This window comes from Pelophylax lessonae (assembly GCF_965119305.1).
Source record: "Pelophylax lessonae genome assembly, chromosome: 3".
In the NCBI taxonomy this organism is placed as follows: domain Eukaryota; kingdom Metazoa; phylum Chordata; class Amphibia; order Anura; family Ranidae; genus Pelophylax; species Pelophylax lessonae.
Genome location: NC_138770.1, coordinates 89444123 through 89588301, shown reverse-complemented (window position 1 = coordinate 89588301; position 144179 = coordinate 89444123). Strand labels below are relative to the sequence as shown.

Genomic DNA, 144179 nt, shown 5'->3' with positions numbered 1-144179 from the left:
AAGCCCCATTGAAGTCCATGTGTCCCGCGCCCCGCATGTAGATTAGGGGGCCAGATTCATGGATAGGGGGGGCAGCGCCCCTGCGCCCCCAAAGCACCAGCCACCACTGGTCCACCAAGTACAGCTTAAAAACATTGGATTACTTCCAGAGAAAGGCAAACTGTAAACCACCAGGGTATCTATGGTCAATTGTATCTCATGGGGAAAAAATGCTTAACCCACAAGGTAGTTGATTTCCCTGAATCCCAATCTTCTTTTTTTTTAGATCATTGCAATAACTGTATATGCCATTAGGATTAAGAAAGTCAGGCATACTGTGACAGGTTGAGACTATGTCATGGTGAAAGTGGTCATTTAAAGGACACAGAGTGTGCACATAGACTCCGTGCAGGACTACAGAGCGTAGGTATGTAGTGCAGTGGTGGCTGGTGCTCCATGGGCCGGGGGGGGGGGGGGGGGGTGGCAGACAGACCACACCATAATCCCCCCCCCCGTACCACACCATTCCGCACACCGTACCCCCCCCCCCCCCCGGTCACTGGCTCACTCACTGTGAACATGTGGGGGCAGGCAGGCAGCGGCGGCGGCTTCTCCTCAGTCTCCTGCGTCTCCTTCCTCCTCCTCCTCCTTGGCCAATGGCATAGCTTCTCCTTTCGGCCAATCAGGAAACATGTCTCAGGACCCACTTCCTGATTGGCCAGGAGGAGGATCCGTGTGACAATAGCGAATGTTCATTCGCTATTGTCACACAACTGGGTGGGCTCAAGGCGCAGTGCTCTGCACCCTTTTTTTGAAGCCGATTAGAGCCTATTAGTGCTTAAAAAAAAAAAAAAATTGGAATCCATGCATCCGGCGCCCTGCATGTACAGTAGATTAGGGGGCCAGACGCATGGATGGGGGGTGGCGCCCCTGCGCCCCCAATGGACAGGCCACCCCTGGTGTAGTGGATAAAACTGCTTTTGCAGCTTTCTCCAGGTTTTGGTATACCTGGATGGGGCTCTGTAGTTTGGAGATTCCACAGTGTCTTGGAGGGGACAGAATCTCCAACCCTGTGTCCATGTTTTATGATTGACCAGCAGGGTGTGCTCAAGTGCACACAGCCCTTATAATGGAGGTGAAGGAATACCACAGGGCTCCCAGTTGGAGACGGCTCCACCCAAGAGAGCCAGGAGGTCCCTAGGAGTCAGCGGCTGCAGGTGGCAGCCAGAGCACCTGTCCTGTGTGTCTGCAGGAGACAGGTGATGGCCTGAGGACTAAGGCCAGAGTGAAGCTGCCAGCTTCAGAGAATTAATGGACTGAGGACTAGTGATGAGCCGAACACCCCCCTGTTTGGTTCGCACCAGAACACCGGTCAGGGAAAAGGTTTGTTAGAACATGCAAACTCCATTGAAGTCTATGGGACTCGAACATGAAAAATCAAAAGTCCTCATTTTAAAGGCTTAAATGCAAGTTATTGCTCAAAACAGTGTATGGGGGGACTGGGTACTGCTCTGGGGGAAATGTACAAATGCAAAAAAATTTTTAAAAACGATAATTTTTACAGGAGCAGTGATTTTAATGATGCAACAAGTGAAGTGAAACAATAAAAATGAAAAATTCCTTGAAATATCGTGCCTGGGGGGGTCCCTTAATGTGCCTGTAAAGGGGTGCATTTGTGCTGCAGCAATATTAACATTTCTAAATGAAAAAATGTCATTTAAACTTGCTCGCGGCTGTAATGTACTGCCGGCTCCCGGCAATATAGATAAAAAACATGAAAAAAATGGACCTCAGTGAAAAAAACAAAATCTGTGTTCCTATTTAACTCATTGTTGACCTTTTATTGCCACTAAACAGCCCCAATTAACCCCTTAGCTAATATTTAACTTTTTTTTTTTTTTTTTAGAGATGCATTTTAAAAAAAATTGTGAAAACATCTATAGTGTTATATATTTCAGTGTTTCTATTTAAATAATAAAACCCCTCAAAAATTTGTGACATTAATATTAGTGTGCTAACCAATAATCAATTCCACAGTAGCACAACCACTGCTAATATGCAGTGGAGAATCATTTATCTGCAAGTGATATAATCAAACGTGAAAATACAAAATTTTCAAAAAATTTCAAAATCATACAAAAAAAGTCCATACAACTGTCGAGATCAAAAATAAATCTTCAAAGGGATTTGATTCAGGAAAGTTCGTGATTAACCACTTGCCGACTGCCAGCAGTACATATACTGTGGCAGGTCGGCTCTGTCCCACGAAACAATATACCTGTACGTCGCTTTAAGGGACCACGAGTGGGGGCGCCTATGCGCCGCAGCGGAGGCTGATCCGCCTCCATTGCCTGCGATCGCTCCCGGTGGAGACAGAATGGCGGTCCTCCGTTGTAAACACAGCAGACCTCTGTTCTGTCAGTAATAAACACAGGGATCCTGTGTTCCTCCTACTTAGGAACACAGGTCTCTGTGTTCATTTGATAAGCCCACCCCCCACAGTTAGAAAACACATTTACCCTTTGATGGCCCCTGGTGTTAACCCCTTCCCTGCCAGTGTCATTACAGTAACAGTGCATATTTATAGCACTGATTACTGTAGTAATGTCACTGGTCTCCCCAAAAGTGTCAAAAATGTCAGTTAGGGGTCCGATCTGTCCACCGCAATGTCGCAGTCCTGCTAAAAATGGCTGATCGCCGCCATTACTAGTAATAAATATAAAAATAAAAATGACATAAATCTTTCCCCTAGTTTGTAGACGAGATAACTTTTGCGCAAACCAGGAATTGGGAAACACAGGTCTCTGTATTGATTTCACAAGCCCATCCCACTCACAGTTAGAAAACACCCGCTAGGCTCACACTTTACTCTTTGATCGCTCCTGGGTTAGCCCCTTCCCTGCCAATGTCATTATTACAGTAACAGTGCATATTTTTAGCACTGATTACTGTAGTAATGTCACTGGTCCCCCCCCAAAAGTGTCAAAAATGTCAGTTAGAGGTCCGATCTGTCCACCACAATGTCGCAGTCCCGCTAAAAATTGCAGATCGTTGCCATTAGTAGTAAAAAAGTAAATACAAATGACATAAATCTTTTCCCTAAGCAATTACTTTTGCTCAAACCAATCAAAATACGCCTATTGGGATATTTTTTTACCAAAAATATGTAGCAGAATACAAATTGGCCAAAAAGGATGAAAAAAAATAGATTTTTAAATGTTTTTATTGGGACTGTTATACTGTCGCTCTTTTTTTGTTTATAGCTCAAAAAAAAAAAATTGCACAGGTGATCAAATACCACCAAAATAAAGATCTATTTGTGGGGAAAAAAGGAACATCAATTTTATTTGAGTACAGCATTGCATGACTGCACAATTGTCAGTTAAAATAATGCAGTGCCGAATCTCAAAAAAAAGTGGCCTGGTCATTAAGGGGGTAAAAGCTTCCAATCCAGAAGTGGTTAATAACCTGTCTGTGTTGGGGGTCCAAGACTGGTTGATTCTTGCTGACATTTTTGAAAAAAGTATTTTGATTTTGGGGGATTATTGGGTCACTGGTAGTAGCAATTTCAATCATTCCAGTTCAAACTTGTTAAATGGGGTATTACACCCAAAAGCAAACATTTATTATATTGCAGCTTACCAATTCATAAATATGGGGGCTGCATTCGTTTTCTTTTTTGGCTTTTCTTTTCTTGCAGTTGTAATAGGTTACAAAAGATAAGACCAACTATTCAATTCTGGAAGGGGTGCTTGCAATGATCAGATTTATTTTTTATGTAAAGCCTTTATACCAAAAGAAGAAAAAAAAACGGTTTGCTGTAACTGCTTATAAAGTGTGAGCTGGAGTTTGGCATTCATTTGTTAGTATCAGTGTTATTTGTTGCTAGTACGTCTAACTTTTCCCTTAACTCAGACCAGGCTGGCCATATGGCAGACCGGGCACATGCCCGATGGACCGGGCTGCATGTCCTTTTTGGGCTCAGGGAAGCTGGGCTGCTCCTTGAGCCCGTGTCTCTAATCCAGCCTCTCTGCAGCCGGCCATCAGTTCACTTCAATCATCGGTACTGGGGTGGGGGGGCACCTGAAGGGGGAGGAGCTAAAATAAACAACTCTGGCCTGTTCACCGCCACACGGTAGCCAGCTAGGTTCAGGGGCGTGACAATGAAGGTGGGAGGAGCTATACAAGGCAGCTGCTGCAGACACCACAGAGCCGGATTAGAGAGAACGTAAGTGCGGCCGCCGGCCCCCCTGTGAGCTTGGATAGTAGGAACGATGGGGTGGCTGCATTTGGTAGAATCAAGCTCTATATTTCCTTCTGCATCCTCTGAAAGCCTGCGGAAGGGAGAGGTGGAGAAGCAGGCTTTTTGAGACTGTAGAAGGAAATATAGAGCTTGATTCTTCTAAATGCAGTCGCCTCTACTGCTTCTCTTATCCAGTGTCTTTCTACTGACCCCCAGTGCTCTCTGACCAGCCCCAGGGCTCATCAACCCCCCCCTTCAGTACTTTCCCTGCCCTCCCAGTGCTCCCTGCCCCCCAGTTCTCCCTGCCCCCCCCCCCCAGTTCTCTCTGCCCTCCACAGTGCTCTCTGCCCCCCCTGCTCTTCAACGTCCCCCAGTGTTTTCCACCCCCCCCCCCAGTGCTCTACCACATCCTCCAGTGTTATCCGGCCCCCCCAGTGCTCTATGACATCCCCTAGTGTTCTCCAATATCCCCCAGTGCTCTCCAACTTCCCCCAAGTGCTCTCCAACATCCCCCAAGTGCTCTCCAACATCCCCCCAGTGCTCTCCAACATCCCCCAGTGCTCTCCAGCCCCCCCCGCCCAGTGCTCTCCAACATCCCACAGTGCTCTCCAACATCCCCAGTGCTCTACAGCCCCCCCGTGCTCTCCAACATCCCACAGTGCTCTCCAACATCCCCCAGTGCTGAACAAAAATAACCGTGAGGTTGGCCCAAGTCCCAAAGGGTAAATACTGTATATCACAAAATGTTCAATTTTATAAATTATGGATTCTAGGTTTTCCTTTTTCCAACTGACCCTTAAAACCCATACTTTCTCTATTTTGTGATATATCTCCCAGTGCTCTCCAGCCCCACCAGTGCTCTCTGCCCCCCCCCCACCCCAGTGCTCTCCGACATCCCCCAGTGCTCTCCAACATCCTCCAGTGCTCTCCAGCACCCCCCCCCCAGTGCTCTCTGCCCCCCCCAGTGCTCTCCCCCCAAGTGCTCTTCAACATCCCCCAGTGCTCTCAGACTTTTCCCAGTGCTTTCAGACATCCCACAGTGCTTTCCACCTATTCCAGTGCTATCTAACATCCCCCAGTGCTCTTCAACATCTCCCAGTGCTCTCCAGCCCCCCAAGTGCTCTCCAACATCCCCCAGTGCTCTCCAACATCCCCCAGTGCTCTCCAGCCCCCCCCAGTGCTCTCCAGCCCCACCAGTGCTTTCTGCCCCCCCCCCCCCCAGTGCTCTCCGACATTCCCCAGTGCTCTCCAAAATCCTCCAGTGCTCTCTAGCCCCCCCAGTGCTCTCTGCCCCCCCAGTGCTCTCCCACCCCCCAAAGTGTTCTTCAACATCCCCCAGTGCTCTCCAACATCCCCCAGTGCTCTCCAGCCCCCCCCCCCCCCCAGTGCTCTCCAGTCTCACCAGTGCACTCTGCTCCCCCCCCAGTGCTCTCCGACATCCCCCAGTGCTCGCCGACATCCCCCAGTGCTCTCCAACATCCTCCAGTGCTCTCCAGCCCCCCCAGTGCTCTCCTTCCCCCCCCCCCAGTGCTCTTCAACATCCCCCAGTGCTTTCAGACATCCCACAGTGCTCTCAACCTATCCCAGTGCTATCCAACATCCCCCAGTGCTCTACGCCATCCCCCCCCCGTGCTCTCCACCATCTCCCAGTGCTCTCCAACATCCCCCCTGCTCTCTGACATCCCCCTGTGCTCTCTGATATCCCTCACGTGCTCTCTGACATCCCTCAGTGTTCTCCGCCATCCCCCTGTGTTCTCCGTCATCCCCCAGTATTCTCCGACATTCCCCTGTGATCTCCAGCCCCCCCCCCCCCCGTGTTAGTGCTCTCCGCCTCCCCCTGCATTTTCTGCCTATTCCCTCTGCTCTCACCCCCCCCCCCCCAGTGCTCTCTGGCTCCCCATGTTCTTTGCTTCCCCCCAAGTTCTCCGGTTCCCACAGTGCTCTCTGGCCCCCCCCCCCTGTGCTCTCCGATTCACCCCGTGTTCTCTGATTTCCTCCCTGTGCTCTCTGGCTCCCCCATGCCCTTGTCAGTTAGGGGTCTGATCTGTCCTCTGCAATGTCGCAGTCCTGCTAAAAATTGCAGATCATCGCCATTACTAGTAAAAAAATACATAAATAAATAAAAATGACATATGTCTTTCCCCTAGTTTGTAGATGTGATAACTTTTGCACAAACCAATCAAAATATGCTTATTGGGATTTTTTTTTTTTTTTACTAAAAATATGTCGCAGAATACAAATTGGCCTAAAAGGATGAAAAATGTAAATTTTTATTTATTTTTTTGGAAATGTTATATAGCATAAAGTAAAAAATATTGTTTCTTTTTTTCAGAAATGTCGCTTTTTTTTTTGTTTATAGCGCAAAAAATAAAAACCTCACAGGTGATCAAATACCACCATTTGTGGAAAAAAAAGGCATCATGCGACCATGCAATTATCTGTTAAAGGCAGTGCGGAATTGCAAAAATGGCCTGGTCATTAAGGGGGAAAATCTTCCGGTCCAGAAGTGGTGAAACACACTTTTTGTAGCTTCTTAACATTTTCAATTTGCACTAACCACTGGCAGATAATGGCGTGAGAAGGACACCAGTATATAGAAATGCAATATTTCGCCTGAGTACATTTGTGATTGCAGGGGAAGCTTGGTTTCCTATAGACTTGGATATTCCTCCTGGAACAAAAGTAATCTCTTTATACATGGAACTGAGGTTTCCGCCTCATGTCATAGTGGTATTATTCCAAATCCTCAGAAGGCTAATATAAACAGTTTAAAACATTCTTCACTTTTACCAGGGAGGAAATTCTTTAGTGATCCAATCTACAGTTATCCAGAGCAATTGATAGATTTTTTCTGCCTGAAAGTGAAAAGAAGGCGGCCAAGAACAGAAGTGTGTTTTATTGTAATGTCATAGTAGCCATAGAATATAAAGCAAAGTGTCATGGCAGTATATAGTTACATAGTTACATAGTCTGGCTAAAAGAAGACACAAGTCCATCTAGTGCAACCAAAAGATGGAAATATAAATAAATAAAAAAAAAAATATATATATATACATAAATTACATACAGTACACACACACACATATATACAACCCTATATATACACTTCTATGCTCATAGTTGATCCAGAGGAAGGACAAAAAAACCCCAATAAACCATGGTCCAATTTGCTCTAGAAGGGAAAATATTCCTTCCTGATCCCCCCAGAGGCAATTTGATATTACCTGGACCAACTTTACCTATAAATACTAGTATCCTTTTATATTACCTGTATCTAGAAAAGAATCCAGGCCTTTTTTAAAACAATCAACTGAGCTGACCAGAACCACCTCTGGAGGGAGTCTATTCCACATTTTCACAGCTCTTACAGTGAAGAAACCTTTCCGTATTTGGAGACGAAATCTGTTTTCCTCTAGATGTAAAGAGTGCCCCCTTGTCCTCTGTGATGACCTTAAAGTAAACAACTCAACACCAAGTTCACTATGTGGACCCCTTATGTATTTATACATGTTGATCATATCCCCCCTTAAAGCGGAGTTCCACCCAAAAGTGGAACTTCCGCTTTAGGTGGTCCTACCCCCCCTGTGGCATGTCATTTTTTTGGGGGGGGAGCGGTTACCTAGTTTTGACAGGTACCCGCTCCCATTTCCGCTCGGAGCGCCGCGGCGCCCTGAGCGGAAGTTCTCCTCTCCCCCTCCCTCCCTGCAATCTTCTGGGACATGTCAGACGTCCCAGAAGATTGCCGGCCAATCACGGCACGCAGCGCGACTCGCACATGCGCAGTGGGTACCCGGCTGTGAAGCCACAAACTGTCACAGCCGGGTGCCCACAGCAGTGATGCCGGCGCCGAGGGAGAGGATCGAGGCTTCGGGCGGCCGCATCGCTGGACCGTTGGACAGGTGAGTCATATGGCTGGAACTCCGCTTTAATCTCCTCTTCTCAAGAGAGAATACATTCAGTTTCTCTAATCTTTCCTCATAGCTGAGCTCCTCCATGCCTCGTATCATTTTAGTTGCCTTTCTCTGCACTTTCTCCACTTCCCAGATATCCTTTTTGTGAACTGGTGCCCAAAACTGAACTGCATATTCCAGATGAGGTATTACTAATGATTTGTACAGGGGCAAAATGATATCTCGCTCTCTTAATACAAGTAAAGGCAGGAATACATTGATCTGCCTTAAATAAGGAACTTCAGTGTTGATGCTGTTCTGGCATTCTATTCATAAAAAAAAAAAAAATTACATCCAGTGACATGTTTTACACATTGAAGTTAAAGTATGGGATAAAGCTTTTATGTTTTAAAGCGTTACTCCACTTTTGTTTAGAAAAAAAAACATTCCCCTCCAAGTGATCTATACCAACCAGATTCCTACCTTTTGTGTTCTGAAGAAATCCCTGTTAGTTTCTCTGTGCCTTTGTGCTGAGTAGGCCTAATAGGAGTGGTTTCATATTTATCAATCGGCTGTGCAGCTGCAGGGCACTAATGAGGAAATGTGCTGGACCTGCACCCCTTTAGACGTGTTCCCATTGGGAGTATCTCACCAAAAAATTGTTGCAGGGGATTTAAAATAATAGTGTAGCGCTAATGTCTTTCTAAAGTAGCTAATAAGTCCACATCATATCAAAACAAGGTGAATGTAATCATTCCTGAAGAAGGAACTCCACAGAGATGGTGCTCAATGCCCAGATGAAAACCATATATCTCCTTTATACTGGAAATCGTGTGAAGAAAAGCTGCCACCATAAGGAATTAATTGGCACACAGAGCAGAGACAGAGCTATCATCCGCCTGCTCAGTGGGGATCAGTGGATCGATCCCCCGCTGAGCAGAACGGACTCCGTCGGGCAGCCTTAAAGAGTAACTAGGTGATCACTGTACAATTCAGAGATTTTAACAAAGTTTGTTGCAGATTCCTACCTTTTGTTATACTGAAGGAATAGCTGTTTGTTTGTCTGTGTCCATGTTCTCAGTGAATCTGTATGGGAGTGGTTTTGTAATTATCAATTGGCTGCTGCATCTGCAGGGCTCTAATTTCAGGGTCTGCATCCCTTTAATTTCCCTTTGAGAGAATCTCACCAAAAATAGCACTTTTGTTGCAGGGGATGCTCAAAAATGATGTGTTACTTAGTGCAGACTTCTTGGAAAATCAGTAAGCCAATCACACAAGCATGAAATAACATATCTGGGAGGTTGTTCTGTACACCATTTGTGAACAGGAAATGTAATTTTTAATAAGATTCATTTACAAAATGACTCATGTTGCAATTGTATATGCTATATTATTTTTTTTATTTGCTAATTTTTTCCCTTGAAAGGAGAGTTACCCTTTAATGGCTATACCACCCCTCTACCCCTTTTCCACTACTGATGCTCAGATTGGTCAATAACATTTTATTTCTATGTTTCTGCATATGAGCCATATTTAGAAGCCAGAGAACATTCATAATAAATGGAACTGTATGTGATAGAGGTGCTGACCAGACAGCAGAACAGTATTTTAAACACTATGTTACGAGAAGTCAACAACCGCTAAACTGTTTAACTTTGAGTCTTATTCAAATAAACATTGAATGGCTGCCAAGACTTCCCATAGCTTTTATAAATTAATATTGTCCAAGCCACAGTGCTGCATAATCCTCTGGTGGGATTATTACTATACACAAACAAGATATCGTTATCGCCTAATAGCCTACATTGTGTTATTTCCAACTGATAAAGACACCTTGGCTGAGGGCTGTGTTGGCATGCTTTCTACAACTTCTGTATGACTAATTTCTGGATCTTAACTCTAAATGATAATGTCAGCAGTAATGTTCTAGGGCACATATGCCAAACACAAGGCCCACAGGCCAGATCCGGCCAGTCAGGCCTTGTCATGCGGCCTTCGCACCCAGTTTTACAGCCAGAATGTGGCGGAACTCCATTCTGCCACCTCCGGCTCCTACCCAGGTAGGAGAGAGAGATGCGAGGAAGCTTTGGGGGCAGTTTGGAGTTGCACAATGTGCATAACACACCCCTAAACTCTGCACTCTGTACATAGCACACCCCTGAACTCTGCACGTAATGCACTCCTGAACCCTGCATTCTGTATGTAGCACATGACTAGGGAATTAAAGATGATTTGTCTCCATTCTGCTCTGACCATAACTCTCCTCCTCCATTATAAATAACCACATGACCACAGGTTGGAGTTAAATGGCCATAGCAGACTTTTATTAACAAACTGTATACATAACAGGTAAATAACACGTTAAATCTAGTTTTTACTGGAGCCTCAAGGTCCCGGTAGGCATCAAAGAAGGCGGTACCTGCGTCCGATTTAATTAGACCTCCAGCCGCCACAGCACCGGTTTCGGAGACAACCAGTCGCAGGTACCAACATACCAACTACTGGGAGCCGTACCTCAGACGGGTCCCTACCAAGTATAAGTTTGCACCATCAGGGAGCCGTACCTTAGACGGGTCCCTACCAAGTATAAGTTTGCACCATCAGGGAGCCGTACCTATGAACGGGTCCCTACCAAGTATAAGTGTGCACCATCAGGGAGCTGTACCTATGAACGGGTCTGTACCTATGAACGGGTCCCTACCAAGTATAAGTGTGCACCATCAGGGAGCTGTACCTTAGACGGGTCCCTACCAAGTATAAGTTTGCACCATCAGGGAGCCGTACCTATGAACGGGTCCCTACCAAGTATAAGTGTGCACCATCAGGGAGCTGTACCTATGAACGGGTCTGTACCTATGAACGGGTCCCTACCAAGTATAAGTGTGCACCATCAGGGAGCTGTACCTTAGACGGGTCCCTACCAAGTATAAGTTTGCACCATCAGGGAGCCGTACCTATGAACGGGTCCCTACCAAGTATAAGTGTGCACCATTAGGGAGCTGTACCTTAGACGGGTCCCTACCAAGTACAGTATAAGTTTGCACCATCAGGGAGCCGTACCTCAGACGGGTCCCTACCAAGTATAAGTTTGCACCATCAGGGAGCCGTACCTCAGACGGGTCCCTACCAAGTATAAGTTTGCACCATCAGGGAGCCGTACCTCAGACGGGTCCCTACCAAGTATAAGTTTGCACCATCAGGGAGCCGTACCTCAGACGGGTCCCTACCAAGTATAAGTTTGCACCATCAGGGAGCTGTACCTATGAACGGGTCCCTACCAAGTATAAGTGTGCACCATCAGGGAGCTGTACCTTAGACGGGTCCCTACCAAGTATAAGTTTGCACCATCAGGGAGCCGTACCTCAGACGGGTCCCTAACAAGTATAAGTTTGCACCATCGGGGAGCCGTACCTCATACGGGTCCCTACCAAGTATATGTTTGCACCATCAGGGAGCCGTACCTTAGACGGGTCCCTACCAAGTATAAGTTTGCACCATCAGGGAGCCGTACCTCAGACGGGTCCCTACCAAGTATAAGTTTGCACCATCAGGGAGCCGTACCTCAGACGGGTCCCTACCAAGTATAAGTTTGCACCATCAGGGAGCCGTACCTATGAACGGGTCCCTACCAAGTATAAGTGTGCACCATCAGGGAGCTGTACCTTAGACGGGTCCCTACCAAGTATAAGTTTGCACCATCAGGGAGCCGTACCTCAGACGGGTCCCTAACAAGTATAAGTTTGCACCATCGGGGAGCCGTACCTCATACGGGTCCCTACCAAGTATATGTTTGCACCATCAGGGAGCCGTACCTTAGATGGGTCCCTACCAAGTATAAGTTTGCACCATCAGGGAGCCGTACCTCAGACGGGTCCCTAACAAGTATAAGTTTGCACCATCAGGGAGCCGTACCTTAGACAGGTCCCTACCAAGTATAAGTTTGCACTATCTGGGAGCCGTACCTCAGACGGGTCCCTACCAAGTATAAGCTTGCACCATACTAACCTACCAGGACCTTGTACCCCCCTTGCTGCCATGACAAAGAACCACCCCAAAAGAAGAAAGCCTCTGTTAAAACTAAAACCAAAAACAAGGGGCGGTGGACCGCAAAACCAAAAGTCAGAAAAAACAAGAAAATAAAAGAAAATGAGAGGGAGGGTGGGAAATATTCTCCAATGCAGCTTTCCTCCTACGGAAGACTTCCTGAGGCCCCTAGCTTGACCTCTCCCCACCCCTTCCTGGCGAAAACACCAATTAAAAGTCCCACCACTTATTTTCTATCGTACTGGGCTGAAAACCCCTCCTTGTCCCAAACCCCCTTTAACCCCTGTCATGCCGGCCCTCCGTCCATGTCTCTTCTCTCCTTTACCCCGGGCCCTTTCTTTCCTGAACCCTGTGCGTAGCATAATCCTGAACTCTGCACTCTGAATACCCTAAATACAATGGTCCTTTGAGGGCAACCATACTGCTGATGTGTCCTGTGATTAAATTGAGTTTGACACCCCTGTTCTATGGCACAGGAGAATATTAGGATCAATTACAAAGTATAATAAAGGCCAGCACCATAAATTATTTACCCCCCCCCTCATAATGCAGCAACGTTTATTGAAAGCAGTAGGCCTGTGCATGATTGTAAGTTGGGCTTCTATCACATACCCGGTGGAGATCAAGCTGTAGAGGAGGCTTCTCTTGCACCTCCTGTCCAACACCCCTGGTAGAGATGACAGGTGGTGTGGGGCACAGAGTGGCACAAGGGCCGGTATAGCAGGTGACACTAGCTGCGCCTTGGCAGGAAACCGATGGCCGCAGATCACCTGGTGGGCACCTGGAACTGTAACTCCCTAAAGCTGGATGAGAAGGCAGGGGTGTAGCCGGAACACAAGCCAACGAGTCGTCAACGGCCGGGAAGTGCAGGTACAGGAACGTGAGATGGAAGCAATGTCAAGATACAAGCCGAAGTCGGTACACATCCTGGCAGCGAGGTGCAAAGGCTAAAGACAGGAGCAGGGTCAAACACAGGCCGAGGTCACAGGTAGGCAGGCAGGAATGCAGAGGAGAGTCGAGGACAAGCCGAGTCAACACAGGTAAACTGAAAGCAGGTCAGGGCACAGGTAAACAGGAACAAGCTGAAAGACCACTCAGCTCCTGTCATTGCTCAGTTTAAATAGTCCGTTTGGTGCTAATGCGTGTACATGGGCACGAACGCGCGTATGCATGTATGTTCGTGCGAACGTGTGTGTGCGCTAACACGCGTACGCACGACCGCGCTTGAGCACATGCACATTTCTTCTTGTGCACACACTAATGTGCCTGGGCATGCGCGCCAATGACTGTTTGGGTCAAGCTGAAGTTCTCTTACAGCTCCCTTGATTGAGACCAGGAAAATGTGCAATGTTTCTTATTGCGCTGAATACTGGGTGTGGTATAAAGAGGTGTGGCTAAATAGAATCAGAAAACATGCACAGTATAGAATGAGTAAGTGTTGAATAGGGAATGTACAGCACAGTATGTGTGGAGATACACTGGAGAGACCAGGGCCCAACATTGGCACTTGTTCAGGGGTCAGTAGTAAGCAACTTACTTGCCACTGACCCCTGAACTCTGAAAAAAGGAAAATAAGGAATAAAAAGGAATAAACATATTTTATTATTTAAAATTTTGAACTATAGAAGATTTCTTACCAGGCCAGAGACATGGTCCTATTAACATTTAACCAGCACAAGGAGAAGAAATCTTGCTTACAATACAAATTTTCTGGACAGTGGAGTTTCGGGTATGCACACACACCTGGAATTTAGGAGGATCTTTTATTACCTGGAGACTGGGCTATGTTGATGAACCAACAGACCTTATTTAACCAGATGGATGAGAAAGGAATCCTGGGATATAGAGATGTCCACTGCATGGTGTTACTTGTGGACAAAACAAATAATAAGCGTGGTAATTATATTATTTCTACATTATTTTTTTTATTTATTTTTTGCTAGTTGATTTGTTACCCCGCCCGATATCCTTATTCCCGAAAATGTTGTCATTTTAACCACTTAAGCCCCGGAAGATTTTACCCCCTTCCTGACCAGGGCCTATTTTTGCGATTCGGCACTGCGTGACTTTAACGGACAATTGCGCGGTCGTTCGACGCTGTACCTAAACGAATTTGACGTCCTTTTTTCCCCACAAACAGAGCTTTCTTTTGGTGGTATTTGATCACCTGTGCGATTTTTACTTTTTGCGTTATAAACAAAAAAAGAGCGTCAATTTTGCAAAAATAACAATATTTTTCACATTTTTTTATATGAAATTCCCAAAAAAAAAAATGTAAAAATCCAAATTTTTTAACATTTTCGGCCAATTTGTTTTATGCTACATATGTTTGGTAAAAAAAAAAAATCGCAAAAAGCGTATTTTGATTGGTTTGCGCAAACATTATCGCGTTTACTAACAAAGGGAAAGATTTTTGTAATTTTTGTTGTTTTTTTTTAACGCGTAGTGGCGGCGATCTGCGATTTTTTTTTTAGTACTGCGACATTGCGGCGGACAGATCGGACCCTTGACTGACATTTTTGACACTTTTGGGGTTACCAGTGACATTACTACAGTAATCAGTAATCAGGAGGGGTTATGTGTGTCCCTAGGGGTGTGATTCTAACTGTGATTGGCTGTGGCTTGAGGTGTAGGAACAGTGATCAACGGTCCTACATAGTAGAACCGTATGATCACTATTTTTACACAGGGGAGAATGACAGGCGGCTTGTTTACATTAGACGCCTGCCTTTCTCCTGCTCTAACGGACGATCGCGAGTGACCGGCGGACATCGGGTCCGCCGGTCACACACGCGGGGGGTTCGGGAGCGCGCCTCCGGTGGCGCGCGCTCGCTCCCTAGACCCTCCCAGGCTAGCGACGTAGTACTACGTTGCTTTGCCTGAGAGGGGCTGACCGCCGCAGTAAATAGTCGTGCGGCGGTCGGCAAGTGGTTAATTGGCCCTATTGACATACAGTATTTTAGATGGACTTCATCCGAGAATCCGACTGCAGCTGTTTCACGGGTCAAGTTATCCAACCGCAGATTATTATCTGCCACAATTTAGAAAAACAAGTTCGATATATACAATTGGGGAATTTAAACATTTAGTTCAATCCAACAGATACACCAAGGCTTCAGCAATTCATTGTAAATTGTAGTGTCTGTGTCCATCTATTAATCAAACTGTTAGTGGTATTTGTAAGTGACTGATTGTAATAAACATTCATTTATATTTGATATTCTGCATTCTATACTTACATCCATCTTATCATGTTTTCCTTAAGAAAATCTACTTGGCAAAATCATTAAAAATAATTAAGTCAGGTAAATTCGTTTTATATATTATTTTTGTAGCCTGGATAAAGAATTCATTCCAGCCTTTTCGGTGTTGTTCTAGCTCTTTACTGTTGGGGCTTCTGTTAAGTGATGGTACAATGGATTGTGGGAAATGTAGTTCTATGGAAAGTGGAAACTATGGATGACTCAACTGATTGGACTATCCTCCCACGGAGCATTGAGTCCTGTGGAGACAGATAGGAGTGTCTATAAGTAGGGGGCGGGTTTAAAGTTTCGCTCTCTTGCCTCGAGGACAGCGCGCTGTGTGGAGGTGAAGAGCTGCTGTGGTGAGCAGAGTAGGCCGGAGGCCTAGCTGAAGGACGTTCGAGAGAGAGCTGCGTATGTGACAGAGCTCGGGGATAGATCAAGAGGAGAGACATTCAGAGAGACTGCGGGTGCTTCTGAGGAGTGTCGGACTCTGGTGCAGAGGACAGCGGGACGCGGATCCCCATCATATCGGGTGAGAGAAATCCAAGTGGAAGTAAACATAGTGATTTACTAGATGGTGTCAGAGAAGGCCTGTGACACAGTTTAGTTGGACAGAGAGCTGCCTTGATATGCATTAAACGGTTGCTATAGGACACTGTAGTGCTGAGTGATACAGTACATGGCAGACCAAAAGGCCTCACTTTACACTTTCAGTTTCCAGGTTCTACATCAACTTGACTGAGTTCAGTTTGGACTTTCCTTCCCAGTTTGGATTACAATTAAGCTTTGCCTTTACAGTGGATTACAAATGTCATTCCTTGAGTGATTGGGGATCTTTGCCGGCGAAGACTAGCAAGGCCTTTCTCAACAAGGAGACTTACGAAATACATTGTAAAGGGTGCCCCCTGTAGGAAATAGAGTGCACTCTGATAGGCTGCATAGCAGTAGGTGGATAGGGTCACTGATAAAAGTTAGATTGGCAGTATTGCTGTTCCATATTGCATTGAATATATTCCTGTGGTCACTCTCACATTTCTATTGAGGAATGGTTTATTGATGAGCAATTGATACATCAATCCTCTTGCAATATTTTATAGTACACATGTTTATTTACCCTTTTGTCATATCAGATCCTGAGTGCTGAGTCCTATATCATTTTGCGTTTGAGGATTCAGGATCTCTCTGTTATTCTTGGTCTTTGTATTACTTGCTATATTGAAGTTTCAACTGTTTATTCTCTTTTACTAAAGACAGTAAAACTAGTCTTTTATTTAAACTTGGTTGTGTCTATTCACTCAACATGTCTGAACCTATGGTGTCAAGTGGGTTGGAAGGTGCTCAGGGCCAAAGAAGTGAGGAGGATGTGAACATATTCAGCAACCCCTCTGCGGGTAGGGCTACATTTTGTATTGCAGGCAATGTGGTTCATTGATAGATTAAAACGATTCATTTTGCTGACTAAATTATTGTTCAGGTATACCCTAACACTACTGACCTCTGAACTCTACATCACTTACTACTGGCCCCTGAACTTTACATCACTACTGAGCTCTGAATTCCACATTACTTACTAAGGACCTCTCAACTCTGTCATTTACTATTGACCTTTAAACTCTACATCACTTACTACTGACCTCTACTACTACAGAACTCTATTTCACTTACTACTGACCTCTACTACTACAGAACTCTATTTCACTTACTACTGACCTCTACTACTACAGAACTCTATTTCACTTACTACTGACCTCTATTACTACAGAACTCTATTTCACTTACTACTGACCTCTACTACTACAGAACTCTATTTCACTTACTACTGACCTCTACTACTACAGAACTCTATTTCACTTACAACTGACCTCTAAATTCCATGTCACTACTGACTTCTGAACTCTACCTCACTTACTACTTAGGCAAAAACTCTACATCACTTACTTCTGACCTCTGAACTCTACGTTGCTTACTACTGATCTCTGAACTCTACGTCACTTACTACTGATCTCTGAACTCTACGTCACTTACTACTGACCTCTGAACTCTACGTTGCTTACTACTGATCTCTGAACTCTACGGCACTTACTACTGATCTCTGAACTCTACGTCACTTACTACTGATCCCTGAACTCTACGTCACTTACTACTGATCTCTGAACTCTACGTCACTTACTACTGATCCCTGAACTCTACGTCACTTACTACTGAACTCTGTCATTCACTACTGACCGCTTATCTGACGTCACTTACTACTAACCTCTGAACTCTACATTGCTTACTCGTGGTCTCTGAAACCTACGTTGCTTACTACTGACCCCTCATCTCTACATCACTTACTTCTGACCTCTGAACTCTACGTCACTTACTACTGATCCATGAACTCTACGTCACTTACTACTGACCTCTGAACTCTACGTTGCTTACTCCTGGTCTCTGATGCCTACGTTGCTTACTACTGACCCCTCATCTTTACATCACTTACTTCTGACCTCTGAACGCTACGTAACTTACTACTGATCCCTGAACTCTACGTCACTTTCTACTGATCCCTGAACCCTACGTCACTTACTACTGACCTCTGAACTCTACATTGCTTACTCCTGGTCTCTGAAGCCTACATTGCTTACTACTGACCCCTCATCTATACATCACTTACTTCTGACCTCTGAACTCTACGTCACTTACTACTGATCCATGAACTCTACGTCACTTACTACTGACCTCTGAACTCTACGTCACTTACTACTGACCTATGTACTGTATGTTGCTTATTACTGACCCCTGAACTCTATGTCACTTACTACAGACCTCTGAACTGTATGTTGCTTACTACTGACCCATGAACTTTACGTCACTTACTACAGACCTCTGAACTCTATGTCACTTACAACTCACCCCTAAACTCTATAGGCCGCAATAACATCACTCCAATGCATGCACATGCGAGTCACTTTATTACAGCACAGAGTGGATGCTGTAAATGGGGTCTGAGCTGTGCACATGCAGCTCAGATTATATTATTGCTGACAGGCCAAGGGAGGCATTTATGACAGAAGAGACCATTAGGGTCTCTCTTCTTTTATCAAAACCCTGCCTGCCTTTTTTTTTTTAATTTTGACCTCAATACCGTTTTAAGCTATTTTAAGAATGCAAGCCTTAAAGTGGTTGTTAAGCCACTTGCAGGACTTTGTATAGTCCTGTTTGTCTCCTAAGCCTGTGTGCCTCTGTCTCTGTGTTTTATTGTGTTGCTGGGTGATCACATGACTGGCTGGCTCTTTCCTCTCCCTGTCTGATAGCTGAGGGGGGCAGGGCCGAGATTTTCCTGCTAACCTCAATCGGGAGGAGAGGAGGAGAGAGGGAGCCAGCCGGTCACCTGATCACCAAGCAGCACACTGAAATCAGGCAAATAAAACATTTTTAAAACACAGAGACAGAGGCACACAGGCTTAGGAGGCAAACAGAATTATATAACATATTAACAGTTATTTGAGCAGCAAGAGGTGCAGATGGGCCATGACACAAAGCTGACAGGCGGGGAGGGGCTGGGAGGGTAGGGGAGGGGGAGGGGGGACACAGGAGAGTAGAGAGCAGGGCTGCGGACGATGGAGGCATGTACACTGACTACGGTGTCAGGGCTCAGCAGCCATGATATACTGTGGCCAGTGTACAGGGGGGAGGGTAGAAACTGGCAGGATCAGCCTGTTTTTTTTTTTTTTTTTTGGTAATAGAAGGGGCAAAATTACACAGTACAAGCACTGTGCTTTATAACATGCTTTAAGGGAACTGGATCTGTTGGTAACAAATGCTTTGAAGTCGGCTTAAGGGCTCTTTTACACAGTATGTCCGTCAGACGGACTCTGTTTATCTCAGCGGGGAATCGATCCGCGATCCCCCGCTGAGCAGGAGAATGACAGCTGTTCTCCGCAGACACAGACACTGCGGAGACACAGCTGTCAGTTCCCAATACATCTCTATGAGGAAATCAGATGGGAACTGACCGTCGGTCCGTTCTCATCCGATCCGATCCACTGGACGGATGGAAAATAGGGTTTCCATGCGTCCAGATTTGACGGATCGGATGTCAGCGGACATGTCTCCGCTGACATCCGATGCCCAATAGGGATGCATGGAGGGACCGTTCAGATCCCCTAAAAAAACTGACAGGCGGATCTGAACGGTATGCCTGTGTGAAAGGGGCCTAAGGCTGGCCATACACTATACAATTTTCTTATTCAATTTCCTTTAGAGTTACCTTTAACTATGTAGTGCAAGGGCCTGCCTGATTGCATACAAATTGAAAGTGTTTAGGTTTGACCCTATATTACATGGTTTTGGTAAATCTAAAGGAAAGTTGAACAAGAAAATTGTATAGTGTATGGCCAGCCTAAGGCTCATGCACATGGGGTGATTTTGCTCTTGCTGTTCAAGGAAGGCACAGGTGGAATGTATTGCCTGTTTCCAGAAGCCAGTCAAAATCGATGAAAGGCTGAAATCCTCACTGACTGTTTATGTCTGGACACTGTTCCAGGCTGAACTTTCATTTAGGGACGTATCCTTTCAGAGACCTCTGCCCCGAACACAGAAATTAGGAAAGTAATGGAACAAACTCTGCAGGAAGAAATATGGATAATAAAGATTATAAATAAAGCAAAAGGTCCAGAAACAAAGCTTTGCAAGTGTGCATGCATGACCTATTTTAACTTTTATTTTCCTTTAATTATGCTTTAAAACATTAGTAAATCAGGCCCAATATTTAAAGCAATGCAAAGTAACACTAATGATTGCCAGCAAACTAACTACAGTATTGTAAACTGTTATTGGTTTCTGAACTTTGCATCTAGTCATTGTAATTTTCTATAAGCTTTTTGCTAAAAAGCTACATGCATTTATTCTAATTTGACCTTCTGTATTTATTATTGGGACTTTTCTTTTTCTTTTAACAAAGAACAGGAAAAGGCACTTTTCGCATGTAACTCATGTAACAAAAACTACTAAAAATGTGTTTACAGATTGATGGCTGAAGAGAAAGACTCAGAAGCCTCGACAGTGACTATGATTTCCTTCAATTTAATTTTAATATTTACTCCACCTATCAAATCTTTGAAATGGTTTGCGGAAGTCATTGGGTGCAGCAAGCTGTGTGACAGCGCCAGACGCCTTGGATGGCATTCCACTTGATACTCTCACGGGTCGTTCTCCTATTTATGCTATGATTAAAGGACTTTGGTCCAATTAAAAAGCAAAAAATTATCCAAAAATGTGATCTGTTTCAATCTGTTTAGGCAGTACTGCTTGAACCTTAAAGAGTAAAGCCTCGTACACACGTACCGATTGTCGGCCGTAAATATTCGGCCGACGACCGATCGGCTGATTGTAGGCTTGTTAGTATGATGCTTCCGACAGCCGACAGCGCATTTTCGGCCGAGCAGAATCTGTCGTGCAGGCATTAAAATTTTTGTTGGCCAACACCAGAACGGCCGATTGTTCGTCAGTCAGTACAGATTTCGGCCGACAAACAGCCGATTAGCAAGACCGGGCATACTCAGAAAAGAAAAAAGACAAGGAAAGTTAACCATCACATGACATCACTTCTGCAGTCGGCTGTTGTTGGCCGACAAAATTCGTGTGCAGTCTTTTGCAGTTTTCAACAGACACGACAGCCCTGGACAAAAGACGGCCGATCGTTCGGCCGACGATCGGTACGTGTGTACGAGGCTTTAGATACACTCCAAAAGTTTGTCCTGAAAATTTGAATGTTAGCGCAAATAAATTCTGTATATATCAAGGACAGCACAATTGTTTTTGAAACAGGATTCCCCAAAAAGTTAGTAAATCAAACCCAGGCAAGCTCAGTCCTGGCTAGTCACAAATTAGAAAAGTATTTTTAGGTTGCGTGTCTGGCTTCTGGAGAGTCTTAAAGTTTCTTCTTTGTTGATCGGTTGATTCCCTCCCTTTTACCCCTACCCACTTCTAATCTTCACCCCTGGCCCCTGCAACATATTTGTTGCCCCCCTTCTCCACCCCTCCCCCATTTGGGGGAGAGGGGAGAGGTATGCCCCTCCCCCCCCCCTCTTTTTTTTGTCTTCTTTTTTCTTCCCGCTCTCATCTCTCTCCTATTGCTCTCCACTTTTTCCTCCCTATTTTCCTTCTTCTCTCTCTCCTATTGCCCTGCAAATTTCACTCCCTATTTTCCTTCAGTTTATTCTTTATTTCGCATCTCCTTTTCTTCTCTGGTTAAGCACACACTCCAAGAGACATATTTTATGCTCACGTCCATACGGCAGTTTTAGAAGTGGCTGGTGTCGTGCTTCGTAGTGAGCCTTTTCCCCCAGATGTACTGCTCCAGCCACAAGTTACGCTAAAGAGTTATATTGTGAGCAGGCTAATGTACTTCATTCATTTACTTGGATTGTTGCATTGGTTTAACCACTTTACCACCGGAGGATTTTGCTGTCTTACGTCTGGGCCACTTTTTGCGATTCGGCACTGTACGACTTTAACTGACAATTGCGCAAATTTATGTCCTTTTTTTCCCACAAACAGAGCTTTCTTTTGGTGGTATTTGATCACCTGTGCGATTTTTACTTTTTGCGCTATAAACAAAAAAAGAGCGACAATTTTGAAAAAATAACAATATTTTTCACATTTTTTTATATGAAATTCCCCCCCCTCCCCCCCCAAAAAAAAATGTAAAAATCAAAATTTTTTATCATTTTAGGCCAATTTGTTTTCTGCTACATATTTTTGGTAAAAAAAAATTGCAATAAGCGTATTTTGATTGGTTTGCGCAAAAGTTATTGCGTTTGCTAACTAAGGGAAAGATTTCTGTCGTTTTTGGTGTTTTTTTTTTTAACGAGTAATGACGGCGATCTGCGATTTTTTCTTTGCGGGACTGCAACATTGCGGCAGACAGATCGGACCCTTGACTGACATTTTTGACACTTTTGGGGTTACCAGTGACATTACTACAGTAATCAGTGCTATACATATGCACTGTTACTGTAAAAATGACACTGGCAGGGAAGAGGTTAATTTTATTGGAGAGGGAGGGGTTAATGTATGCCTGGTGCTTACTGACATGTGTGGGGGGAGGTGACTGAGTGACACATGGACAGATCACATGTTCAGCTATGCTGAACCCTGCAATCTGACCCTGCCTGTCACTTTGGAGATCCGCCCGCTCTGTTTACACAAGCGGGCGGATCTCCAGACTCGATTCCCCGACGATCGGGGAAGAGCAGCGGCGATCGCCGCTGCTCCTCCCCTGGCCCGACTCCCGCTGTGACTGAATACAGCGGGAGCGAGCCTCCAGCAGCGCGCGCGCCGCCGAGAAGGGGGAGTGTCTGCCGACGTAGGTCTACGTCGTCAGACCTATAACAGCCACTTTGCCGCAGTAGAGCTCTAGTGAGCAGACGGCAAGTGGTTAATTCAATTGAAACTTGTTTGATATTTTCAAGAGTTCTCCTCGTTTGCACACTGTTCATGCCATTGTATTTCAAGCTGTACTTTTGTCTATTGTACAATTTACCTTTTGCAATAAAATATTATGGAATGAAAAAAAAAAAGAAAAGTATTTTTAAAAAACTGACATAAAGTAAAAGATGTGACACTAGGCAAAATGCAAGGTGGCCTAGGAGTTCCCAACTTCCTCAAATATATCCATTTGGCTCAGCTTGCCCAAATAACACATTATCATGCTACAACTGAAGTTCCCTTGTGGGTTGGCCTGGAAGCTGTGGATCTCTCTCCATTGTCTAATATCCTTTGGATACATCGTGTAGGGCCTATAATCAATCCAATTACCCAGCACTCCCTCCCCCTATGGGACAAAGTGAAAGTTCCTTTCAAACTGATATCTCCCCATTGCCCTCTAATCTCTTTTTGCGGTCACCATGCCTTTTACCCCACTTATTCCGATCTGGCTTCATTACGAATGTGGTGCTCCACAGGCTTGATGAGCTTGTTTGACTTAGCAATAGATTCTAATTTGAAATCCCTCTCTGCCTTTAAGGAATAGACTTGTCTGCCTTTACATGAACAGGATCTTGCCACATATACAGGCACTCGCTCTTCCCTTACCAGTTTGACCTTTTTTTAGGGTATCTGTAACTCTGACCCACATGCCCCAGGCCTTATCTCTAAACTTTATTCCCATCTCAATACTCCTTCTCCTAATTTACTGCCATACACATTTAAATGGGCCTCGTAGCTTTGGATGCAGTTAGAGCAGAAGGATTGGGATTGTATCCAGGCAGAGACTAAATCCTCTTCCCTGAACATGTTAGCAGTTGAGTCTAACTATAAGGTTCTATTATGTTGGTACTTGGTCTCAGCAAGAATCGCAAAATGTTCTCCTAACTACTCCCCTGTGTGTTTTCGTGGCTGTGGTGAGGTGGCTACACATGCTCATGTCTGGTGGACTTGTCCAGTCGTGCGGCGGTTTTGGGTTGAGATCTTTAAGATGGCATCAACTTTGCTAAACCAAAATCTGGATACTGATCCAGGAATCGCTCTACTGAACCAATATACTCTTGTTTCTACTGGAGCTCAAACAAAATTATCACAGCAACTAATGACAGTCTCTAAGCAAACCATAGCGAGGGCCTAGAGGACTGAGACACTCTGTATGCTTGAGACCAAAAACAGGATGATCCAAGCCATGATTCATAGTAAAATAGAAGCTACTATTCTGGACACAATCCCTAAACACTGCAAAGTTTGGCAGCCATGGGTCGACCACTTTATAGCACCTTGCATTGACTCCTCTCTTCTTGAGCCTTGACACTTTGGGGTATGTTGAGACTGTTGCATAGGAATGTGGTTTGGTTTGAATGTCTGACCTCCTCCTTCTCCTCCATTTTATTCCTTTTTTTCTCGCCTTTTCCCTTTCCTGCTTTCTTACATAGTTACATAGTTACATAGTTAGTGAGGTTGAAAAAAGACATCAGTCCATCCAGTTCAACCTATGATGTGTGTGTGTTTGCTTTTAGCCGTACATTGTATACCCCTGTATGTTGTGGTCTTTAAGGTATCCATCTAACAGTTTTTTGAAACTATCAATGCTCCCTGCTGATACGACTGCTTGTGGAAGAGAATTCCACATCCTTACTGCTCTTACAGTGAAGAACCCCTTACGCACTTTAAGGTTAAACCGCCTTTCCTCTAGTTTTAGTGAGTGGCCACGTGTCTTATTGTATCTCCTTTCTCTGAATAGTTTCTCTCTGTCTTTTCTCTTCTTCTCCACGATTTATTGAAGTATATTGTTAGGGGGTTTTCCCCTGTTACTAATTTATTCCATATGTCACTGGTTACCCCTCTTGCGTTATATTTCTAACTACATGTTTGTCTGTAACGCATGTAATGATGGGCTTTGGTCCCTATCCTTTCCCCATTTAAGACTAACTGTTTCTTTATAAGACAACATTATTCTGTTAGCCTTTATTTTCAATAGTTTTTTTCAATATGTATGGTCTTTGCATATCTTTTATGACCACAAGTGCATTGAGTGTTAGTCCCGGTTCACACTGAGGCGACCTGTGAGGCGACCTGGTCGCTTCACAGGTCGCCGTAGGTCGCCTCCCATAGGGAAGCTGCGGACCCGTTCTAATAGGAGCGACACAAGTCGCTCCGACTTAGAAAAAGGGTCCGGAGCTTCTTTGGGGTGACCCGGAGGCGACCGCCATAGACTTCAATGTTATGAAGTCCGTGGCGGCCGCTCCAAGGTCGCGGCGCGCTGCTCGCACCGCGACCTCGGAGGTCGCCTCCCGAACTCGGATCCATCCTATGTGAACGGGGCCTTACTGTAATTATGTACATTCTGCAATGTTTTCAATAAAAATATTGAACAAAAAAAATAAATAAGTAAAAGAAGTGAATGCATCCAGGGAAAATACCTATGTTAAATACTCATGTTCGTTTCTGTGGTTTTATGGATTTTACAGTGGAAAATACAACTGCGCGCTATCAGGAAGATCTTCCAACCTGCACATCCAGATTCAAGCTCGGACATTAGGTAAGATGAGGTGTGGTTTCACCACTGTCATGGGTCAGCATAGGATCTATCATAATTCACAGCTTGGTCTTTAAACAATGGGGGATTTAATACCCCCCACAGTTCTTATATTTCACATTTATTCATATTTTTTACATTTTTATTTAGACCTAAAAAATAAAGAGGGGGAGGGGGGGCTGGGGTTATTTTATTTTTCTAGTACCTATTTTAGGTCTGCATATAAGCAGGTGCCTAATAGGGTATTGCTGTGCTGCCTGTGTTAAATATTTATTTAGGTAAGTGAACTTTCTGCTGTGTTGATTGCAGTATTTAGTTGATGCTGCCCAGCGGAGGTGGTGCTGCTGGAAAGCTAAGGGTTAGCCCTGCTCTATAGACTTTGCCAAGCTTTTCTGAGAAACACCATCTTCTTTTGGACAAAGCATAGAAAAGGGAAATTGTATCTAGGTAAAATGTCTTTGCTCTATGCATGGGAAAAGAAGGTGAGTGCAGTTCAGTATGAAATAAGCCACTTTGCTACTTTACCACCTGTTGCTGGAACCCAGTTGGGGTTCCAAGGGATATGGGCTCTGCTGCTAAGTGGACTAAAAGACTTTCTCACCTAATTCAGGTATGACTACCTTATGGGGCATAAAAGAGCTTACAGGGACACACAATAAAGGCACTTAGAGGGCTTTGTACAGGAAGGGATATGGAAGATGTTGTAAGAACTGTTATTGGTTGCATTATTTACTTCAATAAGAAGAACTTTATTGTAATACCAGTCTGCCTGGTCTGAAGTCCCTATAAAGGTGCATGCATGGCGTATCAAAGAACAAGGTGTGGAAGGGAGAAAAAGAAAAGTTGGTGTTAACACATTACAAAGGTATAACCTGCAATGAAAGGAAAAGAGACTATGTGGTCATTGCTATGGGCTAATGGAGTAATGTCAGGTGCTTAAAGCTTAACTCCAGCTTTTTATTTGCTTTACTTAGTTCCAGCCAACTTTGCCCAAACAAACTATGTTCCTCACTAACATGTGAGGCCGCTGGATGTGTGGTATAAACTGTATGTAGCTGAGGCTATATACAGCATACTGCACTTTATTCCGGGTTCAAGCCAAGACTTCCTATCCTATACCCGGAACACAGAGTCTATCCGATCAGCACTTAGCCATTCAAGAAAGTCTCAGTTCCAACCCAGGAACACAGTGCAGTATGCTGTATGTAGCCTCAGCTACATACAGTTTATAACACACATCCAGCTGCCTCACATGTTAGTGAGGGACATCGTTTGTTTGGGCCAAGCTGGCGCAAACAAACTATGTAAAGTGTATCAAAAGCTGGAGTTCAGCTTTAAGCAAGCCACCAGGGGATCTATGGTCAGTTTAATCTTAATGGGGGAAAAAAGTTTTTTTTACAACCTTTACGATAAACTAGTGTGCATCAAAGCACCACATATTTATAACCGTTTCTTCCATGCAACCCCCACTAATAAAAATGTCAGGCAGGTCAAAAGTGAGAAAATGATAATGCATGGGGAAGTAGAAGGGGAGAGCAGGTCCTGCAGGACAAAGTGGTGGTCATGCTGCACCATCTAGAGGCAAGGACATATCTGCCTTTAGTACTGTCTTTTCTACCCCATAGTGGCCTGCTATACAGCCACAGCACACATAGGGGGAGATTTACTAAAACTGGTGCACTCAGAATCTGGTGCAGCTGTGCATTGTAGCCAATCAGCTTCTAACTTCACCTTGTCCAATTGAGCAAAAAACATGGAAGTTGATTGGTTTCTCTGCAGAACTGGACCAGATTTTGCACACTCAAGTTTTAGTAAATAGCCCCCACAGTGTTGTTCCAGCAGCTGAAGTTAACTACAAAGTGGAGACTCCTGCCAATTCACCACAACGTCTGTCTAGTGACAGGTAGGGAAATCCCACATGGGTTTGAAAGTTTAGAATACACTACATCAGAGATGGCGAACCTTGGCACCTCAGATGTTTCGGAACTACATTTCCAATGATGCTCAACTACACTGCAGAGTGCCTGAGCATCATGGGAAATGTGGTTCCTAAACATCTGGGGTGCCAAGGTGCCATCACTGCACTATATTAAGCAGTAAAGAGGGTCATGGGGGCCACCCTGTGGAGGGCCAAGTAAGGGATTGAACATCTGCAGAATTCTCCTACACCCACCCCATCATCCAAAGCAGCATTCTTAAACAGCAACAGAAGCAAATATCTCAAAATCATCTATATGTTTAGTGTCTTAAAGTGGCTGTAAATTTGCATTGTGACTTTGCTGGTATTCCCTCTGGTTTATACAGTCATAAACTACAGTGTGTGTTTTTTTAAAAATGACAATGCTAAATATCTTTTCTCACATCACAGCTGTGCTGTCACGTGATCCCCCTCTGCTCTCCTTCTCTGATCTAAGGAGAGCAGTGGAAGGGGCTGAGATTCCCCTTTGACACCAGCCAGCCAGCAGAGGGAGGTCATGTGACCGCACAGCTGCAGTGTAAAAAAAAAGGTATTATGCATTATCATTTAAAAAAACACACACACATACTGCAGTTTATGACTGTTTATAACTGTATAAACCAGAGGGGATACAAGTATTTTTGCTACATATTGCAGCAGAATAGTGGCGAGAGGAGCTGGGAGGAGATCGACTGTCACACTGAGGCACGTAAACTGACCACGGTATTATGGATCAGCAGCCATTATAACCGTGGTCATCACAGGAGGACACAGGAACAGGCCCACAGGCCATTGGTCTAACATAGTACCCGTAATCGTGTCAAAAAATGTTAAAACACAGAGACAGTGTCACAAGTTAGCCTATAGTTTTGTCTGTATATTCTTACCTCCTTGCTACAGTGCTTCTGGTTTGCCTCCCTTCACATGTGGTGTTTGGGCTTCTCTGTTTCCTATGGGAGTCGCCTGCTCCACTGTGGGTTATATCCTCTTCCTGTCAATTACTTCCTGGGTCACCTTCCTGTTTGCTTCCCTGTATATACACATGCTCAGTGCACTGTTCCTTGCTTGAGCAACTTTGCTGTTCTCTGAGCTCATATCCGTGTATCCCTTGGCGTGTATCCCTTGGTTGTATCTGATCTCCTGTGTACCGACCCGGCTTTGTTTCTCCGTCTATGTTTTTCTTCTGCCTGTCCTGACCTTGGCTTGTCTCTTGGATCTCCTTATAGTCTCCTGTTTACCCTGCACACGCCAGCGGTCTCCACATTCTCAGCTGGGCCTACCTGGGGGCCACAACCTGGTTCCAGTCTGTTGCAAGTCCATCCCCACCATCAGGGGCCCTGGTGAAGAAGCAGGCTGGGGTTTAGACTCCACGCCCTGGGGAATCCTGAGCTGGGGATCTATAAGGGCTCACTACCACAGACCCATTGACAGACAGTTTTTGACAAATCCTTTATTAAAAAAATCAGTTGGGCCACCTGTCTACATCATCTGGTGGCATTGCCTCTTCAAACGACATGGACCAAGCATGCACCGGTCCATGACGTCAGAAGGGGACGGTGCCACCAGGTGACGTAGACAGGTGGTCTTACCCCTTTCCTATAAAACAACTGTCAAATGGAGGATCCTGCAGTAGGCATAGAGCCTCTGTATTAGCAAGAGCAATACTTTTGTTTTGTTTTGTTTTTTTCAGTTGGTGGGCAGTGTGATTGACGATGGATCTACATCGGGGGACACTGTTTTATATTTTTGATTTTTTTTTAATAAAGGATTTGTCACAAACTGTCTTTGTGTTTTTATTATTTTTTGACACTTTTTTGGTGAATGGGTACCGGTACTATGCCTGGGGGGTCCCCTTTGTCTGCCTGTAAAGTGGCGCTTCTGTAGCATGTATAGAATATGCTGCAGCAAAAATTAAATTTCTAAAGAAAACTAAATGCAGGAAATTTCATTTAAATTGCCGGAAATACAGTACCATTGCCAGCAGTAGAAATATGTTTAAAAAAACTGTGTGGGGTCCCCCCAAAAATCCATTACAGACCCTTATTTGAGCATGCAGCCCCCCCCCCCCCACCCCGAATGCACCTTGTCCCCATGTTGATGGGGACAAGGGCCTCTTCCCAACAACCCTGGGCTGTGGTTGTCAGGATCTGGGGCAGGGGGTTTATCGGAATCAGGAAGCCCCCTTTCTTAAGGGGGCCCCCTGGATCCTAGCCCTCTCCTTTTTTAAATGGGTATAGGGTACATAGTACCCATATCCATTCACCAAAAAAATGTCAAAAAATAATAACACACACAAAAAATAATAACACACAGTTTTTGACAATTCCGTTATTAAAAAATTAAAAACAGTGTTCTCCGATGTAGATCCATTGTCAATCACGCTGCCCGCTGCACCCGAAAATAAACAAAATTGCTCTCGCTGACACAGAGCTGCTCTGCCTACTGCAGGCTCCTCCATTTGCCAGTTCTTTGATGGGGAAGGGGCGGGCCCACCTGTCTGCATCACCTGGTGCCACTGCCCCCTACCTTTTGATGTTATGGATGGTCTATTGCTCAGTGTCTGCCACCCCTCTCCGCCAATCCCTACACTGGCTTCCGATCGCCCAGCAAATTCAGTTCAAAATACTAACTACAACATACAAAGCCATTCATAACTCTGCCCCGAGCTACATCAGTAAACTTTTCTCAAAAAATCACTCAAACTGTCCTCGCTGCTCCTTTTAAGACCTCTTTCTCCTAAGCTTCCTTATGTCCTTCTCCCATGCTCATCTCCAGGACTCCTCCAGAGCCTCTCCCATCCTCTGGGACTCTCTCTACCTCAATCTATCTGCCTTTTTTTCTACTCTGGCTGCCTTCAGGTGATCCCTGAAAACTCATCTCTTCAGGGAAGCCTATCATGCCTTCAACTAATCCTTAATCACTTCCGTCAGCTCATTCCCCCACAGCTACAACCTTTTGTACCACTTGCCTCACCCTATTAGATTGTAAGCTGTTATGAGCAGGGACCTCTTAACCCTCTTGTATTTTATTGTATTGTAACTGTATTGTCTCCTTTTTATATTGTAAAAAACTGCATAAACTTCTGGCGCTATATAAATCTTGTATGATAATAATAATAATAAAAGGATACCCTCTACCCTTTATAGTATTACATTGCTTGCCCATTAGCCTTGAAAATATCCAGTATCGGCTCCACCATAGACTTCATTTGGATTCACAGTTAAATAAAAGTTTTGAGAATTTAAGACAGGGTTCCACAAACCCCACAAATCCAGCCAATACTGATTTGCCCATCCCTATGCTAATGTTAATAGTATGTGTATGTGCATCTCTGTGCGCTGTCAGTCGCGGGTGGCATGTGTGCAGTTGTGCTCACAGTGCCCCAAATAGGGCTATTTGAAACTTAAAGGTCTTCAGCAGAATTCCTATTACCTTCAATCCTGAACCCTGACTCATTAAATTCCTGTTACTGTTTGTTTCTCAGGCATCTGCAACTTCTTCTTGTCTGCTTATCTTCTCTTAGAACTCAGTTTGTTTGATGAAAACGATTTTTGGCTGACCCTGTTTTACCTTGCTATCTGCAAGTAACTGACCCAGCCTGTTTTTAACCCCATCTCTACCAGCACACAGCATTGCCCACCTGTTGTTGAGTCAACCCCAACCTGTCTTTGGCCTCATCTCATAGGTGATCTAAATCTCTTTGTCACTACAAAGCCTTTGATGACAGCATACTCAAAGATCCAGTGATAGCAAAATCAACCATCTGCACTTGTACCACTCTTTTCCGGCATTTCTCGTCTCCCTAACCGGGGGTATTAGGACTAGAGCAGTAAGAGAGAACACCCTTGTCAATTTGGACTCCCAATCCAGATATGTTACACTAGCTGTTAAATCATCTCTCGGGGAAAAAAAATACATATTTCAAAAGGGCACAAAGATCCATTTTCATGTAATGGAGTCATTTTACCTAGAGATATGATTTACTGGAATTCTTTATTTAGACATTCCTTTCCCTAGGTAAAGTATAAAGAATGTGCTTGGCATCTAAATAGAACCTGCTAGTTTGTGGGAGTTTGAAATTCATTGAATTCAGACTAGTTCCTATTTATATGGCCAAAAAAACAAAAATTAATGTTCTTGATTTTATGTTTTGCTTTTTTAAGCTTGCTTGCACATGATTTAATAATGAAAGTCAGCAAACCTTCACCTCATTGACTAAACTCTGGGGAAAATTCCCTTGCAAAGTGAGCTGTCTATTTAGTAAAACCAATGACATTCCACTGGAACATTCCTCTGTAGCTGACAGAAAACCAGGTATAAAAGAGACTAGGGAAAGTTAAGTTAAACAAATCACCAGGTCCAGATGGCCTACACCCATGAGTCCATGGGGAGCTTAGCTCAATTATAGCATAATTGCTATTTCTCATTTTTAAAGATAGCTTATTGACTAGTATGGTACCAACTAATTAGTGGAGAGCAAATGTAGCACTAATTTTCAAAAAAGAGTATCGAGAGGTATACCAAACTACAGACCAGGCCTAACAGCAATAGTATGAAAGGTATTGTATTTGAGGGAATGGTAATGGACTCTGTACAGAAATTTGTCTGCAATAAAGGTATTATAAGTGACAACCAGCATGTACGGTATTTATGAAAGACCATTCTTGTCAGGCCACCCTATTATCGTTCTATAAGGAAGTAAGTAAGAAATTGGATGGTTGAAGTCCAATGGACATTATTTATTTAGGTTTTGTTAAAGAATTTGATACTGTACCTCATAAACATCTATAAAATAAGGTACGTTGGAGATGATGAAATAGTACATGGAAAAAAAACTGGTTACATAAGTTCAGAGAGTTGTGATAAATAGCTCATTGTCTGAATGCCCTAAAGTTGTGAGTGGTGTGCCCCAGAATTCTGTCTTGGGCCAATGCTGTTTATTAATGCTATAGTTGTTGGAATTAGGAAGTCAATTTCAGGGTTTGCTAATGATACCAAATTAGGCCAGGAAATAACTTCAGCATACCTCCCAACCACCCCAGATTGTCAGATTGTACAGGATTGCACAGCATTTAACCCTAAATCCCACAGTCCCATACACAGAGGTAGTTTCCCACATCCGGTTTCATGTTTAGAAAATGTCTTGGAAGTGAGGGGACAGAGACTTAAAGGAGGGGAAGGGGTAAGATTTTAACCAAATCCCTGTGTCTCACAAAACCATGCTGATTACCAGAGCCAAGCACCAGAACAAGTCCTAGCACTTGGGTCAACTAATTTGCAGGGACACACTAATATGGACACCCAGAGCACCTGCCCAGCAGCTCTTGCAGGGTGCCCAGGGTCCTAGATGCTGTGATCTTTCCCTCTAAGTTATTTATCGTGACAGGAAGCTGGTGGGGGGGGGGTGGGTGAGATACTGGCTGCCCGCCAAAATAATTCCCTTCTGAGCCAATGGAAGCCTCATCTGGGCTCCTACTCGGCTCTGACATTATCATGCACACAGCCCTGCAGGAGGAGCCGAGGAAGAAGGAACCTTCACTAACCTGCACGGTAAAATGCTGCATTTTAGTGCGCAGGCTAGTATGAACGTAGCCTAAAGCTGGCCAAGACGGATCGAAATTCAGCTGGTTTAGCAGGGACCGGACAAAATTCCATCCAGATATGGGCAGGATGGTTGTACTGTCAATCTATCGATCAACTTCAGGACAACCAATTTACAAAATGCAAGGGAAAGGGGTCTTCAGGGTGCCATAATCAATGCTCATACAAGTACCATTTTGATATATGATAAAAGCAGCTTTATTAAGTTTACAAAGTATTAAAATACCATCAAGATACAAATATTAAAATCATCACGTGTGGCTTGAGCATTAATGCAGCAACTTCAGCTCTACATGTTTCATCATGATATGGCTTCTTCAGGATGAGGGCTGCATGAAATATCAAAGATAAAATAAAAAAACTAAGAAAAAAGGTGCCTCTGAGTGTAGACTGTAAGTTAAAATGTATTTCAAATAATAGTAAGACTCACATGGAGGTGCACGAGAAGAAGCAAAAAGAATGTGGTGCCCAAAAGGACGTCCTGAGGAGTAGGGGGCGGTGATGCCCATGCTGGTGCCGTGTCTCTCTCTCGGGTCCCGCTGAATCCATCCAGAAATCGAGTAGAATGGAAACCACAGCTGGGACCGAGGGCTGAGATGCACGATCAGATCAGCTTGACAAAGAAGCGCGCATTGTCATTTCACATCTACTGCGCATGCTCTGAAACGCGTCATGGGCTTGTGACGTCAGAGGAGCGATGCTGCTCTCCATCGTGCATCTCAGCCCTCCATCCCAGCTGTGGTTTCCATTCTACTCAATTTCCAGCCAGATTCAGCGGGACCTGAGAGAGAGACACAGCACCAGCATGGGCATCACCGTCCCTACTCCTCAGGACGTCCGTTTGGGCACCACATTCTATATCCTTCTTCTTGTGCACCTCCATGTGAGTCTTACTATTATTTGGAATGAATTTTAACTTTCAGTCTACACTCAGAGGTGCCTTTTTTCTTTGTTTTTTCTTCACATGTTTGGGGAAGCAGCTTCTACTCCCCCCCTTCTGAAGGCCAGCCCTGTACAGTGGACTTATATCTCCTTTTACAAGGACATTTATATGGGCTATTTACAATTATTTAAAATCTAAATTTTTTAACATTTTAGGCCAATTTGTTTTCTGCTACATATTTTTGGTAAAAAAAATTTGCAATAAGTATATGTTGATTGGTTTGCACAAAAGTTATTGCGTTTACTAACTATGGGAAAGATTTATGTCATTTTTATTGGTTTTTTTTTTTACTAGTAATGGTGGCGATCTGCGATTTTTTGCGGGGGACTGCGACATTGCGGTGGACAGATCAGACCCCTAACTGACATTTTTGACACTTTTGGGGGTACCAGTGAGATTACAACAGTAATCAGTGCTAAAAATATGCATTGTTACTGTAATAATGACATTGGCAGGAAAGGGGTTAATACTATGGGTGATCAATGGGTTAAATGTAAGCCTAGGGGAGTGATTCTAACTGTGGGGGGGGGGGGGGGGTTGGGCTTGTGAGATGACCATACAGACATGTGATCCTATATAGCAGGATCGCATAGTCTCTGTAATCATCTCAGGGAGAAGGACAGACGGCTGTGTTTACATCAGCTGTCCGTCCTTCTCTGTCAGCAGGGGGGAGATTGCGAGTGGCCGGCGGCCATCGGAGCCGTCTGTCACACGCACTGGCTCCGCTGCTGACGAGCGGGGGCGGATAGCACAGCTGGGGGGGTGCGCTCGCCCCCTAGCTCCTCCCAGGCGAGCACCATACATGTACGGGACTATGCCTGGGAGAGCCAGCCTGTTGCAGTACATCTGCGGCGGCTGGTCGTTATGTGGTTAAAAAACAGACACAAGTGAAAAGTGCAAACGTTTTTTTCATCATCAACTTGTTCTGTCAGCAATCTTCACTTGTTTTTTCATTAAAATTGTATCTCTGATAGTTCATGTAGCATTCATAAGACTCCTGAAGAAGCCATATCATGGTGAAACATGTAGAGCTGAAGTCGCTGCATTACTGCTCAAGCCGCACGTTCTTCTGTGCTGGTTTTGATATTTGTGTCTTGATGGTATTTTAATACTTTGTAAACTTAATAAAACTGCTTTTATTATATATCTAAATGTTACTTGTATGAGTTTTGATTATGGCACCCTGAAAATCCCTTTCCTTGCATTTTGTAAATGGATAGTTTCTTATGGGATGTGGTGCCCTTGATCCCTTGACACCTGGAAGCCTTAGTATAATTCAGGACAACCAGCCTTTAGGGTTTTTTTTCTTTCATTCGATCACTGCCAGCAGCTATAACTGCCAGCAGTGATCATTGCGTTATGACGATGGGGAAAACTCCCACTTTTAGAATACAATAGTACAGCAGGAGGGATTCCCCCATCAACACTGACTATGTTGATGAGGGAGTCGAGAAATTTTCTTTCCTTTTACTCGTAGTTAAAGCAAAAACAAAAAAGCATAATGCATGGCCTGCCTAAGATAAAGGTAGGTGTAGAAACTTAGCTGATAACATAAAACGACTCTAAAGCTTGCACAGACACTGATAACACAATTTGTGCATTATAAACATGAGTTTACATATAGATCAGATATCTAGACATCTGTAGAACCCATACACCCATGATCCCACTCATACAGTGTAGGCTTGTGAATATCTTTGTATTTCTCTTTGTATTGCTAGACTGTAAATGTAATCTCACCATTGTGCTGACCCTCTGGCTTAGGTACATTCTGAGTCTCTGACCAAGAACATGGTTAGCGATTCGGAAAGTATCAGAACCAGCAAATCACCATTGCACCCGGGTACCAGAACCACAAGTATTTTGGTCAAGTTTGTATTGCTGCTGTGTTCCTGTCATCAGGAGCTGCCCTTCTCTATTTGTTCAGATGACCCTCATCACCGGGAAAGAAATTGATGAGAAATTCTAAATTTCACTGTAACAGGAATAGAGGCAAAATCTTCCAACCAGAACACCTTTACCAGTGACGTGCTTTTATTTTGGAGCTATTTCCTTTCACTTTTTGGCTCTTTCTCTGGGATATGAAGTGAAGGAAATCTCTCCAATAGGAAATAATTGAACTAATATATACATTTTATTTTTTTCAGGTTCTTATATAGCGTTGTTAATTTACGCAGCGCTTTACATATACATTGTAAATTCACATCAGTCCCTACCCTCAAGGAGCTTACAATCCAAGGTCCCTAACTCACATTCATACAGTGGGTACGGAAAGTATTCAGACCCCCTTACATTTTTCACTCTTTGTTATATTGCAGCCATTTGCTAAAATCATTTAAGTTCATTCTTCTTCCTCATGAATGTACACATAGCACCCCATACTGACAGAAAAACACAGAATTGTTGACATTGTTGCAGATTTATTAAAAAAGAAAAACTGAAATATCACATGGTCCTAAGTATTCAGACCCTTTGCTCAGTATTTAGTAGAAGCCCCCTTTTGATCTAATACAGCCAGGAGTCTTTTTGGGAAAGATGCAACAAGTCTTTCACACCTGGATTTGGGGATCCTCTGCCATTCCTCCTTGCAGATCCTCTCCAGTTCAGTCAGGTTGGATGGTAAACGTTGGTGGACAGCCATTTTTAGGTCTCTCCAGAGATGCTCAATTGGGTTTAAGTCAGGGCTCTGGCTGGGCCATTCAAGAACAGTCACGGAGTTGTTGTGAAGCCACTCCTTCGTTATTTTAGCTGTGTGCTTAGGGTCATTGTCTTGGAAGGTAAACCTTCGGCCCAGTCTGAGGTCCAGAGCACTCTGGAGAAGGTTTTTGTCCAGGATATCCCTGTACTTGGCCGCATTCATCTTTCCCTCGATTGCAAACAGTCGTCCTGTCCCTGAAGCTGAAAAACACCCCCACAGCATGATGCTGCCACCACCATGCTTCACTGTTGGGACTGTATTGGACAGGTGATGAGCAGTGCCTGGTTTTCTCCACACGTACCGCTTAGAATTAAGGCCAAAAAGTTCTATTTTGGTCTCATCAGACCAGAGAATCTTATTTCTCACCATCTTGGAGTCCTTCAGGTGTTTTTTAGCAAACTCCATGCGGGCTTTCATGTGTCTTACACTGAGGAGAGGCTTCTGTCGGGCCACTCTGCCATAAAGCCCCGACTGGTGGAGGGCTGCAGTGATGGTTGACTTTCTACAACTTTCTCCCATCTCCTGACTGCATCTCTGGAGCTCAGCCACAGTGATCTTTGGGTTCTTCTTTACCTCTGCAGCAGAAATCTTTTTGTAACCTTGGCCAGATCTGTGCCTTGCCACAATTCTGTCTCTGAGCTCTTCAGGCAGTTCCTTTGACCTCATGATTCTCATTTGCTCTGACATGCATTGTGATCTGGAAGATCTTATATAGACAGGTGTGTGGCTTTCCTAATCAAGTCCAATCAGTATAATCAAACACAGCTGGACTCAAATGAAGGTGTAGAACCATCTCAAGGATGATCAGAAGAAATGGAAAGCACCTGAGTTAAATATATGAGTGTCACAGCAAAGGGTCTGAATACTTAGGACCATGTGATATTTCAGTTTTTCTTTTTTAATAAATCTGCAACAATGTCAACAATTCTGTGTTTTTCTGTCAGTATGGGGGGCTATGTGTACATTCATGAGGAAGAAGAATGAACTTAAATGACTTTAGCAAATGGCTGCAATATAACAAAGAGTGAAAAATTTAAGGGGGTCTGAATACTTTCTGTACCCACTGTATATACAGGGCCGGGACAAGGGGTGGGCAGGAGGGGAGGTTGCCCTGGGCACTGTGGTATTATGTGAGGTTCGGGGGCACCACAATGAGATTGGGGGAAGGAGATTTTTGGGGGATGGTAAGAAGTAAGAATTTTTCTGAGAGGGGAAATATGGGGAGGAGTGCTTGGAGTGGGATTTTTTTTTTTTTTTTTGGGGGGGGGGGGGCAGGTGTTGTATTGGGAGGGGAGATGGGGAAGAGGATTTGTGCTAGGAAGGGGGGATTTAAGGGCTTGTGCTAGAAAAGGTAATATGGTTGGGGGGGATTTGTGCTAAGTGAGGACATTTTTTTTGGGGGGAATTATGCTAGTAGGGATGGTTGGGGGCAATTGTGATAGTATAGGAAATTTGGGGGGGGGGGGGTTGTGCTAGGATAGGGGATTGGGGGAGAGGAATTTGTGCTAGGAGGGGGATTTGGAGTGGGGGGAAGAGGATTTATGCTCAAAGGGGAAATTTTAGGGGTAGAGTAATTGTGCTGGGGAGGAGGATTTTTTTGGAGGGTTGTGCTGGGAGCATATGTGGAATGAGAAAATTTGAGCTGAGCATGCAGATTAACACTTAATTTTTTTTTTTGAGGGGAGGGAATTTTTGCTGACACATAATGCTCATACATCTTAGGGGGGGGGGCACAATTTAACACATACTAGGAACATAAACTAGGCCCAATTTAGACAGGAGCCAATTAACTTACCAGCATGTCTTTGGTGGGTTGGAGGAAACCCATGCAGGCACAGGGAGAACATGCAAACTCCAGGCGAGAAGTGTCGTGGCTGGGATTCCAACCAGCAACCCTTTTGCTGCTAGGCGAAAGTGCTAATCACTACACCACTGTGCCGCCATTTTATACACATAAAATCTGGTGCTCTGTCAAAAGAGCCAACTCATCAAAATCTCCAATGACTTCACTTCCGGTGACCCTCCAGCAGAAGTATTTGTAGATTTCGATGACTTGGCTGTTTTCCAGCAAAAAAGTTGTCGCAGTCTCAGAGGCGGCCATGTTGTTGGTTAGTAGCGGGCGAGCTAACAATGTTCTTTCATTGTAATTTGTACCGTAGTGTATACACTGCCGGTATTCTGTGAAAAAAGCCAAGTCGTTAACTTCTCCAACTATTGATGCTGGAGAGTAACCTGAAGTGACGTAATTGGAGATTTTGATGAGTTGGCTCTTTTGACAGAAACCTGGCGTTCCTAAACATTCCCTTAATTTATTTAATTATTTACTATGTATTTATTAATTATCTGGACCAGCAAACTGGTCATCACACCTCACTCCCAGCTGAAAAAATAATACATGATGGGTTACCCCTTGCAATTGGGGTTGAGGCGTCCACCTTAAGCCTAGTAGATACGGGCAGAATATCGGCCAGTATCGGTCAGTTCAACAGAAACCGACCAACATTCAGCCTGTGTGTACATCAGCCTATCGGTCAGAAGCCGGCTGAACGACCAGCTTCTGTCGAACGGGCATGCTGGAAAATCAGGATCTGATCGGCATCCATTTAGTGCTGACAGCCAATGGCTGTGAGCGCTGGCCGGTGTGTTCTGGTGGGGGGCATCCCCCTGTCAGAACACAATAGCTCAGCCGGGAGATCGCTGTACTAACATCATATTGTTAGTACAGCAAGCTCCTCCCGAGCTCTTCAGTTTGAAATAAAAACAAATAGTGTACCTAGCATTGGTAAACACTTAGACACACAAATCCAATACTGTGGAAATGAGCTCAGATACTAAGACTATCAATACATCTAGCACTACCCCTAATGTTTCAATACATTTTTATTAAGAGCTTTTCATATAAACAACAAACATTTGCTCGTAAAGGAGCAAAGACATAAGGAACTAAGTGCAACCAAAGGAACAATGTATTCACGTTCAACAGTCAAATGAGGCAAGAAAGTATAATTTGGATAACATAAAATGAGTACTCAACAAACAAGATAATGTCACTCAACAATCCAATATTCCTTGTCGACTAAACCATGTGTGCCAGGTAGCTTTAACTATGGCATATCTACCCACAGAGGATGCAAAGGATATTTCATAGGATGCTTGAGTATTTACCAGTTGTACTATTTCCCATATAGTAGGTGGGAGAGGGTCTCTCCAATGGCGTGTCAGTGTCAATCTAGTTGCTAAAAGGACGTGTATAATTGGGACTCTGATATAAGGTTTGAGGTTGTGAAGGCACAAAGAGAACAATGATACTGCGGGAGTAGTCGGAAAGGGTAGGTTGTAGGCTTCCTTAATTAAAGTGTGGATAGCCTCCCATACAAGTCTAATTTTAGGACAAGTCCACATAAGATGGAACAGAGTCCCTACACCCCCACACTCCCTCCAACATAGTGGAGAGCTTCCCAATTGGAACTTTGACAATCTATAAGGTGTCAAATACCATCGTAGAAGTATCTTCTGTGTGACTTCCCACAAAGTAATACACTTGGTAGCGGAGTAGTTATCATTAATTGTTTTTGCCACTGTTCCACGGGAAAGGAGACTCCCAAATCCCTCTCCCAAGCTAGAACTGGTGGGGATTTTATGAAATTGTTTTTATTACCCAATGCATTATAAAACAGTGAAATACCTTTGAGTTTAGTAGTGGGAGAGGCGAGATATTGTACCACATCCCACGGGAGAGAGACATTTAGAGATTTGGATTTACTCAATAAGTGGTAAAGCTGTAGCTATGTATAGTGTTCATTTGGAGGTATATTAAACTCTATTTGCAACGTTCTGAATGTTTCAATCGCAGGGCCAACCATGATATCATCTACCGAATGTACTCCTCCAGACAGCCATTTAGATGCCGATAAGTCAGGTATAAGGTGGACGGTCCCTGAGAGGGGAAACTTGATTATACATGTAGGGTGGGATAGGTGACATGTGTTCAGCAGCTCTTGCCATGCATATTGCGTGGCTTTAATAGTAGGGGAGAGGGCAGCATCTCTCATTATTTTGGTATGTATAGAAGCTAGGAGGAAGAAGTACAAGTTTGAGCCGATGACTTGTTACCTTTCTAAGTCTGTCCATGGTAGTGTGGCTGACTCCAGAAACCAATATATACATTGTGCTAAAATGGAAGCTGTTTAATAGTCTTTTAGCACTACATGACCCATCCCTCCTGCTTTCCTGGAGGTAGTCAGTTTCCCAAATGCGCACCTAGCTCTCCTACCCCTCCATAGAAAGGCATTTACCAATGCTTGTGTTTTCTTAAAAAAAAATTATTCACGACAGGAATTGGTAGAGATCGGAATAGAAATAAGTATTGGGGCAGTATTACCATTTTAAAGGCTACCAAGTGTTCTGACCACTATAGCTCTGATTTAGAAATCTCATCCAGTTTGGTCGGAAACGAGGACAAGAATGTTTGGGAGTTTTCCAAGAACAGGGAGGTGGTGTGTGGTGTCAGAGTGACCCCGAGATATTGGACCCCCCTGGTTTGCCAGGGATAAGGGAACCTCTTGTAAGGTAGCCTGGACTGTGTGTGAAATATTCAATCCCAGGACATGTGATTTGGACACATTCCACATACAATAACATAAACGGGAAAACAGCATCAAGACCTCATGTACCGAAGCCAGGGAAGTCTCCACATCCGTCAGCATTAAAATAATATCATCAGCGAATAAACTGATCGCCTGTTCGGATTTAGGGGAGCCGAAACCAGAGATGTCAGGATGGGAGCGGATGTAGTTCGCCAGAGGTTCCAGCATTAGATTAAACACCAGTGGTGACAAAGGACACCCTTGGCACGTACCATTTGTTATGGTAAACGGGGTTGACAGTGCTCCATTTGCAAAAACTTGGGCTGAGGGGTTGGTGTATAGTGCTAAGATAGCCGCTAAAATAGGTCCACTGAAGCCAAATACCTCTAAAATCCAATGCATATAACCCCAGTGCATCCTATCAAATGCCTTTTTGGTTTCTAAAGCTAAGAGCAAAGATGGTGTACGATTGGCGTTAGCTAAATGTAGTATGTTGATTAACCTGCTGGTAGCATCTGTGGTCTGATGTCCCTTGATGAAACCTGCTTGGTCCAGGTGGATAAGGTGTTGGAGGATATCTACCAACCGAAGGGCAAGGAGCTTAGCATAAAGCTTCAGATTGGTATTTAATAAGGATATGGGTCTATAGTTTTGAGGCGAACTAGAGTCCTTCCCCGGCTTCGGCAGTGTCACTATCATGGCTTTAAGCATTTCTTGTGGGAACAGCACAGAGGCAGCTGCAGCATTATACATCTTGTTACCAAATGAGTAACTAAGGTAGCCCCAAATATTTTGTAATACTCCCCCGTGTAACCGTCAGGACCCGGGGACTTGTTGTTTGGAAGGTCAAAATTACTCGTTGTATTTCAGAGATTGTAAACGGGGCATTAAGAGAAGCCAATTGAGCTTGTGACAGGCGTGGTAGGTTCAATTTGAGAAGAAAGTTATCTATATCAATTAAGTTGGGTTGAATACAGTCTGGGTCCATAGATAAATTGTAGAGTGATCCATAATATGCGCTAAAGGCGTCCGTTATGTCCTGAGGATGGGAAACTGTAACTTTCATGACTGGATTGATGAGAGATGGGGTTCTCATCTTGCATCTGCGGCCCTTCATTCTAAAAGCAAGACGTTTTTCTGCCTTATTCCTAGTAGAATAATACCTCATTTTTAAACATCTGTTAGCCTTTTCAAAGTCCTCTAGTAATATAGAGCATAGCTCGGTGCGGAGATTGGACAATTTGGTGGAAAGTTCATGAGTCGGAGAGGTTTTGTTCAAGCTATCTATGGCTGCTATGTCTGCTATAAAGGCATTTAAGTGTTGCTATCGCTGCCTCTTAGACCTGGCTCCGATTTTAATAAATAACCCTCACATATACCCATTATGGGCACACCATAACATGAAAGGATCCAGTACTGAATGTACATTGAGAGCAAAGTATTCAACCAGATGGTGATTCAGTTCCTTTCGGACCTGTTGCTTTTGCAGTAATCTAAGATTAAGCCTCCAGATTGGTGAAGAGGGGCTTGAAAGTGCATCATTAGGAGTCAGAGAAACCAATGCATGGTCAGACCACGTGATTGAATTTATAGACACAGACTTGACTTTGTCTAGTAGCCAGCGATCCAGTAAAAAAAGATCAATCCTCGTGTATGATCCATGAGGGTTGGAAAAGAAGGTATAGTCCCTCTCCCCAGCATGGAAGCAGTGCCAAGTATCATACAACTCATGGCTTTGTATGAGGTGTTGAAGTGCAGGAGCCCTACCAAATCTTCATCCAGTGGAGTCAATGGATGGGTCTGGGGTGCTATTGAAGTCCCCACATAGGACCAGATTGCCCTGCTGATGTTTCTGCACAATCTTCATAATTTTAGCAAAAAAATGAAGTTGTCGGGCATTGGGGGCATAGACAGTAGTGATGGTGAAAGGGGTGGAGGTAATCGAGCAGACAAGAACCAGGTACCTGCCCTGAGGGTCTGCAATTTCTTTGTGAAGCTCGAAGGTCACTGAGTCCCTGAACGCAACTATGACCCCCTTTGTTTTGGAGTCTGCGTTAGCAAGGAATATGTAGGGGAAGTTCCCATGAGTGCAAAGAGGGGGTGCCAGGTTGCTAAAGTGGGTCTCCTGTACACATAGGATGTCACAGTGGTATTTAAAGGCCTCCTGCCACAAGGATTTCCACTTTACAGGGTGATTAAGGCCCTTGGCATTAATAGTCAAGAATGTGATCCCCATGTGGAAAAGTTGTATTGACGTGTATTGTGCAGCAGGGGAGTATCACTCACCACCCATTCCGAACGCCAGGCCTTAAAGAGGAGCCACGGCCACACTTGTTTAAAGAACCTCCAGGAGGAAGGATATGACCAGTGCACCAGGGGTAAAAGGATCCCAAAAGCCATCTTGGAGTACTCGTGAAAAAAGAGAAAACAAAAACATAAGAGACAAACAGGGAAGAAACCAGAAGGAAAAAACGTTCCTAAGTGTATGAGCATTTTGCTCGGTTGCAACATGCGCTACTCAGGCAATATGTGAGGGCTCATGGAGCATAAGCCCCATCTCCACCAACCAGGGGAAACTCAGTGATGTATAAAGTGTAGGCATTCAATAATGCTTTTTCACATTTTTATTGGTGACTGTCTTCCATTCCTGTTCCACCCGGCCAGCCCTAACCTGTTTGGGAAGTGAAGACTCCATCTCTGGGACAATTTGCCACTGTCTGCCCTTTTCCAGGGAGTAAATTGTATAGTTGCGGCCGTCTTTAATGACAACCAGTTTTGTGGGGTATCCCCATTTATAGGTTAGATTGTGGTTCCGCAGGGCCTTAGTTACAGTGCCTAGGTTCCTCCTTTTCAGCAGGGTATACTGAGACAAGTCCGCATAAAATTGCAGGGTTGCATATTGTGGTGGTATATTCTCTTTCCTGCGCATGATAGACATGAGCTGTTCCTTAATGTGGAAAAAGTGCAGTCTGAGAATAAAGTCTCTAGGTACTTGGTCTGAAAGATGCAGGGGTTTTGGTAGTCGATGGACCCTATCCACAGTGACATGTAGGTCAGTAGCTGCTGGGAGTAGTTGTTTAGACATTTCGGTGACATATGAAGCAAGATCAGTTTGAAGAACACTTTCAGGGATTCCCCTTATTTTCATAACGTTTCTTCTGGATCTATCTTCAATATCTGTCAACTTCGATTTTACCCAGTCTAGCTCATCCTCTTTTCCCTCAGACTCATCCACAAGTGCGTTGATAGTGGTGGCCTATTCCCCCATTTTACATTAAATATGGTTGACCCTGCTTTCCACTTGCTTCAGGTCTTTGTCAAATCTATGCATATAGGACATAAGATCAGCTTGTAGCATTCTGCGGAGGGACATTGACATGTCCTTCATAACAGTGTCAAGTATAGGCTGGTTGCTAGTAGGGAATTCCTCTATGGAATCAGATAAATCCCTGGTATCCTCTCCTGAGTCTGTGGCCTGGTTATACAAGGTGGAGGAATGGTGCCTGTTTGATTTGAACCAGGATTTAACAGGGCTGCCTGATGTGGGTAATTTGTTTCCCGAAGAGAGGCTCCCCGAAGTGGTACTCACATTTTGTTGGTTCCACAGAGAGTGTTTGCTGGCTGCAGAGGCAGGGTCGGACGCTACAGAAGGTGAGGCACCATCTTGGATCTCCCCACGCTGCTGCTGAAAAAAGGCAGTTCGTTTTTGTGGTTTCCTGGCTTCCTTTCGTTTGCGAGACATAGCTGAGGTAAGTCAGGGGTGTGAGGAAGTTGATTTGGCTGGCAAAAAGGTGGTTGTGTAGTCGCTGTGTGCCGCTCTGTTCCCCTGGTCTGTCGGAGCTCCGGATCACACCGCCATCCTGCTCCGCGGCTAGCTCCGCCCTCCACACTACCCCTAATAAAGCAGATCAATCCAGTCTGATAAATGCATAAGGTTTTACCCCCACCCTATTACCAAAATCAGCCTAAAGCCTCGTACACACGCAACGAATTTCCGCCGACCGGTCGTCCATCTTTTGTCCAGAGCGGTGTCTGTTGGTTGGAATGTGCTCTAGACTGCACACGAATTTTCCCGCACAACAGAATTCTACTTCAGAAGTGATGTCATGTGTTGGATTGCTTTGTATGTGTTCTTCTCTGAGCATGCCTAGTCTTGCTCATAAGATTTTTCCCCATCGAAATCTGTACTGACTGCACGAAAATCGGCCGTGTTTTGACGGTCGACAAAAATTTTATAGCCTGCACACCAGGATTTTTTCGGCCGAAAAGTCGGAGTCGGTTGTTGGAAGCATCATACTAACAAGCCGAAAATCGGCAGATCGGTCGTCGGACGAAAATTCCCGGCCGAATTTCAAATCGTGTGTACGGGCCTTAACTCATGAGAGTTTTTACTTTAAGTTGTGTAAATGTACCAAGGGGCTTCTATGTGATATTTTTCAAATTAAGTAACCAAGTCCTTTTTTATCATATTTTTTTTTTTTATATATAAAAATCCTTAATAAGATTATTATTCATTTTTAGTATGCTGTGAAATTGATGGTTGTAGAACCTGAAACTCCTCAATTATGGTGAATGGAAAATATGAGAATATCATCAAAAAGGTAATTTATTTCAGTAATTCAATTCAAAAAGTGAAACTCATATATTTTATATAGATGGGTTACACACAGAGTGATATATTTCAACCGTTTCTTTCTTTTAATTTTGATGATTATGGCTTACAGTTAGTGAAAACCAAAAATTCAGCATCTCATAAAATTACAATATTGCATAAGACCAATAAAAAAAGAAAAAGGATTTTTTAATACAGAAATGTTGGATTAATAAAAATGATGTCCATGTACAGTATAGTGTGCACTTAATACTTGGTAAGGGCTCATTTTGCATAAATGCGAAGTGATATGGAGGCGATCAGCCTGTGGCAATGTTGAGGTGTTATGGAAGCCCAGGTTGCTTTGATAGCGACCTTCAGCTGGCCTGCATTGTTGGATCTGTTGTCTCTCATCTTCCTCTTGACAATACCGCACAGATTCTCTATGGGGTTTAGGTCAGGCGAGTTTGCTGGCCAATCAAGCACAGTGATACCATGATCATTAAACCAGGTATTGGTGCTTTTGGTAGTGTGGGCAGGGGCCAAGTCCTGCTGGAAAATGAAATCAGCATTGCAGATGAGCTGAAGGCCGCTATCAAAGCAACCTGGGCTTTCATAACACCTCAGCAGTGCCACAGGCTGATTGCCTCCATGCAAGCCACATTGATACAGTAATTCATGCAAAATGAGCCCTGATCAAGTATTGAGTGCATACTATACTGTACATGTACATACTTTTCATACTATACTGTACATGGACATACTTTTCAGTAAGCCAACATTTCTGTATTCAAAATCCTTTTTTTTTATTGGTCTTAAGTAATATTCTAATTTTCTGAGATTCTGAATTTAAGGTTTTCACTAGCTGTAAGCCATAATCCTCAATATAAAATGAAAGAAATGCTTGAAATATATCACTCAGTGTGTAGCATATCTATATATAATAAATGAGTTTCACTTTTTGAATTGAAATACTGAAACAAATTAACTTTTTGATGATATTCTAATTTTATGAAATGCACCGGTATTTATGTATTTATTTATAAGTTAACACAGTGGGGGAAGAGCTGAGACTTTTAGGCAGAGATGTATAGTAACTAAGTAGAACTACTTCACTACTGTACTTAAGTACCGAAAGGAGGTATCTGTACTTTCCTAGAGTAGAATTCTTTTCTCCTACTTCCACTTTTAGTTCACTACATTTTTTCAATGATTTCAATACTTCTACTCCGATATTTTTTTTTTGTGCTGCATAGTTACTCGTTACAATTATAAAAATTACCACTGCCAGAACAGTAGATGGCAGGTTTCATGAAGCTCAAAACATGTGTATTATCAGCGCATACGAAAATAAATGCTACTATATGTATAAATAAAAGCTGCATTTGAAATAATAAAAACAAATATGATGTTCAGACTTTTGACTTCTTTCTTTAATAACTACATAACACAGTACTTGTACTTTTACTTTCAGTACTTGAGTATCAATTTTTTTTTTCAAAACTACTGGTACTTTTACTTTCAGTACTTGAGTAGCAAAATTTAAAAAAAAACTACTTGCAATACTTAAGTACAAAAAATGTTGAATACTTTAGTACTTCTACTCAAGTCACTTTTTGATCGAGCACTTCCACTTCTACTCAAGTCACTTTTTGATTGAGCACTTGTACTTTTACTCAAGTATGGGTTTCGAGTATTTTATACAACTCTGCTTTTAAGACCTCTATAAAATGTTTCATTTTGTGTCTACTTTTGAGATTTTTTTTCCCTCCCTTCATTCCCTGTCCCAGTGCCAAAACAGCGAGTGATAGCAAATCTCACTAATGTGAAAACAGTGGGTAGGAAACATTTGATAGATGTTCTATCTGCACCAATGCTATAAAAAAAATAGTGGGAGTTCTACTCTAAATTAAATAAGCCTTACAATTATTTAAAATGCAAAAATAATTATTGTGTTATACTGTATTATCTACAAAGTACTATATATTAGTATAATATATACAAATCTATTGATTTCTACAGAAGCATAAATTTAGAATGAAATACTGGGAACAATTAAATTCTATATATTTTTTGTGATACGTAAAATAATTTTATATAAAATATACCAAATACTGTTCCTACTGCTAATTATACTAATACTCATTAATACCAGTAATAATAAAAGCAACCATAACATAAAATAATAATACTATAATGAAAAAAAAGAAGAAACCTAAGGTAACCCATAGGGTTAGATACATTTATAGTACATTTATCTACTTCTTTATTTATTTATCTCATCAATTTCCTCTTCAGGTTATATTATGTAGCTGGCTGGGAATAAAATCAGAGAACTTGGCATCAACTCAGAAAGTTTTGAAAACAGAGCATTAAGACTGCAAAAAATAAATACTCAAAAAAAAAAAAAAAGAAAAGAAAAGAAACTACTAGATGTTGTATCACATTGTTCTTGGTGTGAATTAAGTATTTTAGCAGACAGTGTTTCCTTGGAGGGAGTGTCCCTCTGACCAGCCCCCCTTCTTTCTGCAGTGTCATCCATATCTGAGGTCACCCATTAAATAGGAGCTGCACAGCCTCCCTTTATCAGTGCCTTGCAGGACTTGACAAGAGCATAGCCACAGCTCTGCCATCATGTCTTTCGACACTAATATGAGGTTGAAATTTTCCATATTGGCCATTGCTCTTCAGATAGTCCTAATTATTTTATTTGGGGTATTTGTGCGATATAATACTGAGAAGCATTCATCATCTCACAATGCCACTGACATAGATGACATAGATAACACCTTCATTGATCTATATCCATGTAAGTAGAACAAAATTCTATGAAATATTGTTTTTACATAAATAAGTATGTAAAATATTTACCTAACTTGCATTTTATAAAAGGTATATGCACAAAAAATACGGGAATTATATATATATATATATTTTTTTTTTTTTTTAAGTATTATCATTATTAGTTGTAGTAGTAGTAATTCCAATAGCATGTTTGTATTATTAATATTATTATTATTGATTTTTTTATTATTATTATTGTTGCTATTGTTTTTTTTTGTTTTTTTTTTTTATGATAATGATTATTACTAGTAGTAGTGGCAGTAGGAGTGTTTTTTTGTTTGTTTGTTTTTTTTAAGTATTATTATTATTAGTTGTAGTAGTAGTAATTCCAATAGCATGTTTGTATTATTAATATTATTATTATTGATTTTTTTATTATTATTATTATTATTATTATTATTATTATTATTATCATTATTGTTGCTATTGTTTTTTTTTTATGATAATGATTATGATTATTGCTAGTAGTAGTGGCAGTAGAAGTGTTTTTTTTTTTTTTAAGTATTATCATTATTAGTTGTAGTAGTAGTAATTGCAATAGCATGTTTGTATTATTCATATTATTATTATTGCTTTTTATTATTATTATTATTATTATTATTATTATTATTATTATTATTATTATTGCTTTTTTTATTATTATTATTATTATTATTATTATTATTATTATTGCTACTGTTGTTTTTTATGATGATAATGATTATGATTATTACCAGTAGTAGTGGCAGGAGTTGCCATTGCTGATTTTCTTCTGAAAATGATAGTTACTTGGCGGTCATGCTAATCCTCTGCATGGTTGCATGAGGTCCATTTTTTTACTAGTAATGGTGGCGATCTGCGATTTTTAGCGGGGCTGCGACATTGCGGCGAACAGATCGGACCCCTAACTGACATTTTTGACACTTTTGGGGGGACCGGTGACATTACTACAGTAATCAGTGCTAAAAATATGCACTGTTACTGTACTAATGACACTGGCAGGGAAGGGGTTAAACACCAGGGGCGATCAAAGGGTTAAATGTGAACCTAGTGGGTGTTTTCTAACTGTGAGGGGGATGGGCTTATGGAATCAACACAGAGACCTGTGTCCAACATGCAAATAAAATATGTCATGCTCTTCATATGCATTTTTGTTCAAGGTTGGTGACTCAAACTGAAGTATGTCCACTCCATGTTGTCCCATGACACATCTAAAGAAAAAAGTTTTCTTAAAACCTTTAATTTTCAATTTTCTTTAAACTTTACGATCGCCCACTGCAGATGTACTGCGGCAGGCAGCCGCTCCTGCGCAAACCGCCGTAACTGTACGGCAGTCGTGAGCAGGGGGCTAGGGGGAGAGTGGGGAAGCCGATGCACGGGTCAGGTGGCTCCAATTGCCGTCTGACACCCGCGATCGCTCCCCGCTGAGAGAGAAGGACAGGCAACTGTTGTAAACACAGCCGACCGTTCTTCTCCCTGGAATGATCATAGAGCCCATGTGATCCTTCTATATAGGAACACATGTCTCTATGGTCATTTCACAAGCCACGCCCCCCCCACAGTTAGAATCACTCCCCTAGGCTCATATTTAACCTCTTGATCACCCACAGTGTTAACCCCTTCCCTACCAGTGTCATTATTACAGTAACAGTGCATATTTGTAGCCCTGATTACTGGTCCCCCCAAAAGTGTCAAAATTGTCAGTTAGGGGTCCGATCTGTCCGCCGCAATGTCGCAGTCCCGTAAAAAAATGGCAGATCACCATTACTAGTAAAAAAAAAAAAACAATAAAAATGACATAAATCTTTCCCGTAGTTAGTAAACGCAATAACTTTTGCGCAAACCAATCAAAATATGCTTATTGCAATTTTTTTTTTTACCAAAAATATGTAGCAGAAAATAATTTAGATTTTTACATTTTTTTTTGGGAATGTTATATAGCAGAATATGAAAATTATTGATTTTTTTTCAGAATTGTCGCTCTTTTTTTGTTTATAGCGCAAAAAATAAAAACCACAGAGGTGATCAAATACCACCAAAAGAAAGCTCTGTTTGTGGGAAAAAAAGGACAGAAATTTATTTTGGGTACAGCGTCGCACGACCGCGCAATTGTCAGTTAAAACCACTCAGTGCCAAGTTGAAAAAAGTGGCCTGGTCATTAAGGGGGCAAATCCTTCCGGTCTTAAAGTGGTTAAGTTAACCCCTGACAATTTTTTTTTTCTTCTTGCTAATTGTGCCCCATTGGTGATATTTCCCTTCACTTCCTGTCCCATAACCACAACTGGAAGTAGGAGGAAGTCCCTCCAAAATGAAATGCCTGGTTGTCACCAGAACTGGTGTCCCCATTGGAAGAATTCCCCTTTTTTTCCTGCTCTAGGGACAACCCACTGTTTGTGATTTTTTTTTCAATTTCACTTTTGATGAGGACAGAAAACAGGACACATAGAGAGGATGAATCTCCTAATGGGGGGCACAGACAGCAAAAAAAAAAAAACTGACAGGTGTTCTATTCCATCTCTATTCTATACTAAAATAGTTTTGCCTTTAGCTATACTTTAACTTCCAAGTTTACTTTTTTTTCCCCTTCTTATTTCTTAGTTTCAATGATTTTTATTGAAGTTTAACCACTTTAAGACCGGAAGATTTTGCTGCTTAAAGACCAGGCCCAATTTTTCGATTCGGCACTGCATTACTTTAATGGACAATTGCGCAGTCGTGCAACACTGTACCCAAACGAAATTGACATATTTTTTTTCCATACAAATAGAGCTTTCTTTTGGTGGTATTTGATCACCTGTGTGATTTTTATTTTTTGCGCTATAAACCAAAAAAAGAGCGACAATTTTGAAAACAAAAACAATATTTTTTCACATTCTGTTATATGACATTCTCAAAAAAAAAAAAATGTAAAAATCAAAATGTTTTAACATTTTAGGCCAATTTGTTTTCTGCTACATATTTTTGGTAAAAAAAAAATCGCAATAAGCATATTTTGATTGGTTTGCGCAAAAGTTATTGCGTCTACAAACTATAGGAAAGATTTATGTCATTTTTTATTGTTTTTTATTTTTTTTTTACCAGTAATGGCGGCGATCTGCGTTTTTTTTGCAGGAATGCGACATTGCGGCGGACAGATTGGACCCCTAACTAACATTTTTGACACTTTTGGGGGTAACAATGACATTACTACAGTAATCAGTGCTAAAATATACAGTTACTGTACTAATAACACTGGCAGGGAAGGGGTTAACCCTGTGGGTGATCAAGGGGTTAAATGTAAGCCTAGGGGAGTGATTCTAACTGTGGGGGGGTTGGGCTTGGGAAGTGACCATAGAGACATGCAGTCCTATATAGCAGGATCGCATGGTCTCTGTGATCATCCGAGGGAGAAGGAAGGACGGATGTGTTTACATCAGCCATCCGTCCTTCTCTGTCAGCGGGGAGAGATCGCCGGTGTCAGGCAGCGATTGGAGCCGCCTGACACCCGCACCGGCTTCCCCGCTCACGAGCCGGGGCGCGCTCACCCCCTAGCTCCTCCCAGGCGAGCGCCGTACATGTTTTTGCCTGTGAGAGCCAGCCTGCCGGAGTACATCTGCGGCGGCTTGTCGTAAAGTGGTTAAAAAGAACAAATTCAAAGGAAAAACAAAAAAAAAGAAAGAAGAAAACCAACAAGTTTATAATTATACAATATAGTGAAATATTGGGGTTGAGCGGTCATTATAACATAGATAGTGTATGTGTAATAGATCATGTACCAATTATCATAACTTTTCTGTTTTCTATTAACCACTTAAGCCCCGGAAGATTTTACCCCCTTCCTGACCAGGGCCTATTTTGCGATTTGGCACTGCGTGAATTTAACGGACAATTGCGCGGTCGTGCGACGCTGTACCTAAATTAATTTGACTTTTTGAATTTTTTAACATTTTCGGCCAATTTGTTTTCTGCTACATATGTTTGGTAAAAAAAATTGCAAAAAACGTATTTTGATTGGTTTGCGCAAAAGTTATTGCGTTTACTAACTAAGGGAAAGATTTTTGTAATTTTTGTTGGTTTTTTTTAACGAGTAATGGCGGCGATCTGCGATTTGTTTTGCGGGACTTCAACATTGCGGCGGACAGATCGGACCCTTGACTGACATTTTTGACACTTTTGGGGTTACCAGTGACATTACTACAGTAATCAGTGCTATACATATGCACTGTTTCTGTAAAAATGACACTGACAGTGAAGGAGTTAACTTTATTTGAGAAGGAGGGGTTAAGTGTGTCCCTAGGGGCGTGATTCTTACTGTGATTGGCTGTGGCTTGAGGTGTAAGAACAGAAATCAACGGTCCTACATAGCAGAACCGTATGATCTCCATTCTTACACAGGGGAGAATGACAGGCGGCTTTGTTTACATTAGCCGCCAGCCTTTCTCCCGGTGTAACGGATGATCGCGAGTGACCGGCGGACATCGGGTCCGCCGGGCACATGCGTAGGGGGGTCCATGAGCTTGCGTGGGCACGCGCTCGCTCCCAAAACCCTTACAGGCTAGCGACATAGTCCTACGTCGGTTTGCCTGTGAGGGGCTGACTGCCGCAGTAAATAGTCGTGCGGCGGTCGGCAAGTGGTTAAATGATCATACTAAGGCTGTACAATTAGGATTTGGGAAGCATACATCCCATATTTTATTAAACTTAGAAAGAGAAGAGGATCTTAGAGCGAAGTGCCTTTCCATCTGGCATTGGTGGATAAGATGTGATATTATATTTGAGAGTGAAGGAGTGGAGTCGGACTCCCAGAGTCTGGTGATGTTCATTGTTGCTGCGTATAATAGGTGTATAATAATTGTTCTGGAGTTGGGAGGGAATCGTTCTACGTTTAGGAGAAGTAATGCTAGCTTGGGATCTGGTTGAATTAAGAAATAAGAAGTTCCCTTCTTATTTCTAAAGTTGATTAATTTTATTTTTTTATTTTTTTTTAACTGAGAGCTATTAGCACTAATAAATAATACTGCCGCAACCAAAATATGTCTTATCACTGGAAATACTCCTCAACAAACCCACCGCTGTCTAATTTCATCCACACAACAGGATTTCCTCTTCAGTGATAGTTTTTGCAATTGCTGACGTTTAAATGCTAAGAGCTTTGCCCTCTACTTACACAAAGCCTGACTTTCCAGAAAGTGTTGACATGTATTGCTCTCCTAATGGATGGAACATAATTCATTCTAGAAAGTACAACATAACTCATAGGAATGGAACACAACCATACAATAAAAAGAGATCTTTCTCATACATTTGCATTGCTTATTATAGCCCATGTGAATTTTCTAATTTATTGCTAAATATTTATCATTTTTTGTGAGATTTAATAATATTGGAAAGGATTAAAGTGGAGCACAAACAAAAAATATATGTTGGATAGAATGTTGAATGGTTTATGAATTATACTAAGGCTACCAGGTGTCAAGGGATCAAGGGCACCACATCCCATAAGAAACTATCCATTTACAACATAGTCAGTGTTGATGGGGGAATCCCTCCTGCTGTACTATTGTATTCTGACAGCGGGAGGTTTCTTCCCCGTCAGAATACAGTGATCACTGCTGGTAGCTATAGCCGCCGGCAGTGATCAAATGAAAAAAAAAAAAAACTCTGAAAGGCTGGTTGTCCTGAATTATACTAAGGCCCCTTTCACAAGGGCTTTCCAATCAGGTCCGTCTGTTTTTCAGGTGGACCTGATCGTATGCTCCATTCACCTCTATGGGGCAGAGGATGTCAGTGGTGACATGTCCGTTAACACCCTCTGCTATCCGATCAGATACTGTTTGTGAAATCCAGACGGATAGTAACCCTATTTTCCATCTGTCTGGCGGATGGGATCGGATAGGATCTGATGAAAATGGACAGGCGGTCCATTTTTATCCAATCTCCCCACAGAGGAGAGCAGGGCTCTGACAGGTCCATTTCAGCACATTGAGCAGAGACGGACCTGTTATCAGCCTGCTCAGTGGGGATCAGCAGATCGATCCCTCGTTGAGCAAAGTGGAGACCACTGGGCGGAAAGTCCGTGTGAAAGGACACTTTGGCTACTAGGTGTCAAGGGATCAAGGGCATTACATCCTATAGGAATCTATCAATTTCCAAATGAAAGGGAAAGGGATTTCCAGGGTGCCATAATCAATTCTCATACAAGTAACATTTAGATAAATGATAAAAGCAGTTTTATTAGGTTTACAAAGCAAGGTCCATAAAGACATTGATGAGTGAGTTTGGAGTGGAGGAAATTGACGGTCCTGACCTCAACCCGACAACCTCAACATCTTTGGGATGAATTTGAGCGGAGACTGTGAGCCAGGTCTTCTCATCCAATATCAGTGCCTGACCTCACAAATGAACTTTTGGAAGAATGGTCCAATATTCCCATAGACACACTCCTAAACCTTGTGGACATCCTTCCCAGAAGAGTTGAAGCTGGCATAGCTGCAAAGAGCGGGCCAACTCAATATTGAACCCTACGGACTAAGACTGGGATGCCATTAAAGTTCATGTCTGTGAAAAGGCAGGTGTCCCAATACTTTTGACCAGATAGTGTGTGTGTATATATATATATATATATATATATATATATATATACAGTGCCTTGCGAAAGTATTCGGCCCCCTTGAACTGTGGGACCTTTTGCCACATTTCAGGCTTCAAACATAAAGATACTGTAATTTTTTGTGAAGAATCAACAAGTGGGACACAATCATGAAGTGGAACGAAATATAGTGGATATTTAAAACTTTTTTAACAAATAAAAAACTGAAAAATTGGGCTTGCAAAATTATTCAGCCCCCTTAAGTTAATACTTTGTAGAGCCACATTTTGCTGCGATTACAGCTGTAAGTCGCTTGGGGTATGTCTCTATCAGTTTTGCACATCGAGAGACTAAAATGTTTGCCCATTCCTCCTTGCAAAACACCTCAAGCTCAGTGAGGTTGGATGGAGAGTGTTTGTGAACAGCAGTTTTCAGTTCTTTCCACATTTTCTCGATTGGATTCAGGTCTGGACTTTGACTTGGCCATTCTAACACCTGGATATGTTTATTTGTGAACCATTCCATTGTAGATTTTGCTTTATGTTTTGGATCATTGTCTTGTTGGAAGACAAATCTCCGTCCCAGTCTCAGGTCTTTTGCAGACTCCATCAGGTTTTTTTCCAGAATGGTCCTGTATTTGGCTCCATCCATCTTACCTTAAAATTTTAACCATATTCCCTGTCACTGCTGAAGAAAAGCAGGCCCAAACCATGATGCTGCCACCACCATGTTTGACAGTGGGGATGGTGTGTTCAGGGTGATGAGCTGTGTTGCTTTTACGCCAAACATAATGTTTTGCATTGTTGCCAAAAAGTTTGATTTTGGTTTTATCTGACCAGAGCACCTTCTTCCACATGTTTGGTGTGTCCCCCAGGTGGATTGTGGCAAACTTTAAACAACACTTTTTATGGATATCTTTAAGAAATGGATTTCTTCTTGCCACTCTGCCATAACGGCCAGATTTGTGCAGTATACGACTGATTGTTGTCCTATGGACAGAGTCTCCCACCTCAGCTGTAGATCTCTGCAGTTCATCCAGAGTGATCATGGACCTCTTGGCTGCATCTCTGATCAGTCTTCTCCTTGTATGAGCTGAAAGTTTAGAGGGATGGCCAGGTCTTCGTAGATTTGCAGTGGTCTGATACTCCTTCCATTTCAATATTATCGCTTGCACAGTGCTCCTTGGGATGTTTAAAGCTTGGGAAATCTTTTTGTATCCAAATCCGGCTTTAAACTTTTCTACAACAGTATCTTGGACCTGTCTGGTGTGTTCCTTGTTCTTCATGATGCTCTCTGCACTTTAAACGGACCTCTGAGACTATCACAGTGCAGGTGCATTTATGCGGAGACTTGATTACACACAGGTGGATTCTATTTATCATCATTAGTCATTTAGGTCAACATTGGATCATTCAGAGATCCTCACTGAACTTCTGGAGAGAGTTTGCTGCAATGAAAGTAAAGGGGCTGAATAATTTTGCACGCCCAATTTTTCAGTTTTTTTTTTGTTAACAAGGTTTGAAATATCCAATAAATTTTTTTCCACTTCATGATTGTGTCCCACTTGTTGTTGATTCTTCACAAAGAATTACAGTTTTATATCTTTATGTTTCAAGCCTGAAATGTGGCAAAAGTTTGCAAAGTTCAAGGGGGCCGAATACTTTTGCAAGGCACTGTATATAGTTTAACTATGTAATAAACATATTCTACTGAACGACAATTTTGTTACTTTGGAGTTTCTTAACTCTGTGCATATACACCAGTCAGTCTTAACTTTAGGACCACCCACCTAATAATGAGTAGGTCCTCCTTCCGCCTCCAAAACTGCCCTGACCTGTCGAGGCATGGACACCAATAGACCTCTGAATGTATGCTGTGGTATCTTGCGCCAAGCCATCAGTAGCAAACCCTTTAAGTGCTGTAAGTAAGGAGGTGGGGCCTCCATGAATCAGACTTGTTTTTCCAGCACATCCCACAGATGCTCAATTGGACTGAGATCTGAAATATTTGGAGGCCAAGTCAATACCTTGAACTCTTTATTGTGTTCCTCAAACCATTCTTGAACCATTTGTGCAGTGTGGCAGGGTGCATTATCCTGCTGAAAAGTCCAGTGCTATCAGGGAATACGGTTTCCATGAAGCAACAATGTTTAGGTAGGTGGTAACATCCCCATGAATGGCAGGAGCAAGGTTTCCCAGCAGAACATTGCCTCCACCGGTTTGGCTTATTCCTATACTGAATCTTGGTACCATCTCTTCTCCATGTAGATGCCATCTCTTCCCAAGAGATACACACATGCCCCTGGGCATCCACATGTTGTAGAAGGGAATGTGATTCATCAGACCAGACCACCTTCTTTTTCATTGCTCTGTAGTCCAGTTCTGATGCTCAGGTGCCGGTTTGGCTGTGGACACCCTGACCGGTCTGCAACTACGCAGCCCCAAACACGAACTGCAATGCCCATTTTTTCTGCTTTCAATACAGCAACTTCAGGGATAACTTGTTTACTTGCTGCCTAGTATAGCCCGCCAACTTTCAGATGCCATTGTAACTAGATAATCAAAGTTGTTCACCTAACCTGGAAGTGGTCATAGAGTTATGGTGGATCTGTGCATAATTAAAGATCCAATTTGTGGATGAGATTTGGGTATGGGCTGAATGTGGGTTAGATCTGATCCCAACCTGTTCACTGTTCATATGATTGGTAGGACTATTCTGCCTAAAAATGGCCTGTTTGCTCATCTAAATCAAATAGCTAAAAATCTCCAACCATTTGGCCAAGTTGGCCAGTTTGAATCTCAAGCTACTGTATATAAGCAAGCAGCTGGAGATCCCAGAAGATGTCATTGGCCAGATATGGTCATGACCATATTTGGCCAATGACATCACCCGATTTCCCTGGGGCTGTTGCTTAAGGTGTGTATATGTGTGCGGGGGAGGAATGAACACTCATTGTCCTCCCTTTCCTGGCCACTCATGTTGCCTACCTTGATAAACGCCTGTTTGGTATTTTCAACCTGAAAGAGAAACACATAATGAGCTAGTATGCATTGCTAGCTCATTATGAAATACTTACCTTAGAACGAGCCCCCGCTGTGCCGCCCGCTTACCTGTATGACGGGCGACATGTTCAGTCGCCCGTCTTCCAGGATCGTGGCATCCGGCCATCTGATTGGCCAGAGCCGCGGTGACGTCACTCTCACGCAGGCGCGCGGGAGTCGACGGTCACGGCACAGGGCTCTGAAGGAACGGCACCAGCGGCCGTTCCTTCAGAGCGCATGCGCCAGTGGCGTCACTGGCTGCATGTAAGGTAAATATCTCCTAAACGGTACATGTTTAGGAGATATTTACATTACCTATAGGTAAGCCTTATCATAGACTTACCTATAGGTACAAGTTGCAGAGGAGGGTTTACTTCCTCTTTAACCCCTTAACGACCGCCTGCCGCAGATTTACTGCGGCAGGCAGCCGCTCCTGGGCGAACCGACATAGCTCTACGTCGCTCGCTCTCAGGAGGTTAGAAAGCGAGCGCGCACTGCCGCTGGCATGCCCCTCCCCCGCTCATCAGCAGGGAAGCCTGTGCGTGTGTCAGGCGGCTCCGTTTGCCGCTGAGAGAGAAGAACGGTCAGCTGATGTAAATACAGCTGACCGTTCTTCTCCCTGGGATGATCATAGAGACCATGTGATCCTTCTATATAGGATCACAGGTCTCTATGGTCATTTTACAAGCCATGCCCCCCCCCCCCCACAGTTAGAATCACTCCCCTAGGCTTACATTTAACCCCTTGATCACCCATAGTGTTAACCCCTTCCCTGCCAGTGTCATTATTACAAGTAACAGTGCATATTTTTAGCACTGATCACTGTAGTAATGTCACTGGTACCCCCAAAAGTGTCAAAAATGTCAGTTAGGGGTTCGATCTGTCTGCCGCAATGTCGCAAGTCCCGCAAAAAAAACGCAGATTGCCGTCATTACTAGTAAAAAAAAAAAAACAATAAAAATGACATAAACCTTTCCCGTAGTTAGACGCAATAACTTTTGCGCAAACCAATCAAAATACTATTTTTTTTACCAAACATATGTAGCAGAAAACAAACTGGCCTAAAATGTTACAAAATTTTGATTTCTACAATTTTTTTTTTTTGAGAATTTCATCTAAAAGAATGTGAAAAATATTGTTATTTTTTCAAAATTGTGGCTCTTTTTTTGTTTATAGCGCAAAAAATAAAAATCGCACAGGTGATCAAATACCACCAAAAAAAAGTTCTATTAGTGGGGAAAAGAGGACGTCAATTTCGTTTGTGTACAGCGTTGCAATTGTCCGTTAAATTCACGCAGTGCCGAATAGGGCCTGGTCATTGAGCAGCCAAACCCTCCGGTCTGAAAGTGGTTAAAGAAAACACCATATATTGCATTTTATAAAGGAATATTACACATTTTAAAAAAAAGGCATAGTGTTCTCCTTAAAAGAGTTGTAAAGTCAGAAGATTTTTATATCCTAATACATTACTTGTTTAATTCTTGATACAACTTCTACTGTTTAGGTCCACTGCTGGTCTCACTATGTGAGGCTGGAAAATATTTCAGCCCCACTTAAATCCTTAATTAATAAAACAAAGCAGGAATTTCCCCAGAGAGCATTCAAATCATTATTATTTGTTCATAAGGAACAGTTTGCAAATTAAACTGTCCCTTCTTAATGCGGACTTTCCTTTTTGGCTCAAGGAGGGAAACTTTCTGACGTAGTTTGTGCTGTGGCTTAATAGACTTTTTGATAAGACATGAATCAATAGGACAGGGCTGAGTTCATTAGATACTTTTCTCTTGGCTGCAGGAAGGGTTTTCCATGGTACAGGCTGACTGTATTGTACTCTAAAACAATACATCTGTTTTAGTATCTATCTATCTATCTATCTATCTATCTATCTATCTATCTATCTATCTATCTATCTATCTATCTTATCCATTATCTATCTATCCTTATGCTATCTATCTATTTATCTGTCGATCTCCATTGATCTCTTCTTCATTTAAATGAAAGTTGGTTGACGAAGTCTTTTCAGACGAAACGTACTTCGGGGTAAGATGGAGCACGTGCTGACGTTATCCTCTCTTAGCTGGAGCCGGCACCAGTGGTGTATGTGTTTGGATTTTTTGCATGTAACAAGAGATTCTATTCTTAAAGCAGAGTTCCACCCAAAAATGGAACTTCCGCTATTTTGCTTCCTCCTCCCCCCTCCGGTGCCACATTTGGCACCTTTCAGGGGGGAGGGGGGAACAGGTACCCGTTTTTGACAGGTACCCCTTCCCCTCTTAATGGACACGGGCTGCGGCACAGTGTCCTGGAAGTTCATCCCCCTCCTCCTTCCCCCTGCCACAGAGCCAATAGGAATGCACAGAACGCTTTGCGCGTGCGCAGTTGGGGCCCGGCAGTGAAGCAGCAAAGCTTCACTGCCGGGTTCCCTTTCCAAGAATGGCGGCGGCAGCACCCGAGAGCTGATACCAAAATCGGCTTCGGGTGCCGACATCGCTGGACTCCAGGACTGGTAAGTGTCCTAATATTAAAAGTCAGCAGCTACAGTATGTGTAGCTGCTGACTTTGAATTTGTTTAGGGGAAGGCGGAACTCCTCTTTAAGTAGCTTTTCGTCTTTTAACTCCTACACGCTGACGGAACGCAAATATGCAGCCTCGGCTTCAGGGGGTTGTACCAGGGTGATGCCTGAAGCTAGAGGCATCGTCCTGGTACCATTGTTGAGAGCCAACAGTCAGCTTTCTTGTAATGACAACCAATGCAGCTGAGCAGCCGCTCAGCTGTCATTATAAGGAGCAAGAGGGGATGACTTCCCTCTCCCGCTGCCTTCCACGGCTCACCCAGGTCTCCCGGGAAGACCCAGACAAAGCCTGATTCGGCTCTGGTCAGGTCTCCAATGTAAAAACCTGGCAGCGATGTCATGACATCACTTCCGGGTACTGGAGTCCTAAAGGTGCCAGATTTAAAAAAACAAACTACAGCATTCAAAACAGCCAAACCTGCAGAGGAGGGGATTGGGGTCTTTTAGACCCCAGATTCCTCCATAAAGAGTACCTGTCACCGCCTATTACTGTTCTATGGGATAAGGGATGTTTACATTTCCTGTGAGAGCAATAAAAGTGATCAAAATGTTTTTTCTTAACCACTTCAGCTCTGGAAGCTTTTACCCCCTTAATGACCAGCCCATTTTTTGCGTTGCTTTAACTAACAAATGCGCAGTCGTGCGACGCTGTACCCAAATACAATTGATGTAATTTTTCCCCCACAAATAGAGCTTTCTTTTGGTGGTATTTGGGACAGAAGGGGTGTTGGGGGCTTGTGCCAAAAGGAACGGACCCCAGTGTAGCAACAGATGATAGGTAGAAAGGTTGAAACAATCAGGGACTGCTGGGGGCTGGTCTCCACAAATGCTGATGTACTTCAGGGCAGCTCTGGCAGGCAAAACACGGAAATCCCGCTGACAAACAAGGAAGAGAAAACAGGCGCCGCTGAGTGTAGCATAAAAGCGGGAACTGCCGAAGTTAACTGTGCTAGTTAATGAGCAGGTGATTGGTTGATAGGCAGTCCTAGCAACCAATCGCCTTCTCATTACTAGCACAGTTAACCCCGGCAGCGATCGCTGTATATTCAGGGCTCGTGAGTGTGACAGTGAGTCTCTCTCTCCTGTTCTCTGCTTTAAACAGTTCCTCCTCCTCCTCCGTGCTCCTGTGTCAGCGAGCACAGCGAGCGGCGGAAGCAGTCCGGCGGCTGGCCCCGGGTGTCACCTGGTGCTCCCTGACACCCCCCTAATGTGTGGCACCCGGGGCAGACCGCCCCCCCCCCCCCTGTTGGTACGCCACTGGAGACCAGTGACACCAATACAGTGATCATTGCTAAAAAAAATGCACTGTCCTTGTACTAATGACACTGGCAGGGAAGGGGTTAACATCAGGGTTAAATGTGTGCCAATATGTATTCTGCTACATAATATTGGTAAAAAAAAAATCCCAATAAGCGTATATTGGTTGGTTTGCGCAAAATGTATTGCGTATGGGATATATTTATGGAATTTTTATTTATGTATTTATTTATTTTTACTAGTAGTGGCAGCGATAGCGGGACTGTGATATTGCCGTGGCTAAAAAATATAAAAAATATCCACTGTCACTGTACTAATGACACTGGCTGGGATGAGGTCAACATCACGGCGATCAAAGGGTTAAATGTGTTCCTAGCCAGTGTTTTACTAAACTGTAGGAGGTGCTTGTACCAGGGGAAGGCATAGATCCGTGTCCCTGATTTGCAGGAACACAAAATCAATGCCTTCCTCACTGACAGAATGGAAATCTGACTTGTTTAAATAGGCAAACTCAGGTTCCTGTGTAACAAACGATCGCTGGGTGCCAGTGGACATCAATTCCACGGTACCCGCTAAACGGCTCCCCCTGTGAATAATCACAGCGGGAGCGGGCTGCCAGCGGCATGCCCCCAAACTGGAAGTGCTGCATCACCTACTAGGTTTGTGATCCAGGGCAGGAGAGCAGCCTTGCTGCCATATGTATACATTATACGGTCAGCAAGCGGTTAAACTGAATGGGTAGTTAAACAAGGTGAAGGTTTACATACACAGTAAAACCTTGGATTGTCAGCATAATTAGTTCCAGAAACATGCTTGTTATCCAAAGCAAATTTCCCCATAAGAAATAATGGAAACTCCGATGATTCATTCCACAACCATTCATTCATCAGTCATTCAGTTTATAGTCCATATAAAAAGATTATAGCAATAGGTTAGGTTGTGTAACCATAAAATATCCACCCACAAATGGCGCCTCCACAAGGGGATTAGAAGCAAAATCCAGCAGGAGCTACAGATTATAAAAAAGAAGAGAGGCGCCTCTAAGTGTAGCAATATGATGAAGGTACAACACTTAGCAACTCACATGGCTGATGATTAAAACAGGCACATCTAAGTATGCAGGCATGCGGGGTAAAGCTGGCCACATAGACCATCCTCCTCACCGCCGTCTCTCACCGCTGTCAATCTGCAATCATGACCGGGAAGACTACCCTGCAGTAGAGCGATCTGAAAACAAGGATCAAAGCACTCATGGAGCGCAGTGTGGAAGGGATGACATCAATGGCGGTGCGGATGACAGTCTATGTGGACAGCTTTACCCCGGATGCCTACATACTTAGATGTGCCTGTTTTAATCATCAACTATGTAACCATATTGCTACACTTAGAGGCGCCTCTCTTCTCTTTTATACTCAGTTGTGACATGACGCTACATTGCAAGATATTGCTTGTTTATCAAGTCAAAATTTATCAAAAAATAAATAAAGGCTTTTCTGTCAAAACACTCTCAGACCAAGGGTCCTTTCACACGGTCCGCCTCCGTTGGCGGACTCCGTGCTGCTCAGCGGGGATCGGTGGATGACAGCTCCGTCTCCGCTCTGTGTACGGAGAGGGAGATGTCAGTGCGCCGCTGCTCTCTATGGGGGAATCGGATGAGAACGGACCGCCTGTCCACTCTCATCGATCCCATCCGATCCCCTGGACGGATGAAAAATAGGGTTTCCATCCGTCTGCACTTCACGGACAGGATCGGATGCGGATGGCAGTGGGTGTCAGCGGACATGTCTCCGCTGACATCCGCTGCCCCATAGGGATGCATTGAGGATCCGATCAGATCCACCTAAAAAACTGATAGGCGGATCTGATCGGATCGTTCATGTGAAAGGGGCCTAAGTTACACTCAATCCAAGGTTTTATTGTGCTTTAATTGAAGGCCTTTATGGGCTAATCCTAATAAGAAATTATACATGCATCCAACATAACGTGCTTGCTCGTATAGATTTTCCATTTATTTTTGGAAACATCTGTGTGATCTGCCCAATCCGCCCCATTGCTAATGTGCTGCTTTGATATGGGAGATGATTCCCACAAATAACCTTAGCAGGTTGCAAGTGCAATTTTACCTGCACTATGGCTCCCCTTATGTTTTCTTAAATAAATGTGATAGTAAAACTTTAATCTTCCCCAACTGACCGGTAATAAATATACAAAATATTCATATGAAATATTTCATAATTATCCTCCCCCTCCCCCTTTTTTTCTTGTCCGTCTTTTTCCTCCAACTGTCTCTTAGCTCTTTCATGGCATTTTCTGATTCTTTTTTTACTATTCTATGCTTTTTTTTTATTTAGTTATCCGTATTTTCTAACAGATTAACCTATCAAACCAGGTAATCCTCCTTCTCAATATCTGATTTCGGCCCTGAGCCCCCTCCCCAATCCCTTATAAGTCAATTTACTATGCACTGCCCCTGTTGCATTAGGAGAGTGGCTCTTTGCATATGACCCGTACATACAGTATGGACATATACGTACTGGTTTTGAGGGACATATCCCACATTTTAACTCAAGAAGACCTTATCTGTTCTCCATAATTGGTTTGCTTGTGTTATTTTTCATGTGAAATGTTCTACACTACTTTGACAAAACGTGTTTCCAAATGTTTTCCTTCTTTGACATTATTGCCGCTGTGAACATGCGTAACAGGTAAAAACCAATAAAGTCTTTATGGAATAAAAATTTGTAATATTAAAATTTTTAGTCCTAAACAATTTAAAAAAAAATATGTACAAAACATTCCCTATGACACATACAGTCAGGTCCATAAATATTGGGACATCTACACAATTCCAATCTTTTTGGCTCTATACACCACCACAATGGATTTGAAATGAAACAAACAAGATGTACTTTAACTGCAGACTTTCAGCTTTATTTTGAGGCTATTTACATCCAAATCAGGTGAAAGGTGTAGGAATTACAACAGTTTGTATATGTGCCTCCCACTTTTTAAGGGACCAAAAGTAATGGGACAATTGGCTGCTCAGCTGTTCCATGGCCAGGTGTGTGTTATTCCCTCATTATCCCATTTACAAGGAGTAGATAAAAGGTCCAGACTTTGTTTCAAGTGTGCTATTTGCATTTGGAATCTGTTGCTGTCAACTCTCAATATGAGATCCAAAGAGCTGTCACTTTCAGTGAAGCAAGCCATCATTAGGCTGAAAAAAACAAAACAAACCCATCAGAGAGATAGCAAAAACATTAAGTGGGGCCAAATCAACTGTTTGGAACATCCTTAAAAAGAAAGGTCGCACCGGTGAACTCAGCAACACCAAAAGACCCGGAAAACCACGGAAAACAACTGGTGGATGACCGAAGAATTCTTTTCCTGGTGAAGAAAACACCCTTCACAATAGTTGGCCAGATCAAGAACACTCTCCAGGAGGTAGGTGTATGTGTGTCAAAGTCAACAATCAAGAGAAGACTTCACCAGAGTGAATACAGAGGGTTCACCACAAGAGGTAAACCATTGGTGAGCCTCAAAAACAGGAAGGCCAGATTAGAGTTTGCCAAAAAACATCTAAAAAGCCTTCAGAGTTCTGGAGACCAATATCAACTTGTACCAGAGTGATAGGAAGGGAAGAGTATGGAGAAGGAAATGAACTGCTCATGATCCAAAGCATACCACCTCATCAGTGAAGCATGGTGGTGGTAGTGTCATGGCGTGGGCATGTATGGCTGCCAATGGAACTGCTTCTCTTGTATTTATTGATGATGTGACTGCTGACAAAAGCAGCAGGATGAATTCTGAAGTTTTTCGGGCAATATTATCTGCTCATATTCAGCCAAATGCTTCAGAACTCATTGGACGGCGCTTCACAGTGCAGATAGACAATGACACGAAGCATACTGCTAAAGCAACCAAAGAGTTTTTTAAGGGAAAGAAGTGGAATGTTATGCAATGGCCAAGTCAATCCCTGCCCTGAATCCAATTGATCATGCATTTCACTTGCTGAAGACAAAACTGAAGGGAAAATGCCCCAAGAACAAGCAGGAACTGAAGACAGTTGCAGTAGAGGCCTGGCAGAGCATCACCAGGGATGAAACCCAGCGTCTGGTGATGTCTATGCATTCCAGACTTCAGGCTGTAATTGACTGCAAAGGATTTGCAACCAAGTATTAAAAAGTGAAAGTTTGATTTATGATTGTTAATCTGTCCCATTACTTTTGGTCCCTTAAAAAGTGGGAGGCGCATATACAAACTGTTGTAATTCCTACACCGTTCACCTGATTTGGATGTAAATACCCTCAAATTAAAGCTGAAAGTCTGCAGTTAAAGCACATCTTATTTGTTTCATTTCAAATCCATTGTGGTGGTGTATAGAGCCAAAAAGATTAGAGTTGTGTCAATGTCCCAATATTTATGGACCTGACTGTATACAAACACAGCAGGTTATTTCCGCATGGAATTTTGCCAACACTTTAAACTGTATCTGAATTAGAAGAGTGATGAGAGCACCAAACTAAGAATCGTGGAGTTCAAAAAAGTGTGTCTATTAATTCTGGATCAGGAAGTCACTGGATATTGCATCCAATGCATTTCCGAGGCTAAAAGAGCTCGCCTTTCACTTTGGAACTCTATAGCAGTTCTCACATTAAACGTATAAATCTCTAGATTTCTTCTAGAACACTCCTTGTGGTACCCTGGTGAACAAGAGTTGCCTAGTCAGAGACATTATGTTCCCTAAATCAGTCCCCTGTCTTATGATATTGGACTGAAATAGCTGAAGATTCAGCCTCTCATATCTTTCCCCCTCCCAGGAATTTTTTATCGATTTCTTTGTCTTGTTGGGGAGATTTCCCTATTTCTTCCTGTCCCAGAAGCGTAACAGGAAATCAAAGAAAATCTCTCCAAAGTGACTAGAGATCCCCTCTTAGGCAGTTGATTATACATTCTAACTGTCTTGGATTTGCCAAGATAGTCCCGTGTCTAGGTGTTCTGTCCTGATGATGCTGTGTCCTGGGCTATGTCCCAGAATACAGCACTAAAGCTGCATTCTCCATATTCTTACACCACCCTTTTTTGTAGTACTAAGCATGCAAAATAAAAAAAAACTATGGTATAATATGAGGGGATTGTGGCTGCAAGTGATTCATTCCTGATTAGAGGCAGGATTTCTCAGAAAATGGGTGCAATCTGGATGGGAACAACCAAAAAGTGGGCATGAGCTGAGCAGGACCACCTGGAAGGTGGGCGTGTTAAATGGCAAGAGTGATGGATATGTGAAAATCAGGTGCGCTAACCCAAAAAACATAACATAACATATAAACATATACATGAAAGTGATGAAAACAAAAATTAGCAAAATGAGTCCAACAGGTGTAAAACAAGGAGAATCACCAGTGTATCTCAAACAATAGTGTCCAAACAATGTGATAAACAGTCCAATTGAAAAACATCCAGAAATTCGTGCTGTGAACATACTTGGACTCAAGAAGGTGTAAGCCACGTGATATAAAGGGTACAGCGTCCCACCACCAGCTTAGCTCCTTACCAAACGATGGAAGTTTAAGGGCATATAGGGATATCCCTGCTCCGAAGACCACGCAGCTACAGAAGGATTCCAAATCACCCAGGTGACAATTGAACACACAGGTAGTGTTTAGACTCTTACCGGACAATGCCAAAATGCAAGCCTGAAACTGATCCTGTGAAGGGGTCCTGTGTGGAATCACTGTAGGTGGATGGCTGATGGGATCTCGGGTGTCGGCATCATTTTGGGTCCGTACCGCATTTACGATGAGGAAGGAGGCAGAGCCCAGCAGGGAAAGTGATGGCGTGCTAAGGATCTGGATCCCACTGCTCAGTCTAAACACAATCAAAGGATTTCGGATGGGGGCAGGGACCTCTCTATGAGAAGAGTGGGGGAGGGGTTCCAGTGTCTATGGACGGTCACCCACCCTCCGTGGTGTCCTGCGTCTCCCAGTACAGCTCCGTCTCCCGGGACCTCCGGCTTTGTCTGGCGGAGGTGGGCGGTGCCTGTACGGAGTAAAGGGAGTAAAGGGGAGATACGTATGTGTGTTCAATTGTCACCTGGGTGATTTGGAATCCTTCTGTAGCTGCGTGGTCGGAGCAGGGATATCCCTATATGCCCTTAAACTTCCATCGTTTGGTAAGGAGCTAAGCTGGTGGTGGGACGCTGTACCCTTTATATCACGTGGCTTACACCTTCTTGAGTCCAAGTGTGTTCACAGCACGAATTTATGGATTTTTTTCAATTGGACTGTTTATCACACTGTTTGGACACTATTGTTTGAGATACACTGGTGATTCTCCTTGTTTTACACCTGTTGGACTCATTTTGATAATTTTTGTTTTCATCACTTTCATGTATATGTTTATATGTTATGTTATGTTTTTTGGGTTAGCGCACCTGATTTTCACATATCCATCATAACTAATTTCATTCTAAGGTAGCAGCACACCCATATTTGAATCAGCGCACTTTTCACATACTTCACTAAATGGCAAGAGTGTCAATGTCCCAGGGACGGGGACAAATATGTTAAATGTTGCATTCGATGATAATTTCTGTTTACAAATAGCATGGGTGACTCTTTCTGCTGGTTGAAGACCTGTCCCTTCACTAGCAGCCACATCTGGCTCTTGTAAAATATTGGTGAGCCAAGCAGTTTGCAGGATAGTGTGGGATTGACCAACTTGAATTCTGTGTACTAAGACTTACCTTGGACAGAGGGGTGGCTGTGGACGCAGTATACGTTCCCCACACACAGCTAATGAGTAAGTTAAAGTCTACAGGCTTAGAAAGCTCAGTTTGTAAATGGATAGACAGCTGGCTAAAAGACAGGATTCAAAGAGTAGAGGTTAATGATTCTTATTGGTCTAAGGTTATCAGTGGTATATCGCAAGGTTCAGAGTTGGGACCCTTACTGTTTAATATCTTTATAAATGATATAGGGTCTGGGATTAAAAGTACCATTTCAGTCTTTGCAGATGACACCAAGCTTTGCAGTGGAATAACTTCCTTACAGGATGTCTCCAATTTACAAGCTGACCTCAATGCACTGGGCAACTATGTGGCAAATGAGGCTTAATGTTGATAAATGTAAAGTTATGCACTTGGGGGCTAAGAATATGCATGCATCATACATACTATGGGGAGTAGAACTGGGGGAATCCATAGTGGCGAAGGATCTGGGGGTTTTGGTAGATATATTCTTAATAATAGCATGCAATGCCAAGCTGCAGTTTCCAAAGTGAGCAAAATCCTTTCTAGTATTAGGAGAGGTATGGACTCCAGAGAAAGAGATATAATTTTGCCCCTGTACAAATCATTAGTGAGACCTCACCTGGAATATGCAATTCAGTTTTGGGCACCAGTTTACAAAAAGGATACTGGGGAACTGGAGAAAGTGCAGAGAAGGGCAACCAAACTGATAAGAGGCATGAGGAAAGATTAGAGGAACTGAATGTATTCTCTCTTGAGAAGAGGAGATTAAGGGGGGATATGATCAACATGTATAAATACATAAAGGGTCCATATAGTGAACTTGGTGTTGAGTTATTCACGTTAAGGTCATCACAGAGGACAAGGGGGCACTCTTTACGTCTAGAGGAAAAGAGATTTTATCTCCAAATACGGAAGGGTTTCTTCACAGTAAGAGCTGTGAAAATGTGGAATAGTCTCCCTCCAGAGGTGGTTCTGGCCCTTAAAAAAGGCCTGGATTCTTTCCTAGTTGTACATAATATAACTGGATACCAACATTTATAGGTAAAGTTGATCCAGGGAATATCTGATTGCCTCTCGGGGGATGAGGAAGGAATTTTGTTTACCCTGCTATAGCAAATTGGATCATGCTTTGCTTAGTTTTTTGCCTTCCTCTGGATCAACTGTAGGTAAAGGATTGTATACTATGTATGTATCTGCATACATAGTCTTACAGATACAACCGGCCCTTTGAAATAATAATAGCTCCTCCACGCGCCTGCTGTCTTGGAGCTTAATGTACACTTGATGCGCAAGTAACTCTGTTGCGCTTATAAGTGCACTTTTGAATATTTTTATACACCAAGCGCAATTAATCCCATTGTACTAAAAAGCGTGGTTCTCAGCTCTTTTGTATAAGGTAATGGAGCGTGCTCAGCAGTACCCAGTAATACAGACACACAGGCTGTTATCACATTGGATGCTCAATAGAATGTCCTGCCTAAGGCATTGAGCTCCGTTTATTTATGGGACAACACAGGGATAACAGCAGGAAGTGATGGCTATACAACATAAGCCAATCAGTTCCAAATGTACAGTCACATGACATAAGTTACTCACATAGAATCAGCCAATGACACACCTGTGTGCATTCAAATATACAACAGAAAAGGGGAGTACACGATCATGAATGAGCAGAACAGCGTGCACGGCTTCCCGCCATTGGTGTGTGGAAATCCGCACACTGTAGTTAACAATGAAACCAAAGTGTAGCAGAAATGAACACAACACAACACAACACAATGAAACCAGCGAGTAGAACTGTGAACGCTGCTCTGATCAAACTCGTGAATGCTTCCCACAACTACTACTGGCGTGAATCCCACTCAGCAAGAATGCCTGATATGATTATACAACTGTTCCCATAGACGTGAATCTATCTGCAGGGAATGAGCCATGCTGTTTCCACTATGGTGATCAGGCACAGTAGGAAGACATGAGCGTGTATCCCTTCATAAAGGCAGATATATAGCAAACCAATATTGACTTCACAGAGCAAACATATCCCTGCTGAGTGAATAAATCTGCACATTATACAGGGCCCCCGCTGGTGGTTATATCCTTGCTGCTTGATCCTTGAACCTTGCACCGCAATACACATAGATCTCTACCGGCAAACAGACCCACGCATAGCGCATGGAGTATTCGCCGGCGAAGATGTCTATGTAGAGCAAACACGTCCACACATCTAAAGGAAGGTTTTCACTGCCAGTAGTCTTTCCTCAATGCTGGTTCGCCCATACACGCTCTAATTAGCGTATTGCAAGCAAACCAACAACAGGAGCCATAATGACAAGTTAAATAAAACACATCCAGAAAAATGTAAACACTAGTCCTAATAAAACTTCCACAATAATGCAAAAGAGATTACATTTTTTGTCCAGAGTTGGCTTGCTAGGTTTAGAGTATAGTCATTGTGTCTTCTCTCCAGATCATGGGAAAGCTGAGGGTTCTAAATCCATTGAGTGCTTTAGCATCTTCCTATGTTATCTGAGTTTCTTAACATTCCCGGTATCCTAGTATGAGACGTAGTGATGTTATTGGTGGCAGCAGGAAGTGACCAGTCCAGTAGCTGGGTGTAAAGTGAATCATTTTTAAATATTTTCTTTTTTTTAGTTTACCTTTCATTGACGTTTTTTAAAATTAAATACTGAGGAGCTTCCAGATAATGGACCTTATCAATATAATGCTTTAGAATCACTTTAACAACGTGTTATAATTTGGAGTCTGTAAATAATGGAAAAAAACATATTTCTTTTCTTTCAGTTTTTCAAGATGTCCACGTGATGATCTTTGTGGGCTTCGGCTTCTTGATGACATTTTTAAAAAGATATGGTTTCAGCAGTGTTGGGATCAACTTACTGATTGCAGCCTTTGGTCTCCAGTGGGGAACCTTGATGCAAGGCTTCTGGCATTTACATGATGGAAAAATTGAGATTGATATCAAAAGGTAAAATATTTTTGAATATATATACCATGTAATATAACATTAAACATTCTCTTTCTTCTTTTTTGGCTAGGACTAAAAAAAAATACATTTAAGGTGTACAGAAGAAAATGCATATGAGTGCATGTTTTTTTTTTTTTTTTTTGTGCCCTATACAGAAATTGCACTAGAGTTTTCTGTTATGCGTATAAGCAGTTAAAGCCTAACTGCCATTTACTTTTCTTTTAATTAACCACTTGCCGACCAGTCACGTTGACTGTACTGCGGCAAAGTGGCTCGATTCCTTCCAGTGACGTAGACCTACGTCGCTGGACTCCTCCCCCTGTAGGCGACGCTCGCGTGCCACCGGAGGCGCGCTCCCGCTGTTTTCAGTCACAGCGGGAGTCGGGCCAGGGGAGGAGCGGCGGCGATCGCCGCTGCTCTTCCCCGATCGTCGGGGAATCGAGTTTGGAGATCCGCCCGCTTGTATAAACAGAGCGGGCGGATCTCCTAAGTGACAAACAGTGACAGATTGCAGGGTTCAGCATAGCTGAACATGCGATCTATCCCTGTGTCACTCAGTCACCTCCCCCCACACACGTTAGTAAGCACCAGGCATACATTAACCCCTAATATATAAAAACAGAAAAAACACTGCGCTTTAGGAGAAGCAGCTAACACCTGAAACAATAGTACAAGTTCCAAATAAAATAATAAAAACAGAATGGTGTAGCGCTAAATTATGAATGACAAACACTTATACTGAATCAAAGTATGATGTTAACATATACAGTCCAAAAAATGAACACTGAAGTCCACAAAGGAAGGTATTGGCTGAAACAGATTCCCAGGAAAGGAAAAGCTCCAAACAAATGAAGAAAGGTGAAGGTCAGGTGTGCCCAGGAGTAGAAATGAATCCACCAGACAATATAGTGAGAGATGGCTCCTTACCAAATAGCTCTTGCCACTAGATTATAGGTGGCTGAACGCTCATATGAAAGAGAGATCCTCCAATGTAGTGGAATGGCCAGGCAGGAGCATAGGTCACTCTCTCCGGGGACAACCAATCATAGGTCACAGGGATATCCAGTGTATAGCCATGGAAATAAAAAGGGGAAACACTCCCATAGTGCATTACCAATGTATAACTTTAATAAATAAAAAGGGATGCACTCACATGTAAAAACTTTGTATGTCAGCGGAACAAACAATGACATGCAGCCGCAGCGTTCCCGCAGAACATTCCTCCTCGGATCATGGGTCACCCGGCAGTATGGTGGAGAGCTAACGCTGATGATCCATCCAAACACCAGGGACCAATACGAACTCTCGCGTCATCAGGATAAACCACTACATGTTTCGTGATAACTCACATCCTCTGGGGGTTGGTCCAAATCCAAAATCTCTGATTTTTTATTTGCCTCCCCAACCACCTCCCCTTGAATTGGCTGCCGCACAATAAATATTCAGGCTGAGTTTTGCCTTGCTCAACCCTCTATGTTACAGAAGTCTCTGGAAGACAGGGGAGAGCAATCAAATCTGCAGCCGGTGAGACCCGGAATGGTAAAAGCAATCAACAACTGCTCCACTGACTACATAGGTGCCAAAAGAACTAAATTTGCCTGGCAAACTAACTAGGAAGGTGAGGCATCTTAAATGGAAGGAAAGTACATTGCTTTTTCAGTGATCAATTGTTTTTTTTCTACATTTTTATAACAGAAAAGCTTGTAGAATAGCCCAAAGAGTTAATGTTTACCACTTGCCAACCACCCCACGCATGAGTATGGTGGCTGGTTGGCTCTCCTGTGTCGGACCACGTACCTAGTATGTGATCCTGCACTGCTGGGTAGGAGGCCTGCATCGTTGTTGTGCCCGCTGTGCTGTGATTAGACGCATTACAAGCCGATCAGCAGGTGCCGGCCAATGGATAAAACAATAATAGAAACGCTGGCAAGTATATAAACAGAAAAAAAACTGCTGGCCCAAAACAGTCAGATACCAGGACACATGCCCTCAACCTGGAGGGGTGCTTTGGGGCACCTTGTTCCCATGTTGGTGGGGACAAGTGCCTCTTACCCACAACCCTGAGTAGTGGTTGTGGGGGTTTGTGGGCAGGGGGGTTTATCAGAATCTGGAAGCCCCCTTTACCAAGAGGGTCCCCAGATCCTAGATCCTGCTCCCCCCCCCCCCCCCATGTGAATGAATATGGGCTTCCAGATTCAGATTCAGATGCTTCCGGACCCGCTCCTTAGCAACCAACTATTTGGGGGGCCCACACTATTTCTGACAAATACCACATGTGATACTGCCAGCCAAACCCTGGTGATAAATATTGCATGTTTTTTTACTCTGTTCCATTTGTGAATTGGACTTAAGAGCTTCCCACATGGTTTCTTGATGATATTTACCATCACATTTTTCATTTTGCAGTAAATACAACATAATCTTTATTTTTTTGTGAAGTGGACTTTTTTTTACCACAAGCGCTGATTTATGCAAACGAGTCACTTGACTATGTTATCGCATGCGGTAAACGTTAGTGAATTGACCACATAATGCCCTCTCTTCTGGTCTCCTAGACCATAGAGACTCTATGATAACCCAATGGCACCGCCGAATCAGATACCGGGCTTTCCGATCACACAGAAGATCCCAGCGAGGCACCGTAAAAGTAATCCAGCAGCTTTTAGATGAAGGAGCAATCACCGGCTGCAGGGCCGGGACAAGGGGTGGGCAGGAGGGTCGGCTGCCCTGATGCGCACTGATGGGCACTGAGAGGTGTCACTGATGGGCACTGATAGGCATCTCTGATGGGCACTGATAGGCGGCACTGATGGGCAATAATGGGCACTGGTGGGTGGCACTACTAGATGGCAATGATGGGCACTGGTGGGTGGCACTGATAGATGGCAATCATGCGCAGCTCTGGTAAGGAGGGCATTGAAAGGTCCCTGAGCCCTGATTGGCATCCCTGGTGGCCATGGGTGGGCAATCCCTGGTAGCTCTAATGGCATCCCTAATGCTCTGATTACCAGCACAGACCCCCCCTCTGTCAGGAGAGCCGCCAATCGACTCTCCTCTACTCGTGTCTGTCAGGAAAGTCGATCAATGGCACTTCCTATTTACTATGCGACCAGCTGTGATTGGACACAGCTGGTCACATGTTAAAGAGCCCACGTCATTAGGCTCTTTACCGGGATCGGAGATGCGGTGTGTCAGGGTGACACACCACACCACCGATCGCCGCTCTCGCAAAAAATTATAATTTTGTTTATATATAAGTTGAAGCTGTGTTTACTTCCATCATCCAGTCACGTGCAAGCAAAAAAAAAAAAAGATCCTGATTTTTTATTTTTTATTTCTGTGTGTTTATTTGTATGTTCAGAGAGAAAGTGTTTTTTACTTACTAAGGGAATAGAGGGTGTGCACGTTAGTAAAGAATTAGGGTGAATCTGTGTTCACATTAAATATCGAATCATATATCGGGGTAGAGGCTTAGAAAAAAAAACAAACATCTATACCAGTGATGGTGAACCTTGGCACCCCAGATGTTTTGAAACGACATTTCCCATGATGCTCATGCACTCTGCAGTGTAGTTGAGCATTATGGGAAATGTAGTTCCAAAACATCTGGGGTGCCAAGGTTCGCTATCACTGATCTATACTTACCTAGATGGCTGCAGCACTGATCCCAGCTGCAGCTGTTCCCCGCCACCTCTAAGACCGAGAACTGAGCGATCAAACACCGCTGATTGATCAGCTCTCTGTCTTTAGTAAGCAGAGAGCTGGTGACTGGCATCAGTTGCAATCGCCGGGAAGCTTCCGCGTTCCACGGCGGTGGAGTCTCAAACCGGAAGTGACGCTGTGACGCAATGGACCCGCCCTACGCGTTTCGTCATCGACGTCTGCTGGAGCGGCCTCTCGCATCAGTTGCATCAGTTGCATGTTGCAACTGATGCGAGGCAGCTACCACAGCTTTTCATAGTGAGTGGATGCTACGTTCTTTTCTTCAATTTATGATTGATACTTCACGAGGCTCCCCTTTTCTTTCTCTCCATATGGAAACTCGCCAACCGGTGCTTGGTTGATTGTGGAGGGGGACCTTTGAAGATCCATTTTGCCTAACTTTCGTTTAGGGCAGGTTGTATATACAGCGCGACACCTAGTGGTCACACAGGTGATTGCAGCTGATTTCTCATTTTATTTTGATCTATTCATTTACACGGGATTATTCCCTGATTTCACTCTACTTCACTTATATGGTTTTTACTGGCATGTTGCACTTTTGATAGTAACAGCGCCAGGAATATTCACCAATATTTGATTATTTTATTTCCACAGTGGATTGATTTAATTACCTGTATATCACAATAAAAACACTGTCTATGTTATTTATTTTTTTATTGCACTTCAGCACTTTCTGGGTTTTATCCATCACACACCAGGATATTTTACCTTTTTACTTGTACCCACTTGATACACAGTATATATAATAATTTTTAACCCTTTCGGTTTTATGGGACACACCCTCTCATTTATTCTTTTGGTGGTATTTGATCACTTCTGTGGTTTTTAGATTTTGCGCTATACTCAAAAAAAGAGTGACAGTTTTGAAAAAAAAAAACACAATATTTTTTACTGTCTGCTTCAAAACATTCCCAATAAAAATTTTTTTTATCAGTTTAGGCCATTTTGTATTCTACTACATATTTGTTAAAAAAAAAAAATCCCAAAAAGCATATATTAATTGGTTTGCGCAAAAGTTATAGCGTTTACAAACTATGGGATAGATTTTTGGACTTTTTATTTTTTATTTTTTTTTATTAGTAATGGCGGCGATCTGCGATTTTCAGCGGGACTGCGACATTTCCGCAGACAAATCGGACCCCTAACTGACATTTTTGACACTTTTTGGGGACCAGTGACATTAATACAGTAATCAGTGCTAAATAATATGCACTGTTACTGTATAAATTACACTGGCAGGGAAGGGGTTAATACTGGGGGTGATCAAGGGGTTAAATGTAAGTCTAAATGTACTTGCTAACTGTGGGGGAGGGGGGCTCTGTGAAAGGCACAAAGAGATCAGTGTTTTAGCTTAGCTGAGACACACAATCTCACTGTGCTGTGCCTGTGTGACAGGAGAGCCGCCTGCCTTGTTTACATAGGCAGGCCGGCTACATAGGCCAGCGCCGCCTGCCACAGGCAAGAGCCACCTGCCTATGTAAACAAAGCAGGCGGCTCTTCTGTCAGTTTCCCTGAAGACTGCAGGAGGCTGGCGGCGATTGAGCCTGCTCTTCCTGCGGTCTGGCTTCCACTGTGTTTAATCCCAGCAGGAGCGCGGCTCCGGCGGTGCGACAGCGCCGCCAATGAGGAGACAGAGACCCAAAAGGGCAGCCGCTCTCGTGCACATAGCTGGATCACGATTGGGTATAGGTAAGTATTAGGGGAGCTGAAAACTGAAGGTTTTTTTTACGTACCTTCATGCATAGAATGCATAAAGGTACAAAACCTTCAGCCTTTAGAACCACTTTAATTACTGTATAGTTAGCATTTCATCAGGCTTCTACTTTAAATAGCCTCTACACCTTCAGGAAATCAACTTGACAAATGATCAGTCTCTAATCCATTAAAAATTCAACCTCTTGGTAATACATTTTTAATTATTTGGCCAAATTCCAAAACCAATAGCAGTTCACGTTTAGCCACATTTGACAGGCACATTTACTCTGCTCTCCCTGTTCTGCTTCCTCCGTTGGTTTCCCATCCTCAGTAAATTGACACAGAAAATCACCAGAGTCCACCGTAAATCTCTCCAAAACATTTCTTACCGCTATTTCACCCATCATCTGTGAAAAATATCTTTCCTCTTCCTGTAACCTCTGTCGCTCTGGACATCTCTTTAGCAATTGCGTGCAATGGTTTCCCAGATCTCAGAATGTTCATCTGATGCATTTGGTAATCAGGAGCAAAGCTACAAATTATATGGATCCTTCAGAAGAAATATCCTTTCCTATTTTCTCTACCAGATTGTATGAAGCAGGGGTCTCCAAACTTTATAAACAAAGGGCCAGTTTACTGTCCTTCAAACTTTAGGGGGGAGCAGACTGTGGCCAGTGGGAGTAGAAAATGTCCTGACCTCAGTGGGATTAAAAAATCCCTCAACATTGGTATTAATTGGAGGAATAGTCCTTGGTAATAGGTAGAGTATTAGTGCCCCATCATTGGTGTCAGTGGGAGAAATAGTGTCCCATCATTGGTGTCAGTAATATTGTTCCATCATTGGTGTCAGTGTAAGGAATGTCAAAATCAGGTACCCCATAAAAACTCATGGCATTTCTATTGAATCACCAGTAGATGGCAGCACAAAGTTCAACTGCAGCAAGGCATGGGAGGAACTAAAAAGTTAGACCTTTTGTTCCTGGGGGAATAGAATAGCAGTTGCTGTGCTTTCCACCAGACTAAAGGTGATACCTCATGTCATGTCATTGCAGAAACTTTTTCAATAAAAATAATTCTGGTTTCACCCGGTCCGATCCTTTCGCAATTATTGAGCATATGTGCAACATTAGTAATATTGTTCCATCATTGGTGTCAGTGGGAGAAATAGTGTCCCATCAATGGTGTCAGTAATATTGTTCCATCATTGGTGTCAGTGGGAGGAATAGTTCTCCATCATAGATGTCAACAGGAGGAATAGTGCCCCATCATAATTGGTGTCAGTGGGAGGAATAGTGCCCCATAATTGGTTTCAAAGGGAGAAATAGTGCCTCATCATTGGTGTCAGTGGGAGAAATAGTGCCTCAACCTTGGTATCAGTGGAGGGAATAGTGCTCCATCATTGGTGCTATTGGGAGGAATAGTGCCTCAATATTGGTGTCAGTGGGAGGAATAGTGCCCCATCATTGGTATCAGTGGAAGGAATAATGCCCTACTGTTGGGTGGGGGGGGGGGATATTGCCTCAAGGGTCAGATAAAAGCATGCAAAGGGCCACAGTTTGGAGATTTCTGGTATAGAGAAAGAAATTGGCCTTGCTTTAAAAACTTTAATGACATGACACAGCTACTACAAAATAGTATATAAAAAAGACAAGATAAGCATCACCATATATTATAGCAGACCTTTGACAGACTGCCCCACCTTTTTTTGTTTTTTACCTCTACTTTCCGAATGGTCCATTGTGCAGATTTACGATACTCACCAGCCCAGAGACTCCAGCAATGTCCTACACACAATGCCTCCTGCGCTTAGGAAAATGGCCCCTCCGGATGGATGTCCTTATGTCTTCATTGCCCTTAGAAACGGGTAACCACGGTCTTGCTGCCCTCAAAGACTTAGGGAAGTCTAACACTGCAACTATACAAAACACACAGAGGGCTCATCAAACTAGTGCATTATCCTAAGACAAATAATGTATTGTATAAAAATACAAGTATCACAAAGGCAACAGAAAATTGCACACCACAGATCTCTGTAAATTCAATCCAATGTGTCAACACGTATATGGGTATAACAGTCACTGAAGACCCCGGGTCTAACGCGTTTCGAGTAATTCCTCTTCTTCAGAGCCACACGAGAAGACTACCCATACCCTTCTTATATAACAGACATTATCTGCTACCTTCATTAATGTCATTGTTACTATCTTATGGAAGAAAGGGGGAATTTTGGGACTTTAAATGAGGCGCACGGTGGAACTTTCCGTGCTTCTCCATTCCTATTCAATAACATAAATAAGAAAGGTTGGGACATTAAATGAAAGACATGAAAGACTGGCAGGGAAATTGAAAACAACATTTATTGGTACATAAGGATGTAAACACATGTCAGATAGAAAATATGCATCAAGATAGTAAAAAGGCTAAAAGGTAATCCCCAAATTCAATTGCATAATAACAAACAGGGCTGATTCCAAAGGGTAATAGAATATAAAATTGTGTGCATAACATGAAAGGAGTACAAAATCCAGATATTGGAGTAGTTTAGTATTTAACAAACATCGTAGCCTCAACGTGTTTCGTGGACCCAAATCGCCACTTCATCAGGAAAGTGCTTGTACCGGAGTGATGCCTGCAGCTAAAGGCATCACCCCGGTACCGGCGTCCATAGCCGACTGTCAGCTGTCTTGTAATGACAACCAATGTGGCTGAGAAGCCGCTCGGCTGTCATTACAATGAGCGGGAGGGGACGTCCCCCCCCCCCCCCCGCCTCCTTCTGTGGCTTGCCCGGGACTCTCGTCCCACTGGGAGACCCGGGCAACCAGCCGGCATGACCACCGAAGACCCGATCAAAGCCGCATTCGGCTCTGATTGGGTCTCCATGTAAAAACCCGGAAGTGATGTCACTCATGAAATCACTTCCGGGTACTGTCTGGCGCCAGATTCAAAAATATGACAGCATTCAAAACAGCCAAACTTGTCATTTTGAATGCTTTTAAGTGCAGAGGAGGAGTTTGGGGTGTTTTAGACCCCAGATCCCTCCACAAGAGTACCTGTCAAATAAAAAAAAAAATATATATATTTTTTTGTAAGAAAATATCAGCCAATATCGGCCGATACCAATATGCATTGGCCAAAATATCGGTATCGGCAACGAAAAACCAATATCGGTCAATCACTACTTATGTCCATAAGTGTTGACACAGAGATCTGTGATGTGCAATTTTCTGTTGCCTTTGTGAGTACAATACTTACCATGTTTTTATTCAATAAATAATTTGTCTCGGGATAATGCACAAGGTCGGTGCGCCCTCTGTGTGTTTTGTATAGTTACTCCAGCAATGTCCCACTGAGATCCTCTTGTCTTCTGCCACCGCTCAGTCCCGCACCGCTATGTTGCTTGTGATGTCATCAAGAAGCTGGACGGTGAACTTCCTCATGCCGCTGCGCTAGGTGGTGCACTTCCTCATGACACTGTGCTAGGCAAGCCACCCTCCTCCTTTCTGAATTAAGGGCTATGTCTCCTGATATATGTGATGTGTATCTCCCAGGAGGCACAGCGAGCACTGTGTACATCTCTTGCCTAGGCAAGTGACAGGCATGGGGAGGCGGGGGCACACATTTTCCACAAAAAAAACCCTAAATAGACATAAAAAACCCAACAGCAAAAAAAAGCAGTGCTACTCATGTAGCTGAGGGGAGGAGGGGTGGATTGGAGGGAAGTCTACTCAGGGGGTTGAGATCCTCTTTAAATGGCAGGATATGGGGCTAATTAAATACAATCTGTGACAGACCTAGCCAGGACAGAGGCTTTTGTCGAGGACTGGGAGCAAGCCTCTTACCCACTGTCTATGGGTCCTGGCATTTAGGGGAACATTACTCTTTGGAAGGTGTATGCCTGGGGGATCCGTAGAGTGGTCTTCTTTCTGATTCAAGTTCATGTTTCCCCAAAACACACAGACTCTGGAAACTGGAGGTTCCATATCCACATGCCCAGTTCCTTCAAAAATTGTGTGCACGTGTACCTAGAAGAATTGTTGCTGGTTTGAAGCCAAAGGGTAGTCACACTAAATGAAAATAAACAATTAAAAAATATATTTTTCAAAGCACTTACCGTACTTTACAGCATTTCTTTACACCTGCCAAAAACTTTTGCACAGTACTGTATACATATGCACTGCATATATACAGTATATATACTATATTGTCCAAAAGTATTGGGACGCCTGCCTTCACACGCACATGAACTTTAATGACATCCCAGTCTTAGCCCGTAGGGTTCAATATTGTGTTGGCCCACCTTTTGCAGCTATAACAGCTTCAACTCTTCTGGGAAGGCTGTCCACAAGGTTTAGGAGTGTGTCTATGGGAATGTTTGATTATTCTTCCAGAAGAACATGTGAGGTGAGGCACTGGTGGACGAGAAGGCCTGGCTCGCAGTCTCCGCTCTAATTCATTCCAAAGGTGATCTGTTGGGTTGAGGTCAGGACTCCATGCAGGCCAGTCAAGTTCCATCACCCCAAACTCGCTCATCCATGTCTTTATGGACCTTGTTTTATGCACTGGTGTGCAGTCATGTTGGAACAGGAACGCCGGTGCTATACTAGGCGCCGGTGCTATACTATGGCACTTTTCCACTGCAAGTACCGGCTCGGCTCTACTCGGCCCTACTTGGCCCTGCTTGGCCCGGTTTGCTTTTCTACTGCTGGTAGCGCATGGTACGGTGTTGGTTCGGTACGGTACGGTATGGTTTGCTTTTCCACTAAAGTAGTACTAAAGTTAAGTGGGTGGGATAACAATGATTCTCTGACCAATCAGTGGCTAGTAGTGACTGCATGCAAAGGATTGTGGGATATGGTACCGGTATGGTACCTCTTGGAACCACAATCGAGGTGGTACTGTTTTTGAGAGCCGTACCTTTCGGTTCCATGGCCGTACCGTTCGGTTCCATGCAGTGGAAAAGCGCCGCCGTACCGTACCGTACCGAACCGTTCCTACACCGTACCATGTGGTACCAGCAGTGGAAAAGCACAAAAGCGAGCCGAACCGTTCGGTTCCATACAGTGGAAAAGCGCCACTAGATGCCTCTAGGCCCAACTGGACATAGTTTGATTGCTATCACCAGTCATGTTTTGTTATGTTAAGGGTTAAGGGTTTTAGGCCTCTACCTGAAGCCTTCCTTGTTTTTGGTTTGGAATCAGGTATGGGATGGGTGTGCACATCGGTGCGCAATGGGTTTTTGTTTTTTGTTGGGCAATATGTTTTTTCTTTTTGGTGTTGGTCCGTACTGGAGATGCTGCTTCAGAGATGCCTTTAGGATCTTTTTCGATTCCTACTGTTATTTCTTTTTCTTTTAACCGATTATGGCTAATAGAGCTGACAATTCTTTTAAGATTGTCTCTTGGAATGCATCTCATGGGCAGCAAACTTCTGACTCTCAAAAAACCATGGCTGCAACGAGCGTTTCATGCCACTTATTCCACCTTTGCTAGGGGGGTGTCGATGCTGGTTCATAAAGCCTTTCTGTGTGTAGTTCAAGAAATTCATACCGACCCCCAGGGAAACTGTTACCACAAAGTTGGCAACATGAAATTGTCCAAAATATCTTGGTATGCTGACGTCTTAAAAGTTTCCTTCACTGGAACTAAGGGGCCAAGCCCAACCCCTGTAAACCAACCCCTCACCATAATCTCCCCCTCCACCAAATGATTTGCACCAGTGCACAAAGCAAGGTCCATAAAGACATGGATGAGCATAGTGACTACGAGTCACACAATTCATGGAAGTAAATGTATGGGGATCACCCCAAAGTAAGTTTACAAACTTCAAGAAGGTTCAGAATATTAGGGATAGGCTAGAAAAAGGGGAAATACGGTGTTGAAATTAATATATGACTTTACGCTTTGACGGTAGGTACAACTTAAGGTTTAAAACAAGTACAAACTAATGGAGCTTTTCTACTACATGGAACCGAACGGTTCGGTTCGCTTTTGTGCTTTTCCACTGCTGGTACCGCATGGTATAGCGTAGGAACGGTTCGGTAGGGTACGGTACGGTGGCGCTTTTCCACTGCATGGAACCGAACGGTACGGCTCTCAAAAACAGTACCACCTCGATTGTGGTTCCAACAGGTACCATACCCGGTACCATATCCCACAATCCTTTGCATGCAGTCACTACTAGCCACTGATTGGTCAGAGAATCCCACCCACCCGATGTTATCCCACCCACTTAACTTTAGTACTACTTTAGTGGAAAAGCAAACCTATACCATACCGTACCGAACCGTTCCAACACCGTACCCTGCGGTACCAGCAGTGGAAAAGCAAACCGGGCCAAGCAGGGCCGAGTAGAGCCGAGCCGGTACTTGCAGTGGAAAAGTGCCATAAATGACCCCAACATCAGTTACCATTACTTATAACATGAATTGAACTAAGGCACACAAAGAAGCAGGCTTTTGATTTGGGGTCTATTTAAAGAAGAAGCTTGTTACTGTTCTGCATCCTTGGATGCATTTCCGTTGTGGCACCTACCAAAGTGTGACATCATGCATTTGCTTATTCTGTCCTAATAGTAACTTTTCTTTGTTTTCCAGCATGATTAATGCAGACTTCAGCACGGCAACTGTTTTAATTTCCTTTGGAGCCGTTCTGGGGAAAACAAGTCCTCTTCAGATGTTGATAATGGCCGTGATAGAAATCTTCGTCTTCGCATGTAATGAGCATCTTGTTGGTTTTTTGCATGTAAGTTTGAGTCACAGTTTATTTCAGTGAATAATATTACCTTTAAAAATATACATTATGTAGGTAGCAGTTTCCATACTTGTGCCAAAAGTAAGATAGTTTACATTAACTTGCGGCCAATGCTGTCCTTCTATGTGACAAAAGTCTAGTAACTGGAAAAGAAAGCAGTATTAACCGCTTAGCAACTGCTCCACAGTGAGTAAGCACAACCTAGGCACACAGTTAGCCCTTTAACCACTTCTGGGCTGAAAGATTTTATCCCCTTAATGGCCAGGCCATTTTTTTCGATTCGGCACTTCGTTATTTTAACAGAGAATTGCGTGGTCGTGCGACACTGTACCCAAATAAAATGTATGTCCTTTTTTTCCCTACAATTAGAGCTTTCTTTTGGTGGTATTTGATCACCTGTGCGATTTTTATTTTTTTAAAAAGAACGACAATTCTGAAAAAAAAAAAAAAAAACAATATTTTTCACATTCGGCTATATAACATTCCCAATAAAAAAAATGTAAAAATCGAATTTTTTTCATCATTTTAGACCAATTTGTATTCTGCTACATATTTTTGGTAAAAAAAAAAAAAAAAAAATAAGCACATTTTGATTGGTTTGCTAGGGGAAAGATTTATGTCATTTTTATTTATTTATGTATTTATTTATTTTACTAGTAATGGCAGTGTTCTGCGATTTTTTTTTTGCCAGACTGTAACATTGTGGCGGATAGATCGGACCCATAAATTACATTTTTGGGGGGACCAGTGACATTACTACAGTAATCAGTGCTAAAAATATGCACTGTTACTGTAATAATGACACTGACAGGGAAGGGGTTAACACCAGGGGCGATCAAAGGGTTAAATGTGTCCCTAGGGGGTGCTTTCTAACTGTGTGGGGGATGGGCTTATGGAACCAACACAGAGACCTGTGTTCCTAAATAGGAGGAAGACAGGAGCCCTGTATTCATTCCTGAGAGGACAACGTTCTGCTGCGTTTACAACAGCAGACCGTCGTTCTCTCTCCACAGGGAGTGATCGCGGGTGCCCGGCGGTCCCGGGAATCAGCTTCCCCACTGGCAAATGGGGGCACACGCCTCTGTTTTTATCTGGTGATCTGGCTAATAATGCACCTTCTGTATTAGAGCAGCCCCACTCTGGATGAAATAAATGATTTGTCTCATCCCTCCAAATGTTACTTCTGCAGGACAGCTTGTTCTTTTGAAGAGTGGGCATGTCTGTGCTGGGCAGCTGTCATGTATGTCATGTGACCCTGTACAGGAATCTATCTCCGACTCCATTCAGTTGTCATAAGATCACTAAATAGGTGATGAGTTTCATAGCCAAAATTATTTTACTAAAGGAGGCATCATCCCTAATCATGTAATACACCAAAAAATAATTTGTGGGACTTTATGTATGCCTCCAAATGTACATAGATTCAAATAAAAAAAAAAAAAAAAGTTTATTATAAAATCATACTAAAAACATGATTTCACATACAACTATTCGTTAAAAATAGAGATCAACCGATTATTGGCAACACCGATATATCGGGTGCCGATATGCACTTTCCCCGATATATCTGTATTGGCGTTTGGATTTGCCGTTATTACCGATATTTCGGGAAAGTGCTGTACCGGAGTGATGCCTGCAGCTAGAGGCATCGCCCCGGTACCGGCGTCCATAGCCGACGGTCGGCTGTCTTGTAAGGACAACCAATGTGGCTCAGAAGCCGCTCAGCGGCTGTCAATACAAGGATTGGGAGCGGACGTCCCCCCCTCCCACCACCTTCCGCGGCTCGCCCGGGTCTCCCGTCCCACCGGGAGACCCGAGCATCCTACCTCCACCACCGCCGCCGCCGAAGAGAAGACCCGATCAAAGCCGCATTCGGCTCTGATCGGGTCTCCATGTAAAAAATCCGGAAGTGATGTCATGACATTACTTCCGGGTACTCGGTGCCGAATTAAAAAAAACTGACAGCATTGAAAACAGCCAAACTTGGCGTTTTGAATGCTTTTCAGTGCCGAGGAGGGGTTTGGGGTCTTTTAGACTCCCAGATCCCTCCACAAGGAGTACCTAAAGAAATAAATAAATAAATAAAATAATAATTTTTTAATGTCTGAAAATATCAGCAGATATCAGCCGATACCAATATCCGATGACCAAAATATCGATATCGGCATTAAAAAAACAATATTGGTCGATTACTAGCTAAAAACAATGCATTCATAACATAAGAGGTCATAACTTCATCATCAACCTATCAGCCATCTATCTCAACTGTAATGTTGATATGATCAATGTGACAGGTCAACGCATTTCTCAGGAAATCCCGTTTCTTCAGGACCTTATGGACCACAATTATATCTGCATGGAATTTCAATAAAACAGCAGGAAATAGGCAAAACAAACACATCAATAATTATATATAACACTGAGGCAACTATCCATACAGAGCAAGAAAGAAGCAGAGAAAAATAAATGATTATATATATATATATATATATATATATATATATATATATATATATATATAAATTAATATACACACTATATTGTCAAAAGTATTGGGACACTTGCCTTTACACGCACATGAACTTTAATGGCATCCCAGTCTTAGTCCGTAGGGTTCAATATTGAGTTGGCCCACCCTTTGCAGCTATAGCAGCTTCAACTCTTCTGGGAAGGCTGTCCACAAGGTTTAGGAGTGTCTCTATGGGAATGTTTGACCATTCTTTCAGAAGCGCATCTGTGAGGTCAAGATAAAAAGACAAGGCGCCTCTAAGTGCAGTAGGCTCTGAGTATTTATTAGGTTGAAAGTATAAAAGCACTCACATTTGGTAAATGTGACATGGGCATAGCAAAGATCTGTCTGGAGTCTTCCTATCTGTGCTGAGTGGTTGAAATGAGGATATCCGGTGATCCGCTTCCTTTAGATGCGTCCTTTCGTCTGTGTCTCAGCTGGGTCGGCATGAGAGATTTCCTGAAGGCAGGGTGTGGATGCAGCGGCTGGTGTCCAATAGAGCGGGTGGTGGGCGGTTACATGTTTCGGAGCTCAGCTCCTTCATCAGACCTCTGTGAGGTCAGGCACTGATGTTGAAAGAGAAGGTTCATCCCAAAGGTATTCTATCGGGTTGAGGTCAGGACTCTGTGCAGGCCAGTCAAGTTCCTCTACCCCAAACTCGCTCATCCATGTCTTTATGGACCTTGCTTTGTGCACTGGTCCAAATCATTTAGTGGAGGGGGGATTATGGTGTGGGGTTGTTTTCCAGGAGTTGGGATTGGCCCCTTAGTTCCAGTGAAGGGAACTCCTAAGATGTCAGCATACCAAGACATTTTGGACAATTTCATGCTTCCATCTTTGTGGGAACAGTTTGGGGATGACCCCTTCCTGTTCCAACATGACTGCGCACCAGTGCACAAAGCAAGGTCCATAAAGACATGGATGAGCGAGTCCACACAGAGTCCTGACCTCAACCTGATAGAACACCTTTGGGATGAATTAGATCGGAGAATGTGAGCCAGACCTTGTCCACATTAGTGCCTGACCTCACAAATGCACTTCTGGAAGAATGGTCAAACATTCCCATAGACACACTCCTAAACCTTGTGGACAGCCTTCCCCGAAGAGTTGAATCTGTTATAGCTGCAAAGGGTGGGCCAACTCAATATCTCATACTCATACTCATATCTTATACTAATACTCATATATGAAATACAAGCCTTCCAAACAGGAGTCCTAACAATGGTTGCTTAAACAAGAGAAAAAAAAGAATAAAGAACAGAAGAAGGTTAAGACTTTATCAGTCTCAACTTTTCTCTTGCCATGGATAACTAAAGTTCAATAAGCTCTAACAGTCTCGGGTTTTAGACAATGTAGGAGATATCACACTGATAAAGTAAACTCACTAAGAACCTACAGTATGCCTGCACAATTTATTTTCTACATTAAACATATACAGCCTAGTTTTCAGCAAATTGTTGTGTTTCACAGGCCACCGACATTGGAGCATCCATGACCATCCATACGTTTGGAGCTTACTTTGGTTTGGCTGCATCAGCAGTTCTGTATCGCCCGGGTCTGAAAAAGGGCCATGATAACGAAGGATCGGTCTACCACTCAGACCTGTTTGCCATGATTGGTAAGAAATCCAGTTTCCTTGATACTCTTGACTTCAGTCTGTCCTGTGATATAACTTTGTGTAATAATTGGAACTAAACCGGGGAGAAATACAGTACCTTACAAAAGTATTGATATCCCTTGAAATGTTCAACATTTTACCATGTTACAACCAAAAAAGTAAATGTATTTTATTGGGACTTTATGTGATAGACCAACACAACGTGGCACATAATTGTGAAGTGGATGGAAAATGATGAATGGTTTTTAAAATGTTCTACAAATATATATCTGAAAAGTGTTGTGTGCATTTGAATTAAGAATCCTTTACTCTGATACCCCTAATTAAACCTAGTGGAACCAATTGCCTTCAGAAGTCACTTAATTAATAAAGAGAGTCCACCTGTGTGTAATTTAATCTCAGTATAAATACAGCTGTTCTGTGAAGCCCTCAGAGGTTTGTTAGAGAATCTTAGTGAACAAACAGCATCATGAAGGCCAAGGAACACACCAGACAGGTCAGGGATAAAGTTGTGGAGAAGTTTAAAGCAGGATTAGGTTATAAAAAAATATCCCAAGCTTTGAATATCTCATGGAGCACTGTTCATCACTGTTCACCATCATCCAAAAATGGAAAGAATATGGCACAATTGCAAACCTTCCAAGACATATCCATCCATCTAAACTGACAGGCCCGACAAGGAGAGCATTAATCAGAGAAGCAGCCAAGAGGCCCATGGTAACTCTGGAGGAGCTGCAGAGACCCACAGCTCAGGTGGGAGAATCTGTCTACAAGACAACTATCAGTCATGCACTCCACAAATCTGCCCTTTATGGAAGAGTGGCAAGAAGAAAGCCATTGGTGAAAGAAAGCCATAAGAAATCCAGTTTGTTAGAAGCCATGTTGGGGACACAGCAAACATGTGGAAGAAGGTGCTCTGGTCAGATGAGACCAAAATTGAACTTTTTGGCCTAAAAGCAAAACGCTATGTGTGGTGGAAAACTAACACTGCATATAACCCTGAACACACCATCCCCACCATGGAACATGGAGGTGGCAGCAAGTTGTGGGGATGCTTTTCTTCAGCAGGGACAGGGAAGCTGGTCAGATTTGATGAGAAGATGGATGGAGCCAAATACAAGGCAATCTTAGAAAACTTGTTAAAGTCTGCAAAAAGACTTGAGACTGCGGCGGAGGTTCACCTTCCAGCAGGACAACGACCCTAAACATACAGCAAGAGCTATAATAGAATGGTTTAGATCAAAGCATATTTATGCGTTAGAACAGTCCAGTCAAAGTCCAGACCTAAATCCAATTGAGAATCTGTGGTAAGACTTAAAAATTGCTGTTCACAGACGCTCTCCATCCAATCTGACAGAGCTTGAGCTATTTTGCCATGAAGAATGGGCAAAAATTTCACTCTCTAGATGTGCAAAGCTGGTAGAGACATACCCAAAATAACTTGCAGCGAAAGGCGGTTCTACAAAGTATTGACTCCGGGGGGCTGAACAGAAATGCATGCCACACTTTTTACATATATATTTGTAAAAACTTTTGAAAACCGTTTATCATTTTCCTTCCACTTCATAATTATGTGCCACTTTGTGTTGGTCTATCACATAAAAGCCCAATAAAATACATTTATGTTTTTGGTTGTAATATGACAAAATGTGGAAAATTTCGAGGGGTATGAATACTTTTCCAAGGCACTGTATGGTCATTCTCACAGTCATTGTTTTTAAACAATGCATGAATGTCTCTCACTCTTACTGGATCCATCCTTGAAGAACCAATGGTAAGAAATGCTCGGTTTGAGGCATATTTAGGCACACCTACAGGTGTATGGCAAGAAGCGTTTGAGCATAAGGTCATTCTGTTGACCAGATTATTCATTTAACACTCACAGATAAACAGCAGCTTGTAGCAGAGGAGGTCTCAGCCAAACTGACAGCATTTGAATGCAGCCTGGTCGGTCCGTACCCAAGTGGTGAGGTTGCCCAAGGGAAGAGGTCTGTCCCTGACAGATGGGTGACCTGTCCCTACCCTACCCACATGCTAGAAACCCTAAATAGACTCTGCCACACCTGAGATGGCCACCACAGTGACTTGGGCGGCCAGCATCAAACCTGATTGGTGCCCCAGTGTCCTAGGAAACCATAGAGGAACCATGTTTCTTTTAACTTCCTCTCCCTCTGCAATGTCGCTGCAGTTGAGCACCACCTGCAGTGGAGAAAGTGGACTGCACCTGCCAACAGGTGCATAAATTATGCTAGTAAGCTCTGCAGAATGTAGATTTGGGGCAATTATTATGTCCCTGGATGCTGATCTAAAAAAGCTACAATGTGCATTAATACATTGGTTAAAATGGAGCTGTATTCAGAGACATAAAAAAAAAAAAAAAAAATTCTTTGTATAAGGACCCAGTTGAAGCTTCGCTGAATAAGCAAAATGTTGTACAATGACAAAATAAAAATAAAAATTGCCTATTCCTGGAGATTCTCCTCCTTGGACTTTTAAGAGGTTAAATCCACCTAAATGGTGCCATAATCAATGAAAAATTGACAGCCGTACAGGCAAAACGATGTACTTGTATGTCACTGCCTGTTTCCAGGTTTAGCAGGAGTCTGTCAGCAAGTCCCAGCCAATGATTCATGGCCAGGACCTGCTAATTGGCTGTATCCAATCACAGCCCAGAGCTCTGTGTTGACAATCAACACAGGGCTTTGTACACAGGGAACAATCCTTCTGTTTCTTATCCCTGCAAAGCAGGGATAAGAAACAAAGAGATGTTTAGTAAAAATCAGCACACATTACACGTATCACACATTGCTAGGCACACATTTAGCCCTCTGATTACCTGAGATGTTAACACCTTTCCAGCCAGTGTCATTAGTACAATGATAGTGTATAGTATAAGCACTGATCACTGTATTAGTGTCATTAGAGATGTCAGTGGCAGTCACGTAGTTCCCACCAGGGGCGGATCCAGAGTCTAATCTCTGGAGGGGCACTGTCATTTTTATTTTTTTATTAGTAATGGGGACGATCAGCGATTTTTAGCGGGACTGCGACATTGCAGCAGACAGATCGGACACCTAACCGACATTTTTGGGGGGACCAGTGACATTACTACAGTAATCAGTGCTAAAAATAAGCACTGTTACTGTAATAATGACACTGGCAGGGAAGAGGTTAACCCAGGGGCAATCAAGGGACAGCAGCAGCCAGGACTATATGGCAGCAAATCAATATGGAACTACATCCCATGTATATATGCGCCCCCGAAAATGAAAAAAAAAAGTCCCGCCACTGCACTCACCTCCTGGGCCCTTCTGTTGACATTATAGGGCCCAGGAAAATGTAATTACACCCCCAAGAAAGTACAAATTAGGAAAAAGTTTAGAAAAAACGTTTTTTTTTTTAACATGCAGAAATCTACTGTGATGCTGCCCGGGCCCCTTGTAGAGCTGATGGAGCCCGGGCCCGGTACAACAGGGCTGGTTGTACTGCCCTATCAGCGGCCCTGCACGTGCCCCCAGGATTGCTCCCGCAGACCGCCATACAGGTACGGCGATTTGCAGGAACCAGGCGCCATATAACTGTGGCGGCTGGTCGGAAAGTGGTTAAAACAGTGACACTGTTTTAAAGTGTTACATGTATCCCCATGCCAGCATGCCATTTGTGAAAAAAAATATATACAAAGTATATACCACGCGCCAAAGGTAGGGTTCCCGATGGATAAATAAATAAATAAATTACCAGATGAATGTATTTAGGAGAAATTAAGAGAAAAGCAGCTGCTGTACAATAAAAGATGTTGCTATCTATAGGTTAAATAAATAAATATGTGAAGATGTCCAATATTAGTGAAACCAAATAGATAAATGACTCAATAAAAAGATACCAGATAAATATAAAATCCACAGCAAAACCAATAAAAATTAGTAAAAATTTTTTAAATATTATATATCGTGACAAAGTGACTAGGTGCTCAAATTATATCCCTTTGTGCATGAGTGGCTGTGACATAAATATATCAGACAATAAATATTTGCATGTGCAGTATACGTAATATTGCAGTACAAAATTAATTAAAATAAAGCAGTCCAAGGTTAAATAGTGACTTAGTGCTCAGGAATAAATATTGTCCTTAGTGAGAGTGGTTCTTCACGATTGGAAGGTGCAACTGCTGTGATTTGATTGACTACGGTGTCGATTCCTTCTCCCAAGTGAATGTGAGAATTGGATCACTTACCGAATGTAGTGGGTCTCATATGCCATATGACATTAAGACCTTTCACGCTTTGGTGGCCTCCTGGGCCAAAAGGGTTCCCCTTTAAGCGGTCCTATGGAATGTAAAGCTCCTATGGACTCCGGGGTACAGCAACCCAGTGCAAATAAGGAGGAGAAGAAAGAAAGCTCCCAATAGCGTAATAAAGTCTGTATTAAAGTTTATTACCCATATTTAGGGTTTCGACAATGAAGAGAAAGTAAAAACACTCCCTGGTGGTCAGCGGTGTGGGCTGCGCATCCTCCTCGCGGAATCAACGGGCTTACTTCCGGTTTGCGTTCCACTCAGGGTAACGTGATGACGCTATGCGGTCCAAGCTGACGCGTTTCGTCACATCCAGTGACGTCTTCAGAAGCTCTGAAGACGTCACCAGATGTGACGAAACACGTCAGCTTGGATCGCATAGCGTCATCACGTTACCCTGAGTGGAATGCATCCTAAAGCCAGTAAATGACAGCCCGGCATGTTAGACGCATGTCTGCAGCACACCCTGTGTAAAGGAGGCAGAAAGATTATTTTCACTGTCATTCTATATCATCATGATAATCACACAATACAGGTGCTGTGGCTCAATGCATCTGTACTGTGTGATTACCATGATGATGATGATAATGATGATGAAACACACTTAGCTGCTGTATAATTCCTCATGGTGGCTGGGCAGCAGCAAGGACATGGCATAGGTGAAGGGTGTTACTGTACCTTTTTGGAGACAAAGGAATTAATTGCAGTTTTCCTCACTGTCCCAGCCTGCTATGGTAATGTCCCTCTCAGTGTGTTCACAGACACACGCGGCTATGTCTCCGGTGTCATGCCGAAAACTCCAACCTGCCAAAGTCTCCAACCACGTTATTTCCGGTGGTGTACACTGGGAATAATTGGAGATTTCGAGCACTTGGTGTTTTCACACAGCACCAGCAGCCTATACACCCGAGTACATGGTATAATTAGTGCAGATTCTTACTCCGCCCGGTAGTTGTCGCCACCTTGGAGGCGGCCATGTTTTTGGTTACTAGCGGGCGGAGTAAGAATCTGCACTAATTATACCATGTACTCGGGTGTATAGGCTGCCGGTGCTGTGTGAAAACACCAAGTGCTCGAAATCTCCAATTATTCCCAGTGTACACTCACCGGAAATAACGTGGTTGGAGATTTCAGCAGGTTGAAGTTTTCGGCATGACACCGGCTAATTCCCCCTCAGCCTGAGCCAGCCCTCTCCTCTCTGCACCCATTGGCTGAAGGAGTCAGGCAGCAATGAGGCTGCTGACTCATATCACTCCGCCTGGCCGGAACCTTCATTTTATTGTCGCAAAATGCGGCTCCTGATGGTATTAATCCACCTTAGCAGGGAATTAAAAAAAAAAAAGTCTCTCTATGATACAGCATCCCGGGCCCCTCTAAATGAACTGATGGGGCTCAGGGATTATATTTTAGGTCTCCTGGGAGCCGGGGGAAGCAGAAATAGAGTCCCTGCAGCTGCAGTTAGATAATGCCTCTGGAAACTTAAATCTGGTACTATTTACTTGGGGGGGGCAATTGCCTCGATGATGCCCCCCCCCCTGGATTCGCCCCTGGTTCCCACTCAGTATCAGTTAGTGTTCAGATTGCCTGCCCCAGTCCCATGATAAGTCGCTGATTACCGTAAACAAAAAAAATAAAAATTCCAGTATATATACCAGTCTTTTTTCAATCAAATTGTATACAAGCTGGTGGATGGATAAAACCTTCCTTTTAGTTACACAAAGCCACAAGTTTTCATTGTGCACCATTACAACCTTCTAGCTGCCGACCAATGGCATCATCAGTTGATAAGGAGGATGTCAGTTGTCTGCATATCATCCTTGTTTGACCCTCCCTTGCCTCTCTCTATCAGCTTTGGGGTCTCATTAGCTGAGTGATGGAAAAGAAAGTGAGGGAGAAGAGAAACATTGGAATACTAGTCAGTCCCAGTTTGCAAAAGTGTTTTTGCTTTTGAAAAATAGACCAGCTCTTACATTGGGTGTCCTACACCTATTGATGTTGCTGCATTATGTAACAGAATAGTTTTTACATTTTAGAATGAGGCGCCTCAAGACTGTCCATAATTTTGGAGGGTGCCTCGAGGTTGTCCATAGTTTTAAATGGTGCCTTGACCAAAAAAAGGTTGAGAAACACTGATATACCTTCGTAGCATACAAATATAATATGCTAATACAAATTGCATACATACATACAAATACCTTACTGGGGACCTTAGCATAGGGAAGAAAATGCCTATTTGTGGGGAAAAAAAGGACATCAGTTTTATTTTGGTACAGCGTCACACGACCGCGCACTTGTCCGTTAAAGTAACGCAGTACCGAATCGCAAAAAAAAATGGCCTGGGGGAAAATCTTCCAGTCCAGAAGTGGTTAAAAAAACTACTCAAACAAATCAGACCGATAAAGTAGTTATACAATTCAGCCACTAGATGTCTCCCTTTACCCACCTATACTGTCCATTTGTTCCTCTGCATGCTCTAATACTGTTATCCAAAGGTTTGATCCAGCCCAACTCCATTGTATATAGCAAAGAAAGGATCAAAGTGTACTGTGTGTTACCCTAATTAAATGTCATCTACTATGCACACAACACTGTGTGTACAAATGTGTATCTTAAACAAATTGGCTTCTTATGGAGACTACAAATGGATAGAAAAGGTGAAAGCAAGAATTCTGTTAAGCAAAAAAAGTCTTGTTTTCACCTTTTCCGTCCTCTGCTGCATCTCAGCACTTCTGGTCTCCTGCAACCTCTTAGCACCCATTTCTGTCTACATGCATTCAGGCAATGGCTACATGAGATTTCCCATGGAGAGTTTCCTGATGGTGACAACTGTAAACCAGTTTGGCAGGGTGACAATGCAGGGGCACAGTTAGGGGACAGCAAGAAAGTCACTCTATAACAGTAAGGGCCTGAACAGGAATGCTCATGCCAGGATCACCACTTACACTATATTGTCAAAAGTATTGGGACATCTCCCTTTACACCAGGGGTGGGGAACCTATGTCCCAGGGGCCGTATGCGGCCCTCAAAGTCATTTGGTCCGGCCCCCCGTGCAGCTGAGTCTGTGTCTCTCAGCTGATCTGTCAGAACGGAGCCAATGCTTCCTGTATAGTTCCGGCTCCGTACTGACAGCCTGAGTGAGTCACAGGCGGAGTGATATCAAATGCACTCCGCCTGTGACAAATACAGGAAACATCGCCTCTTCCTCTGCTAGCCAGCATTTCCCACCAGCAGCACACACAGCAGTACCAGCCAGAACCAGCAGTACCAGCCAGAGCCAGCAGTACTCTCAGCAGTACCCACAGCAGAACCAGCAGTACCCACAGCAGTATAAGCCAGAGCCAGCAGTACACACAGCAGTACCAGCCAGAGCCAGCAGTACCCACAGCAGAACCAGCAGTACCCACAGCAGTATCAGCAAGAGCCAGTAGTTCCCACAGCAGTACCAGCCAGAGTCAGCAGTACCCACAGCAGAACCAGCAGTACCCCCAGCAGTACCAGCCAGAGCCAGTAGTACCCACAGCAGTACCAGCCAGAGTCAGCAGTACCCACAACAGTACCAGCCAGCCGTACATACAGCACAGTACCAGCCAGCAGTACCCACAGCAATACCAGCCAGCAGTACCCACAGCAGTACCAGCCAGCAGTACTAGCCAGCAGTACCCACAGCACAGTACCAGCCAGCAGTACCAGCCTGAGCCAGCAGTACCCAAGGCAGTACCTACAGCACAGTACCAGCCTGAATCAGCAATACCCACAGCAGTACCAGCCCGAGCCAGCAGTGCCAGCCAGCAGTACCCACAGCACAGTACAAGCCAGCAGTACCAGCCTGAGCCAGAAGTACCCACAGCAGTACCAGCCAGCTGTACCCACCAGCAGTACTAGCCAGCTATACCCACCAGCATTACCCGCCAGCAGTTCTTTTCAAAACTTACCACCACAAAGTCGACTGCGCTCCAGACTGACCGACGCAAACCTGGAAAACCAGTTGTGAGTAGCAACATCATCAATACCAGCTAACATCACACATCTCACCAAAGAGAATCAGTTGCAGCCATCACATTAGGGGTGAGTTAATTAAATTTTTGACCAAATATAATAGGCACATTTTTAAGTTGATAATTTTGTATGGCCCCCGAATGATTTCATAAATACCCAAATGGCCCTTGGCAGAAAAAAGGTTCCCCACCCCTGCTTTACACGCACATGAACTTTATTGCATCCCAGTCTTGGTCCGTAGGGTTCAATATTGAGTTGGCCCACCCTTTGCAGCTATAACAGCTTCAACTCTTCTGGGAAGGCTGTCCACAAGGTTTAGAAGTGTGTCTATGGGAATGTTTGACTTTTCTTCCAGAAGCGCATTTGTGAGGTCAGGCACTGATGTGGATGAGAAACATAGAAACATAGAATGTGTCAGCAGATAAGAACCATTTGGCCCATCTAGTCTGCCCAATATATCTGAATCCTTATGAATAGTCCCTGGCCCTATCTTATATGAAGGATAGCCTTATGCCTATCCCATGCATGCTTAAACTCCTTCACTGTATTTGCAGCTACCACTTCTGCAGGAAGGTTATTCCATGCATCCACTACTCTCTCAGTAAAGTAATACTTCCTCATATTACTTTTAAACCTTTGCCCCTCTAATTTAAAACTGTGTCCTCTTGTGGTAGTTTTTCTTCTTTTAAATATGCTCTCCTCCTTTACCGAGTTGATTCCCTTTATAGAAACATAGGCCTGGCTCGCAGTGTACTCTCTAATTCATCCCAAAGGTGTTCGATCGGGTTGAGGTCAGGACTCTGTGCAGGACAGTCAAGTTCATCCACCCCAAACTCACTCATCCACACTATATTGCCAAACGCATTGGGCCACCCCTCTAAATCATTTAGTGGAGAGGGGATTATGATGTGGGGTTGTTTTTCAGGGGTTGGGATTGGCCCCTTAGTTCCAGTGAAGGAAACTCTTAAGACGTCAGCATACCAAGACATTTTGGACAATTTCATGCTCCCAACTTTGTGGGAACAGTTTGGGGATGGCCCCTTCCTGTTCCAACATGACTGCACACCAGTGCACAGAGCAAGGTCCATAAAGACATGGATGAGCGAGTTTGGGGTGGATGAACTTGACTTGCCTGCACAAAGCCCTGACCTCAACCTGATAGAACACCTTTGAGATGAATTAGAGCAGAGACTGGGAGCCAGACCTTCTCGTCCAACATCAGTGCCTGACCTCACAAATGTGCTTCTGGAAGAATGATCAAACATTCCCATAGACACTCTCCTAAACCTTATAGACAGCCTTCCCAGAAGCGTTGAAGCTGTTATGGCTGCATAGGGTGGGCCAACTCAATATTGAACCCTACGGACTAAGACTGGGATGCCATTAAAGAGGTTGTAAACCCGTACAAAGTTTTTTTTTTTTTTTTTGGTAACCTGTAAGAGAAACACATAATGAGCTAGTATGCATCGCATACTAGCTCATTATGCAATACTTACCTTAGAACGAGCCCCCGCCGTGCCGCTCGCTTACCTGTATGACGGGCGACATGTCCAGTCGCCCGTCTTCCGGGTTCGCGGCATCCGGCCATCTGATTGGCCGGAGCCGCGGTGACGTCACTCCCGCGCACGCGCGCGGGAGCCGACAGTCACGGCACGGGACTCTGAAGAAACGGCACCAGCGGCCGTTCCTTCAGAGCGCATGCGCCAGTGACGTCACTGGCTGCATGTAAGGTAAATATCTCCTAAACGGTGCATGTTTAGGAGATATTTACAGTACCTATAGGTAAGCCTTATCATAGGATCACCTATAGGTACAAGTTGTAGAGGAGGGTTTACTTCCTCTTTAAAGTTCATGTGTGTGTAAAGGCAGGTGTCCCAATACTTTTGACAATATAGTGTGTGTACAGTATGTTTTTTTTTTTTCTGTGTTGTATTGAGCTGTATTTGGATGCCTTTGTTTGATGCATGCTGACATCTGGTGGCAGTTTTAGGCCACTGCAACTTTTTTACCCATTTCATTAGGTATCATATGGATAAAAGGGCTGCTGCCTACCTCAAATACCCCGAAGGGGTATAACAATATGGAATGATATGGAATATATTAAAAAAATTGTATGACATATTTTGACGTAATTAGTGACGTAACCTGTAAATGTATATGAATAAAGTGTCATGTGTTCTACAATGTGAAACATACAAAAATAAAGTGCAATGGTGCAAATCGGTACAATGAATATAGCCTAATCAAAAAATATATCATTTTTTTTTTAATTATTAAAAAAGTTAATATAAATAGTCCAATAGTCCCAGTAACTGTGCAAAGTGCACAAATCGTGCAAAATCATGTAGAGTCTATCTGTGCTGGTCAGTACTAGAGTGGCTGGGGGAGTCCAATTCCATTATATATATACAGTATATTCGTTTTTTTAATAATTTTTAAATTGTTATATATATATATATATATATATATATATATATATATTGTTATATATATTGTTATATATATATATATATATATATATTTTTTAATATTGGATATGTCTTATTTTTATGACCTGTTATATTTTTTTTAGCACTGCATTAATTGTATTAATCAGGTACTTTATTTATAATCAGGCTATATTAATTGTACGGATTTGCACAATCGCCCTTTATTTTCGTACGTTTCACATTGTAGCACACATGACGCTTTATTCAAATGCATTTACAGGTTACATCACTATATTCAATTTTTTGCACATATGACACTTTATTTCTAGGCAGCGCCACCATACCTTCCCTTTCTTTCCACATCCCTCCATTCTTCCCTCCTGTTTAGTACTAGTTAGTTCAGTCTTGGAACCTCCCCCCTTCTTGCATGTTTCTTCAGTCAGTATTAGAACTTCGCAACCACAGGGCTCAGGAAAGTAATTGTCTTCTTAGTCTTCAAAAACATTGACAAACAATCCTGTGTACTGCACCAAGATGTAAAATTGCGTTGGATTCTACTTTTAGTGAAGGTTGTGGATTCAAAAAATATTGAAATGACTTTTGAACTTACATTGGTGATTCCTTACAATCTCTTCATATTTACAGGGACTCTGTTTCTGTGGATGTTCTGGCCAAGCTTCAATTCAGCCATTGCCAACCATGGAGCAGAGCAGGAAATGGCCATAATTAACACCTACTTCTCATTGGCTGCCTGTGTCCTGACCGCCTATGCCTTCTCCAGCTTGGTGGAACACAAAGGAAAGTTTGATATGGTAAGAAAGAACAAGAGATGATCCAGAGATATGAACCCAGGAAAACCAGTTTATGGGGTGGTAAGAAAGTGGCAGCATGGTGTGGCTAGGTTATGCTGTCTGTGCCCTTGCTAGATAGATTCACCCGTTATTTGTCCTGGTGACCATTATAACAAGACAGAAAGTTATAGAAAATCAAAAATTCTACTTGTCACCAAAATAGGAGGTCTTTGGAATTCGTCCAATGGGTACCCCTGCTCTGATGACAATGGTCCGAGGCAGACAATACAATTTACAATCTGATTGTACAATCTCCTTTAGATCTACCATCAACTTTGTAGTTCAAAGGTCAGCCTGATCAGATACTTATGCATTCTTTAGGTTTGCTCTCCTATTAAAAAGTTTGGTAAGATATTGTACTTTATATTGTATGGTCAGCTTTTTGGCTATACATACAGTGCATCCGGAAAGTATTCACAGCGCTTCACATTTTCCACATTTTGCCATGTTACAGCCTTATTCCAAAATGGATTCAATTGAATATTTTCCTAAAAATTCTACAAACTATACGCAATAATGTCAACGTGAAAGAAGTTTGTTTGAAATCTTTGCAAATTTATTAAAAAAAAATAAAAAAATCCCATGTACATAAGTATTCACAGCCTTTGCCATGACACTCAAAATTGAGCTTAGGTGCATCCTGTTTCCATTGATCATAATTGAGATGTTTCTACAACTTGATTGGAGTCCATCTGTGGTAAATTCAGTTGATTGGACATAGTGTGGAAAGGCAAACACCTGTCTATATAAGGTCCCACAGATAACAGTGCATGTCAGAGCTTAAACCAAGCCATGAAGACCAAGGAATTGTCTGTAGATCTCCGAGCTAGGATTGTATGGAGGCAAAGATTTGAGGAAGGGTACAGAAAAATGTCTGCAGCATTGAAGCTCCCATTGAGCACAGTGGCCTCCATCATCCGTAAAAGGAAGAAGTTTGGAATCACCAGAACTGATCCTAGAACAGGCCGCCTGGCCAAACTGAGCGATCAGGGGGAAAAGGGCCTTAGTCAAGGAAGTGACCAAGAACATGATGGTCACTCAGACAGAGCCTCAGGTTTTCTCTGTGGAGAGAGGAGAACCTTTCAGAAAAACAACCATCTCTGCAGCACTCCACCAATCAGACCTGTATGGTAGAGTGGCCATACGGAAGCCACTTCTCAGTAAAAGGCACATGACAGCCCAACTGGAGTTTGCCAAAAGGCACCTGAAGGACTATCAGACCATAAGAAACTAAATTGTCTGGTCTGATGAAAAAGATTGAACTCTTTGGCCTGAATGGCAAGCCTCATGTTAGGAGGAAACCAGTCACCACTCATCACCTGGCCTATACTACCCTTACAGTGAAGCATGGTGGTGGCAGCATCATGCTATGGGGATGTTTTTCAGTGGCAGGAACTGGGAGACTAGTCAGGATCGAGAGAAAGATGAATGCAGCAATGTACAGAGACATCTTTGATGAAAACCTACTCCAGAGCGCTCTGGACCTCAAATTGGAGTGAAGGTTCATCTTCCAACAGGACAACGACCCTAAGCACACAGCCAAGATAATAAAGGAGTGGCTACGGGACAACTCTATGAATGTCCTTGAGTGGTCCAGGAAGAGCCCTGACGTGAACCCGATTGAACATCTCTAGAGAGATCTGCGCTGTGCACTGATGCTCCCCATTCAACCTGATGGAGCCTGAGAGGTCCTGCAAAGAAGAATGGGAGAAATTGCCCAAAAATAGGTGTGCCAAGCTTGTAGCATCATACTCAAAAAGTCTTGAGGCTGTAATTGGTGCCAAAGGTGCTTCAACTAAGTATTGCGCAAAGGCTGTGAAATTTTGTTTTCTATTTTTAATAAATTTGCAAAGATTTCAAACAAACTTCTTTCTTGGGATTATGGAGTATTGTTTGTAGAATTTGAGGAAAATAAATAATGTAATCTATTTTGTAATAAGGCTGTAACATAACAAAATGTGGAAAAAGTGAAACGTTGTGAACACTTTCCGGAGGCACTGTACAGTACACACAGTCATGTGACAAAAGTCAGCTTATCCTATCCAGAAGTACATGAGACTAGTTGAATCTTTATGAAATGTTATAATACACAGACAAATGCTGATTGTGTGAGTTTTCTGACTTTATAGTAGTTGCATTAATTGTTGGATACCGTTAACAATTCAGCGATTCATTTTACACATTTTTTGGATTTGTGCTTTAATATTCTATTGTCTTCTTGTTTTACGCAGGTCCACATTCAGAATGCCACCCTGGCCGGAGGTGTTGCTGTGGGCACCTGTGCTGATATGAATATTGGCCCATACGGCGCAATGATGATTGGTTTTATTGCTGGTATCGTTTCTACACTGGGATTCAAGTTCTTAATGGTAATTTTATAAGGTTCCTGACCACAAACCTTGTAGGAAAAAACAGATCTTCTTTAGTCCTCTCTAAAAACTGTCATGTGAAGCCTTCTACATTTCCACATTCTTTTAACCACTTAAGCCCCGGAAGATTTTACCCCCTTCCTGACCAGGGCCTATTTTGCAATTCGGCACTACGTGACTTTAACGGAAAATTGCGCGGTTGTGCGACGCTGTACCTAAACGAATCTAACGTCCTTTTTTTCCCACAAACAGAGCTTTCTTTTGGTGGTAGTTGATCACCTGTGCGATTTTTTGATCATGCATTATAAACAAAAAAAGAGCGTCAATTTTGCAAAAATAACAATATTTTTCAAATTTTTTTATATGAAATTCCCCAAAAAAATGTAAAAATCTAAATTTTTTAACATTTTAGGCCAATTTGTTTTATGCTACCTATGTTTGGTAAAAAAAATTGCAAAAAGCGTATTTTGATTGGTTTGTGCAAAAGTTATTGCGTTTACTAACTAAGGGAAAGATCTTTGTCATTTTTGTTGTTTTTTTTTTTTTTAACGAGTAATGGCGGCGATCTGCGATTTTTTTTGCGGGTCTTCAACATTGCGGCAGACAGATTGGACCCTTGACTGACATTTTTGACACTTTTGGGGTTATCAGTGACATTACTACAGTAATCAGTGCTATACATATGCACTGTTACTGTAAAAATGACACTGGCAGGGAAGGAGTTAACTTTATTTGAGAGGGAGGGGTTAAGTGTGTCCCTAGGGGCGTGATTCTTACTGTGATTGGATGTGGCTACTGGTGTAAGAATAGAGATCAACGGTCCTACATAGTAGAACCGTATGATCTCCATTCTTACACAGGGGAGAATGACAGGCGGCTGTGTTTACATTAGCCGCCTGCCTTTCTCCCGCTCTAACGGACGATCGTGAGTGCCCGGCGGACATCGGGTCCGCCGGGCACACGCGCGGGGGGGTCCGTGAGCGAGCGAGAGAGGGAGCGCGCCTCCTGCGGTGGGCGCTCGCTCCCTAGAGCCTCACAGGCTAGTGACGTAAACCTACGTCGCTTTGCCTGTGAGGGGCTGACTGCGTTAGGCAGTCGGCAAGTGGTTAAAAGAGAAGTATGCTTTTTTGTTTATTTTTTAAATCATACTTACCTAGGTGGATGCAGTATCGGTCCGATTCTGCATTTGTCCCCCGCTGGCTCCAGACTGAGAACCGAGCGATCAAATTCCGCTGATCGCTCAGTTCCCAGTGTTCCATGAGCAGAGAGCTGGTCACTGTCAATCAATGCTGTCTGCTCTTCTTCTCCCCTGAAGTGTTCTCTAGAGCTCTGGGGTGTGGAGGGGCAGGAGCAGCTGGCTCATACTCTCAGCGGCTCACTAAGAGGTTGAGCCAGCTGCCAGTCCAGGGTTGTGGGTGGATCCCGACCATATGGTCATGATCTTTCTCCAGCCTGGACCGGGTCTGTGATGTCAGTGGACAGCGGATTTCAGCCCACCGTCTGCTGAAATGGGGTCCTATGAAGAGCTCAGCTTTCTCTGTTCACAATGAACATGCCAAAGCTTCTCAAACTTTACATTTGAGAATCCTGTGTCTTTTTTATATCAACTTGCTGAACTCATATTGTGGTAGGACCTCACACTGTTACAACACATATACACTAGAACTAAAATATCTAATATACTGTATGCTGTATTGGATATATGCGTTCAAGCTGAATTTTTATGAGCTTCACATCAGAATGAGACCAAGTGAAGTCCATTGTATTCTTGAACAAGTTCCTGTTGGTTTCAGGAGTTCTGTTTATCAATTTTTTCTCAGGAAAACAAAAGACCCAGATTTTAAACATTTTATTACTGCTAGAATAGTGTGCTCCTCTCAAACAGTAGTAGCTTTGATGGATCTGCTTTACGGCTGCCTTTTATCCATCATTCTTTTTATATTACCTTTCCCATTGAATTTGGTGCTTTAAGATATGATTGCCTAAAGGCCCGTACACACGATAAGAAAATCTGAAGGGAAATTTCGTCCGACGACTGAACTGCCGATTTTCGGATTGTTAGTATGGTGCTTTCGACAGCCGACTCCGACTTTTCGGGTGAAAAAATCCTGATGTGCAGGCTATAAAATTTTTCTCGTTCAATACTTTTATTGAGTTTTATAAAACAGCCATAAAGCAAGTTACAAAACAAAAACAGAAGTAGAAATACTGTTATTGTTACAGAAGTATTATAAATGTTATACTGTATAGTGAAGTTTGCACAAAAGGAAGGAACAAAAGAAAAAGGTAGAATTATTAATATGATATACTGAGATATTAAGATTTTGAGAAGGTATTCAGAACATGGCTGTGGGGGAAATAAAAAAAAAAGGAAAAGGAAGAAGTCAGCAGGGTGTGGGTAGGGTAAAGTGGGTAAAGGAGAGGGCATCGAGAATAGAACTTGTACCACAAAAGTTAATACAAAGTAAATAAAATATAAGTCTTAACTACCAAGCATTCAGAACCTGTTCCTCAATACCCGATGATAGGCCATGTTTAATCCAAGGGTCCCAAATGCTTATAAAAGTACTAAATTTATCGCAATCCATGGCTTCCATTTTTGCATGTAATAATGCATTATTCATCCTATGTTTAACTTCTACAAGATTCAAAGTGGTAGTCTTCCAAGCTTTGGCTATGGTTTGTTTAGCGGCATTAAGAAGCTGAAGGAATAATTTTAATTGTTTTCGTGTCAGGCATGCAGGTTTTAAATTTGAAAAGGGAAATCACCGGATCTGGAGTAATATCTATTTCAAACATTTTAGATGCTAGAGAGAATATTTCTTTCCAAAAAACTGTAGCAATTGAGCAATTCCACCACATATGAACATGTGTACCTATTTCCGTACAACCTCTAAAACAAAAAGCCGGATAGTTTGGTGTGAACTTGGCGATTCTAGCTGGTACCAAGTACCATCGTGAAAGAACCTTGTATGATGATTCAATTGCGATAATATTTGAAGAAGAAGATTTTGTTACAGACCAGATTTCAGACCATTCTGATTGGTTAAGTGTACGGCCAAGGTCTGTTTCCCATTTCCTGACATAGCTTGGTGTATCTACGTCTGGATTTTTAAGCAATTGAGAATATAGGCTATAAATTAGACCTCTGGAGTGTGGGTTCTTGATACAGATACGCTCAAATTGAGAGAGCTGATTCAGAATGGTACCATTTGTTGGCTATAAAAATTTTATCGTCCGTCAACACAACGTCCGATTTTCGTTTCATTAGTACAGTTTTCGATGGAAAAAAATCTTGAGAGCAAGACTAGGCATGCTCCGAGATGAAAGAACACATACAAAGCAATCCAACACGTGACATCACTTCTGAAGTAGAATTCTGTCGTACGGGAAAATTCGTATGAAAATAACCTCTTCACTTTCCACATCAAACTAGCATGTCACAAAAAACGGACGACAGATCGTTCGATAATCTGATCGCGTGTACGGGGCTTTAATGAAAACGAAAATCAGACGTTGTGTTGACGGACGATAAAAATTATATAGCCTGCACATCAGGATTTTTTTGGCCGAAAAGTCGAAGTCGGCTGTCGAAAGCACCATACTAACAACCCGAAAATCGGCAGATCGGTCGTCGGACGAAATTTCCCTTCAGATTTTCTTATCGTGTGTACGGGCCTTTAGGTTCCAAAAGTGTAAACCATCACAGATTATATTTATACTAAATAAATAAAAAAAGTAAAACTCTTTTTTTATATCTGGGTTGTCTTATTCTCCTTTTTGGAATAACCGATTGTTGTATTTTAGCCAATTGTCGCTTCCAAGCTGAGAATCCAAGACACTTGTGGTGTGCACAATTTGCATGGCTTGCCGGGAATTCTGGGAGGTGTCGCTGGTGTTGTTGCCACTGCAATGGGAGCCAAGGATGGGTGAGTGATTCTCATTCACAATGCGTTGTTCTGCATGACATTTTTTCTTTTTTTTTTAATGATGACTTCAAGCTTCTTTTTACCCTAGTCACATGAACTGTGCCCCTTTTGTCCCCTTTTTCCTACATTCTTAGTGCAGGGTAGTTTTATCAAAGCTGAACCTTTGGAAGATATAAGTATACCTGGTATCTAGGTCAGGAGGTAAAACCGTATCTTGACTACTTATTTTTACTGCCCCTGGATAAACTGTAAGCAGTGATTCTCCCTAATTTTGTAGAAATGTCCTTTTACTTTCTGTTGCTTCTTTGAGATGGGGAATAAGGGAAAATTTCCCCAATGGGAAAGAGACTGTAAAAAAATAAACTGACAGGGGTATTAACCCTTTCCTGACTGAGATCTAGTAACACTCCTGACTCCACTTAGATAATATATTTTCTTTTTTCTGTCTTGCAGTTATACACCACTCCTGCAAGGAGCTGCTTTAGCTGCAACTTTTGGGATCTCTGTGGTTGGAGGCGTTATTACAGGTTTGTAAATGGAATATATACAAAAAGGTTTGACTAAATAATGGCCTTCTAGAGGCAGGATCTAAAATCCCCTCATTGATATTTAGCTTTTCAGTGACATTCACAGTAAGGGAAGTGCCCCAGTCAGGGGAGGACTGGGAAGGGGGGCAGGGTGGCAATTGCCCCCCGGGCTGCTGTGATGCTGGGTAAAAAGGCCGCACTCAGGGCTGGATTAATGTAGGGGCCAGACACTGTATACAGCTGCTGGTCGCCGCTATACAATTTTATATTCGCAGAGCTGCAGCGGAGCGGTATGAGTGTGCAGAGTACGCTCCTGCCACCGGCCGGCACAATAATAAAACACAGTCACTTCCCTGTCAGGCAGAGTGATCTCTGCCCGACAGGAGCTTCCTAGGCCCTGCCTGGAGTAATGTCATGTATTTTTGGTAAACCTCCTTTGTTGCTATTAACATTCAATTATGTTACCATATTGCATCATGTTTGTCTTGCTTCATAACATCAATATCCATTATAAAACCAGGTGGGCCTGGATGGTGAGCTGATTCGATGGTTCAATGGGCCACTTGACTGGACTTGCCCCCTAGGCCTAAGACTGCCAGCCCTCCCCTGGCCCCAGTCTTACGTGCTAATATTATGTAGGACCCTCCTAGAGTAGTGCAGGATGTTAGGAAAATTTAGTTAGCTCCTCTGTAATCAATGGAGCAGGGGTTTATTGTTTTGGCCTGTTCAGTGTTTCTCAGGCTACTGCTCTGATTACTTCCCCTGTATTCCAGAGGATTCTAGAAGTATAATGGGAGGGAGAACAGAGCAAGCAGCCTCAATATTTATGGGACTCCAGCCAATCTCTGGGGAGGTGTGCCTAGAAGGCGAAGGAAGAGCTCATAAATAGTCTGGGCCTGAGGCAGGAGGTGCAGTGTTCCTGGGTCCAGTCCTGCTGGAGGAGACCCCTGGGGCAGGCTTTCTGAATGTGCCAGCTAAAAAACATCAAGGTCCCAGCTGAGGCCTATTCACAAAGGTTTAGTTCTGAATTTTGTTTTGGGTCTGGAGAAGCTTACCGAAGAGTACCAGGAAGAAGTTGGGGGAAAGGCGTCTAGCTGTCCTATGGTGGTGTGAGTTTGTGGAGACTGCCTTGTGGATATCGGAAGGAGGCAATCAATGAGCCTGTGCCCGTGTGAGTAAGGCCCCTTTCACACGAACGATCCGATCAGATCCGCCTGTCAGTTTTTAGGTGGACCTGATCGGATCCTCCATGCATCCCTATGGGCAGCGAATGTCAGCGGAGACATCTCCGCTGACACCCGCTGCTCTCCGATTCCGATCCTGTCCGTGAAATCCGGATGGATGGAAACCCTATTTTCCATCCGTCCAGGGGGTCCGTCCTCACAGTGAGGAGACGGAGATGTCATCCGCCTGCTCATTGGCGGATCGATCCCCCGCTGAGCTGAGAACGGACCGCACCGGACAGCGGATCGCGTGATAGGACCGTAATTGACCCAGTGCTGGAAGTTAGTGACAGTATGTAAAAAAAAATTGGAAATAAAAAAAACAAATGTTATTTAATTAATAAATTTTCCATAAAATTGTGACAAAAAATGTAAACTTCAAAAAACTCACCATGTCTCTTACTAAATACCTTGGGTTGTCTCCTCTCCAAAAAAGGGTCATTTGTGGGGTATTGGTACTGTCCTGGCATTTTAGTAATGTAATGAGACAAGCCGTCAGTATATGGGGACTGGTCAATTTTCCAATATACTGTATATAACATAGTTTGTAGACTCTATAACTTTTACACAGACGAAATAATATACACTGATTTGGGTTATTTTTTACCAAAGAAATGCAGCAGGAAACATTTTGGTATGCATGAAGAACAATTATTATTATTATTACTATTCTTTACATTATTTGCATTTTTTTTTTTTTTTCAAAATTGTCAGTATTTTATAGTAAAAAATAGTAGTCAGTATAGTAAAAAATACGAAAAAAAATAGTGGTTATTAAATACCACCAAAAGAAAGCCCAACCTGTCTCAAAAATGATACAAATGTAATTTGGGTACAGTGAGTAATTGTCATTCAAAATGTGACAGCACTGAAATCTGAAAATTAGCCTGGGAAGGAAGGGGGTGAAAGTGTTTGGTCTTAAAGTGGTTAAATAACATTCAACCTGGAGAAACAATAGCCTGAACACATTTGTTTTTGCCTTTATTTGCTTAGAACAAATGTACACGAGGTTTTACAGATTTTTTTTTCTTTTTTTTTATATAAATACGCCACATGTTAAACATAATATTAATAATACAATGTTTTTTTCTAGGGTTTATATTGAAACTTCCTTTCTGGGGACAGCCACCTGACCAGAGCTGCTATGATGACACAGTTTACTGGGAAGTAAGTATAGAGAGTTCATATAGACTGAAGATGCATGTCTACAGTGTACTGTGATGCTTTACATTGTTCTTGTGAAAGTTGACCACCAGACATTAGAAAACGGTGGGATTTAAATGTGCAATTCGCCCATTTTACAAAGTCTTCACTGCCAAGTTTGCTCTAGTTGCAGTAATGCTCCTGTTTAGGGCAGTGAAGAAAAATGAGGTGCTAGCTGCAGATAGCACTGTAAAAATATTTCAATCAAACAAGGTTTTCTAACCTCCATAACCGATTACAAGAACACTTGTTAAAGCCTCTCTCCAGGCAAGCAGCAGGAGGCATTGGGGTCTACCTATTAACAAAAAAGATATTCCTGCACTCAAAAGGGATGTGAAGGCGGTGGATGTTGTCTAGAATCTCGATGGCTCCGAGTGGATGCACAGACCGAGCCAAGATGAGCTCTCCCCTAGCCTGCACCCTCAGTGGGAGCAGGGCCGTTTGAATTAATTTGGGGGCCCCAAGCAAAATGGACATGGAGCCCCCCCCAACCCCCCGCACACACGCAAAGCCTACAGGAACCACAGCATAGCCATAGTTTAAGTATCGATAGATAGATAGATAGATAGATAGATAGATAGATAGATAGATAGATAGATAGATAGATAGATAGATAGATAGATAGATAGATAATAAAGAAAGAAAGAAAGGAGAGAAAGAGAGAGAGGAGGGGGACAGATAAACAAAAAGAGACATGGGAAGACAAAGATTAGAAGGGAGATAGAAAAAAGAAAAAGAAAGAAGTTTTCAGACCTGTCGGCACTCGGCAGATGTAGAAGCAGAGGGTCCTAGCAGCTACTCACCCTGATGCTATCAGCTCCTCACTCATCCCCACAGGATGCAGGAATTTTAATTGCATTTAGAGCTCTGCTATCTGTATACAGTAGGAGCTGTCAGTCTGCACTGTCCATGGGCTGGTCCATACTCTGCATAAAGTTTAGCTGGTAGGCCAGGGATCTCTCTTGTGTCTGCAGATCTTATCAGACTTTTTACAAACCTGTTGAGGCAGAGAGGGGCCCCCTTGAGGGAGATCCCGATAACAGTGTCATTGCACTTTACTGCATTGACGATCAAAGGGGCGCTCACAGCCTTACACAGTGTCGTTGCATTTATTCTTAACCAGTCATTGTCTTGGGGCCCCAGGCCAGCTCGGGGCCCCAAGCAATTGCTTGGTTGGCCTGCCTTATAGCAACGGGCCTGAGTGGGAGTCACCAGATAGGGACAGACAGGAGCCTGCAGGCGAGCGGCACCTCTAATGCTTTGGTGTAGTTTCAAATTAAAATTTTTTTTAGCAAGCTAATTTTGTATTTTTGTAATTTATTACATTTTATAAATCACAATTTTATAACTTTTGAAATTATTTGCACAACATTTTTTTTTTTTTTACAAATAAATGTTTTATTACAGGGAACTTGACACTCTATTTGTAAAGCATTCTGGTCTTTCAGATAAGAAGGCCAGGACTGCCTGTATGCATTTTGGCACTCTACTAGCTACTTAGGATATCCCATCTCTGCAAGGAGAGATAAGGTATAGAGGGCGTATCTGCTCTCCATTTCCATCTTCAGCAAGTTACAAAATGATCCCTCACAGAGTTCCTTACTTGGCTCATACTGGCCCCTTGGCTACAAGTGACAAGAATGAGATCTTTATACGGAATACTTCGAATTTACAAGGCTAACAAGAAAGTAACTCAATATTTTAACACTGAAAAATAAAAAAAAGATTATTTACACACAAGGCAGTTTCCTATAGCTTGACAAAAATCTTTAGTGGTCTCCTAAAAGTTAGAAGCCGTTTATACAATTCTGCTAGTGCTTGTTTAGACTTGTGGTGGTGGTGGGGGTTGAGCCTCATTTTTACTGCCCCACAACCCTTTCCCCAAGCTGGATGGACGTGTACACATGCCTCGGACAAGAGTATCGACCTTGTTGCATTTGGCAGGCAGGCGGGATAAATTCAAACAAATTCAATGCAGTGGAGTAGAATGTACAGGGCTAAAACAGGCAGTGAGGAGGTGAGATATCACCTCCTTATCACCTCTGAAATGCCTCTGAAAAGCAATCTAACCACAAATTGCTTTTCAAAGGTGTCACAATAACACTCGCAAAATAGAATGTGGCCTGGTGTACCCAGTGATGATCCCCAGTGATGATCCCTTCATTAATATATCCATACAACCAATGTATTTGTCGTGGGACTTTAAATGAGGCACAGCACATAAGACCAATGAATAACTCATTTCCAACATTGTTGTCTAATAAATGAATAAATATTGCATACAAAAAGAGGATAAAATGGTAACAAGCTGATTTGTAATGAATCCATATTAATGCATTTCATACATAATATAAATACAATGTTGACCATATACAATCCAAATGTCAATACATGATTAAAACAAAAGTTGCATCCAAAAACTCAATGCGTTTCATGGCCCTTTGTTGACTCTTCAGGTGTAGATGCATTCATTTATTAAACAAAAATGCTGGAAACTAGTTATTCATTGGTCATATGTGTTGTGCCTCACACCACTTCCGGACCAACCACCGTGTATTTACGTCACTACCTAGGCATTAAATACCAGGGTATGGCAGCTATCTGTGTTATTTTCTTACAGTGCGGGCGGTCCACTTTAATATAAAAGTGGTCCCAGTGGCAGATTCACCACGGGATCACTTTTATGGGCAGTGGGGGAGGTGCCCCCCTCCTGCCGCTTACCAGAGTCGTCGGTAGCGGGGAAAACGATACGATCCTCTGTGTTGTTGGGAAAGAAGTTGAGTGAGGGCAAGATGGCCCCCACTTGACTCTATGGCCTTGGAGGACCGGAGTAACTCCAAACATTACTTCCGCCCAATGGCCTTAACCGCCTAACGACTGCCCACTGCAGTTTTACTGCGGCAGGCAGCCCCTCCTGCTGAACCGATCTAGGTATACGTCGCGCACCTGCAGCTAGGGTGCCACTCGGCAGCGGGGACTCCGATGCACGGGGCTGGTGGCTCTGATTGCTGCCTGGCACCCGCTATCGCTCCCTGCTGAGAGAGAAGAACGGTCGGCTGTTGTAAACACAGCTGACTTTTCTTCTCCCTGGAATCATCATAGAGCGCCTGTGATCCTTCTATATAGGATCACAGGTCTCTGGGATAATTTCGAAAGCCCAACCCCCATACAGTTAGAATCACTCCCCTAGGCTCACATTTAACCCCTTGATCACCCACTGTGTTAACCCTTTCCCTGCCAGTGTCATTATTACAGTAACAGTGCATATTTTTAGCACTGATTACTGTAGTAATGTCACTGGTCCCCCCAAAGTGTCAAAAATGTCAGTTAGGGGTCTGATCTGTCAGCCGCAATGTCGCAGTCCCGCTAAAAATTCGCAGATCGCTGCCATTACTAATAAAAAAAAAGAAAAACAGTAAAAATGACATAAATCTTTCCCGATAGTAGACGCGATAACCTTTGCGTAAACCAATAATAATAAGCTTATTGCAATTTTTTTTAACCAAAAATATGTAGCAGAAAACAAATTAGCCTATTTTTATTTTTAATTTTTTTTTGGGGAATGTTATATACGGTAGCAGAATGTGAAAAATATTTTTTTTTTTCAGAATTGTCACTCTTTTTTTGTTTATGGAGCAAAAAATAAAAATTGCAGAGGTGATCAAATACCACCAAAAAAAAGTTCTATTTGTGGGGGAAAAAAAGGACATAAATTTTATTTGGCTACGGTGTCGCACGACTGCACAATTGTCCTTTAAAATAACACAGTGCCGAATCGCAAAAAATGGCCTGGTCATTAAAGGGGCAAATCCTTCCAGTCCAGAAGTGGTTAAAGAGCCATTTTTTTTTTTATTGCTTTCAAGTGTAATGTGAGATCTGAGGTCTTTTTGACCCCGGATCTCACATTAAAGAGGGCCTGCCCTGCTTATTTCTATTACAAGGGATGTTTACATTGCTTGTAACTGGAATAAAAGTGATAAAAACATTTTTTTATAAAGGGACAGTGTAAAAATAAAAAAGTAAAATAAATAAGAAAAAAAAATGTGAAAGGGCCCGTCCCTCTGAGCTCGCATGCAGAAGCGAACGCATACGCAAGTCGCGCCCACATATGTAAATGGTGTTCAAACCACACATGTGAGATATCACCATGGTCATTTGAGGGAGAGCAATAATTCTAGCACTATACCTCTTCTATAACTCTGAACTGGAAAACTATAGAAATTTTTCAAGTGTCGCCTATGGAGATTTAAAAGTCCAAAAATTGTCGCCATTCCACGATCGTGCGCAATTTTAAATCATTACACGTTAGGTATCAATTTACTCTACGTAACATTATCTTTCACATTGTAGAAAAAAATTGGGATAATTGTTACTGTTTTCCCTTGTTTTGTCCCTTGTAAATTTAAAAAAGTGTATTATTTCCAAAAAAAATTGCGTTTGTAAGACCAATGGGGGTTCTAAGTAATTTTCAAGCAAAAAATACTGATTTTAACTTGTAAACAACATGTGTCAGAAATAGGCCTGGTCCTTAAGTGATTAAAGCATCATTTTTTCATCTTTCCATCTATTAAATCTTCTGCCCTTGTTGTTTTAACTTTGGATATTATTTTTCTGCCAGCAACTACCTTATACAGCCCACTTCCTCTTTCTTGTCTGGTAATTAGCCTAGGCTTAGGACATCATGCACAGCTCTCTGTCTTAAGCCCCGTACACACGTACCGATTGTCGGCCATAAATATTCGGCCGCCGACCGATCGGCCGATTGTAGGCTTGTTAGTTTGATGCTTCCGACAGCCGACAGCGCATTTTCGGCCGAACAGAATCTGTCGTGCAGACTTTAAAATATTTGTTGGCCGTCACCAGAACGGCCGATTGTTCGCAAGTCAGTACAGATTTCAGGTAGACAGACAGCAGATTAGCAAGACTGGGCATGCTCAGAAAAGAAAAAAGACAAGGAAAGTTAACCATCACATGACATCACTTCTGCAGTCGGCTGTTGTTGGCCGACAAAATTTGTGTGCAGTCTTTTGCAGTTTTCAACAGACACAACAGCCCTGGACAAAAGACGGCCGATCGTTCGGCCGACGATCAGTACGTGTGTACGGGGCTTTACTCTTCTGAGAGTTTGCCAGCAAGGGAAGGTGAATGAGTCATAGGAGGGCCAAGAGGAGCTGCAGAGCTGGGGAGGCTGGATGAGGATGGAAATAACTGAAGAGATCCATGAGTATTTATCAAGAGAGGAGAAATGTGCAGGCAAGCAGTGGTGTATTTGGAATAAATTTCAGTCTACACTCAGTGGCCCCCTTTTTTCTTTTGTTTTTTTACATGTTTGGGAAAGCAGCTTCCACTATCCCCTCTCTTGAAGGCCAGCCCTGTGTGGTGGACTTATTTTCCTCCTCACATGGACATTTATATGGACCATTTATATCTATGTAATTCCCAGCTTTATCAGTAGATTCCCACATATTAGCGCCTTACTATTTATGTTTAATTGTTGCACATATGTGAACCCAGCCTTAGCAGATTTTTAACATTGTCTACCATATTGATTTGGCAACAATTTACGTTCAGCTGTGTAACTAGAACAATTAAAATGTGTAGCATGCTTCATGGCCCCTTGGGTTTGGATTATGTAATTAGATCAGGGTGGTTTCATAAACATTCTCATCTCTCATCATATTTATGGACAATCGGCATTGCCTTGACACATTCTATGGGAATTCGATTATGGTGACTGAGTTACACAGTTGGTGATAAATGCTGGGGCATGTTCTTGAGACTCATTAGATCCAAAAAAGTTTATTGGATGAGCGGTGAAATGTCTTCAGCATTACAAAAATAATTGAGTTGGATGTGACTGTAGCACTGCCCCTTGAGGGCTGCTGGATAACACACTCTCGGGTCCCCCTGGGTAACCATTAGCAACACTGGCATTCACTTTAACACTTTACTTCTTGGCTCAGATCAATCCAGGGGTATGTCGTTTTTTTTAAAATAGGGATGGGAGAAGGGAAGAGTGGGATACTCCAAATTGAACTAGTCACAATAGATGATGACTTCTGTCTGAAGTTACAGCTGCAGATTCACCTTGCTACTAGATGAATTTAGGTTAAGTCTCTGTACAGACGACTTAATTAGGTAGATTATCTCCGGGATACCTGCCTAGTATCCCCTTTCACTTGACACACTGACACCCATCCTCTGACTATCCTACACCCGGGTTGCCCCCCTCAGGTCAGGCACCTAGATCCCCTGTACTCACGATACTGTTTTTCGAGGGTCTCCAGTGTCTCTACCCCTCCAGTCAGTTCTCCTGGACCTCTGGGTTCAGTTCCTTTCCTCTGGTTCCCAGGTCGACTCCCTGTGACTACGTGCCACTGCTACAGAGGGGGAGGCCGGCGCCATCCTCCCTCCGGGACTCTTCTCACCAGCCAAAGACCCTGCAGCACATGTGCTCCTGGCTTTTATACAGTATCCCATAATGCACTGAGAAGACCAGTCTCTACCAATCACTGTGACTGTATCAAGGCTTGTGTACTCATTGGTCAGGTTTCCTTCCACTGTCCAACTTGTCTTTCTATTGGACCAGTGTGGAAACACTATCTAGACCCAATGAATTACACACTGAGCAGACCTAACTCACAGATCTTGCTCTCTGGTAGGCAGAAAGCAATATAGATTTCCCTGCTGCTCCTCTGATAGGCAGACAGAGCCAAAAACTATACTCTCTCACTAGCACCTACCTAGGAGGGTGTTACATGACTATACCAGCTATAGTGTGAAAGGGCTGTAAAGCAGATTTCAAATGGACGACCTTTCTTCTATTACCAAGAACTACCTATTGTCATGGACATGCAATAGTGTCTGGTAGCTTACCTTTTCCTCAAATCTGCATTAGAGGCCAGACTCTTCCTTATGGCTGCTTTTATCATCTCTCTTCCCTGTTTGGCTCCACCCCAGGCCATTCCAGGATGTCTATATTAACCAGCGCACTGCAGGTCTGCTTTGCTGTTCAACAGTGCTTGTTAGTTGTGTTCCTGTCTGCCGTGTGCTTGATCTATCTTTCTGTGTACCGACTTTGGCTTGTCTCTGACTATTCCTGTTTGCCTGTTACCCTGACCTTCGGCCTGTCCCTTGGTTACCCTTGTCTGCCTGGTTTGCCCCAACCTAGGCTTACCCATTACTATTCCTTGTGTCGTGAGTGACTGCTTCCCCTCTCTCCCTACGGAGCATGACCCGGGGGACCCCAGGGGACGCGACCTGGGCCCAGCTGCAGCCAAGTCCATCCTCACCACTAGAGGCTCTGGTGAACACCTGCTGGGTCTTAGACTCCGCGCCCTGGGGAATTTTGGGCTCACGCTCCTGTCCATCCGCAGCAGTCAGCTATCTGGTTCCCTACCTTGCGCTGCACCCCTGCCTCCAACAGGGTGCAGTTGTCACCTGGCTACAGGTGACCTGACACCTATTTCTCAGCAAGCATAAAATCTTCATACTAGCATATAATTATCTACATGGAAAACAGCCATATCATGCCTGAACTCAGACCTGTATGCTGTCATTTATTTATTTGCACTTGGATGGAATTGAATCAGTGTACATGAACAGCCTGGGGCATTAAATATGCTTGCTGCACAAAGTGGCTAAACAGGTTTTGCTAAACCATTTATGCAATGCATCATAGAAGACATCTGAAGATAAAGTAATGAATGGTTCAATTTCTACCTGGTGGGTATGTTCCCAGCAATGCTTCAAGAATGGTAGCTGCAGGCTGCAGTTTCTAACTTGATCTGGCCACGCACATTCTTCCAGTTGTCAAGTGGTATATCCGGATGCTCTCAGTTCTATCCTCCTTCCCAACATCAGCTTACCAACCAAATAAAATAAAGCGGTAGTAAAATCCGCTTTGTGATTTTTACCTACAGGTAAGCCTATTATAAGGCTTACCTGTAAGTAAAACGAATATCTCCTAAATGTGCACTGTTTAGGAGCTATTCACCCTGGATGCAGCCAGTGACATTACCGGTGCATGCACTCTGAAGGTCTGGCATTTTGTGGCCGACATTCACAGCACCTTGCTGTAACCAGGGCTCCCACGCGCATGCGTGGGAGTGACGTCATCACGGTTTTGGACACTCACACAGTCCATAAACCCAGAAGGAAGATTGGGGAAGATGGAAGCCCTCTCAGTGGTGACAGCGTACTTGCATACTAGCACATTATGGTATTGTTTTGCAGGGAAAAAGTCTTCTTTTGTTTTTTTTTTTTGTTTTGTTTTTTTTATTGCAGTGGTTTACTACCACTTTAACCACTTTAAGACCGGAAGGATTTGCCCCCTTAATGACCAGGCCCTATTTTTTGCGATTCGGCACTGCGTTACTTTAACGAACAATTGCGTGGTCGTGTGACACTATACCCAAATAAAATTGACATCCTTTTTCCCCACAAATAGAGCTTTCTTTTGGTGGTATTTGATCACCTGTGCGATTTTTATTTTTTGCGCTATAAACAAAAAAATAATTTTGAAAAAAAAAAACAATATTTTTCACATTCTGCTATATGACATTCTCAAAAAAAAAATCCAAATTTCTCTGTCGCTCATTGACAGACGCAGTCCTCTTTGATTAATATCAGTAGGGTTATACTGCCCCCTACAGGAGTAGGACACTAGGCAGGAAAAACGTTCTGGCCACACCTTAGGGGCAGTCCCAGAGGGTATATCCTCTTTCTCCCTGCTACAGGATGTCAGTTTTTTTCTGCCTAGTCAGGAGTAAGGACCTAAGTTCCTTGCTGGGATCTCTGGTCCTGGCAAGCTTTTTTAGATAAATCTTTTTTAGTTAGCTTTTTCCTGTAAGATCTTCAAGCAATTATGCTGGATCTGGGTGACAGGCTGGATGTTGAGATCCAGTGGTAACCCCAGCCAGCCTACGAGCGTGTGCAGGCCCTAGCTCCGCGCTGGGTCGGCCGCGACATAGTCCCATTGGACGGGGACTGGCCCCGCAAGTTAAACACCTCGCCAGGTCGCCCACGACCAGTCTGAATCGGAGTCGTGGCATCCGTGTTGGCCAACAGCCCCCCCACCTCGGTGGAGAGGGGTCCTGTCAGGAATTGGTGCCCGCCTGTTCCGGTATGGTGAGTAGAATGTCCCCCTTTCCCTCTGCCGGGTGGACGCGGGCCCCTCCGTGGGATGGTCGGACCCTGATGACCGGGTTCCCTTCTATCCTGTAACACACTCCTCCTAAGATGGGGTGGTCGCAATCCATCCCTGCGCGCTCCCTCCCACCGGCAGGCCGGGCCGAGTACCACTCGGGCCCAGGCCGCCCCTTCCAGGATACCAATCCAGCAGGCTTGGTTTGGGAGCTGACAATCCTGAAAATCTATTGCTGCAAGCTGCATTATAGAAGGGATTGAGGATCCAGATGGAGTAGGGCGCCGCAAGCAATCATGCAGGATACTAGCACTTACCGATCGATCGGTCGGCTGCACGCCGTCCCTTCGCGGGCACGCGAGGCCGCCATTTAGGCGTAGCCTAAGTGTCCCCTGTATGGCGGCGGCCATCTTGGACACACCCAGCCTTGCCTCGAGCAGCGGTGGGAGTGCCGGAAGACGTGTAAAGGGGCGGAGCCGCTTCCTTTACCCGGGTAAATCGGTCCATAAGACTTCCTGTTCTGTAAGGACAGCGCTGAGAGCAGTTCGGTAGGAGCTTCTGTGCATCAGGTGGTGAGCCCTTGGGGTGTCTCTCTCTCTCTCTGTGGGGGTCCAAAGCATGTGGCACTGAGGGGCGCTGTTGCGCTGGAGGATTACATAAAAAAAAAAAAAAAAAAAAAGTTTTTTTCTTTTTTAATCTTTGTTTGCTGACAGGTGTTCCTGGCTTTGCCATGGACCCTGCTACACACATATCCCCACCTGATCCCCTCGAGGTGGCCACAGGACCCTCCAATTCTCCACTCACTATTGATGCATTGTCAGCGGTTTTGAAGTCTTTTGTATCCCGGGTGGAGGTGGCCTGTCAGGGATTGGGGGCGAAAAAACGACCCCCGCCTACCCCTATTTCGTCTGACAGTTCAGATACAGATTCTGAGCCTGTCGCTGCGGCTGCAGGTCCCTCTTCTGGGGCTGGGGTCTCGTATCCCGTCTACTCGGATAGCGAGGAAGATGTTTCTGCCTCCGCTATAGCGCAAGACGAAGCACTGGTAGATGCACTGATCGTGTCTGTCCGGGAAACCTTGAGACTTGAGGTTACACCGGCGGAGGCAGTTGATACTGAAATTGCTTTTGGTACTCGCAAGCCTACCAAGATGGCAAAGGTGTTTCCTTTGCCCAAATGTTTTGATGATATAATTAAGGAGGAATGGGTCCGTCCAAAACGAACCCCTGGTATTTCTAAACGGATTGCTAGACGCTATCCGTTTGAAGAATCCCTCCTTAATAAATGGACGCTACCACCGTCGGTGGATTCGACGATTTCCAGACTAAATAAAGCTACTGTTATCCCATTGGAGGACGCTCCGTCTTTTCGGGATCCAGTGGACCGTAAGGCGGAATCTATATCCCGCTCTATATTTTCCCTGATAGGGTCAGCCTTTAGGCCAGTGTTTACCATTGCTCTGATTTCACAAACATTAACAGAGTGGACCAAGTTGTTACACCGGGATCTGGAGGGGAGAAGTCTCCCCCCGGCAGTATCGGACTTGCTGGAGCAGATGGTACAAGGGCTACAGTTTGCCACCCTGGACGCCGCTCCATTAATGGGGCGCGTATCGATCTCGGCGGTGGTCCTTAGGCGTATGCTGTGGTTAAAATGCTGGTCGGCGGATCAAGCTTCCAAAAAAGCCTTGGCTAATCTCCCCTTTCAAGGGGATCGCCTGTTTGGTGCCACATTGGATGAGATCATCAAGGGTCTCACTGGTGGCAAGAGCACCTTTTAACCACAGGCTACTAAGGGGAAAGGACCTTGTCGCAGACAGGGACCTTCCTTCTCCGCTCATAAAAAGTTTTTTCGCTCCTCTGGGGCGGGCGATAAGGCGAAGTCCTCCAAAGCCCCCCCAGGGGGTTTCAAAGGGCGCTGGTCGAGTAAACAAAGGTCCGGCCCTGCCAGACCTGAAGATAAGACCACTACAGCCTGAAGGTGCGCCCCCACCCATATCTGGGGTGGGGGGACGTCTTCACCGGTTTCCGGACCCATGGCTCTCCAGGATTCCAGACAAGTGGGTTCAAGAGGTCATACGGTCGGGATACAAGATCGAGTTTCGATCACTTCCACCGGTGCGGTTCTTCCCTTCCAATATCCGACTATCCCCGGATCGCTTAGAAGCTTTGCGGGGGGGCAGTGACAGATTTGATGCAACAAGGAGTGGTGGTCCCCGTTCCTTGGACAGAACGTTTTCAGGGGTTCTATTCGAACCTATTCACAATACTCAGGAAAGAGGGCAAGGTGCGTCCAATTCTGGACTTGAGAGCGCTCAATTATTTTGTTCGGGTTCAAAAATTTAAGATGGAGTCCATTCGCACAGTGGTGGCCTCCCTGCATCAGGGGGATTTTTTGGCATCCATAGACATCAAGGATGCCTATCTTCACATTCCCATTTACGCAGGACATCAGCGTTTCCTTCGCTTTGCCGTGGGAGAGAACCATTATCAGTTTGCGGCGTTACCCTTTGGTCTCGCCTCTGCTCCCCGGGTCTTCACAAAGGTTCTGGCCCCAGTTTTGTCGCTGTTGCGACGGCGGGGCATATCGATTCTAGGCTACCTAGACGACCTTCTTCTCCGTGCGGAATCTCCGCAGGCTCTATTGCTAAACTTGGAGATCACTATGATCTCTTTGTAAGAGTTCGGGTGGCTGGTGAACCTGCAGAAGTCATCCCTGGTCCCCACCAGGAAACTGAACTATCTGGGCCTAACCTTGGACACGTCCTTGGCAAAAGAGTTTCTCCCGGCCAAGAAACTCCAGAAGATTCAGTCGACGACTCAGTTATTATTGACCGTCAACTGGCCTTCCCATGAGGGTTCTGGGACTGATGGTGGCCTCCTTCGAGGCAGTACCGTTTGCCCAGTCCCATACCCGGATTCTTCAAAAGGAGATTCTTCTCAAATGGAACCGGAATCCCGATTCCCTGGACAATCGGATCCGGCTGAGCGAACGGACCAGGGAATCTCTGGTTTGGTGGCTTCGGTCGCCGATGCTCAGTCAGGGGAAGTAATTTCTTCCAATCTATTGGACGATTGTCACCATGGATGCCAGTCTATCCGGGTGGGGTGGGGTTCTCAGCAGACGATCTGCTCAGGGGCTCTGGTCCCTGGAAGAATCCAGGTTACCGATAAATGTATTGGAACTGAGAGCGATCTGATTCACTGGACCGAGCAGCTCTGGGGCAGCCCGGTGCGGATCCAGTCGGACAATGCCACGGCCGTGGCTTACGTCAATCACCAGGGGGGCACCAAGAGTGTCCTGGCGGCCGTAGAAGTGGCCGGCATCCTTCGTTGGGCGGAACGATTTGTTCCAGCTCTCTCCGCGGTATTCATTCCGGGGGTGGAAAATTGGCAAGCAGATTTTCTCAACCTTTAGATTCTGGATCAAGGGGAATGGTCTCTTCATCCAGAGGTATTTCACCAATTGTGCCTTCGTTGGGGCACCCCGGATGTGAATCTGTTGGCATCTCGGTTCAACAGAAAGGTGTGGAGGTTTGTAGCCCGCTCCCGCGATCCTCTAGCGGACGCCGCAGATGCACTGGTCGCTCCGTGGGGGCAGTACCAGTTACTGTATTCCTTCCCTCCTCTCAAATTGCTGCCAAACCTTCTTCGCAGGATAGAGGTGGAGGGAATTCCAGTCATCCTTGTGGCTCCGGACTGGCCTCGTCGGGCTTGGTACGCCAACTTAGTCAGGATGGTCGCAGACGCTCCTTGGCAACTTCCCCTCAGGGAGGACCTGCTGTCGCAAGGGCCGATCTTCCATCCTGCTTTATGATCACTGGCTTTAACGGCCTGGCTGTTGAGACCCAGGTGCTAAAGGACAGGGGGTTGTCGGCTTCAGTTATTCCTACTCTAATTACAGCGAGGAAAGTGACTTCCAGAAAGGTCTATCATCGCACATGGAAGTCTTACATTGCGTGGTGTGAATCCCTTGGGTTTCCTCCACGTTATTACTCGGTGGCCCGGATATTGGCTTTTCTGCAACAGGGGGTTGAGCAGAAACTGGCCTTGAGCACTATCAAGGGTCAGGTTTCAGCGTTAGCAATCTTCTTTCAGAAGCCTCTGGCTACTCAGTCCTTGGTGCGGAATTTCATCCAGGGGGTGCGGCACCTGGCTCCGCCGGTGCGCGCGCCCTTGCCGCCCTGGGATCTTAATTTGGTGTTGTCGGTTCTTCAGAAACCTCCCTTTGAAAATATTAGGGAGATTCCCTTGCTTACCTTATCCCAGAAGGTGGCCTTTTTGGTGGCTATCACTTCTGCACGCAGGGTGTCAGAACTGGCCGCTTTGTCCTGTCGTTCCCCATATCTGGTGGTTCATAGGGATAAGGTGGTTCTTCGTCCGAATCCATCCTTCCTTCCTAAGGTGGTTTCAGAGTTTCATTTGAATGAAGATATTGTATTGCCTTCCCTGTGTCCTAAGCCCAGTCATCCTCGGGAGTTTGCGTTACACTCCTTGGATGTGGTACAGGCGATCAGGGTGTACTTGACTACTACTGACTCTTTTCGTGAGACTGATTCACTTTTTGTGATCACGGATGGCCCTAGAAAGGGGTTGCCTGCGTCTGCCGCGACTATCTCTAGATGGAACAGACAGACGGTGGTACAGGCTTATTCTATTAAGGGTCGGGTTCCTCCGTTCCCTGTTAAGGCGCACTCCACTCGGGCGCTTAGTGCTTCCTGGGCCTTCCGCCATCAGGCGTCAGTGCTTCAGGTTTGCAAGGCGGCTACCTGGTCGTCGGTTCATACCTTTACAAAATTTTATAAAGTTGATGTGTTGGCATCGGCGGATGCCTCTTTTGGCCGCAAGGTTCTGCAGGCCGCTGTTTGAGGAGACCGTTGGTCTACCTCGAGGGTTTTTTCTGTTGGGTTTTCAGTTGAGTCTCATCTCTTTGTCCGATGAGCCTTTAATACTTCTGGTTGGCTCTGGTTGGGCCTTCTGGATTGGATTTTGATTTCCGTTATCCCACCCCTCATTTGTGGCACTGCTTTGGGACGTCCCTACTGATATTAATCAAAGAGGACTGCGTCTGTCAATGAGCGACAGAGAAAATTGGATTTTTGACTTACCGTAAAATCCTTTTCTCTTAAGCTCATTGACAGACGCAGTACCCGCCCCTCTATTTTTGAGTTGGGTTGGGTTGAATTCTCTGACACTGCTTTGTTACATAACTGACATCCTGTAGCAGGGAGAGAGAGGATATACCCTCTGGGACTGCCCCTAAGGTGTGGCCAGAACATTTTTCCTGCCTAGTGTCCTACTCCTGTAGGGGGCAGTATAACCCTACTGATATTAATCAAAGAGGACTGCGTCTGTCAATGAGCTTAAGAGAAAAGGATTTCACGGTAAGTCAAAAATCCAATTGTTTTAACATTTTAGGCCAATTTGTTTTCTGCTACATATTTTTGGTAAAAAAAAAATCGCAAAAAGCGTATTTTGATTGATTTGCGCAAAAGTTATCACGTCTACTAACTACAGGAAAGATTTGTAATTTTAAGTGTTTTTTTTTTTTTTAACTAGTAATGGCGATGATCTGCTTTTTTTTTTGCGGGACTGCGACATTGCAGCGGACAAATCGGACTCCTAACTGACATTTTTGACATTTTTGGGGGTACCAGTGACATTACTACAGTAATCAGTGCTAAAAATATGCACTGTTACTGGAATAATGACACTGGCAGGGAAGGGGTTAGCCCTGTGGGTGATCAAGGGGTTAAATGTGAGCCTAGGGGAGTGATTCTAACTGTGGGGGGGGGGCAGGGCTTCTAAAATGACCATAGAGATATGTGATCCTATGTAGAAGGATCACATGGACGCTATAACCATTCCAGAGAGAAGAACGGTCGGCTGTGTTTACAACAGCTGCCCGTCCTTCTCTCTCAGCGGGTAGCGATTCTCTCTCAGCGGGTAGCGATCGCGGTTGTCAGGCAGCAATCGGAGCCACCTGACACACGCATCAGCTTCCCCTCTGACTATCGGGGGCGGGAGTGCGCCGCCAGCAGCGCGCACTCGCCCCCTAGCTGCCACCATGCAAGCAACGCATTCATGTTTTGCCTGTACGAGCCAACCTGCCACTGTATATATATATATATATATATATATATATATATATATATATATATATAAAATAGATAGATACGATAGATAGATAGATAGATAGATAGATAGATAGATAGATAGATAGATAGATAGATAGATAGATAGATAGATAGATAGATAGATAGATAGATAGATAGATAGATAGATCGATATAGTAAGTGGTCAGCAAGTGGTAACAGGATATTAAAACTTGGAACTCCAACAATAGGGGACTTATTGTACTGTGTAAGTGTTTTAAATCACAATTCTAGTGTCTGAATTTAACTACTATAGACATCATCTAAAAAAAATCAGAACAGTTCACTTATCTCATATCTATAGATTACATAAAAGGTTTCTTATGTTGTAATTGGCCTATAGCTATCATATGGTACCTGAGCCAATCACAGCACCATGTGCCATGTGATTAGCTGTAGCCAATTACAGATCACTAGTGTCATGAATGTAACCCATTCATTAACCACTTAAGCCCCGGAAGATTTTACCCCCATTCCGACCAGGGGGTATTTTACGACTCGGCACTGCGTGACTTTAACTGACAATTGTGCGGTCATGCAATGTGGTACCCAAACGAAATTTACGTCCTTTTTTTCCCACAAACAGAGCTTTCTTTTGGTGGTATTTGATCACCTCTGCGCTTTTTATTTTTTGCGATATTAATAAAAAAAGAGCGAAAATTTTGCAAAAAAATGACATTTTCAACTTTGTCTTTTAAAAAATATCCAATATACTCAATTTATGTATTTTTTTTTGGCCAAAATATATTTAGCTACATGTCTTTGACAAAAAAAAATTCAATGAGCGTATTTTTATTGGTTTGCGCAAAAGTTATAGCGTCTACAAACTATGGTGTAAATACAGAAATTTACGCAGCTTTAATTTTTGACTGCCTATCTTATTTCATGAAGTGCTAAAATGGCAGGGCAGTACAAAACCCCCCCAAACTACCACTTTTTGGAAAGTAGACATCCTAAGGAATGTTCTGAGAGGCATGTTGAGCTCATTGAATATTTCATTTTTTTGTCACAGGTGTTTGAAAAATGACTAAAAATTTTTTTTTTTTTTTTTTTTACACAAAGTTGTCATTGAAATGATATATTGCTCACACATGCCATGGGTATATGTGTAATTACACCCCAAAATATATTCTGCTGCTTCTCCTGAGTACAGGGATACCACATATGTGGGACTTTTTGGGAGCCTAGCTGTGTACGGGACCACAAAAACAAATCCCCACCATCAGAATTTCAAAGGGCGTACATTTTTCATTGCATTTTCTCACTACCTCTAACGGTTTAGGAGGCCCTGAAATGTCAAGATACCACAAACCCCCCCCAAATGACCCCATTTTGGAAAGTAGACACCCCAAGCTGTTTGCTAAGAGGCATGGTGAGTCCATGGAATATTTTATATTTTACCACAAGTTTTGGGAATATTACTATTTTTTTTTTTTACACAACGTTGTCACTAAAAGATAAAATTCTCACACATGACATGGGTATATGTGGAATTACACCCCAAAATACATTCTGCCACTTCTCCTGAGTATGGGGATGCCCCATGTGTGAGACTTTTTGGGAGCCTAGCTGTGTACAGGACCGCGAAAACCAATCAACACTCCCAGGTTTTCTAATGGCGTAAATTGTGCATGTCACCTCTGCACTACCTGTCACAGTTTCGGAGGCCCTAAAATTCCAAGATAGCACAAACCCCCCCCAAATGACCCCATTTTGGAAAGTAGACACCCCAAGCTATTTGCTGAGAGGCATGGTGAGTCCATGGAATATTTTATATTCTGCCACAAGTTCCGGGAAATACATATATATATATATTTTTTTTTTTTTTTTTCACAAAGTTGTCAGTAAATGAAATATTGCTCACACATGCCATGGGTATATGTGAAATGACACCCCAAAATACATTCTGCTGCTTCTCCTGAGTACAGGGATACCCCATGTGTGAGACTTTTTTGCAGTCTAGCCGAGTACAGGTCCCCGAAAACCAGTCCCCGCTTTCAGGCTTTCCAAGGGCGTAAATTGTTGATTTCACTCCTGACTACCTATCACAGTTTCAGAGGCCCTAAAATTCCAAGATAGCACAAAACCCCCCCAAATGACCCCATTTTGGAAAGTAGACACCCCAAGCTATTTGCTGAGAGGCATGGTGAGTCCATGGAATATTTTATATTTTGCCACAAGTTCCGGGTAATATATATATATATATATTTTTTTTTTTTTTTCACAAAGTTGTCAGTAAATGAAATATTGCTCACACATGCCATGGGTATATGTGAAATGACACCCCAAAATACATTCTGCTGCTTCTCCTGAGTACAGGGATACCCCATGTGTGAGACTTTTTTGCAGTCTAGCCGAGTACAGGTCCCCGAAAACCAGTCCCCACTTTCAGGCTTTCCAAGGGCGTAAATTGTTGATTTCACTCCTGACTACCTATCACAGTTTCGGAGGCCCTAAAATTCCAAGATAGCACAAAACCCCCCCAAATGACCCCATTTTGGAAAGTAGACACCCCAAGCTATTTGCTGAGAGGCATGGTGAGTCCATGGAATATTTTATATTTTGCCACAAGTTCCGGGAAATATATATATATATATATATTTTTTTTTTTTTTACACAAAGTTGTCAGTAAATGATATATTGCTCACACATGCCATGGGTATATGTGAACTGACACCCCAAAATACATTCTGCTGCTTCTCCTGAGTATAGGGATACCCCATGTGTGAGACTTTTTTGCAGTCTAGCCGAGTACAGGACCCCGAAAACCAATCATCGCCTTCAGGCTTTCCAAGGGCGTAAATTGTTGATTTCACTCCTGACTACCTATCACAGTTTTGGAGGCCATGAAATGCCAAGACAGCACAACCCCCCCCAAATGACCCCTTTTCGGAAAGTAGACACCCTGAGCTATTTGCAGAGAGGCATGTTGAGTGTTTTGCAGATCTCACTTTTTGTCACAAAGTTTTGGAAATTGAAAAAAGAGGAAAAAAAATGCATTTTCCTGTTTTTTCTTCATTTTCCAAAAAAAATTAGAGCTGCAAAATACTCACCATGCCTCTCAGCAAATAGATTGGAGTGTCTACTTTGCAAAATGGGGTCATTTGGGGGGGGTTTGTGCAATCTTGGCTTTTTATGGACTTCAAAACTGTGATAGGTAGTAAGGAGTGAGATCAACAATTTACGCCCTTAGAAAGCCTAAAGGTGCGCATTGGTTTTCCGGGTCCTGTACGCGGCTAGACTGGCAAAAAGTCTCACACATGGGGTATCATTGTACTCAGGAGAAGCAGCAGAATGTATTTTGGGGTGTCATTTCACATATACCCATGGCCTGTGTGAGCAATATATCATTTACTGACAACTTTGTGTAAAAAAATAAAAAAAAATAAAAAAATTTTTTTCCTCGAAACTTGTGGCAAAATATAAACTATTCCATGGACTCACCATACTTCTCAGCCAGTAGCTTGGAGTGTCTACTTTGCAAAATGGGGTCATTTGGGGGGGTTTTGTGCCATCTTGAAATTTCAGGGCCTCTGAAACTGTGACAGGTAGTCAGGGGTAAAATCAGCAATTTACGCCATTAGAAAACCTGAAGATGTGGATTGGTTTTCGGGGGCGCGTACACAGCTAGGCTCCCAAAAAGTCTCACACATGTGGTATCCCTGTACTCAGGAGAAGCAAAAGAATGTATTTTGGGGGGTCATTTCACATATTCCCATGGCATGCATGAGCAATATATCATTTAGTGACAACTTTCTGTAAAAAAACAACAAAAAAAAAAAAAAACAATAATTTTCCCGAAACTTGTGGCAAAATATAAAATACTCCATGGACTCACCATGCCTCTCAGAAAAAAGCTTTGGGTGTCTACTTTTCAAAAAGGGGTCATTAGGGGGGTGTTTGAACAGTTCCGGCATTTTATACTCAATCTTATCCACACATCACCCACTCTTCTAACCACTTGAAAACCAAGCCTTTTCTGTGCCTTTTTGTTTACATGAAAAAATATTTTTTTTTTACTAGAAAATTACTTTGAACCCCCAAACATTATATATTTTTTTAAAGCAGAGGCCCTATAGAATAAAATGGTGGATGTTGCAAATTTTTTTGTCACACGGTATTTGCGCACAGATTTTCCAAACGCAATTTTTGCGAAAAAAATACATTTTTTTTAAATTTATTGCACAAATACACTATATAATTCCAATTTTTTTGGTAAAATTTAAAAGATGATCTTATGCCGAGTTCATAGACACCTAACATGACATGCTTTAAAAATTGCGCATGCCTGCGCAGCGACAAAAACGTATGTACATTTTTGAAAACCTTTAAAAGTCTCTACAGGTTACCACTTTAGACTTACAGAGGAGGTCTACTGCAAGAATTACTGCACTCGATCTGGCGATCGCGGCGATACCTCACATGCATGCTGCAATTGTGGTTTACATATGACACTAGACCACCGCTTGCGTGCGCCATTGCGCGCAAGCACCGGGGGTAGGGGGGGGGGCTCAATTTTTTTTTTTTTTTTTCTTTTTTCTTTTGCTTTTTTATGTTATTTTGACACCTTTCCTTTAATTTTTTTTTTTTTTTAAATCATTTTTATTGTTATCATAGTGAATTTAAATATCCCCTATGATAGCAATCTGTAGTGACAGGTACTCTTTTTTAAAAAAATTGGGGTCTTTTAGACTCTAGATCTCTCCTCTGACCTTAACGCATCTGACCACACCAAAATTGGTGTGATAAAATACTTTCCCAATTTCCCAATGGCCCTGTTTATTTCTGGCGAAACAGAAGTCATAAAATGCTCGTAGCCTCCGGCATCTTAGGCCATAGAGATGATTGGAGCCATTCTCATCTCCAATTAGCTCTATGGTTAGATAATTGAACCACCGGCTGCACTCTCGGGTTAACCGGTGGGACAGGAGAGCCCGAGAAAAACCATGGAAGGCTGCGGAAGGCAGCGGTGGGGGGGGGGAGGCCCCTCCCACTGCATGTAAAAGCAGTCTAGCGGCCAATTACCTGCTAGAATTGCTTTTACATGTAAGCCGACCGCTGGCTGTAAAAAACGATACCAAGATGATGCCTAAATCTGCAGGCATCATCCTGGTATAACCACTCAAAGTCCAGCAACGTACCAGTACATTGCTGGTCCTTGTTTGGCATATAGGTTTTTTTTTTTTTCATGCAGCCTGTGGGCTGAACGGAAAAAAAGAGAACCTATCAGAAATCAGCACAGGAATAATGCGTAGTATTACTCATCATTAACCGCCCAAACAACCACCCACTGAATTTAATGATGGGTATACACGACACTATCCACGTATACCAAAATAGGATTTTAACTGCAGTGCTGAAATCAGAAAATCACCACAGCTGCTATCAGCAAAGGTATCCATATATGCTGAGCGCAAACGCTGTTTGTGTCAGAATATATAAAATCAATGCGTGGTAGCCGACGAGGGACCTGCAAGAGAAACAGGTCACAAAAGAATGAAAAAACAAACAAAGGACATTGAAAAAAAGTATAGTAGGAAGGAGTAGAAGGACATATAAAATGACTGACAAAAACAGTTTTTGGATCTTCATCATTAACCGCCCAAACAACCACCCACTGAATTTAATGATGGGTATACACGGCGCTATCCACGTATACCAAAATAGGATTTTAACTGCAGTGCTGAAATCAGAAAATCACCACAGCTGCTATCAGCAAAGGTATCCATATATGCTGAGCGCAAACGCTGTTTGTGTCAGAATATATAAAATCAATGCGTGGTAGCTGACGAGGGACCTGCAAGAGAAACAGGTCACAAAAGAATGAAAAAACAAACAAAGGACATTGAAAAAAAGTATAGTAGGAAGGAGTAGAAGGACATATAAAATTACTGACACCACAACAGTTTTTGGATCCTTTTATTTTTCTTTCTAACTGTTCCTTTACTTCTTGATTTGGGAGGGACTGCGATCATCTGCGATCTTCTCTTCCAGCTTGGGTCTCTCAAAATGTCGATGGACATCCAACATCCTTCGAGACCCTGTGTTTATGTGCCCTACACTGTGTCGTGCTGTACCCTACGCTAATAATCCACTAGTGTATGGTAGCGCTCGAAACATTCCCCGATGCAGAGACCAGGTTGGTCAGGACATTTGGGACAATAATAACGGGTGTCACGCCTAAATCCGCGCTTGCTACAGACACGACATCTTCTTTGGGGCCATCTTTGGGTAGGGGTACTCGGGAGGACATGTGAAAAATGCCTCTCATGCAGCCGGCTCACTGCATCTGGAAGGGGAAGTTGGGCAGGCATGCCTCCTGGGTACAGGTAGGCAAGGATGATCTCTTCCTGGAATTCCCGGAAAGATCCAGTTCGTCCTGACGCCCTGTATAGGACAAAGGCGTTCAGCATAGCCAATTGGTATAGGTAAACAGACACTTTTTTGTACCAGCGTCTGGCTTTACGGGCAACTAAATACGGCGCCAAAAGCTGGTCGTTAAGGTCCACCCCTCCCATGTTAAGGTTATATTCGTGGACACAGAGGGGTTTCTCCATAACGCCAGTTGCCGTAGGAATTTGGATCGTCGTGTCTGGGTGAAGGGAGGACAGAACATAAACATCCCGTGTATCCTTCCACTTCACCGCAAGTAATTTGTCCGTTTTCAAGCAGGCTCTCGCCCCCCGACTAAGACGGGAATCTACAAGCCGTTGGGGGAAGCCCCGGCGATTAGGTCGCACGGTGCCACATGCGCCAATTTGTAAATCGAGAAGGTGACTAAATAGTGGCACGCTTGTATAAAAGTTGTCCACGTACAAATGGTACCCCTTTCCGGATAAGGGTGACACCAAGTCCCAAACGATCTTACCGCTGCTCCCTATGTAGTCTGGGCAGTTGGGGGGCTCCACACAGCTATCTTTTCCCTCATAGACCCGGAAACTAACTGTATAGCCTGTGGCCCTGTCACACAATTTATACAGCTTGACCCCGTACTTGGCACGCTTGCTGGGGAGGTACTGTTTCATAGCAAGGCGGCCAGTAAATTTAATCAGGGACTCGTCAACGCAGACAACTTGTTCGGGGGTAAACAAGGCTGCAAACCGCTGATTGAAGTGGTCTATGAGGGGCCGAATTTTGTGGAGCCGATCGTATGCAGGGTCTCCCCGAGGACGACAGAGTTCATTGTCGCTGAAATGCATAAATCGCAGAATTTGCTCGTATCTCGTCCTGGACATAGAGGCAGAGTACATGCGCATATGGTGAACTGGGCTAGTGGACCAATATAGCCGCAATTCACTCTGTTTAGTTATGCCCATGTGAAGGGAAAGGCCCAGAAAGATCTTAAATTCGGAAACCGTTATAGGTTTCCAGCCGAATTGTCTGGCAAGGTGTGAATTTGGGTTGGCGGCGATGAACTGTTGTGCATATAAATTTGATTGATCCACAATAGATCTGTAAAGATCTTCCGTGAAGAACAGCTCAAAAAAGTTCAGGGGCGTAAAACCAGCTGTCTCCACGTGGATTCCAGGTTGGGCGGTGAATGGGGGAAGTACTGGCGCTGTAGTATCAGTGGGTTGCCAATTAGGAAATGCCAGCGCATCAGGGAGGGCACTATGGGCTCTACGGGCCTGTCTTCGAATACGCGGTGGCCGCGGGCCACTACTTGTGCTAGCCACCGCACCAGCTTCAACTGCACTTAGGGGACTCGCCACGTCACCAGGTCTTACTGCAGTGCTGGTTGTACTAGGTCCAGGTTGTACTAGGCCGCTGGCGCTTGCCAGGTCGCCAGAAGGATGAGCGGCACTAGTACCCACACTCTGCTCCATACGAGCACCCTGCGATTCCTGCATCACAACAACTTCAGAATGGGGTCGGGTACGCCTGGGTCTAACAGGGACCCATCTGTCGTCGGAGCTATCTGTCAGGGAGCCGCTGCCGTCATCAGGTTCATATACTGACACTAATTCGGTCATTGTAGCTTCCCCTTCGCTATCAGATGACTCGGTCAGCATATAACTGAGAAGCTCTTCATCCCTGTACGAACGTTTGGTCATTTTGGTAACTAAATTTACTCGTACAGTGATGCGACTCACAGGTAATAAAAGCACCTGGTTGTCGAAGATTATTTCAAGCGCTACAAAAAAAACTGCTAATGCTAGCAGGGATCAGGCCTGACTCTGCTAACACAGCGGTTTTGTGTCTTGTGTTTTTTTGCAAGTGACAGTAATCTATTGATTACTACACTTGCCTGGGTGAAAGGGTTAAACGCAGGTGCTGGCCGGAATCAGTACTGATCGTGCAAACACCGCGTTTTGGGAACCCTAAACTATGGGGGCGCTAGTATAGTTCTGATCAGATATTGATCTGTTCAAACACTATACTAGAAATGGAAGTGTAGGTGCGTGCGTGCGTGCGTGTGTGGCAATCAAGGGGTTACTTCTAAACTATGCGCTGGGGATCTGGGGGGGGTGGCGGGGACCCTAAACCTCCTTTGGGAAAGAAACTAGCTAGCTAGCGCAACCTCAAGTCACAATGACACCAATACAAAATACAGTAAAAACAGTATATTATGTGTGTATTAGTGCTAATGTGACAGAGGGTGTAGGGGTTAACGGGATGTGATCAGGGGGGGATCAGGGGTTTAAATCTTTATTGGAAGGGACTGGCGGGTATCCTAAGGATAAAAGGAACGGTGGCAAGCGCTAAACCTGGTCACAAGTCACACTTATACGGGTATATAGAAAATGCTATATACTGTATACAGTGTGCGTTGTGGCAGGGGGTGTAGGGGTGATCAGGAGGGGATCAGGGGATTAAATCTTTATTGGGCGGGTGGCGGGGACCCTAAACCTCCTTGGGACACAAACTTAGTCGCCTGCGCTAATTCTGATCACAATCACACTAATACAAAAATACAAAAACACAGTATATTACGTTTGTATTAGTGCTGATGTGACAGAGGGTGTAGGGGTTAACTAGCGGTGATCAGGGGGGGATCAGGTGGGATCAGGGGCTTAAATCTTTATTAGGGGGGGGTGGCGGGTAATTCAAGTGGAAAAAGGGGGGTCGCAAGCGCTAGACCTGACCACAAATCACACTTATACGGGTATATAGCAAAATGCTATATACTGTATACGGTGTGTGTTATGGCAGGGGGTGTAGGGGTGATCAGGGGGGGGTCAGGGGCTTAAATCTTTATTGGGCGGGTGGCGGGGACCCTAAACCTTCTTGGGACAGAAACTTAGTCGCCTGCGCTAATTCTGATCACAATGACACTAATACAAAAATACAATAACACCGTATATTGCGTTTGTATTAGTGCTGATGTGACAGAGGGTGTAGGGGTTAACGGCGGTGATCAGGGGGGGGTCAGGGGAGATCAGTGGGTTAAATCTTTATTAGGGGGGGGTGGGGGGTAATTTGAGTGGAAAAGGGGGGGTCGCAAGGGCTACACCTGTTCACAAATCACACTTATACAGGTATATAGGTATATGCTATATGCTGTATATAGTGTGTGTTGTGTCAGGTGCTGTAGGGGTTAATTGGGGGGGCGATCGGGGGTGAAATGTGCCTATCTAACTGTGTGTGGGTGTGCTTGGTGCAGTACTCACAGTAAGATGTGCTCTCCTCTCACGCTGGATCCAAAAAGACCGTTGTGGGGGGAGGGCACATCTCCTCTAAGCCTGTGTTTACATTTCACAGGCTTAGAGGATGATCTGATTGGGCAGGACCGATCAACAGGTCCAGACCAAAAATGATTGGCCTGGACCTGATGACTGATCGGTTCTGAACCCAATCGAGTCATCATCGGCGGCGGGGACGCGCGGGAGCGCGCACAGGGCCGGCAAATTGTGCTGACGTAGGCCTACGTCAGTTTGCCTGGCCGGGGCTGAGTGCCGACGTAGATCGTCGTGCGCCGGTCGTAAAGTGGTTAAAGGGGACAACTTTGCTGTTAGCAAACAAAGTGTAAGAATAATTTTCATATATATATGAAAATAATTTTCATATATATATATATATACCAGAAAAAAATGTTGGCCTAAATGTAGGATGTAATTTGATTTTATCGGATATGTTTTACAACAGAAATGAGAAAATATTGTTAAAAATATGTTTTTTTTTTTGTTTATATCTCAAAAAATAAAAAACCCAGGGGTGATCAAATGCCACCAAAAGAAACTCTGTGTGTGGAAAAAAATGATAAAAATGTAATTTGGGTACAGTGTTGTATGACCGTGCAATGGCCAGTTAAAGTAGTGCAGTGCTGAAAAGCAAAAAAAATCCCAGGTCATGAGGAGGATAAAAACCATCTGGAGCTGAGCTGGTATAGGAAGTTACTTCCTCAGTCACAGCTATTGACTCTTTTCAAATCATGGACAAAGTCCCAGCATGCTGGCAAGGCGAACATTACAATAAAATGGAACTAACCCTCCTCTACAGTTCATCCTTATTATTTTCACTTTATAACTAGGGATGATCGAATGGTTCGGGTCCACCATCGGTTCGGCCCGAACATTGGGTGTTCGTGGTTCGGCCGAATTTAGAACTTTTTGCCCAAAAAGTTCGGAATTCGGCAACAGAACCGCCCAAAATGCAATGCTTCAGGAAATGGGCTTTAAAAGCCCGTGATTGGACCAGAACCATTAGCAAAAGCCAATTGAGGGGGCAGGAGAATGCTAGGAATGTGATTGGAGTGACTAGGGGGTCCCTAGACCAATCATTAGTGAATACGCCCCCCAGTATATAAGATCGCCCCCGCCATATTCCTAGCATTGTTATACTGGACATGGAAGAGAGTGGAAGCAGTTCTGTGAATTTTACTTTAAAAGTGTCATTTAGCATTTATTAGTGTGAGGAAAGGGATATCTAGTGTAGTTAGAGTGCTCCTTTACACTTTAGTTAGCTTCAAAAATTCAGTTTCTGTAGGGAAAGTGTTAAGTGTCAGGGGACCGTAGTGTAGTGTAGGGTTAACTGGCAGTGACTGCTATGGCAGGGTGACCAAACCCTTCCATATCAGGGTGACCGCTATAGAGAAAAGATTGTTTCTCTAAATATCTTCATCACACCCATATGGCTTCTCACCAGCCAAGCATTTTTTATGCTGCAGGGGCTGCCACTGCCAGTGCTTTTTTGAGGACATGTTTGATGTCAGACATGATATCTGAACATGTGTATAGGGGGTATATATAGACATATATGTCTGAATATATACCCCTAGACATATATAGGTGTGATAGTAGCAGAAATAAATGCTTGCGCTAATGAAATCATTTACAGTAATATATTTCTGCTACTATCACACCTATATATGGCTAGGTGTCTATATACATATAATTATGTGTGTATATATACCACTATACACATGTTCAGATGTTTTGCCTGCCTCAAAAGAACCCCAAAAAATGCCAAAAAAACGCTGACGTCCAAAAAAAAAATGCCCAGGTGTGTTTTTGCTGGCATTTTTTGGGGGGTTTTGGAGGCAGGCAAAACATCAGAACTTGTGCACAGTACCACTATACACAAGTTCAGATGTTTTGCCTGCCTCAAAAGAACCCAAAAAAATGCCAAAAAAAATGCCCAGGTGTGGTTTTGCTGGCATTTTTTGGAGGCAGGCAAAACATCAGAACTTGTGCACAGTACCACTATACACAAGTTCAGATGTTTTTCCTGACTGCAAAGATCCCAAAAAAATGCCTGCTATTAAACCGGCAAGGTGTTACAGCAGCGAAGCCAACCCCCTGTCAGAAAGTTTTCTAATACAAACGATCTTTTTTTTTTATGGTTCTGGACATGCTACAGAGCTGAAACTTCACATGCACACCTTTTAGACCCCCCAGATCTGAAATCCAAAGTAAAAATCAAAAAATCTCTTTTTTTTTTTAAATGTTTTAAATAATTGGCTTTTTTTATCAAAAATGACAATTTTTAAGATTTTTTTTTGTGTGATTTTGTGTCTGGGGGGTCTAAAAGGTGTACCTGTGAAGTTTCAGCTCTGTAGCATGTCCAGAACCAGAAAAAAAGATCATATAGGTGTTAAAGTTAAAGGAGGGTCCCGACCCACATCCCTGTTCTACTGAAAAATTATCTTTTTTTTTCATGGTTCTGGACATGCTACAGAGCCAAAACTTCACATGCACACCTTTTAGACCCCCCAGATACTAAATCCAAAAATCAAAAAATCTCTCTTTTTTTTTTTTTAATTTTTTCAATAATTGGCTTTTTTATCAAAAATGACAATTTTTAAGAACTTTTTTTTGTGTGATTAATGGGGCATGACCCAGAACCCTAGGCACTTTTTAGGGGCATTTATTGGGTTTTAGGGCTTCAAAATGGTGTTTTTTGATTACCGAAGTTCGGGTCCCATTGATTTCAATGGGGTTCTGAAATCCGGGCCGAACTTTTGGAAAATTCGGGTGTTCTGGTCGAACCGAACTTTTCAAAAATTCGATCATCCTTATTTATAACTCCTGCAATGTAGAAAATCAAAAAAGCACAAAGTAGCTGCAGCCCTGTGGTACCTTCAGAGCATCAAACCTAAGACCAAAAATTTACTTTTTAGGAATACTGTTTTTTTTTTTTTTTCCTTTTTTTAATACAATTATTTACTGAATAATGCAAGTCTCCCCTATTATGTTACTTGCTTTTTCAGGTCCCCCTAGAAGAAGAGGAACATGACAATCACTATCAAGGAGAACATGGGAAGATCAAAATGGAGGCATAGAAAGGACAAATCGGCTTGTACCTCTCTCTGATCAAACTATTCCTTTGAATTACAAAAAAGTTTAATTGTGTCTACTTTACTCTCTATCCATTACAATAAAGAAAGACATGGCTATTTAAAAGGCCACCAAATCTATTTAGAATCTAAGACAAAGTTAAAGGCAATATCCAGTTTACATTGAAATCTCTTATCTAATTCTGACTCTTAGTTCCCCTTCTTGTAGATATTAAAATTTGTAGTGTTTCAACCTCCGCAAATTGGGGTTGGAAAATTGGGACTTTCGATGTGTCACAGCACAAAAATATTTTAAAAAAATAGAACTTTATTTACATTAAAATTTGAATAAAATCCACAACAATGGGTCACCCATTCCATTGCCTGACTTCTATTGTCTAGCTTCTGTAATACAATAGAAACTGGCAACCCATTATTGTAGATTCTATTCAAATTTTAAAGTAAAAATAAAGTTTTATATATTTGTTTTGTGGCACACTAAAAGTCATTATTTTTAACCACCATTTTTGGAGGGTGGAACATCATAAAGTTTATTTTCTCTATTTTTGAGATAGTGCTCTGTATGATATCTATAGGATGGTTCCACCTAGGAGATAGGAGACCCAGATTTTATTGTTCCTAATGTGGCTAAGCAATTTAAGTCTATGCCCTATAATACATTAATAATAAAGAATTATGCCTGACAAGGAAGCTGTAATCCTTGATGTCACCAGCAGGAGCTGCTGCAGAAAATATTTGAAATTGCACCTTCTGGTCTTGGTAAAGCAGAGAGATGATTCTCTTCAAGAGAAAATTGGATTTTCCTTAGAAAGTAAAATAAAAGGTATAAAAAAGTCTAAAGTCTAAGACAGAAAGAAGGGCTACCCGTCCAAATGAAAGGCTGCTTAGTCAGCTTCTATTCAATGCCTTCTGCCTTCTAAGTTGGGCATAGAAGATATTAGGCTGCACATAGTCAAACACCAAATGTTTCAAATTCTCAAATATTTAGAGCCGGTTCACACTGAGGCGATCCGACTTCGGGGGCGACCTGTGAAGTCGCGTGCACCGCGACTTCGGCGCGACTTACAGGGACTTCACATAATGGAAGTCTATGCAAGTCACTCCCAGGTCGCCCCCCAAAGTAGTACAGGACCCTTTTTCTAAGTCGGAGCGGCTTGTGTCGCTCCTATTAGAATGGGTCATGTACTACTCAATGGACCGCGACCGACCGCAACTTGTCAGGCTGACAAGTCACGCTAGTCTGAATGGGCTCTTAGTATATTAAGTTTCAAATATTTCAATACAAAGGAAAACAAATGTTTTCAATTAACTGATTTACTTTTTTTATGTAAAAAGTTCATGCATCGCAGTGTCAACTGTGAGACAGAAACGGTGTTTGATTTGCAGTTTGTCAAAGTTCATTGCTAACAAGTTAAGATTTAACTTTTTTGGAAAAATGTAATAGACATGGCAGTTTATACATTGCAATATCAACTGTGAAACATTGTAATCTGTGGATGATTTAACAGGGCAGAACAATTAAATTAGAGTTTGCGATGTTATTTTTTTACAGTTAGTGAGCTAAAGTTGCTCAATTTTCTTATTCCACATTAACAGGACACAAGTTGGGCAAGAAATGTCTACTTCTGAGGCTTAATGCCAGCATGCTCACTAGCTGGGTGGTATACAAGGGAGGGGGGATGAAGAAGAGTGAAGCGTTGGGTCATTAATTTTAATGTATCAATCTATGCCTTTTATCATTTGTACTAAACCATTTATAATTTTTAAAAACTATGCCTTTTTACTCCTTGCACCAAACTATGCCCTATACCCCTTATTCCCCTGCACCAAACTATGCCCTATGCCCCTTATTCCTCTGCACCAAACTATGTATTTTTCCATATGCATCAACCAATGTCTTTACCCATGTCTAAACTATGTCTTTTTACCTCATGCATCAAAGTATGTATTTTACCCCATGCACCAATCTATGCCTTTACTCCCCGTCCAAATGATGTATTTTACCCCATGCAGTAACCTATGCATTTATCCCATGTACCAAGCAATGTCTTCTACCCCATGCACCAATCTGTGCCTTTACCCCATGTTCAAATTATGTATTTTATCCCATGCACCAACTTATGCCTTTACCCCATGTTCAAATTATGTCTTTTACCCCATGCACCAACCTATGCCATTACCCCATGTTCAAATTATGTCTTTTACCCCATGCACCAACCTATGTCATTACCCCATGTATGTCTATTATCCTATGCACCAAGCTATGTCATTACCCCATGTTCAAATTATGTATTTTACCCCATGCACAAACCTATGTCATTACCCCATGTTCAAATTATGTCTATTACCCTATGCACCAAGCTATGTCATTACCCCATGTTCAAATTATGTCTATTACCCTATGCACCAACCTATGCCATTGCCCCATGTATGTCTATTATCCTATACACCAACCTATGTCATTACCCCATGTTCAAATTATGTTGATTACCCTATGCACCAACCTGTGTTATTACCCCATGTTCAAATTATGTCTATTACCCTATGCACCAACCTATGTCATTACTCCATGTTCAAATTATGTCTTTTACCCCATGCATCAATCTATGCCTTTACTCCATGTTCAACATATTTCTTTTACCCCATGCACCAACCTATGCCTTTACCCCGTGTTCAAATGATGTCTTTTACCCTATGCACCAATATATGCCTTTAAACCATGCAGTAACCTATTCCCTTACCCCACACACCAATGACATTTACCCCATGCACCAACCTATACCTTTAACCCATGTCCAAACTATGTTTTTTACTCTATGCATAAAACAATGTCCTTTAACCCATGCACCAACCTTTGCCTTTACCCCATGCCCAAACTCTGTCTTTTACTACATGCACCAACCTATGCCTTTACCCCTTACGCCAACCCATGCCTTTACCCCATGTACCAACTTAGGCCTTTACCTCTTCTATCAAACTATGCCTTTTGCACTAAATGTCTTTGAAACAGTGTATGGCAATAGATGCTTACCCTGCTATACTAAACCTTTGCTGATATGCTATAGCTGTCTTAATTATTAGGCAGCTGAGGACCAAACTCTTTTTGAAAGCCAATTGGGGCTGGTGCTTGGGTCCACATATTTGCAGAGGCTTACCCCTTTGCCATCTTTTCCTTTACTGATTTTTGCCTGTTTCATGCAAGCTGAATTGTTTTTCAGGTTTATAGGCCCTTTAATGAAAGGTGAATCTAAGCAGAATTTTGCTCACAAAAACACAATATTTTTCTTTATATGATATCTTTAAAAATCAAAGCTATATTATATCAGGGATGTTTATTTTTAACTTTTGTCAGTGTTATTATGTTTTAGAAGAAGTTATCAAGATTTTTTAAATGAGATGGCATATTTTTATATATATATGGGTATGCTGTTACATTTTTACTGCCCTTGTATTATGCTTTTTATATTAATAAAAGCTCAAAATATACATTTTTATTTTGTATTCCATCTTCTTTACTTCAAACTGATTTAATTTTCTAGTTAAAAAAAGGAAATAAATACATAGAAAGACTGGGCTGATGTAAGACAAAAAAAAAAACATGTAAAAACATTTCTAGCTGACCTTTGCAACCAGATGTGGATGTGGTGTATTGCAGCCAGGCTTGATTAATGATGCATTATCGCAGAGTATGTGACAGGAAGTCAGGTAAATCTGTGGGTGCTGTCACAGACGGGAGATACATTTCTGCCTTGTTTAGACAATTCACCAATTACTATAGGGTGATGCGGTGCTGCAGAGTACCCATGATGGAAGCACAATGGATTGGGATAGTTGGGCCAAAAAATTGATAGCCATGCTAGACAAGGCCCTGGCATGTGAAAAGGGTGTGGAAACAACAACTACTATGCCAGAAGGAGGGATCGCAGAGCAGCCGGTGGCTGAGGGAGTGTTGGTGTCTGCGATAGTTGTAACCCTTCCAGTCAGAAGGACCGATTAAGGGCGCATGCATGGCAGATGTGGTATCCACCACCCAACCTCTTAATGTCAAGTGTCAGGGTGACCATGTGACTGGTGTTGACTTGCAGAGGCTCATTGTTGTTGAGTTGGAGGGGATGAGTGTGAGACATACATCTGACAGTGTTCCAGGGGAGCACCAGGTGGTTATGATGGCTACCTCCGGTGAGGGGGAGGCCCCTTTAAATGTCTCAACCTCTCAGGCTGCAGTGGATGAGCCCCTCCACGTCTATGGTGAGGGAAAGTTCCCTAAAAAGGTGTTGCATATCGATGCAGAGTGCATTGAAATGACAAGTGTATTACTGGAACTGCTTGAACTAATAAAAGCACATTCCTTGTGTACCTGGGTGCCAGTCGGGTATGTTGGTATCGCAGAGTACCAATAGGTTGAGTCAGGTAGTACAAGATGTGCTGGGTAACCTAAATCACCATTGGAACTGGTTGGTACAGTGCGTTTTATTAGTGTGGCAGGTAATCTCTCAGTTCCCTATGAGGGTGCTTCCAGATACGGTTTGGTATTGAAGGCTCTCTGGAGAGCTGATGGAGACATCGAAGGTCTCTCTGCCTTATGATGCGGTGACAGAAAACGCTTCTGCTAGTGCGGTCCGAGGTGTGGCTGAGCAGGTGTTAGTAAATGGTGCGGATACTGTCTCACCCACTAGACCTCATGAGAAGGAAGGGCCTGATATGGACGCGGCAGGAGCAGAGATTTTGTCTGTCACCTGTAAAGAAGTACAAATTGAGGTACCCGGAGACACTCTAAAAAACAATACTGATGGCAACAGAAACTGTGACATTGGAAAATGTGATCAATTAATGATTGGTACTACTAACAATAGTATTGGTGACCATGATGTTGAAATGTGTAAACCAGTGTGGGATATGGCATTATCTAATGATGTGGTACCAAGTTTATTAGGGAAAGACGGGTTAGGAATGTCAGAGGTTCCTTTGCATAATAGTCAGATGAAAAGCATTTCTGCTGCTGCGGTCTGGGGTTGTCCTGGTCAGTTAGCGGTATCCATGAAGGGCTCATGTATTGCACCACTGGACAAACCCCCTGAGATGGAAGGGCTGAACGTGGACCAGCATACAGCAGAAATCCTGTCTCTAGTTCAGGTAGAAATGGATAAAGGAAAACTGGGTATCCAGAAGTGTAGGACTCCGATGCGATTCAGGATAGGGCGTTCCTGGAAACGCACCCGAAAAAAAGAATGGGCCCACACAGCTGATAGCTGGCACAGATGTCCCCCGATCAGGAATTCGGGCTGGTGTGTTCCGCCCCCTACTGGGTCGAAACAAGGGGGGGGGATATGTGACAGGAAGTCAGGTAAATTTGTGGGTGTTGTCACAGACGGGAGATACATTTCTGCCTTGTTTAGACAATTCACTGTTTACAACGGCAGACCACTGTTCTGTCTCAATGGGGAGCGACGGTGCCCAGCGGCTGTACCCACAAATTGGCCTCCCCTGTGGCGCTAGTCCCACAAATCAATGTACAGGTACGTTGTTTCGCGGACAGTTCCCACAAGCCACAGTACATGTATGGCGGCTGGTCGGCAAGTGGTTAAGGGCAACCAAATTGCTGCTTGGCTGCTAAATATATGCTTGCTTTTTTTTCCTCTGGGAGCCCAGTACTAAAATACTCCCATACTGTAAAATAAACACATTTTTGTACACTAAACAAATTCACTGATAAGTGACAAATCAAGAGTGTGGCTTATTCTTAACATCATTGAGAAATCAGAAATACACATATGGGGAAATCTGGCAATTTGAATTCCATTTACTGTATATACAGGTGCATCTCAAAAAATTTGAATATCATCGTAAAGTTATTTTATTTCAGTAATTCAATTTAAAAAGTGAAATTCACACAGAGTGAAACATTTCAAGCATTTCTTTCTTTTCATTTTGATGAATATGGCTTACAGCTTTTGAAAGCCCAAAATTCAGTATCTCAGAAAATTTGAATATTGTAAAAAAAAGTTCAATTTTTGTAGACCCCATGGTGTCACACGCTAATCAGATAATTAACTCAAAACACCTGTAAAGGTTTCCTGAGCCTTTAAATGGTCTCAGTCTGGTTCAGTAGGCTACACAATCATAGGGAAGACTTCTGACTTGACAGTTGTCCAGAAAACAGTAATTCCAACCCTGCACAAGGAGGGTAAAGCACAAAAAGTAATTTCTAAAGAAGCTGGCTGTTCACAGAGTGCTGTATCCAAGCATATTAATGGAAACTTGAGTGGAAGAAAAAAGTGTGGTAGAAAAAGATACACAAGCAACAGGGATAACCGCAGCTAAGAGAGGATTGTGAAGCAAAGGCCATTCATGAATTTGGGGGTGATTCACAGGAGTGGACAATGGCTGGTGTCAGTGCTTCAAGAGCCACCCCACACAGACTTATACCACCAATCCCTCCAGATTGCATGATGTTTAATATATATCCATTGAAAATTTGTTTTGGACAATTAGAGTTGTGTCACTGATTAATTTGCAGGTATCATATTTATTCACAGACTTTATGAACTTTAAGTAATGACACAAATTTTTCACATTGATTGCACATTGTCCCATCAATTACATTTTTTTTTTTTATTGCACTTTGATTTGCACAAACTACTGGGTATTTTCTGATTATGGTTTTCATTAATTATGAACTCACACAAAGTTTGATAAACACACATTTTATTAATTATACTTTTTAAAGTCGTTTTTAACATATTTCAGTGGTACATTAATTGTATATACTGTATATATTTTTAAAGTGCAGCACTTTTTATACGTTTTATGTGTTGTGTAATTTGCTGCCCTGTACACGCAGCCTATAGTAGAGCAAAACTTCACATTCTGATGTCAGCAGCTTCTGTTTGTGTTCAAATATGAGACATGGGGCATGGCACTGCACAAGTTAATGAATTACTTCTGTCTGTAGTTTGAGACCTGACTCTTCCCTTAAAGAAACTACATATGCTACAATCCCTGTCTCTCTTAGTCTAGTACTCTTCAGGTGAGAGCTACATGGTAATTAAATCCAAATCAGACACAAGCAGGCAGCACAGTTAACAGAGAGCTTACCATGTTACACATACATTGTGTGTTTCTTTGCCTTTAAATCATTTTGTCCTTACCTTACTCCCTAGTTAGAGGGTGCTATGTATATTTAGCTCTGCCCTCCTTCAGTATGCTTAAGTTTTCATTCTGACCACATGTACACTACCGGAGCTGGC

The 144179-nt window shown here is 43.2% G+C and overlaps 1 protein-coding gene and 1 long non-coding RNA gene across 2 annotated transcripts; one reads left to right on the top strand and one right to left on the bottom strand.

Annotated features, from left to right (window-relative positions):
* The first annotated feature begins 48360 nt into the window (after nt 1–48360).
* On the top strand, nt 48361–136941 carry RHAG (Rh associated glycoprotein). Its single transcript, XM_082248809.1, has 10 exons — nt 48361–48592; nt 71599–71782; nt 83793–83940; nt 87929–88076; nt 99441–99607; nt 101878–102015; nt 105823–105944; nt 106398–106471; nt 108788–108861; nt 136846–136941. Exons 1-10 carry the CDS (start codon nt 48418–48420, stop codon nt 136915–136917), a joined length of 1302 nt encoding a protein of 433 aa, XP_082104935.1. The 5' UTR covers nt 48361–48417; the 3' UTR covers nt 136918–136941.
* Nucleotides 136942–138193: 1252 nt separating this feature from the next.
* Nucleotides 138194–139892, bottom strand: LOC309551033. Its single transcript, XR_014225048.1, has 3 exons — nt 139683–139892; nt 138743–139173; nt 138194–138708 (listed from the first exon to the last, which is right to left on the bottom strand). It is a non-coding gene; the product is annotated as an uncharacterized lncRNA (long non-coding RNA).
* Between the last annotated feature and the right edge of the window lie 4287 nt (nt 139893–144179).

Bases quoted from the DNA above. Each gene is read 5' to 3' on its own strand.
- RHAG (XM_082248809.1), top strand. From the start codon at position 48,418: ATGTCTTTCGACACTAATATGAGGTTGAAATTTTCCATATTGGCCATT. The intron at 71,783-83,792 runs GTAAAATATTTT...TTTGTTTTCCAG, and splicing joins ATTGAGATTGATATCAAAAG to CATGATTAATGCAGACTTCA. The intron at 88,077-99,440 runs GTAAGAAATCCA...TCATATTTACAG, and splicing joins AGACCTGTTTGCCATGATTG to GGACTCTGTTTCTGTGGATG.